General features: G+C 42.5%; 2 protein-coding genes, 1 non-coding gene and 1 pseudogene across 6 annotated transcripts; 1 reads left to right on the forward strand and 3 right to left on the reverse strand.

The window, feature by feature from the left end:
* Positions 1-26,245: 26,245 nt before the first annotated feature.
* NID2 (nidogen 2) lies at positions 26,246-105,152 on the forward strand. Of its 3 annotated transcripts, XM_060142618.1 has the most exons (21): positions 26,246-26,595; positions 27,274-27,582; positions 36,947-37,179; positions 43,473-44,185; positions 54,469-54,618; positions 55,051-55,296; positions 56,517-56,717; positions 58,271-58,501; positions 83,653-83,796; positions 84,498-84,626; positions 85,601-85,744; positions 92,596-92,715; positions 93,547-93,777; positions 97,441-97,662; positions 98,270-98,439; positions 100,663-100,792; positions 101,201-101,372; positions 102,192-102,349; positions 103,512-103,635; positions 104,078-104,190; positions 104,468-105,152. In XM_060142618.1, the coding sequence occupies exons 1-21, from the start codon at positions 26,365-26,367 to the stop codon at positions 104,476-104,478; spliced, it is 4,182 nt and encodes a 1,393-aa protein (XP_059998601.1). In that variant the 5' UTR covers positions 26,246-26,364; the 3' UTR covers positions 104,479-105,152. The 3 variants fall into 3 exon arrangements, with proteins under 3 accessions (XP_059998601.1, XP_059998592.1, XP_059998606.1); XM_060142609.1 differs by lacking the exon at positions 104,468-105,152 and having other exon boundaries at positions 104,078-104,455; XM_060142623.1 differs by lacking the exons at positions 104,078-104,190; positions 104,468-105,152 and having other exon boundaries at positions 103,481-103,618.
* On the reverse strand, positions 76,183-76,901 carry LOC132516238 (ATP synthase subunit a-like; annotated as a pseudogene).
* Positions 105,153-105,282: 130 nt separating the features above from the next.
* RTRAF (RNA transcription, translation and transport factor) lies at positions 105,283-121,487 on the reverse strand. 2 transcript variants are annotated; one of them, XM_060142631.1, is made up of 8 exons: positions 121,325-121,486; positions 119,598-119,722; positions 116,241-116,340; positions 111,812-111,898; positions 110,823-110,911; positions 108,565-108,633; positions 105,723-105,771; positions 105,283-105,605 (listed from the first exon to the last, which is right to left on the reverse strand). In XM_060142631.1, the coding sequence occupies exons 1-8, from the start codon at positions 121,383-121,385 to the stop codon at positions 105,451-105,453; spliced, it is 735 nt and encodes a 244-aa protein (XP_059998614.1). In that variant the 5' UTR covers positions 121,386-121,486; the 3' UTR covers positions 105,283-105,450. The 2 variants fall into 2 exon arrangements, with proteins under 2 accessions (XP_059998614.1, XP_059998620.1); XM_060142637.1 differs by lacking the exon at positions 108,565-108,633 and having other exon boundaries at positions 121,325-121,487.
* Positions 118,304-118,413, reverse strand: LOC132504539 (U6 spliceosomal RNA). Its single transcript, XR_009534933.1, has one exon. It is a non-coding gene; the product is annotated as a U6 spliceosomal RNA (small nuclear RNA).
* Positions 121,488-121,896: the final 409 nt, after the last annotated feature.

Consider the following 121,896-nt stretch of genomic DNA (forward strand, 5'->3'; position numbering starts at 1 on the left):
AGTTTATTTTTGGCTATTCTGAAAGATAATTAAGGAGACACCACCACCAGATCATACTGGATGTTAAATTATATTTATTCAGTTAACCTCCTTATTGCTGCATTTTATAATGCCACATGGTTCAAAATTATTTTCAGGGACCTTCTGAGTAGAGCATAGTATAAGATAGGAAGGTCTTGACCTACTTTTTTTTTTTTAACATCTTTATTGGAGTATAATTGCTTTACAGTGGTGTGTTACTTTCTGCTGTATAACAAAGTGAATCAGCTCTATGAATACATATATCCCCATATCTCTTCCCTCTTGCGTCTCCCTCCCACCCTCCCTATCCCACCCCTCTAGGTGGTCACAAAGCACCGAGCTGATCTCCCTGTGCTATGCGGCTGCTTCCCACTAGCTATCTATTTTACATTTGGTAATATATATAAGTCCATGCCGCTCTCTCACTTTGTCCCAGCTTACCCTTCCCCCAAAACTCTAGGGGTTATTCTCATTCCATCATCAACCAATAAAACTCCCCATTCATACTGAATACTTGCCCTTGAGAAATTTACAGTTGAGTCAGGGAGGCCGATTATACATATTCAAAATGGAAAATATAAGTGTAATCCCAGTGTCTAAATCTGGTAGACACAAATGTGATTCCATGAACACACATGTCCAAGTCTTCATGGCAATTGACTACAAGTCCTATTTCTCCTAGTCTTTCTTCCCAAATAAATCTTGGGGTTCCCAGAGATGCACATTTGTGTCTAAGATCCAGCCTTGGTAATTGAATCAACAGTGGGTGACAAAGCCAAGGTTCTGCCCTCCTGGCCTTGACAGCCCCTCCGAGGTCTCTCTCTGATAGAGAAACGTGGCTCACCCAGCATGGCAACGGTCAGAGCCATACATGTGGCCACCACCAAGAGGACAGCTGGGTTGTCCCTTCCCAGGGTTGAGAATACTTCTATATTTTTCTCCATCTTTGCAGGGGAGGGAAACCACTTTGCTCAACAAATTCTTGTTGAGTATCTATTACATGCCAGGTACTATTAAATCTAGGAACTTAGGGGATAGTCCTCTTCTCATGAAACTTATGTTTCTAGTGGGGGAGAGAGGCAATAAACAAGCACACAATTTTGTAAAAACAAACTCTTGAAGAAGCAGTTTACCATGAGGGCTTTAGTCGCTTTTTGATGCAGTGTCATCAGTAAAGGGCAGAGAAAGACAAACATGTATGAGAATAATAACAAATATTTAAAAAAATTAGAACTGATTTTGTATTCAATTTTTAGTCAGTCTAGATCCAATCAGGAGAGTAAGTCTCAAAGGATTGATTTGACCAGTTTTAATTAACCAAGTGACTTTTATCTCCTTTCTTGATTAATTGTTTTGTCCTTTTTGATGTATTTACCCAAGCACAGTAAAATACATTAAGTATTATCAGACTCCATCTTGGATGGCCAGGAAATAGTCTAGGGCAGTTTTATTTTTTAGAGCTATTTTAGGCAACAAATTTATACTAGCTTCTTGAGCAACTCAAGTTTGCAATTTTTTACTTGATAATACGTCCATTGTCAAGATAAATTATGGAGCTTTTTATTATAGTTCAGGAATCCTTGTGTAAACCAATGAAATCCACTATATTGGGCAGTTTTTGGTAAGTTGTCATATAAAACTCTTGATAAAATATGAGCAAATGAAAGAATGGCTTTGAATACTTGGAAAGACTAGATTGTCCAAAGAATAGATCACATTTTGGTATGGTAAGGACAAAAAGGCTGTTTCATTAGTCAAGAGGAACAGACCCAAGAATAGCCATTGTGTTCTGTTTAATGGGAATAGGTACTAATAACAGTTTGATCTTAATTGGTCTAATTGTGGAGGACAAAATCCCTGGGAGAGTTTAAAAAAATCATGCAATGATTCTGCGTAGCTTTTTGGGAAAATAATTGGACCAGTTTGCATAATTAGTCACGTGTTTCCTCGTTTTCTGATGTCCTTGGATCCCTCTGAGTTTCTGAGAAATATCAGTAACAGCAGCTAATTGGTAGGGACCTAGAATCCCATTAAAGAATATAGATGTGTCAGAGTTTATATATATATAATATATATATATATAAAGTATATATATTTTAGTGAGTTTTGAGGCTGTATATCAAAAGTGATATTTAGAAAGTTTGATGGTCACTTCAATTCTTTGAGAAAGGCAAGTTTAGTTCAGAGACATTCATGGGAAAGGAAGAAGTTAAGAGAGCAAAAGAAATTAACACAAAAGAATTGAAGTAAAGAAGAAAGAGGCAAACAATAAATTTCAAGTTCAATGAGAAGGCCTTTGACCCAACCATAAATGTTCATCCAAATGTATTAAAAGGAAACTGTCTATACTTGATGTCACCTTTTTCATCCATCGAGGGTTGGGAAGGAAGCTGAGAACTTGCAGAAATTGTCAGCTTCTGGAGGCCTTTTAGTGAGCCTAGGGTCAGATATACAGTGGTCTAGATTAGAAGATTCAGATGGAGATCCTAAGTATGTTTATGGGCAAACATGTCTATGATGTATATGTTGGAACTTAGGAACACTATTTGTGGTTAAGAACACCTGAAATGGCCCTATTCTGTGTAGTCTGAAGGCTGGCTTTCATTGTAGTCTGTTTGAGTATATTTGGCCTCCTAAATCTGTAACATGTGGTGGTGAATTCAGCCAAGCACCTTTTAGAATTGCAGCTCACATCTGTTAGACCTATGACTACATAGCAACCCGATCATGTCTGACAAGACCAGAATGTTCCAAATGGAATCTGTCAGAGGGAGGGTCAAGTTGAGTCTCACAGGGCTTTATGTAACAATTTTATACAATGAGAATTTATAGGCATTTTGACAGATACCACTAAAATGGAAAATTGGGATAGTTTTGATTATAAAATAACTCATTTTATGTTTCAGGAATGATGTATCAGTGACATGCTTCTTTAAATATTTTTTTAAATATTTTAACTGTAAAGTGACATTTTAAAAAAATCATCCAGTTCTCCCTGGATTATGATAGTTATAGATAGGGCAAAATTTGATGACCTGTTGAGTCTCTCAGGTAAATTTTTTACCACCCATAATTTTGTAAAGTCTGAGCCAATTTGACCCTCCACTCCCACTTGGGTGTTTTTGTTTGTTTGGTTGGTTTTTTTGGTGCATAAGTGTAAAGGCCTGGAGATGTAGCTTGGAAAGGCATGAAAGGAGGTGAGAAAATTTTGAAATAGTATCTTTTTTTTCTAGTGGAGTAAATTGTTATATTTGAGTAAGTCCATTTTATTCAGAAATCAGATTGTACAACTGTCTTTTAATGGTAGTAACACCAATAAGGGCTATTTGTTTTGTAGAATAGTAGGCCGGAGTGTTTTCTTTTAGGATGCACTTCAGTCTGAGTTACTGGGATTTCCTTTAGATGTTAGATTGTTTACAATAAGTAGATAATTTATTTTTTAAATTGAATTTATTTTTTAAATTGAATTTATTTTTTAAATTTTTTATTGGAGTGTCCAAAGAAGTTAGAAAAGCCCTTTTAAAAAAGTAATATGTCAAAATCATGAACAATGTAAACTTCACCCTGTCTTAATTGTGGCATACTCATGTCAGAGCTCTCTGGGGAGAATAAGCTACTGGTAACCAAATATTTAGAATCTATGATTCATACAGCACTAAATATGCATTGGTTATTCTTCAGATGTAGTGATCACCAAATAATATCATGTTAGGGTTGTCATCAGGGTCCAACATGAGCCAATCAGAACAGGGTATGCTTAGAGAAGATTTGCTTATATTAGGAAGGAAAGGTAGGGTTACTGGGTTTAGATCAGAGCAGCATTTAACGATGTGTAGGAAGCAGACAACACAAGAATTTTATAGGTGATAATCAAATGGCCTACAGTGTTGCTTATTGTTTGGCTACCTCTAGCAGATAAACAAGGTGGATAAGCCTTAGATGAGGGGTTGAGAAAAACATAAGCAATGGGCTTATGATAAGCTCCTAGTTTTGAATAAGTACCCTTAATACCCTTAAAATGTAACCTTGTCCTGAATGCACAATGCGTGAGAAGAGGTTGGGATAGGTTGAAAGGTTCAAAGTAGGGGTTCAGTCTAGTTTTTGCTTAAGAAAGGAAGAGGTTCATTTGGCATCAGGATTCAGCATTGACACAATGGTTCCAGTCACTTGTATAGTTGACAGAGCTAATTAAAATATGAAGAGCATGAACCATGCTTATTGTTTTAGTATTGCTCCTTTCATAAGGTGAAGGGATAGATCTTTTTGGTTACCCAGGGGCTATCTGGAAAACCTCAAAGATAATTTAGATGTAAAAGAATATTAACAGTTTTTTAGTAAAATTTGATTTGGGGGTTTAAATTTAGGAAAGACAAGAAAAGGAGTGTATATGTATCAGGTGGTGTGATAGGAATAATGATGCAGCATTTGTAGGATGATATAAAGTGGAGAGGGTCTGCGGCGGACATATGTTATGAACATGTCGCAGTGGTCCAGTCATGAGGTGATGAGGGCCCAAACAAGAATCTGTCATTGAGACCGGAAAGGAAGGAACAGACGTGCAGCGGCCAATGCAGTGAGAACTGGCAGAGCTTAGTGACTGTCTGTGAGGGGAGGCACAAGAGCAGGTGAAGATGATGTCTAGCTTTTGATCCTGGGTCACTGGGAGAGAGAAGGAAACCCGGGACAGAAATGCATTTGTAGTATGGTGGAGCTGAGATTTAAAAGACAAGGAATTTTTTTTTTCTGTTTCTTTTATTTTGTATCTATATGAGATGATGGATGTTTGTTAAATGTATTGTGATCATCGTTTCATGATGTATGTAAATCAAATTGCTATGCTGTATACTTTAAACTTATACAGTGCTGTCAATTATATCTCAATAAACCTGGAAGAATAAAAACCTTAGAATTTCCTAAGTGGAAAAAAATAAATTTAAATAAATAAATAAAAATAGCAGATTTTCAAATTAAAAAAAAAAACAAAACAGGCAAGGGAAAAGGCAACTGTAACCTTGTAAAGGAAGCAATAGAAGGAAAGATATGTGCTTTCTCATTCATTCTGTCACTTCATGCCACAATGGATCTGAAACCGTGTGTAAAATTACATAGAATATGAGTAGATGAGGGAACTGGTAGATGAGAGAAACAAGCATAGGAACTATCAAACCCAGATGTGATATTAGCACATAAGTTTACATACTGTAGACACTACCCTGCATGTTACTAGGTTTATAATGTAAATTTGGCTCTAGACTTCTTAGTAACCTGTGCAGGGACAGAAGCACTACCAGTAGAAGATTCCCAGTATCCATGAAAATGAATCTACTGTTTAGTAGGAGCACAGCTTTTCATGACACTGACCTGTGAATGTTTCCCTGTTGTTCACAGAAAGAGGACACAGCGATGTAACAGATGATGTAGTCTCCTGCCTGATCCCTACAGGGATTTGTGATGGAGCAAATGCATTAATATATGAATGCTGCTGGCCTTTCCTGCTGCCCTGCTTTAGGGAGTATTTTGGCTTTGTTCGTTCCGTTTCTTTTCCTCATCCACCATGTAAAGACAGTTCTTCCTTTGCAGACTTTTTTTTTTTTTTCTGGATTTTGTGGATGGATGACTAGTTGAGAGGAAAGGTAGAGGGATGGGAAGCCAAGGCATCTATGTGAACTAAAGTTGGGAGAGGGACTCTTTAAGGAGTTGCTGGAGGAGAGGTCGGCTTGGAGGGGCCATGAGGCCTGAAAGAAGCGCAAGGAGAACAAAATGGTTTTAAGAAACATTACTGTTGGTTATATATCTCCTTCGAAAGGTTTGAGAAATATTAATCAGGGGTTGTTTCATTTTGAAATCACAGCTGGTTGTTGGCATTTCTTCCACGGATGCTGGCACTACTCGGAGACTGGAGGGTGTGGCTCCTTGTTTCATTGTGGAGATATGGGGAGGCTACCAGGTGGGATGGTGGACCTAAAGTGCTGCACTCCTGCCCTGGGCTAGACTGACATCCCTGCAGATCTGAGCTGAGAGCACAGTTTCTCTCTGACAGTTAGACCAACAGCACAGGTGGCCTTGAAACGTTGGAACAGGGGCCAAGCTTAAGACTTGATCCACTAAGAGTTGCAAACTAAGGGATAATGTACTGGTGTGTGTTCACTCCATAAAGGTAGCCTCATCAGTAACAAAACAGGAAGGCTCAAGAAATGGCAGCTTGTTGGTTTCCAGGTCAATACAGATGAATGCCTTTCTTAAGACAACTCCAAGAACTGGTGCAGGCCAGCTCCACACTCTGCATGGTTAGGATTGTCCCAGTGCACATATGATTATAGGACATTTCTTTGTGAGGACTGCCAAAAATTAGTATTCCTAGCCTCTCCTTCCTATACCTCCATCCCACCCCATAGAAAATTAGGGCTTTGGCTGATTAGTTTTTCCTCCTTCCCTGTTTTGTAAGCAGGGTCCTGCCTTTGGGAGACCAGTTCTTCTGAGGTTTCATAATGAGAATTGAGAGGGAAGGGAGTAGGATGGTGAAGGGCTAGGGGTAGGCTGGTCAGGACAAATCAGGAGCTCTCTACGGATTTGGGAGTTGAGAGACTCTGTAGGAACTGTAGACATGATTGTCGAACACAGGTGGCGTTTTTTTTTCTGGAAGCTTTATTTATTACTTTTTACAACTTTATTGAGGTAGAGTTGACATACAATAAACTGCACATACTTAAAGTGTACTATTTGATGTTTTGATATATGTAGACACCATGAAATTATCACCACAATCAAGATAGTGAACTTACAGATGAGATTTTAAGAAATAGCCTGTGTCTTGCCTTTGCTCTATTTAAGAAACAAATGTTAAGAGTTTTCATTATTTCAGAGTTACTTTTTGGTTGCCAAACTGTGTTTCTGTGACCAGGACTCCACTCAGATTCTGGGCCATTGCTTCAGTAGGGTTATGAATAATACAGAATTTAGATGGCTGTTTCGTTAACATTCTTCGATTGAAAATATAACTTCAAAAAGTACTTTTATGGCTGATGGGTGACTTGGGAGAGGGAAAGAGGCATAACAGTACAGCCATGGTTGCTGGACAGTCTGTTTGAGCCAAGGGCAAAGTTTCTAATCTCTAGTAGAATGATGGATTATGTGTTTTTTGGCAAGCTCCATTGTTGTAGCTGAGCTTTGGATAAGTCCTGGACCACAGAGAGTTGAAACTTACAATATTTAGCAAAAACTTGGAGTTGCGATATTCTGGGTTGCTCTTTAAAACCAAAGCCAAATGGCTTGGCAATCAGTAGAGCCAAGGGTAAAATTATGATCTTCTTATTGAAATTAGGGAGACTGACCAGGAGACTTGTCTGAACCACAGCAGAACCAAAATCATCCTCAGGAAACAAGTTTGAAGCTACTCTGACTTACAGATGAGCAAGAAAGACTCAGGACTCTGAATTTCTGTGGCATGGAACAAATCATTTTAGATTAGAAAATTTTAAAAGAAGATAATATTCATTTCCCACCAAAGTCATAGAAAAATTTAAATAAAATTCTTATACAACTTCTGATCCTAAGCATGTACCTTTCTGGTTTGCTCTCCAGTAATAAATTAATTGTACATTGAATTCCCAGCTAAACCACTTAATTGGACTTACTGCATCAGGATACTTTCAACTGCAAGTAGCAGAGACCTTGGCTCAACTGGCCCAGATAATAAAGTTATTATCCCATTTAACAAACCCACAGGTTGAGCAGCTCCAGAGTTGGTTAGTTTAGTGACTAAAAGGCATCATCAAGAACCCAGGGTCTGCCGGGGGAGAGGTGGCTATTAAAACAAAATCAGGGTTCTGCTAACAAGGAAGAAGGGGGAGCAACCACATCTGTCATTCAGAATTATGGATAGAATCTGATTAAAATTGGAAACATACACCAAAGTTGGTCATTTTTATTAAGATTCATTCTTAAGCCATTATTTCTGGCAAAAATCTATTAGCAAGACTAATAGTCTATAAAGACCACTCCTAGTACATTGCAGTAAAGCCATATCCTTTGTATAGAGAATATGTGTTTTAATTCTTTTTTTTTTTTCCTGTGGTACGCGGGCCTCTCACTGCCGCGGCCTCTCCCGTTGCAGAGCAACAGGCTCCAGACACGCAGGCTTAGCGGCCATGGCTCAGGGGCCCAGACACTCCGCGTCATGTGGGATCCTCCCGGACCGGGGCACGAACCCGTATCCCCTGCATCAGCAGGCGGACCCTCAACCACTGTGCCACCTATGTTTTAATTCTTAATAGCAGGCATTTAATCATTAAAATTAAAGTTAGAAAGAAGGAGACATAGAACATCTCTCTTTTGCAGTGCTACAGTGTTTATCTGATCAATTAGAAGATGAGTCTTATCAACCCTGACCCTCAGGATCTATTAAGGTATGAGTTTTGTGTGAGTATGATTACCTGGACGCTTCGTACTGGGCTCATTCAACCTAGCCCTTTCAGGCTCGTGGCCATAGAACCATGGGCTAAAGAACAGTCAAAAGCAACTGCAAGCAACTTTTGTCATTCCTGTCTTTATAAGGAAACAGAGAGCAGGATCAGTGTCAATAGCCGTCGTATCAGACACCTGCCTCAGGCCTTACCTGGTCTTGTTCAAGCCCCCCCTGTGGGGACCAGCACTGCTGTGGGCTCAGGCAAACTTCATGCAAGTGCCCCCTGCCAGGGCTCCCCCTTCTCTATATGTTGTACCCCCCTTGTCTCCAGCACCTTAGCTTCCCTACTGTTGCTGAGGTGTGGGACAGGCCCTGTTTGGTACTCACACTTGCAGACCTGAAAGTGCGGAAGGCAGTAATGCTCCATGGGGCGAACTTTTGACCTAGAAGAAGGGAACTGGTGGATCAATTCATCCTCCTTTATCCCTACCCGACACACAGCTTATATCATGGCTTTTTAAATAAGGACAGTCCTGACCGTATCAAAGCATCAGTTGAATTTAATGGCACAAAACTCTATCGAGTTTCCTTCCGTAGGCTCTCCTTCCTCCTGCCTCTCTCTCCTTGTCTCTCGTGCCTGCTCCCTGAACGTGCATCCCTAATAAAGTAGGGACATAGAAAGCAGCTCTGGGCTCTACTTTCTGGGGAACTCAGGTTAAGCCAGTTGAGTAGCTAGACCTAAAATCTACCTGTTCCTTTTATAAAACATGGGGTTGAGAAACCCAGTCTCATAATTAATAATGGAGAAAAGAGATACAGAGTTTAGAGGAGACATTTAATAAATATATTTAACACATTTAATAAATAAAAATTGTAATTTGGGGAGATGAGAAAAATTCCTTATTTAAAACAGGATAGGCTAAAGTCTGGGTTCTTCTAGGAAGGAGATGTAGATTTAGGAAGATGGGGTGTGTCCTCTTTATCTTTTTAGCTCTTGCACCTCCTTTATGCTGACTGTAGAGTATATGCTCAATTGACACTTGCTGAATGAAAGGAGGAGAGAAAGTGGTAGAGATATTTTAAAGTTGTGCAGAGGAGGTATGGTCAGAGGGCAAGTTGAAGGCAGGGAGTCAAGAGGAACAGGCGTGTCTCTAAAATCTGCCAGGCTGGGGCTATGAGCAAATCTGAATCTGTAACGCCTTGTGGTATTTGTACTTCACCTACCTGAAGGGAAGCTGTAGGCCAGGGGACTTGAGGTGCTCAATTTCTGAGCATCTGTGATCTCGATTCCTTCTCTGTAGAACGAGAGCATTGAATGACATAACCTTTTTTTTTTTTTTTTTTTTTTTTTGCGGTACGCGGGCCTCTCACTGTTGTGGCCTCTCCCGTTGCGGAGCACAAGCTCCGGACGGCGCAGGCTCAGCGGCCATGGCTCACGGGCCCAGCCACTCCGCGGCATGTGCGATCTTCCCGGACCAGGGCACGAACCCGCGTCCCCTGCATGGGCAGGTGGACGCTCAACCACTGCGCCACCAGGGAAGCCCGACATAACCTTTGATGGATCTACTCATTCTTAGTATGCTGTGATTCACTTCTCTAGGCTTTTCAGAGAGGGGGTCGTGGGGAGGCAGGAGCACCGGGCAGTGGGAAAAGCCTAGGTCAGTCTCAGTGGTGAATATTGGAATAAGCAACCAAAGAAAGGGTTCTGAGTAGCAATTAGGACCCAGCTAATGTTGTATGACCACAGCCAGGCCTGGCAACCTGAGATTGTGAATGGAAAAGTCAAGGGCTGGAGAGATCCAGAGAAGGCTGATGATGCTGGGAGGCCTACAGAGTCAGACCCTGGGGTCCAGCCTCTGCACGGGATGAAGTGAATCTAGAAGGAGGTCAGTGTTCCTAAAAAATGGAAGGGGAGGGGTATTGCCATGTGGGAATTTGGTTCAAGGTTAGCTTGAAGAAGCAGAATTCCAACAGTCAATTCAGAGGAGGAGACTCGAAGTTTAAGGTCTTGGACTTGAAAAGTTGCAGACTGGGAAAATTGCACTCGGACGGAAGTAAAAACAATCTGAGCTCTAGACACAGTCAGTTAATAAGCTATGCAACCGTAGAAAAAGATTTCACCCCTTGGAGTCCTGTCCGTGGAACAAAGTGCAATTTTAAGGTTCTCTTTGTCTTTCATCTTGCATGGTAATGGGACAGTGGTGGTACAGCTCGTAGTACTGTTGTGCTGGGGAAATTCTATATAGGAATAAAGAGGCAGCTGTGCACAGAAAATCTTGATTTTACCCTGCTAGAGGGGACATCTGTGGGCGTCTAGGCTCTTCCTGCAGTATGGCAAGGAGGACCTCAGGCCCAGGCCCTTCATCCACATGCCTCTGAACCTCAGATTCTTATATTTTGAATATTCCTTTCTCTGGACTCTCTGCATTTGAATTTTTGGAAGCCTGTTGCATCTCAAGTTTTTAGCTTTTTTTTTTTTTTTAAACAAAAAGGATGAAAAACTTAAGAGAGTCTAAGGAGGAAGATTCTCTTGCTGGTGTTGCATCAGATTCTTTTCTCTGGGGGAGGCCTGCTGTTGAGGCTGCCTGGGGTGGGTTGAAAAGGTTGTAACGTGTGCTGGCTTGGGGCCCAACATTGTTGAAAAATGCTCAGAGGAGACTCAGAGCACTTAGACTTTTGGCTTTAAAACTGCCTGTGTTTAGATGTTCAAATTTGTTTAAATATTTTCTCAGAGACAATAAAAGAACTTGAATAGAAATTTTTTCCATGAAACAAAGCCTTTCCTAACCTAGGCTGACAGACTCTTTACAACAATAATAACAACCACTCTCATCTATTTTTTGATGTATAATGTTTGCTAGGTCTTAGGTCCTGTTCTAAGTGTTTCACATACTTAATCTCATTTAATTTTTTCAACAGTCTCCAAACTGAGTACTGTTATCCTCACTCAAAGGTGAGGAAGCAGAGACTCAGATGGCTTGAATCTACTATATACCAGGGTGAACTAGTAAACTTCAGAGTTTAGGTTTGGCTACAGAGTCAATTTGTTTGACTTAAAAGCCTGGTCTCTATCTTTGGTATGCTGGCGAGTGTCCAACAGCCGGCTCTCTGGGAGGGGAGGGGAGGTCTGCTTTATAGCGCTTGCCAGTTTCCTGGAGTGTAAATACCCCCAACCATGGCTGATTTCAAGCTACCTACTTGACCTCACCAAGCATGGAGTTGGGAAGAAATACATAAAATCGACTCTTGCTGGTATCAGCCGCCTCCAGCACACCACAGCTTACTTTGTTTGTTATATTGTCATCAAACACATTTTGGAGCCTGGAGCAAACTTGTATCACCCACGATTTAGTGACAAGGTCCGCAGTCTCTCTACTCTTCATGTACCCCCCAGATTTATTTTTGGAGGGGGCCTTCTTGGGACATTGAGACAGAGTACTTACCCTGGCCAGACACTGCCTTAAAGACTTTTCTCACCTAATTTTCCCTACAGCTATTTTGAGGAGACTGCTGTTGTCTTCCTTATTTCACAAAATGAGGAAACAGGTGCTCAGAGTACTCAAGGAATTTGGTGAAGGTCACACAGCTCACAAGTGAGTGAGGTGTGGCTAGACCAAGGCTAGACCTGAGTCTCTGAATCCTGATGAACTTTTAGGGAGGAACGGGGAAATAAATAAGAGGTTGGAGAGAGTAATGTGTGCCAAGCAAGGTTGGACATAGATGAAGTTTCATCTATATGATGGAAAAAAAAAAAAAGCTGTCATTCACTGGTATCTGGGTGATAGCAAACATCAGAATGATTGGCTGTATTTCCATTTTTATGATCTGGATAATCTGGGAAAAAGCAATTGTGGTACAGTAAACATATGGAGGAATTGAAGGGCCTTGATTGAGTCCACCTTCGGCCACATCAGCTACATGATCTTGGATGTGTCCCTTGACCCTTCTTGGCTTTGACTGTCTCACTTCTGAAACAGTTGAACAGGCATCAACGGAGACAATGTAAGTGAATGGCATTTATGATCCAAATGTTTACATAATATTAAGTATGGGGGTTGAACAGACACAGCTGGACAGAAGGAACTTCCTTTTATTCACAGCCTTTGAGCTTTCAGGAAAAATGTTAAAAGTTGAGAATTAGCTCAATTATTGTATAATTTGGGGTTCAGTGATAAAAAGATGATATATAATTTCTTTCATCTTTAAGGGCTTTAAAAACTAGGTCCAAGATAAGTGTATTTTTCATGGAATTAAAAAGTTGTGAACTTATGAATGAATATCTGGAACCAGTCTTCTCCAGGAGAACTGGGTCTAGTTGTGTTATTCTGTTTCTTAGACTGTTTGGTTCTTGCTGATTTTAAGTTTAGGTTAGAAAACCACCTGAATCCAAATGGACTAAACGGTTGTTCCTGGGCCCTTCTTAGAGCTGTCACCCTAAATTCACATTGCATGGTAATGGTAGGTATATCTAGCCAAAGGCTTATGAGAATTTTCTCACACATTGATACGTGCAAGTCACAAGCAGTCTTAGGTTAAGACTGATGCTTAAGGAATTAAATCCTGTACATTCTCCTTTGACCAGAAGGAATGTTGAGAAAGAAAAGTATGGCTCTGTTTCCCCACGTATGCGATAAAGTCTGAGACTTGCAAAAGAGCTTAAGTAGTACAACTTGTGTAAGAAGAATTCTTTGGGTGTAGTTAGTATAAACAGAGGGTCCTTGGCATGAACAGAGCCTAGGCAGCTGCAAAAGATTTGCTTAGAAAACCAAAAGATTAAATACTCTTAGAAGAGAGAGAGAGGAAATACCCACTAGGGTCTCTGATATTTCCTTTTTCTTTCCTACTTCTTAATAGCCTTCTAAGATTAAATATGTCTATCTATGGCTATTAAAAAAAAAACAACCAAAAAACCAAAACAAGAAAACCTCTTCTACTTAAGAATAATCATATTGTCAGCATTTCCCCCTAATTTCCTTAAATTTAAACAAGCATAGGGGTCTCAGTTTTAGTCACAAGAAATAAATCATTTACATTCCCTTGCCTTCATATCTATTCTTTATGAAATCATTCATAAAAGGACACTGGTAGTAATTTAACCCCCGTGAGAATATTATGAGTTAATAGGAGTGATTGATGCAGAAAGGAAGTGCCTTTAAGTGAAATAATTAAATGCACATACCAAAATCAGTTTGTTTAATATGGAAAACTGTGGTAAGCAATAATACAATGTAATAAATTTCTTTGTAGTCTTGCTATTCCCTATGATAGAGCAGCTACCCATATGCCAAGTTTCTTAAGACACAAACATGAAATTAACCGGACCTTGTTTTATATTTCCACATCATTTTTTTCAACTGGTTACGTCTTCTTAAAATAGTCCTTATTGCTGCAACAAAGTTCTCAGTTCAAAGCTGGGAAAGGTGTAGTGTATAATTTCATCAGGAAGTTGGTACAACTTTAAAATTTTACTACAATATAGTAGAAATACTAATTGCTATTATGTTTAAAAATATGGGATTGTCAAAATGTGACTTTTTGGACTTAAAATCAGAAAAATTTCTATTTTATTAGAAAATATAACACAAGGCAATTGAACACCACAATGTGGAAAGCTATCCAGGATTATTATTAAGTGAGTAAAAGCAAGTTTTCAAACAGTACGTATAAAATGCCACCATTTTTGCACTTCTATAAATACTGTATATGTTAGCATATACATGGAGGAATATACACTAAGGTGTTAACAGTAGCTATGACTAGAAGCTAAAATTATTAAAGGAAACTTTTGTATTCAATATAACATATTTCTGTAACATTTAAATTTTTTATAACAAGCATGTATCACATTTGAAACCAGGTAAAGACTGTTTTTAAAATCTGTATATACAGATGGCAGATAAGCATATGAAAAGATGCTCAACATTGTTAATAATTAGAGAAATACAAATTAAAACCACAGTGAGCTACCACAGCACATCTATCACAATGGCTAAAGTAAACAATAGTGGCAACATCAGATGCTGGAAAGGATGAGGAAAACCCGTATCATTTAGACATTGCTGATGGGAATGTAAAATGGTACCACAACTCTGGAAAACAGTTTGACAGTTTGGTTTAAAGTTAAACAGACACTTAGCATATGACCCAGAAATTGCACTCCTAGGACAAAAGAATGAAACTTATTTTCACACAAACACCTGTACATGAATGTTTATAGCTGCTTTATTCATAATCAGCAACATCTGGAAACAGCTCAATGTCCTTCAGCTAGTGAGTGGATAAAGAAACTGCAGTACACCCATAAAATGGACTACTCAGCAGTAAAAAAGAATAATGTACAGGTACATGTACCAACATAAATGAATCTGAAATGCATTATGCTAAGTGAAAGAAGTCCAGCTCAAATAGCTCTGTGATTTCATTTATATGACATTTGGAGAACAGATTAGTGGTGTCTAGGGCTGAGAGGTGGGGTGAGGGAAGTGGATGCACTGGGCAATGTTTTAGGGTGATGGAACTTTCTGTCTCTTGATTGTGGTAGTGATCATACAGCTCTAAGCTTTTGTCGAAACTCGTAGAACTGTGCACCAAAAAAGCGAAATTTACTGTACGTACGTTTTAAATTTATTTATTTATTTATTTATTTATTTATTTATTTATTTTTGGCTGTGTTGGGTCTTCGTTTCTGTGCGAGGGCTTTCTCCAGTTGCAGCGAGCAGGGGCCACTCTTCATCGCGGTGCGCGAGCCCCTCACTGTCGCGGCCTCTCCCGTTGCGGAGCACAGACTCCAGACGCGCAGGCTCAGTAGTTGTGGCTCACGGGCTTAGTTGCTCCGCCGAATGTGGGATCTTCCCGGACCGGGTCACGAACCCGTGTACCCTGCATCTGCAGGCGGATTCTTAACCCCTGCGCCACCGGGGAAGCCCCTGTATGTACGTTTTTGTTTGTTTGTTTGCGGTACGCGGGCCTCTCACTGTTGTGGCCTCTCCCGCTGCGGAGCACAGGCTCCGGACGCGCAGGCTCAGCGGCCATGGCTCATGGGCCCAGCCGCTCCGCGGCATGTGGGATACTCCCGGACCGGGGCACGAACCCGTGTCCCCTGAATTGGCAGGCGGACTCTCAACCACTGTGCCACCAGGGAAGCCCTGTATGTACGTTTTAAAATAGCTATTAAAACAGAAAAATGTTATTGAAAGAAAAAGATCTAATTAGTGTTTTATGAGAAAAATATATATTTCTTCACAAGTCTCTATTCATCCTGTAAATTTTCTGGGTAGAGTTAAGAAAGACTGTTTTTAAATTGACAAAGGCAGTTGCCAAGTGTGAATGAACTGTGATTCTCTTGCTACTTGAGGAGAGATTGGGAGTTCAGAGCCATCACTTGCAAACTCTCTTTATAAATGAAAACTGTGTGAAGTGTAGGTCAATGCTCAGTTCTTCAGGAGTGGATGATACAGATGTGGAAGATGTACGTCCATTAAGGCTTTAACCCCCTTCACGCCTGAGGGTTGCCTTTCCTCCACCCACCAATTAGATGCAAAAGGTTGTTTCATCCTACTTGTCTTAAATTCCTATGCTCCTTCTTCCTTTTATTAAAACCATGAGTATAGAAGCCCTTGAGGGCCACAGTAAGCAAGGTTCTCTCTCCTGTGACAGTTTCATGGACCCTAACTGTGTATATCTGCCTGAGCTCCAAAATGTACAATGGAATGCTTTGGTGGGCGGCGTGAGAATAATCTCTTTAGCAGTTAGCATGGTATTTGCCAAATATAAAGCAATGTTTTCAATTACATTTTTCCTTTAAGTGTGTGTGTATTATGGAAGGGCAATTTAAAAAAAACTAGGAAAAAGAAGGAGGAGGAGAAGGAGAAAACAACACAAGAAAATCTGCTGGCCTGAGGCCAGAAGGCTGAATTTTTCTTGGTTGCGTTCATTTCCCAGCTCAGCGTAGAGATGAGGCCTGTCCTATTCACATGGCTTATTAATGAGTCAGGCTTTGGGTTGTAAATAGAAGGGCCAAAACAGATCATTCCAGGTAAGTGAGTCTTTCAAATGGCACCCTAAGTAATGGTTAGGATGCACCAGATGTTCTTAGTGAAGTCACCACTTCACAGAACGGCTTACCCAGGAGTCTCAGCTGAAGGAAGCGCCCTTCCCCAAATGCCTATCATTTTATTTCCCTTCTTGGAATAGAACACCTCCCCCCCCGCCCCCGCCCCGTCGGAAAATAACATTGGGAAGCTACCATTCTGCTTATGTGATTCTGTTATTCTGTTTACTGTGGCTGCCAGATGCTTCAATTAAGGGCTAAAAGGTGGTCTTTCCAACCGAAACTACCAAGTGAATGCTTCCACGTTGAAGTCAAGGGAACAGGGGTCTGTTAAGTCCTTCCCGTATACCTTGTCTTTGAAGAGATCATAGCCAGAGAGTTCAGCAGAGTACATCACCAGCGCTTTGAACTGATCTGAGAGAGGGTGCTCCTTCCCATCATCTCTGTTTATTGCCGGCACTGCGTGGGGCACAAAGGGCTGGAGCTTTGGCTCCATGGTTGCTAGCCTGGGAACTTGAAACTTGATTCTCTTCCTGCTACGATGTGTGAACGAGAGACTGAAACTTTCCGAGTCAGAGTTTTATCACCCTAAAGCAAGGGGATTTGGAGTACAGGATTTCTTGGGCCCCTTCCAGTTCTAAAAGGCTATGAGTCTATGAAATAAGAGGAGAAAAACATATGAAACCCAATGAGATCAAATCAGTAATGGAGTTCAAGGATACATAATGCTCAGGACTGTTCCTGAATCATGAACTCACCTGTCTATCAGGATACTGCTCATTGAATATATAGAATAAAAATTAAAGAAGTGGCAAAGGGGTGACGAAGGACCCTATTAAAGGACAATTTAGAAGGATGGAGATGTTTAAAATTCTAGGACACATGGTATAATGATGATACTCAAGCTTTTGAGGTAGCCTGCCCAGGTTTGAATTTTAGCCTCGGTACTTGGTAGTTGTGTATCCTTAGCTAAATTGCTTTTCTGGGCCTCATCAGAATGTAAAAAATTCATCAGGTGTAAAAAGAAATAATAATATTTTCCTCAAAGAGTTGCCATGAGGATTAAATGAAGTAATGCACGCTTGCCTGGATCATGAAACATTTGAAGTAGATTGCCAGTACTACTGCTGCTACTGCTACCTAGAGTATATAGTGAATGATAATACTCCAGAACTACATAGAGCAGTGGATGGTGGTAGTGGGACAGCACTGGTGGAGTGACTAAGGTACCAGCCTTGGCATACAAAGTCTAGGGTTTTAGTTCAAGGTAACACAGAAGCAAAGAACGTGGCCACAAACAAATTCCACAGTGGCAGTGCCACTGGGCATGTACTACCATTTACTAGCTAGGCAACTTCTGGCCATGTCTCCCGACCTCTCCAAGGTCTCCCCTGAAGATACTAATGCTTGCCTCTCAGGATGTTGGAATGAACTGCACGAGATAATGCATGTGAAATCGTGCATTGTAAACCACAAACTCCTCTACTGATGTAAGGATTGTTATGACCTAGTAAGATAATGAATGAAAACCTATGACAGAAGTCTTCCTAAAATGGTACATCCATTTCTCTGACATGTCTTTGCTTTTTTTTTTTTTTTTGATGACATCTACAGGAACATGTATTACTGATAGATAAAACATTAACTGTCTGTGGTACTTTATCATTTTTACTTGCTTTGCATAACTTCCTTTCACTCCCACAACCTGAAAGGTGCGTAAGCTATCTGTCTTCATCCTGACCCTGTGCTTAGTTCTAATCAGCGTCTTCCTCCCCAGCTGCCATGGTCTGGCCTCTGCTCCCCCTCCCCGCTTTTCACTCATGCCATGTAGTTATTATTGCAAGCAGATGTAAGAATAATATCCAATGCTCCTCTTGAATGGTAAGTCAAGGGAAGCCTTTGAACAAGGAAGGCACATATTCAGGTATTTTAGGAAGCTTACTTAACAGCAGCTGAACTCTGACAGACTGGAACTTGTGAGCTAAGACTGGGTGGATTAGAGTGTTGTTTAATGACAAGGAGAGGTGGTAAGTGCCTGGACTTGAGTGACGGCAGGGAGGATTGGAAGGGGGGAAAAGACTGGAGAACAGGAGGCAGGAAATAAATCTACAGAATTTTATTCGTTCAGTAAATATTTATGGAACATTTACCATGTGTCAGGTATTACATTAGGGGCAGGGAATACACCAGTGAGCAAAAAAGACAAAATCTTGATCTCTGTGAATCTGTGGTCTGTGGCATTTGTCAAGTACTTGGATGTACATGGAAAGGGAAAGCGAGTAGTCAAATAGAGGCGGCTGAGGTTTCAGCTTGAGTGTCTGGGGACATGGCGTCACAGTTGACAGCAATGAGAGGCAGGAGCAGGACTGGGTTGGTGTGAAAGGTGACACATTCGTTTTCCGCACAGTGAACTTGGAGAATTGCTATAGAATTAAAATGCTTTCCTGAAAGGAAATGAGCTCAGGATTAACTCTTGGGTTCTGTGACTGGCACCATGTGATCTATGTGGAGCTGTACAGTTTAATCAATGTTTTGTTTTTTTCTTTTTTTTTTTTTCGGTACACGGGCCTCTCACTGTTGTGGCCTCTCCCGTTGCGGAGCACAGGCTCCGGACGCGCAGGCTCAGCGGCCATGGCTCACGGGCCCAGCCGCTCCGCGGCACGTGGGATCTTCCCAGACCGGGGCACGAACCCATGTCCCCTGCATCGGTAGGCGACTCTCAACCACTGCGCCACCAGGGAAGCCCTTAATCAATGTTTGATTCCCAGAGACCCCCAGATTAGACTGGAGATACTTACTTATTCCTGGTCCTGAATTTTAGGAGGCATTTTTCTTGTAAACCTTATATGAGAAAATTCATTAAAATAGTATCATTAAGTGTAGCTTTATAAAAAGATACTGAAATGTTTATCAAGTTGATTTTTCTCATAAAGACCTTCCATAAAAGTTGAAAGCATAAAATTAAATCTTAACTCAGTCAAGGTATTTTTTGGAAGCAGTAAGATAACATAACCCTACTGCATTGTTTTCTGATGACATAACTTAGTACAATGAAGGAATGTAGAGAATATATGTCCTGTAGGCTGTGTTTCAAATATCAGATGTATCTGGGAAACTACTGCTGAGGGTGGATTTTGGTTAATTTCGGATCAGATTCTCTGCCTGGTACCTGACACAGCAATGTTCAGTGTGGCAAATCAAAAAAAGCTCTGGAGGCCACAGATAAACACTAACAGAGTTGGACTGCCTGGGTTTGAATTCTGGTTTCAACCCTTGCTGGCTTAGTTTTTGGTCAAGTTGCTTAATCCCTCTCGCCTCAGTTTCTTTATCTGCAAAATGGACGTGTACAATGGATTAATGAAATCATTCTTATCCAGTCCTTAACTAGAACCTGGTACATTATAAAGGTTCAGTTAAGGCTTGCCATGGTTATCTTTGGCTTTATTAGCATTGGTCTGACTCATGCACTAACTGCTAGAGGAAGTGACAATGGCCAGCAGGTCACATGCAGCAGAAACAAGGTGATTCAATTCGGTAAGAAGCACAGGATGTCTAGGAAAGTAGCACAGATGAAGCCAAGGACAACAGCCTCTGGAAACACGGCCACAGCCACTACCCAATGAGACAGCGCACACTGAGATCACTCCCGGGCAGTCACTCAACTCATTAGAAGTTGACCAGCCCTTATTTATTCAGCATTGTGTTAGACAGCTGTGGGAGTCTTAAAGGAAGTGAAAAGCAGGACCTTTGAGGAACTTACCGTCTGGGTAGGGAGAGAAGTCTTTGGGAAGGAGCTGCATGCCGATGTTATAGTAATTAAATGCTAACTTGTACTTGGGGTAGTCACAGGAGGAAAGGGAGCAGTATTGGCCTTTCTGCACTATTCTTTCTATAGGCATCTAATGCCATCAACCGGAATACCTTCAAATATAATCAGCGGTGGGAATCTTGTCTACCGACATAAAAGCCACACCTTTTAATTTCTACTTTCCCCGCAACAATCCAGAATATAATTAATATGTGAAGAAGCAGGGAGTGGGTTGTTCGGGAAAAAGTACAGGAGTTAAGAAAGATTTCTTTGCAACAATTTTTCCCCCTTCAAATCAACAGTGGTTTACTAAACAGCCCAGAGGGTTGTAGCAGGTACTGTGCTAGACCCATGAGATTTAGAATATGAGGAAGATCCGATCCTACCCTCGAGCGCTGGTTCACATTCTAGTGGCCGGGTGGGACTGTCAAGGCCTATCTCTCTTTCCGTGCTCAGGCTTGTGGTAAAGACAGTCTGAAATAGACATTAGAGTGCATAAGAAAAAAGAACACAGAAGAGTGCCATTACAACCAGATGAAGGGACAGACATTAAAAGGCCATTTCAGTATTTTCAGTGAGGAGCTGAGACAGGAGTGTGCCCAGGTGTCACAGCCACGCAGAGGAGAGGTTCTCTGCCAGAATTTGGGGAGGCTGCCCATGTGATGTGATGTCTGCACTGAATCTTGAAGGGAAGGAGAGACCATCAGGAGATGGGCAGGGTGTTCCAGTCCAGAAACAGCATGACCAGAGGAACACCAGAAGAAAAATACTTGTGTGGACGGGGAACTAGAAAGAGTTGGGTGTTGCTAAAGGTGTAAGCAGGAAGGGGCAGGAGATGACAGATGAGGCCAAGCCGTGAGGGCCCTTCCAGATTAAGATTCACCCTAAAGGTGAGGGAGAGCCACCAGAGGGTCTTAGACAGGAATATGTGATGGTCAGATTTGTAGTTTAGATACACATAGAGGAAGGATTTAGCAAAGTTATCTGTTAGGATTGGGTACTGCTGTGTGGAACAGTGCTTAAGCCAACAGGGTTTATTTTCTAAGTCTGGAGGTAGGCAGTTCCTCACTGGCTAAGACACTCGCATCCGTGTTGTCTTTTTGCTTTGCTATCCTTTAGTCCTCACAGTTGTCACCTCATGGCCAGAAGATGGCCGTCTGAGCTCAAAACAACACATCTGTGTTTAAGGACGCAAGAATAGGGAAAGATGCTACTCTTCCCTTTAATCACCAGTGTCAAAGCCCTCCCAGGGGCCACCACTTTGAGCAAACTACTGGTGGTCAGGTTAGGACTACACTAGCTGGCCACCTCTAGCTGTAAGAGAAGCTGGGAAATCAGTGACCTTCTTATGTAGTAGATTTGGGCAAGGGAGGAGGTTGGGAAAAAGTGGTAGTTATTAGGTATGGTATGTAGCTAACCTGTAGTTTCTGCCACAAAAGCTAGCAGGTGGGAAATAATGAGGACCCCAAACAGGGCAATGGTAATAGAGAGGGAGTGGATACTGTTGCCATTAACTGAAACTGAAAACTCAGAAATTCTGAGTAGTGGATCTCATTCTCTTAGATGTGGGTCTGAAGTATCATCCCAAGAGGATATTCAGCAGGGAGTTGGATATAAATGAAAAACTCAAGTGAAGACTTAGGGCTTGGGATATATTTGGAGGTCATTCAAATGTAGGGCATCCCACCCACATTGTAATGACCTTCAAATATATCCCAAGCACTAGGAATTTCTAAGCAGTGAATGGTTTTTCATAGGCCTAACATAATTTTCAATTAATCCTGAGTCTGTGGAGATGTGCAAATTTGCACAACTCTATTTTCTCTACCTGCTAGAACGCCCAGCCTGGAATTTAATGGAAAGTAAAGTCATGTAGAGAATCACTGTGTGCAACAAGAACCAGAACATTTTCTGCCAAGGCCACCTCCAACACAAACATGTACACACACCAGTCCGTGCTATACATAGAACTTGGCCTTGAATACTAAAATCTATTTGCCATACCATGGAACAAATGTGTTTTCATTCTCTTGATTAAAATAACAGGAAATGTCATCATTCTTGAAGTCATGGTATTTATAACAGAAATATAACCACAAGTGTATATATATATATATATATATATATATATATATATATATATAAAACTTTGGAAACTCTTGCCAGGCATCTGGTACCACCCCTGGGTTGGGATAAAAACTCCTGCACTTGAGAATCTTACCTCGCAAGCAATTACTCTGAAGATCCAATCCAAGAGGACTAAAAATGTCTAGAGAAGGAGTCCTCTATAACTTCCAGCCTGGAAGGGCCTCTGCCTCTTTAGCTAGTCTGGCAGGTCATGGAAATTCTACTCTGGAGCTGGGGATACAAGAGAAATATTTTTTTCAGTATTTACTTTGACCAGTGAAATAGCTATGACAGATTTTTTTCTTTTCACCAAGACCCGAAGTGACATTTTAAAGGAGAAACCACTCTTTGGGTACCATAGAGTCTTTTTTTTGTTTTTTTTTTTTGCGGTACGCGGGCCTCTCACTGTTGTGGCCTCTTACGTTGCGGAGCACAGGCTCCAGACGCGCAGGCTCAGCAGCCATGGCTCACAGGCCCAGCCGCTCCGCGGCATGTGGGATCCTCCCGGACCAGGGCACGAACCCGTGTCCCCTGAATTGGCAGGCGGACTCTCAATCACTGCGCCACCAGGGAAGCCCACCATAGAGTCTTTTAAAAACAATATTAGAATAAGAGCTCAAAGGAGTGTCTGCTCAAGCACAGCTGTCCAAAGCTTCATATTTCAAAAAGGATTTGGCCACTTTAATGCAGACAGGAGTCAGGACTGCTCATTTCAGCCTCTTCCCTGTTGGATCTACTTCTTCCTATTCAGATAACGTCAGATCCAAACCTAGTGACAGCCTCTCAGTTCAAGGGCAATTTTTGCCCGTTTTGCTGTTAAATGCATGCTAAATTGCAGCGTTGCTCCTTTTTTTTTTCCCATATTTATGCTTTGTTTTTGCAACTGCTTATGAGATCTGTAAGGTCAAGGGTCACATCTTGCGCTCTGTTATTTCTTGCCGAGTTGTGTTTGTCGTGGTAAACTCCCAGGAAATAGTTGCTGAATGGACGAATGAATGAAAGAATGACAAAAACTGGAGAGCAGTGGTAGGTGAGTCGCTAGGCAGCCTGGTAAAGAGGGTTACAAAACTCAGGTCAGATTAGCAGGAAAGGTGGTGTAGGGACAAGAATGTTTCATTTGAGCTGCAGACATAGATCCTAGGCCTAGGTTGCCTTGCTTGGCTTCACTCATTCAACAAATATTTCTTTAAGGGTCTTCGAACGAGCCAGGCTGGAGTTGTAGCAGGCCCTGAATGAGATCAAGTCCCCTCCCTCCAAGTGTTGTAGTGGTAGGGAGGGGGCTATGAGGAGACCAGGGATGGCAGGAGATATGATAATGACAAGCGCTGGGCACATGGAGCAGAGAAGGGGCTTCTATGTTAGACTGGTTTCCAGGAAAGCTTCCTGAAGAGAAGGGTTTTGATTCAAATCTTGAATAAGTTTTTGGCTAGATGAGATTGGTTGGAAAGAACATTATAGGTAGAGGGACTAGCATGTGGGGATGTTCCAAACCATATAATAGGAGGTTGCATTTGAGAACTAAAGTCTCAGCTGAAAGACCAGGGGTGGCCAGAGCTGAAGTTAAAGAGGTAGTCTTGAGGTGCCTTGCAGAGGGCCTTGTGGCAGTGTGATTTAGAGCTAAAGAGCAGAGGTTTAGAAATCAGACAGAACTGAGTTCAAGTCACAGCTCTTATACTTACTAGCCATGTAGCAGTAACTGTTCTTTTTTTTTTACCCAGAAATCAAGTCTTGATTTCTTTAGCACAGTGTCTGTCTAGCTCTATCACTTATCTGTTGCTGCCTAACAAATTATCCCAAACCATAACAGCTTAAAACAACACGGCTTTATTAAATTCTCAAGTACCTGTGGGTCCGGAATCTGAGCCCTGCTTAGTGAGGGTCCTCTGCTTCAGGGTCTCTCACAAGGCTGTAGTCAGGGTGTCAGCCAGAGCTAATGCGCCATCTCAAGACATGACTGGGGAAGGATCCACTTCCAAGCTCACTTACATGATTGCTGGCAGTGCCTTACAGATGTTGGCCAGAGCCTGCCCTCGGTTCCTTGCTATGTGGGCCTTTCCAGCATAATGGCTTGCTTCATCAAAGCCAGGGAGAGAGAGTCTGCTAGCAAGACAGATTTAGCCTAATCATTGAAATGATTTCTTATCCCTATTGCCACATTCTTTGGTTTAGAAGTTACTAGGCCAGCCTACTACTGCAGGGGAAGAGATTATGCAAGGGAGTGAACATCAGACACTGGGGATCATTGGGGGCCATCGTAGGGTCTACCTGACCCACTAACTTATGGCTTATCACCACTAAATAAATGTGAACTATTATTCTTCTCAGTTGAGAGATTTGCAAAAGCTACAGAAAGCCAGTGAAGGATTTCATATCAAGGAGTAACTTTAGGTGACCTTGGGCAAGTCAAGTCACCTCATGTCTTTGAGCTTCTAATTCCTCCTCAGTACAATGAAAATATCTGTCTCCAAAAGAAAGAACATGTATGCAAACACAAATACATTTTTGTAACACCAAATATACAAAATCTCCACAGTCTGAGGAAGCAAACTGCTTTGGGGCAATTTTCCATTTTGTGTTGATTCTGTGAGTCTCACAGTCTGATCTTTTCAAAGTTTTCAGGGTTTGTCCCTGTGGGCCGGTAAGGATTTGTATAACTGGAATAAACACCCACAAAAAGAAATCTGTTTTTTGAGCATCCCTTAAGGCATTTCCAAAGGTTTGCTTTTCCCTTCTTTTTAAATACCTTTGCTTCCAAGGACCCCATGGGGGTCCCGAGAGAGAAAACAGTCTATCTGGGAAATATCAGGCTCTTGATAGTAAAATTGGTAATAAAATCTCGTCGGGCTCCTGGAGCTTCGCAGCGGGGATGTTTATGGTAGATGGGGTTCCCGAACACCCTCGCAGCTGGTTTGGAGGTTGTGCGATTTCCAGTCCCGTGGAGAGCTCGGGTTACCACCTCCGTGGACGCTGTCAAGGGCAGCTTCCGTGCCCGCGGGGAGCGGGCGAGAGACCCGGGGTCCCTCCACCGTGGCGCCTGACCCATTTCTGCTTGGTGTCCAAACCGGATGCCTCATTCCATGCCCCAAACAGAGCTGATCACACACTGTCGCGTTTCAAGGCCTTCCCGGGTGCGGTTTTCCCCGGGGAAGGTAAACAACGCTCTTGACCCGAACTGGCAGGCATTTCGGCCCGGTGGCCCAGTCCTCCCGTGCGGTCCAGCTCTCCCGGGAGGCGGCCTTCGGGAGGGGGACGGAATTTAGGAGTCAGCCCCCCGGCTTCATACAAAGGCGCGCTTCTCCTCAGCGTCTCTGGGTGGAGCGATGAGGCCGAGGAAGCTGTGGCTACGACACAGCAAAAGTGCCTTTTGCTTCTCGGCCCGAGAGCCAGACCTCGAGGGCGAGGGGCGCCCGGCACCCCAGGGCAGGGCACCATCCTCGCCTTGCCAGCCTGGCGGGGCACTTCGCGCCAGCCAGCAGCTGCACAAGCTGCCGCGAGGTCCCCCTTGGCGCTGAGGTCATCTCCTGCAGCGCTGCTGCCTTCGGACCGTGCGGGCCATTTGGTCCCGGAGGCAGGAGTCGCCGGCACCCCTGGGCAGCCCCGAGAGGAGGGTGAGGGTGACCCCGCGAGCTCTCGGGGAGCGGAGGCGGAGGAGAAGTGGTTCCGACCACCCCTGGCCGGGATGTTTCACCCCGCCAGCCCCGCCGGTCCGGTGACCACTGCCTTAGAAAACTTAAACGAGAACCAGATGTGGTGGCCGCTGTCGAACTTTCTCAGAACTGGCGATTGGTCCCGGGGCCAGGGCCGCAGCCAATCATCGCTCTGGGAGGGCCCGGAGTCCCGCCCCGCCCGGGACCCCGCCGGGATCCAGGTTGGAGGCCAGCGCGGCGGGGCTAGTGGGCTGGCTGGCGGGGCAGGGACGCGCTCTGCCGCGGGACAGCCCAGGGCCGAGAGAGCATGCGGGGGGACCGGGCGGACGGGCGGCCCGCGCTGCCGCCGCCGCCGCCGATGCTGCTGCTGCTGCTGCTGCTGCTGTCCCGGGCCGCGGCGCTGCACCCGGGCGAGCTATTCCCCTACGGGCAGTCGCGAGGGGACCAGCTCCTGCAGGAAGGCGACGACGAAAGCTCGGCTGCCGTGAAGCTGGCGCTTCCCCTGCGCTTCTATGAAGCCCAATTCAGCGAACTCTACGTAAGTTTAGCTTCTTCCTGGTGCGGAATTCTGCAGATTTCTTCTTCTTCTTCTGCAGCTTCTGAACAGGCGTCAGTGTAGTGCGGCTCTCAGCGAACCCCTGCCTTCCGAAGGGAGGAAATAGTCCGCACAGTCGGCTGTCCCCGAGCGCCCTCGGGGTGGGACCTGGCTTTGCAGCGATGCTGTTGCCGGACCACTGCTTTTCCCTGCTTCAGGGGGGCGGGGGGAGGGGGTAAGAATTGTTCGCAGCCGCATAAGAGTCCCAGGCAGAAAAGAAGGTGGGATTGCTAAGCCGGCCAGTGGGGTTTCCAGTTAGGACAGCGAGGAGGCTGTGCACTTCTATAGAGCTGGGTGTTCCCTCCTCCGACCCGTAGCTTTTTTCCAGGGTTGTGCGGGAGATGAGAAGATAACGTGAACGAGTTTTAGGGCTCCTGGACCTATTGCACCGCGCTTGTGGGGTAGGGGTGACGGGTGGGACGCCGGTTGAAGTTGCGCTGGTCGCCCTGAACCAGGAATCGGGCTCCCAGCCGATGGGGAAGGGGAAACTTCATGCCCGGGGCGGTTCCCTTCCCTCTTTACGGAGCCAGGGTGGGCGCTCGCGTCCGGACCTGTGGTGGCCCTCCTTGGGCTTCCTGCAACGTACGCGACCGTCACACTTTTGTCCCGCTCGTCCCCCAGGTGGTCACCAACGGCATCATCTCCACCCAGGATTTCCCCAGGGAGACCCAGTATGTGGACGATGATTTCCCCACAGACTTCCCGGCCATCGCCCCTTTCCTGGCCGACATCGACACGAGTCACGGCAGGGGCCGGGTCCTTTACCGCGAGGACACCTCCCCGGCGGTGCTGGGCCTGGCCGCCCGCTACGTGCGTGCAGGCTTCCCGCGCTCCGGCGCGCACTTCGCCCCCACCCACGCCTTCCTGGCTACCTGGGAGCAGGTGGGCGCCTACGAGGAGGCCACGCGCTGGGCCCCGCCCTCGGGAGAGGTAAGCGACCAGGGATGCTTGCTTGGCCTCTGTGCCAACTGAGGAAATGGGCTTGGCTTCTGGGCTGGAACCCAGGGACTGGCTTGAAATTTTTCCGGAGTCTGCTCTCCCGCTAAATCTGATGTATAGTTTGGCGGCACCAGGGCTGAAGTGGCTCGGAAGTGAAGAAGGCTGTTTTCTCCAAGCTTTCTCTGAGGGTCTGAGAGGTCACTCTTGCAAGGAGAACTGCTTAAGGGATGTGAGTGCCCCAGTGCAGATGCAGAAGGGGTTTATGGTTTGATTGTTTTTAGAATCACCTCGTATATACAAGAACTATTTCTAATTATATGTTCAGTGAAGGAAAAACATCAGGAAATGCTGGCAATTTTTAAAAGAACAACCATTCATTTTCCTGCCACTCAAAGATAACCACTGTTAAACAGTTTCGTGTGCATCTGCCAGGGCTTTTTCCTATCCATATCTGTATCTATCACTGTCTATTAATGATGAGTTCACATTGCACATACGGCTTTGTAACTTTTTTTTCACTAATTAGTAAATTGTGAATATGTTTAGCTGTCAATAAATATACTTCTACAAACATCACTGTTAATGTTTGCATATATTCCATCCGGGGGATTTCTCATTGTGCCCAGTGGTCAGCAAGGTTATTTCCAATTTTTCTCATTATAAATTTGTGAAGCACTTTTTCTTTCTTAAGCTAAATCTTTGTACCATGTCACTAGTTGACATTCCAGGAAGCGGAACTGGTGGGCCAGAGTGATGCATTTTTTATAAGGTTTTAATAGCCTTTGCCAAATTGCCCTCCAGGTACCAGTTCACATGCTCCGTACTTTACAGGAGACTGCCCTTGATTCCTTGTATAGTGTCTACCTGAGAAAGTGAAACAACGTAAGCACCCAGTCATTAGGCTTGGCAGCAACATTTGAGGTACTCCAAATGGACATCAGGTGGCGCCAGGGTGGCTTCGCAAAAGGGGAGCTGCCTCACTCCTGGGGTAGGTAAGGGCTTCCTCCTATGAAATTAGACCTGAATCTAAAATGTCAACTCTAAAGGCTGAAACTCGTTGAGTTTATCTCTATTTTAACTCATCAAAATGATTCTTAGCTATAGAAAGATGACACGTATCCTCCGTAGGTTCAGGGAGATTAACTAGCTTGCCCACTCTCAGTGAGCGATTCAAGATGGTGGCCATTCTTATTCTGTGCTCCCTGAGTAAGAGGAATATTTCCTAAAGGCTTTACTAAGCAAAGAAGATCTAGAAATAAAAAAGATTTGAATTGATTTTTGCCATTCATTTTATTTTGGGTCAGGCAACATCTAGCTTTGTTTATTGCATAATCTTTTAATGCATAGGTTTGACATTTCAGTTATTCAATTCAACAGAGTACATTCAGTTCAAATAAATAGACTGAGCACCTTCTTTTTTTAAAAAAATTAAATTTTATATTGGAGTATAGCCGATTAACAATGCTGTGATAGCTTCAGGTGCACAGCAAAGCAACTCAGCCATACATATAGATGTGTCCATTCTCCCCCAAACTCTCCTCCCATCCAGACTGCCACATAACATTGAGCAGAGTTCCCTGTGCTGTACAGTAGGTCCTTGTTGGTTATCCATTTTAGATATAGCAGTGTGTACATGTCAGACTCAGACTCCCTAATTATCCCTTCCCCCCTGGTAACCATAAGCTTGTTCTCTAAGTCATTTATACAATGGAATATTACTCAGCCACTAAAAAGAATGAAATAATGCCATTTGCGGCAACATGGATGGACCTAGAGATTGTCATACTGAGTGAAGTAAGTCAGAAAGAGAAAGAGAAATATCGTATGCTATCGCTTATATGTGGAATCTAAAAAAAAATGATACAAATGAACTTATTTATAAAACAGGAACAGACACAGACTTTGAGCACCTTCTTTGTTCAGGGCATTGGTCTAGGTGGAGGGTTGGAGAAATGAATAAGGTATGTTGCATTCATTAATTCACTTTTGTCCATAAGTTTAAAAAGCATTTAAAGTTTAACATACCTATAATACAAAGTTTAGAAAATAACGTTTATAATTTTACTAACCAGAGGTCACCACTGCTAGTATTTTATTGTGTTTTCTTCCAGTCTTCTTTTCTAAACATATATCTTATATGTGACATATTCATATATGTATGTGTATATAAGTAATTTATATTTAAACATAGTTGAGATTTATTCATCCAACAAACTTTTTTGCACTTACTGTATGTCAGGGCATGTAGAGACTGTGAAAGGACACATTCTTTACTCCTAAGGATGTCATAGTTTAATAGGGATATTGATTATTATTCAGTATGATAAGTGAAGTAGCATCTTGACTTAAGGAGACTAACTCTATCCCTCCCTTGTTAGGGGACCTGATCTGGGAAAGTTTCAGTGAGCAATTGTCTTTGCATCTGAGTTGACTAGAGTAGAACATTCCCAATAGAAGAGGTAGCATATGACATATCACCCATGGACTATATTGTATAATGTGTTTGGGGCATTCCATGTGGTATCTTATTACTGAAGAGGAAGGGTGGTGGGACATGAGGCTGGGAAGGCCATGGAGCAGGGGCAGATCATGCTATGCTAGGAGTTTGGACTTGGTTCTTTGGCACTGGGCAGCTTTTGAAGAATTTTAAACAGAAGTTTTTTGTTGTTTTTTTATTTTTTTTATTTTTTGCGGTACGCGGGCCTCTCACTGTTGCGGCCCCTCCCGTTGCGGAGCACAGGCTCCGGACGGACGCGCAGGCTCAGTGGCCATGGCTCACGGGCCCAGCCGCTCCGCAGCATGTGGGATCCTCCCGGACCGGGGCACGAACCCGTGTGCCCTGCATCGGCAGGCGGACTCTCAATCACTGTGCCACCAGGGAAACCCTGTTATTTTATTTTTTAAAGAGAGCTCTTTTTGATTGTATTGAGAAGGTAAGGGTTCAATGGAAAGACTGACTGCTTAGACAATTATTATATATGTTGTTTATTCAGGATATCTTATTAATTCTTATAATAACATTTTATCATGCTGTCTTCCCACAACAATGCTGCATGTTTAAGATAAGTACAGCAAGACTTATTCTTTGCCATTACCTAGTAAGTTAAGGCAATTGTCTAGAATTCTGTACGTAGTGAGGCAAAGGCAGGTTTAGAATACAGATTTCTTGATTCTTAGGTTTCTGTCATTGTTGCTTTTACCCAGACTTTTCATGCAGGACCCATTTCCTTGGCACAAGTGATGTAGGTAGACACAACAATAGTTGTACCTTTTCCAAAGACTTCCAATAAATGAGGTTTTTTTTATTGTCTCAATGTGATCTTTGTACCAGAAGAGTCCTTGGAACCATATTTCTTTCAAAGGAAGAATGAATTTGGAATGAAATTTTCCAAGGACACTATCGACTCCTTATTACTTCCAAATTAGTATTCCAGTGCTCTTAAGTGAATTCAGCTGCATCTATCTTATTTTTTCAACAGAGAAAGACAACGTTGAGCTGAGTGAGAGGAATCGGGGAGAGGAGCAGTTGCACAGAATCTCTGGGGTGATGAGGTCACACTAGAGCTTTAGTATTCCAATTTTATCAGGGCTTATTTGAAACTGAAAATTATAATACAGACAAGGTGACTTTAATTACTTTTCTCAGTTTCATCTGCAGCATGGGAATAATGCTTCTGATATGAAGATAATGACAATAAAAACATTTTGAAAGAAGTGGTTTATGAAAGGTTATCCAGTGACTTTGGAAGCAATGATCCAGCCTCAGTCTTAGTTTCCTAATCTGTAAAATGAAGTAGCAATGCCCACCTTACAGGACTGTTGTGAGAATTCACTAAGGTGACATTTTAAAGTAGCCATTATGGTCCCTTAGACTTAGCAAGTGCATATGCCCAGCCAATCTGTGTTCCCCTACATTGGGTTGATGGGACCAGATTCTGGTTCTTTTATTTCTCTATTTCTCTGTCTTGTAAGGATGCTGTGATGTAAGTCTTCTACTTAAGGACTCTTTAAATACAAGCTTTTCTAAATTGCAACTTCTGTCTAGGCCTTTTTATGGTGGGGGCAGAGTGGGGGAAGATTTGTAGAATCCATCTCTTACTTTTCTAATTAAAATCAATCTTCAGACATTGCCATATGCTGAGTTGGCTTCAGAATTTGTTTCATTTAGAAAGGAGATATTCTGTTTGGAGAGAGGATGTTTCTGTAATTACCCACATTGAAGTTTCTTCTGAATACTTTGAAGAGCTCTGTGACATGAGTTCTCGTTTTGATAATTCTTTGGAGATAGATTTTGGCAAGCAATAATCAACTTTGCTTGAAGGACTGTGTGAATTCTACATGGCCTTCTTAAACCTTGGCATACTAACTTCATGTTGCAGAGTTACTGGAAACGAAGATATCAAAGGAATGGCATCTTTACCATTTAAAACTATTTCAGATGTTGCCCTTTCTCGCCGTGGATGTTCGTGGTGGGTGTGACAGGATGTGGTACCTGATATTTCAGGAATGTCAAGGTGTTACTGCATCTAAAAACATATCACCAAATGGTGTTTATCAACTCACTCAATCTGAGACTCCTTGAACTGTCATAGGTACTTCACAGAGCAAAGTCACAGTATTGACCTTCAAAGAACTTATGGGCAGGAGACATACTGCCCATATGTTTACTTTAGCTGTGTTTTTTTTTTTTCGGGGGTGGGGTAGGTGAGACTGTTGTTTTGTTGTTGTTTGAAGGATGAAGGGGGATAGGGAACTGGGCTACATAGATCTGTGTGGTATGGTACAGGGAATGCATTGTTGACCTGTATTAAGTTGGGCTGAAAGAATGGATATTGAGAATGGGGCAGCAGGACAGATTGTTCTGGCCTAGGATGTGTCCTGGGAGAAGGCCAAGAGAGCTGAGGCTGGAGAAATGGATGAAGGTAGGTGTGGGGCAGTAACATAAGATGAGCAGAAGACTTCCCAATGGAGGTTTCACCATGGGGAGTGAGGCATGCTGACTTGTTTCAAGGAATGATAGTCATTGACAGAGACGGTTGGATCCAGGGAGAAAAGCAGGACATGGTTGTAGCTTTTTGAGCTCTGAAGCTGAGGTCCAGAAGAGGGGAGGTCTACAGTCTACCTGAAAGAGTTTAGCCTCTGTCTGAGATATAGCCATGCAGACATAGAGAACAGAGACATATATGGAAATTGGTTAAAGAAATGCTGACGTTTTGCTAAAGACTAAGTGTCAGGAAGGTTATACTATTAGTGATGTGATAGTACTGAACATTTATTTTTGAATTTTTTGGCAGGATCTGTAGGATTTAGGGAAGAAAAAAATGAACGCGGGAAAATCTTGCATATGACAGTGACCTATAGGTAACGGGAGATGGAGAAATACACTAAGGAATGGAGATTCCTCTTCACACCGAACACTGGAGGCCAGGAGTCAACGATGCTATGACTGTAGAGAGCATGTGACCCTAGAGAAGACAGGGAAGAGAATTTTGGGACGTGTGTAGGAGACACCCTACTTCTTAATTTTCATTGTAGTTTTTGTAAACCACTCGAGGCAAAACCCTTTGGGACATGGGTGGCACCGCTGCGATTTTTTGGCCAGATGGCTGAAATCAGTTAAATCAGTTGCAAAAATCAGGAGCTCATTGAGGGGCATGTTTCCTATTTATCAACCTGGCTCTGCCGAGCGTCAAGTCAACACTGATTAGCAACGTCCCACACCTGGGAGGGAGAGCCCAGCGCTGCCCGATTTCTGCCGAGGGCTCTGGCTTTTCTCTCTTTCTGATAACAGGATGGCAGATCTTGAAGTTCCGCAGCACTGGCCCTGCTCCTCGTCCCATGGCGGCCCCTCTCTCCTCCCTGGGATCCTGAGGGCGTTGGGAACTGGTGATCCTTTTGTGGGGTTTGGCAGCCCATCTGAGGCTTTCGCTTCAGGGACAGAGCATGTGGGGTTCTTGCGAAGACTTTTCTCCAGGAATGTGAAGACCTTTCCGGTCTGGAAGCCTGTCAAGGCGTGCTCCTGGGGGAGGAGCCCTGCAGGACATCACGAAGAGGGAATTAGCGGTTAGATGTAGAATTTTGTGGAACGGAGAGAACTTTAAAAGTGATCATTTGGTATGCGGGTGGTTTTTAAACAGGCAAACGTTTTTGGCCGGTCTCTGGGATCCTATATTCTATTTAAAATTCTTCTATTTGCCTATTTCGGTGGAGACAAGTAGATTAAATAAATGCTTGCCACCTGTAATAAGTGCTTGTCTCAGGATGGCATATAAAAGACATTGAATACATTTTCATTGAAATGAACTTGCTGACTGGCTGAAAGAATGAATAAAATAAAGTGCTATATACCCAGACCCCACAGTAAAAAGCCAGATTCTCCCCTTCACAGCTCTGTTTACTTTTTCCCTCCCCTCCCATCTCCTTCAATTCCTTCACAATCTATGGGACCTCCTTATCTTATAGAATTTCTCTAGACTTAGAACCAGGATTCCTCCTATCTGACGTTTATTGTGGGCAATCAATGCCAGGAACTCCGAAAGCTTTGCTTTTTAAAACAGAATCTGTCTCCTTCCTTAAGTACCTTTCTTTCTCTAGTTGAACTTTCTTTGGACTAAAGTAACACTGAAGTTATTGAATCTCCATTAATCGATGATGTATTGAATAGCATATACTCTGTATAGACATGATACAGGACAGCCTTTGTTTACATTTGGCAGAAGTTATGGCTTCCGAGCTTTGGGAAATTCTAGAAAACATCCCTTGCCTTTTGTTTTTGGAAAAGTCAGGCTTTCCGGATGAAGCAATCAACAACGACAACAGTAACAAATATATGAGCACTGCCCCCTGCCCCCCATCACTAAGTTTCTGAACTTAAAGAAAGAAAGAAAAGCAAAAACCCAAGCCAAGCAAGGTGACCTTTTCTGTGTTGGAGATCTAAAAGAAAGTTTGGATAGTATTTTGGTTTTTTTCTGGAAAAGCATTTGAACACCTGAATTTCTTTGTCTTGTAAGCAAACCCTCAAAACTGTACTTTGAAATTAAACATAGGAAAGAAGAATCAACACTAGGAAAGAGCTTGACCACCGTATGGGGAAGGACCCAGGACAGAACAAAATGCAGACCCACGCCTCTTGTTTGCTGTTTCATTTAGTAAAATGGGATGTGCTTCTCTCTGCCTAATTTTGTCTGTCTAGCAAAATGGGGAAACTGTGCTACTTGTCAGTAAATAACGTTTCTAGGAGCCACGTTATTTAGGAAATGGTGGTATTTATAAATACCTCCCCTGCTGCCTGCTAAATTGTAAAAGGAGTGGGATTTAGTGAGAGAGGTATTCTCAGAGACCTTAATATAACATCTTTTTTAAGATACTCAAGCACCATTAACTGATCATTTGGGTGGGCGGAGATAGCTGCATGTAGGTAAAGGCAAAAATGTGTCTTGTTGGGGCTTCCCTGGTGGCGCAGCGGTTGGGGGTCTGCCTGCCGATGCAGGGGACACGGGTTCGTGCCCCGGTCCGGGAAGATCCCACATGCCGCGGAGCGGCTGGGCCCGTGAGCCATGGCCTCTGAGCCTGCGCATCCGGAGCCTGTGCTCCGCAGCGGGAGAGGCCACAACAGTGAGAGGCCCGCGTACCGCAAAAAAAAAAAAAAAAAAAAACAAATGTGTCTTGTTGAAAATACGAGAGTAAGTTGAACTTTAATGAGTGATTCTATAAGGACCTGGGTGCTGAGTCTGTGGCTAACTCAGGCTCCTGGCCTCTCTTTCTGGTCTGCTTTGGCTTCTGCAGTGTTTATTAATGTTCACAGGCAGCCTCTGCAACGCCTCCCCACCGCAGCCCTTAAGGTGTTGGGCCCACACCCTCCTTTCTGGCCTCCACTACCTCCTCCAGCAGTTCTCCTAGAATCCCAGCCATGGCTGCTTCCCTGTCCTAAGCTCTGAGACTGTCCTGGGCAGCGGCTGCGTCCTTTGTTCCTTGGCCTCTTTGCGCCAAGCATACTGTCGAGTGCTTAATAGGCACCTGGCTGTTTGAAGTAATATACAAATGAATTAATGAACTGAGTTTACAAACATGGAAGCAGCTAACCAGGCAAGACGAGGTGAGTGCTAACTTGAAACACTAAGATACTGTGGAGGGTCAGAGAACAGCAATAAATCTACAGGGAATTGCAAAACCCCTCAGAGGGGCAGCATTAGAAGGTCAGGAGTGTTTCCAGGCACAGGAAAACGTGAGCAAATGTGCAGAAGCATCAAAGTGCATGGGGCAAATGGGCAATATTAAATAATCGGTGGAGATGCAGGGGATCTGAGCCTGAGAAGAGAGTTTGCAGCTTATAAATCACCTGAGATGGCCGGCCAAGGAGCGGTTGGGACAGCCTGATGATGCAGGGCAGGGACCCTGGCCGGCCTGCCACCGCATATTAGTAGCCTGACCTTAGGCAGATCTCTTAGCCCCTATGTCTTTGTTTCCTCATCTGAGACATGAGGGTAGGGTAACTCTGGTGCTGGTGTCAAAAGGTAGATGGGGGCTTCCCTGGTGGTGCAGTGGTTAAGAATCTGCCTACCAATGCAGGGGACATGGGTTCGAGCCCTGGTCCAGGAAGATCCCACATGCTGCAGAGCAACTAAGCCCGTGCACCACAACTACTGAGCCCATGTGCCGCAACTGCTGAAGCCCATGTGCCTAGAGCCCATGCTCTGCACTCAACAAGAGACACCACCACAATGAGAAGCACTCACACTACAACAAAGAGTAGCCCCCGCTCGCCGCAACTAGAGAAAGCCTGTGCGCAGCAGCGAAGACCCAACAAAACCAAATATAAATAAATAAAATAAATTTATATATAAAAATAAAAGGTGGATGGGAGAGAATAGAGAGTAAGGCTTTGGGAACAGTAAGGAGGCCTTTTGATCAGCCAGTGCCTCATACCACCCCTGCCCATAAATAAGTGAATGAGTGAATGAATGAATGATCCAGATGAGTGCCCAGGGCAGAAACCTAGGACAGTGGCTGTGGGAATGTACAGGTTAATTTTGCTACTTGCTCTCAGCTCTGAAAGAAGTTTGGATGAAAGGAGTTTGAAACCTCAAAAAATAGTTTTATTTTTTGTAACTAGTGTTTTTTTTTACCTATGCATATTTCAACTATTAATCTAAATTGATAAAAGATGATTATAACAATAATATGCTGATGTAATTATGTTTATAATTTGGAGAGGAAATTTAAAAGAATATTATGTGTAAAAACAATTTGGAGAAATCCTGAGAAGGGGGACAACCCTTTGCATTTATAATGCTTTGGGGTTTCTTTGTTGTTTTTTGTTTGTTTTATTAAGAATATTTTCTTCTTTTTTTCACAGCTGAATACTTTTCAAGCAGTTTTGGCATCTGATAAGTCTGACACCTACGCCCTCTTTCTTTATCCTGCCAATGGCCTTCAGTTCTTTGGAACCCGCCCCAAAGAATCTTACAATGTCCAGCTCGAGCTTCCAGCCCGCGTGGGCTTCTGCAGAGGGGAGGTCGGTGACCTGAAGAGAGAGGGACCATATTTCAGCTTGACTAGCACTGAACAGTCTGTGAAAAATCTCTACCAGTAAGTAACATGGGGCTTACGCCCTTTCCTGTTGGAATGTAAAGACCCTTAGGAGCTACCTAAACTTGAGTGGCCCTACTCATTAAATATCATCTCCGTGGTTTCTAAGCAAGGGATCAGATCGAAACCAGGAACTAGGCCAGACCCTGGGAGGAGCACGTTGACCAAAATATAAACAGTCTTTTATTTTTCCTGCCCTATTGGCTATAGATACTGGAAACAGAACTCCGTGTGTGTGTGTGTGTGTGTGTGTGTGTGTGTGTGTGTGTGTGTGTGTGAGCACAGCCAGTGAGGCTTGCTATGGAAATCATTGCCCTTGGAAGCACATAAAAACACCCAGTAATACAACTGCCCAGGTTGAGGTTTTTCCAGGTTAATCGTTTCACAGCTGGAGACGTTGTGAGTTAGTCTTTTGGACAGATAGGTGTTAAAAGTTAAGAGTAGTGTAATTTGGGGAAAAAAAAGGAAAACCAAAGAGATTGGTAGATTTTTGGAAGTCTCAGGATTTCTCAGTGGCTTCATTATCTGAAATCGTCCTGAGGGTTTTCCATGCAATGCCTGGGACCAAGCACATTCCTTAGTCCCATCACATAAGCTCACTCTGCTCGTCCACATCGTGCCCAGTATCTGGGTTAGCACCTGTTGATATTTAATAATTTCCAGGCTCTAAAAAAAATTTCTGCTTTTATCCCTTCCCTGAATACTGGTCTAGAAGGCAGACAGAGAATACTTTGGTTACCTGGCCTCCCTTGACTCCTCTAAGTTTCGTTACATGATTCCTGGGTATTGGAACATCTTACACTTTTGCATGCCATCTGCTTTACTCAGAGACCAGAGAGCGGGCCCTACAACCAAATAGGGTTACTGAGAGCTGACATTTATTGAGAGCTTACTGTATGCCAACATTGTGCTACACACTTTCCAGAAGTTCTCTTAATTAAAACTCAACAAGAATCTCAGGGGGTAAGTTCTTCTCTTTTCTCAATGTGACACATGAGCTTAGGGAAGTTAAATTGCCTATAATCTCAAAGTTATGAAGTGGCAAAGCCAAAATTCAACCACAAGTCTGGAGCTCTGAACTACTTATTTTACGCTGAATCCTGGCCTGCTTTCCCCTTCTCATGACTCATGTCGGACATCTTTTGAGCTCCACCAAGGTTGCCTTTTTAGTCTTGACTCTGGAGAAAACTTAGCTCCTTATTCTCTTTCCCCTGGTTCCACCCTCCTCTTCTACTCTGGAGCCATAGGTTCTCTGCCTCTCAGGCATTATCGAGAGCTCACCATGGGCCAAGAGCTGGAAAGAGAAAGATGTCTAAGGCCCAGGCCCTGTACGCAAGCAACCTGCACTCTCCTAGAGTAGACAGACAAACAACAGTTCCAGAGCATAGGAGTAAGTGCTAACACCTCCTCAGGGTACAGGAGGCAGTGAGGGCCGAAAAGCCGGAGGGAAAAAGCAGACGTGTTCCCCCACCATAGCCGTAATGGCCTCTAAGAACTCACACAGACACACGCACGCACACACGTACACACATACACCACTTCCATTTACCTCCCTCCATGCCTACCTCATCTTTGTCTTTCATGCTTCATAGAAACCTCTGAGTTGCTTGATTGAAGGTGGAAGATATGGGGCCAAAATGACCGTCAGAGGAATTTTTCTTTAGTAGAATCTGTACTTAGTATAAAAACTAAAATAGGGCTTCCCTGGTGGCGCAGTGGTTGAGAGTCCGCCTGCCGATGCAGGGGACACGGGTTCGTGCCCCGGTCCGGGAAGATCCCACATGCCGCGGAGCGGCTGGGCCCGTGAGCCATGGCTGCTGAGCCTGTGCGTCCGGAGCCTGTGCTCCGCAACGGGAGAGGCCACAACAATGAGAGTCCCGTGTACCGCAACAAACAAACAAAAAAAACTAAAAGAAAGTACAAACAACGCCGAGAAATGTGAAAAGTAAAAATTACCCATTCTCACTACTTCAAGTGATAACCATTATTAACAGTCATTCCAGAATTTTAGGTTTATGCAAAACCTTTTTCAAAACCAAAATGGTTCTTTTGTTATACATATGGCATCTTCCCACTTGCTGTCTATGGGTGTCTTTCAGTAAGATATCTGTTATATTATTATTTGAACGCTATAAAACATGGCATCATATATAGCCTGTATTATTAAGACAATAACTTATTGATGAACATTTAACTTATTTCTGGTTTTTCCTTTTATAATTATTGTTTCAGTAAACAAAATAATGCACAGATGCTCATTTGTCTTAAACATAAATTCTTGAAAGTAGAATTGCTGAGAAAGGATATATGCATTGTAACATTTTAATGTATGCTAACCAACTGCCCTTCAGAAACCCTGCACCAACTTACATTCTCACCAGTAAGGAGGGCTGTGATCAACAGTGTCTGTTTCCTACAAGCTTCTAATCTTTCTAGTATTTGTGAATCTGATAGGTATAAAATGTTCATATTTTCACTGTAATTTCTTTGATTACTAATAAAACCGAACACCTCTTCATATGGTTAATAGCCATTTCTTTGCTATTTTCTATTGAGGTGTTTACAAAGACCTTTAACAAATAAGAAAAAACCTAGTAAAGATATTTGCTTTCAAATGCTGTGAATATTTTTATCCAGTTGTTCATCTTTAAAGTTAGTTATGATCTAGAAGGTGTGAGTTTAGGGTTGTCAAAGTTGTTGGCCTTTTCCTTTATGATTTCAGTTCTTGGTATTATTCTTAGAAAAGCCTTCTCTACCTCCAAATTATAGAAATGTTCCTCAGTTTAATCTTCTATTTTACATTTATTTATTTATTTATCTGGTGTGTGTGTGTGTGTGTGTGTGTGTGTGTGTGTGTGTGTGTGTGTGTGTTTTATTGAAGTATAGTTGATTTACAATGTTGTATTAGTTTCAGGTGTACAGCAAAGTGATTCAGATTTTTTTTTTCGAATTCTTTGCCATTATAGGGTACTATAAGATACTGAATATAGTTCCCTGTGCTATACAGTAGGTCCTTATTGGTTATCTATTTTATATATAGTAGTGTGTATATGTTAATCTCAAACTTCTAATTTATCCCTCCCCGCCTTTCCCCTTTGGTAACCATAAGTTTGTTTTCTATGTCTGTGGGTCTGTTTCTATTTTGTAAACAAGTTCATTTGTATCACTGTTTTTATATTTCACATATGAGTGATATCATGGGATATTTGTCTTTCTCTGCCTGGCTTACTTCACTTAGTATGATAATCTCTAGGTCCATCCATGTTGCTGCAAATGGCATTATTTAATTCTTTTTTATGGTTGAGTAGTATTCCATTGTATATATGTACCACATCTTCTTTATCTGTTCATCTGTCAATGGATATTTATGTTGGTTCCATGTCTTGGCTATTGTAAATAGTGCTGCAATGAACATTGGGGTTCATGTATCTTTTTGAATTATAGTTTTCTCCGAATATATGCCCAGGAGTGAGTGGGATTGCAGGATCATATGGTAGCTCTATTTTTCGTTTTTTAAGGAACCTCCATACTGTTTTCCATAGTGGCTGTTATCAATTTACATTCCCACCAACAGTATAGGAGGGTTCCTTTTTCTCCACACCCTCTCCAGCATTCATTAGTTAAAATTTCAAAAATATGCAGAAAAGTGGAGGGAGTCATCTAGATTTACAAGCTGTTGACATTTTGCCATATTCATCATTTTTTTCTTTTTTGCATAAGTAATTTAAACTAAGTGACACACAGCATGCCATTCACTCCTCAATGCTTCAGTATGCATCTCTAAAAAATAAAGTTATTCTCCTAGTCAATGGAATTGTTGGGCTTCCCTGGTGGTGCAGTGGTTGAGAGTCCACCTGCCGATGCAGAGGACACGGGTTCGTGCCCCGGTCTGGGAAGATCCCACATGCCGCGGAGCGGCTGGGCCCATGAGCCATGGCCGCTGGGCCTGCGCATCCAGAGCCTGTGCTCCGCAACGGGAGAGGCCACAACAGTGAGAGGCCCACGAAGTGCAAAAAAAAAAACCACAATGGAATTGTTGTCTTCCTCAAACTTGTCTCATAATTATAAGCTCAGAGGTCATAAGTTATATAATTCATAGTGTGTTTGTCATAACTCTTCTTCTGCACATTTAAATATGAATGTACACATTTGTATTTTTTGAGATTATACTTTTCTATCTCCTGGAAGACAGTAGTTACTAAGTACTTATTACATGCAGGGCCCCATGCTGAACATTTTATGTGATTTTCTAACTTAATCCTCCTAACAACCCAGGGAGGAAGGCACTGTCATCTCATTTTGTAGCCTTGTTTTCTTTTCTAGGAAATTAAGTTCTTTCTGTCGCTAAGCTTTCCAAATGACCTTGATTTTAGGATAAACTCAAACTGGCTGCTTTCTCATCATGCCCAATGACAAAAGCTAGGGTAGTGATTTATATTTAATTAGAAGATCATTTTATTTAGCTTTTATCTGTCATAATTTGTATTTTCCTACTCTTTTAAGCTTTTATAGTTTTCTGTTTCTGACTTCAAGAAGAAATTTCACAGCTACAACACCTCTGATGTGATAATAAACTCCACATCCTCAGATCTTCAGAATTCTCTTATCTTCTTCAGGGTTCCTTGCTTGCTTGCCAAAAAGCACTGGCATTAATTCTTAGAACCTACCAAGTCTACATAACATACCGCACAAAGGATCACAGTTTTGCTTTCTACGCTCCTGTTTCCCTGAACTAATTACAACAGCAGCAGTGGCAACAACAACAATACGCAAGGGGGTGGGGATTGATTGATTGATTCTTGGAATTGTGTTAAAAGTATTATTGCTATAGAAATCCACATGAATATGATGAGTACCAACCCAAATGAGCAAAAGTCTCTTGCCCTTATATGACTCAATGAATTTCCTGTTGTCTTATTAGTCATTAACTGATATCTCATGGACTGACTTTTGAGGAAATCCCACAGCATGAGAGACTTAGAGCCTGGTGTTTGGGCCATATGCCAGAGAGTACAGAAATGGGTGTATTCAAGCCAGCCAGACCCTTTGTTCCTTCAGGTTTTTTCTTATTTTTTTGAAATTGTGTATGGGGTTATCCTCTTTGGAATGTATCACTGACTAAAGTAACGGATCGCTGGGATGTTTGGAAGGCTGAATGGAGCCCGTGTTCTTTTCTAGTGAGGGAAACGCGTGAGCTCCCTGGCTCCAGATGTTTCTGGATACCTCTCACCTGTGACCCGTGGCAGTTTGATTAACTTGCTTTCTTATTTTCCCCTTAATTTTGTTCTACATTGGCTCAACGTTTTTGAGACTTAGGCATTTCTATTCCTTTGAATTTTTGGACATGGGTTCACCAGTCTCTGTGAATTAGTTGATAGATTAATCCACATGACTAAACCGCAAAATGTCTCTAACATTCTGTGATGTGGAGTAAGATAATTAGGATGTGCACTGACTAGTGTATTCGTTTTCTGACGTAATGTGGATGTTCAGAACACGGGCTTTGGTGGTAGTGCTGAGTTCAACTCCAAGCTCTGTCAGTTATTAATTGTGCAACCTTAAGACGATTCATCTCTCTAAACCTGTTTTCTCCTCTGAAAAATCGGTCATGATCACTGCCCCTACCTTGCAAGTTGTGTTGAAGAATGTTTAACACTTGGCATGTAACTAACTCTCACATAAAAAATATTGTTTAAGGGTTTGGCAAAAATGTTTAAGCATATGTTTTCTTGAGTTTGTTAAAAGTAGAGGACGGATAGGGCTTCCCTGGTGGTGCAGTGGTTGAGAGTCCACCTGCCGATGCAGGGGACATGGGTTTGTGCCCGGGTCCGGGAAGATCCCACATGCCGCGGAGCGGCTGGGCCCGTGAGCCGTGGTCGCTGAGCCTGCGTGTCCGGAGCCTGTGCTCCGCAACGGGAGAGGCCCGCATACCGAAAAAACAAAATAAATTTAAAGAAATAAAAGTAGAGGAAGGATAAAATATTCCCACATTCCCTATTTGTTTTCAAATAGCCATTTAGATAAGACATGTAGAGCAGAATTCTGATTTGAGGGTCTGGCCTTCGGTAGACACATGGCCTTTGAAACCCATTGTTAAATAAGAGGTAGTTTACATCAAAATTCCAGTATGATCTTTAGTTACCGTGTAAGTCTGGTTTTATTTGGGTTTCCTGCCAGTGAAAACTCTGAATCTGATCTTAGTAGTCCTTCAGTTTTAAAATAAATCGCTCGCCTTTGTGGGAAGGTGGTGGATGGACACTTTTGTGACAAAGTCCTGTTTCCGTTTTATTTAGACACGGCAACCTGGGGATTCCTGGAGTGTGGGCTTTTCATATCGGCAGCACCTCCCCATTGGATAATGTCAGGCCAGCGACAGTTGGAGGAGACCTTTCCAAAGCCCACCCTCCGGCTCCCCTGGGACATTCCTTCAGCCGCGCTGTGGCCCTGGAGGGTGACTACACTGAGGACAACTTGGATTATTATGATGAGAATGAGGAGGACGTCGAATACCCCTCCCCTGCTGAGCCAGAGGAAGCGTCGAATGGCCACAGCACAGTCGATGTTTCCTTCCACCCGAAAGCTGATTCGAGGCCGTTAGGAGGTGGGATCCCTCCGCCAGATTCTGACCTGGCCTCCCCTTTGCCACGTCCAACATCTAGGGATGGGCCTGAAACAGACTCTGCCACCTTGAACCCTCAAACCAAAGAGGGGAGACCTCAGGGGGAGATAGATGCCCCGGATTTAAAAGGCCGAGTTGAGTCTTCTGAACAGCGAGGGACCACAGTCCCTGCTCCACCAGAGACTGGAGGTTCACTGGATCCTTCCCAGCAAGCCCCGCCTCCCTACCCAGATGGACGGGCACAGCCTGCAGACAGGGATGTTCCTCCAGCCCATCCAGGAGGAGAGGCCGTTCTTCCAAATTACCGCGGGCCGGATCACACTCCACCCCTGGGTCGCAGGAGGCAAGTGGTCGGAGTGGAGGACGACATCAGTTCCAACACCGAGGGTAAGTGGGTTTGAACCCTGGGTACTAAAGAATTCATTGAAAAAATGCTGATCTTCCAGAGAGTCGTGAATTTTCTCTCAAGCGAGTTGAGGAAGAGTTTCGCAAAAAGAGGCTTGGGACTGATTTCTAAAACCCATTGTTTCAGGAGATGGAGTATCTTTCCTTTGCCAAAGAAATCTTGGCAGGCAAATTCTGTTTGGAATCTCTTGACCATTACTAATGTTTTATTTATTTATTTATTTATTTTTAAAATGGGCCTCATGAATCCCGTGGGGAAGAACTGGGGTTGCGCCTGCCAGCGGTGCTCTCACGTGGAATGAAGTTATTTCAGTTTGAAAGTTCAGCAAAGGTAAAGAAGCGTTTTGAGGCTTCGCACACATTACGGTACTGGAGGGCTTCAGGCTTTAGTTTCAAGCAGCGAGTTGTGCTGGCTCGGATGAACATTCCGGCTTCTTCCTCTGTGATGGGATGACCCCGGTGCTCCCCTTGCTTAGAGACACGGCGGTGGGCTGTGGGAGAGGGGACCCCTGGGGAGAGAAAACTGCGAACCACCTGTGTCTTGTCATTTCTGGTTCACGGCTGTGCAGCTGTGCTAGTCAGCTCCCCGGAGCCTTGCCCTCATTTCATGACTCACTGACCAGAGCGAGGGGCCAGCAGAGAAATGCCCAGGGGAGGTGACGGTTAATTAATACAGACACGGAGCCCATGTCACCTTCTTTTGAAGGCGAGACTTGTCATGTCAGCTCTTTCTTCCCAGTCAGGAATGTAAACACCTGAATGGGAAACTGGCCACGGATTCATCCCATTTGTTCCAGGGACTGCTCATCTGACCTCTGACAGGAGGAGGGAGGTCAGAGGTGAAAGCATTCTTTAGGACCTTTGTTTTTTTTCCTTCACCTTTTCTGTTTCCCATACTTTTTATGGTAAAACAGGTTGACCTAGCAGAGGGTCTTCCAGGTGGCTCTGCTGTGGTCCTGATCTGCAAGAATTTGCTTGAAGAAGCCCTTCTTTCAGGAGAGGTGAAACTGTTTTGCGACTGAGGCAGCATCGTGTAATGATTAGAGGGAGAACGTTGGTGTAGGTTTGAATCCTGGCTGTCACGCTGTCCGGGTGACACTTGATGTAGCGCCCAAGCCTCCAGTTTCTCCTAAATTTGACGAGAGGATTAAAAGAGATCACGAAGTTCTCAGGCTAGCGTCTGTACTAGTTGGATCTTAATAAATGGTGGCTGCTGTTACTAATTATAGAGGATTTAAAGCAGTGGGAATGGGGGTGGGGTAGTAGAGAATGAAGAGTGGGCTTGTTAAATACTTGTGCCTTAATTTGTGCCTAAGGACCACGTTTCTCTCAAGTTGAAGATGTGAAGTTTATTGGAAGGCTTCAGAACCTTCACACCCTTCTGATAGTCTCCTGAATTTTCAGCATAAGTGCCGTCTATCTAAACAAAATGTAAAGCCCAGTATCAAAGACACTTTGATCAAAGAGATTTTTGAGGTAAAGATGTGCTCCTATGTGGTCTTTTCATTTGTGGGTTGTGATTTCCTGCTCTGGGAAGAGCTTGGAATATTAGAAAGCAGATCCCTGGGGTGAGTTGTTAAAGGGTTAAGAAGAAGGGGCTGCACATCCTGCTTTGAACTGTGAGGGGCTGGATAAGCTCGAATAGCTGTAGGGGTCCAGGGAACTGGCCATAGGGAAAAACAGGCAGCAGCGAGAACCCTCGCGGGGCATGACTATGATACTTATCAGCTTCTGGATGACGTCTACCACTGACATCTTAGAAATGGCAAAACGCCTTCGAAACAGCTGGTTAATACAATGAAACATTTAGGAAAATAAATCTAACTAGAAGTTTTTGAAACTAGAAAAAAAAAGTCAACCACCGTATTAGCAGACAGGGAAAGCTTGAAAACTTGAAAGCAGAAAGGGAAAAATAGGTGAACCTCTGGTTTCACCTCAGGCTGTAGGAAGACTCGGTATCCATGGGGAATTCGTTCCAGGATCCCCCCGCAGATACCAAAATCTCTGGATGCTTAAGCCCCTTAGTCAGCCCTCCGTATCCACGGTTCTGCATCCTCAGGCCCCCCCACCTGCGGGTTCCCCTAACCGCAGATCCTTGACATTGCACAGGATCCGCCGTTCCTCGAATCCGCGGAGATACCGGGGAGCTGACTGTATACAACCATGCAAATTGTTAATTACTTGGTTTTTCTTGGCAGTGAACTTTGTTTTTTCAAACAAAACATTGGCATCCCAGAGGTCCATCAGGCAAAAGTGGACTCCCTCTGGCAAAGCCAGTGGGCGGGGTGGTAGAGACTCACACCAAAGAGCGCCTGCTAACTGTCCAGCCTCAAGCCATCTTGACCAGCTTTTCCTCCTGATGCAGTGGAGGAGTGTGGATTTTGGTGTTTGCTGGAGTTGAGCTTGATTCCCAGCTCTGCCATGTGGTTTGGGATAAGACATTTTCCCTGTTTGACTCTCATTTTCTTCAGCTATAAAATGGAGATAAGGTAGACCTCATCAAAGAGTCGCGAGAATTAAAATTGGGCGTGGAAGCACCGTGCCCAATAAATTTTAGTTTCCCCTTGAAGCTTCATAGCAGTCAGCTTGGTAAACCAAGAAATTAAAATTTAAAGCCCTCCCCCAAATATCTCTCCCTTCTCTTTAAATTTTTTTTTCCCTCTTAGGAACTCTTTTTATAGACTTTTTATTGAGAAATCTAGACTCTTTTAAGATCATGTCCACACCAGGCAAGAATGTCCCAATTTCACTCTCGTTCTAGCCTCGAGCATATTATTTGCTTTGTTCTGTTTTCATAGACCACAGAACCGGCAGTAAATTGGATGCACAAGCTTTCTCTGTCTCAGGGGCCTTACTTCTCCAAGCAGCTCTGGAAGCTTGTTGTCAAACCAAAAGTTACCTGAGCACCTACCATGTGCCCTTCTCTGACTGGGGCACGAGTGGAAGTTTTCACTGGTATTTATCAAATGTCCACTCAGACTCTGAGAGGAAACTTTGCTTGGATTGCACTAGCACAGTTGATCCTCAGAATTGCCCTGTGGGGTAGGTACTATTATCCTTCTCACAGTACAGAGAAGGAAATTGAAGACTGAAAATACGGAGTGATTTGTCTGCGTAAGAGGCAGACCAGTACTGCGGCGAAGCCATGGAAGATTAGAGCAAGCTGCCAGGTAGCACAGCGCAGGGCAGATTCACCTGCGGTGCCATCAGGGAAGTCTTCATGGAGGAGGGGGGCTCGAGCCAGGCCGCGGGGTCGGAGTCTCAGTTTAGAGAGGGAGAAAGTGGGGCATATTCTGGACAGAGGAGTGACAGGAGTGGAGGTGGTGAGGTGGAAATGGAGAGGGAGGGAGGGAGGGAGGGAGTTGGGGGCGGGGGATGTGAGAGGCAGCTGCCACTAAGGCTCCAGATGCCTAGGGCCAGAGACTGCCGGTGTTTTGGGCAGCAGGACAAGCTTGATTCACAGGGGTCGTAGAGATTTTTAAACCTGCCCAGGAGGGTGCAATGGGAAGCTTAATCTGACCTTAGTCTGCATGATGAATTAGAAAGGGGGAGGGACACCTGGCTTTCAGAGACCTCACATGTTCTCACTCCACCGTGGGATCCTGTTGATTCTACTTAGACGGCATTCACGCAGGGCAGGCCCAGGGTGTGAACAGGGATTTCGCTGTAGCTTCTGGTCCAACTCTACTTGTGGCCTTGGGAGAGGCCTCAGGAATGTGTTGCTCAAGCAGCTTCTACCCTGGGATGAATTCGAACAGGCTCTGCTGCCCAGGCCAGCCTTCCAGGCACAAAAGCCCCTCTCCCAGGTGCACCCCCAGGTTGCTGAGGGACTGTGAACAAGAGGACCCCCATACCTGTGAAGACACCTGCATGGGAGAGCCTGCTAGTCTCACGATGGTGGATGTAACCCTCCCCCCACAGAAAAACAGGGTCCTAATAACTGTTTGCCCAACGAGCTTCACTATGTACCACACACATACCCCCAAAACAGACGAAAACTGGAGGGAAAAGCATACCACTGTTTTTCATTATACAGTTGGATGTGGTTTTTCTTATTCGTCTATCATTCTGTGAGGTGGGAAACCTAAGAAAAATCTGTCCTGCAGTGAAAATGTAGGTCCTTTTTCTTGAGGTGGCAGGAAGAGCTGTTAAAAGTAAAAGACAGCTCAGCTGCCTGGGGCAGCCCCGCGCAGGAAGCCCTCCGTCCCCCTTTGCATGATGAACCCGGTCTGCTCCGTGGAGCCTGCTGGCCTTCCACGTGGCCGGGCCAGGGCGGAAGACGAGCACTTAAGTGTTTCTGGAGAAATGAAGACTGAAGGATGGGTCAGAACAAGTGCAGAGGAGTTTTCCATTTGTGTGGAAAACTCCCAATTAGGACAAGTCTCAAGTACCCTGGCAGCACCTTTGCTTCTTTTCCCTTACATAGCCCCATAACCCTACCCCATTTTTCTTTCTGTTTAAGGATAGGAGAAGAGTGAAAAGCATTAACTGGGAAAAAGAAATGAGATTTTTTAAATCCTCACGTGAAGTTTCCTTTAGCAATGGTCTAACCTCAGTTAACAAAGCTGCTGCAAGCTGAGCTCATTCAAACCTGGCCGGCCTCTGCCCTCCTGCTGGGCCCGAGCTGCCAGCAGACTTGTCCCTATCGTTTTTGACTCTCTGCGACAGGAGCTGCGAGGCAGAGCGTGGGTCCCCGGAGGGTCTGGAAGACAGCCTGCCCCAGTGGGTAAAATTCAGGAGAGAGGAATCTGTGGAATGCAAACTATATTTCTCAAAGTTTGGCTCTAGTCCACTTGTGGCTATTTCTCCCGTGGCCCTGGTTTAAAATGCTGATTCCACACCCTTCCTCCACCTTCTGACCCAGAATCTGCCTTTTTATTTATTTTTAAAATATTTATTTATTTAGGCTGCGCCGGGTCTTAGTTGGGGCACACGGGATCTTCAGTTGGGATAGGCGGGATCTTTTTTTCAGCTGCGGCACGCATGCGGGATCGAGTTCCCTGAGTGGGGATGGAGCCCAAGCTCCCTGCATTGGGAGGGCGGAGTCTTACCCACTGGGCCACCAGGGAAGTCCCCGGAATCTGCCTTTTTAAACCAGGTCCCCTGGTGATTCTGAAGCCCATCACACTTGAGTACTGCTGGTATAATGGAAGGGGCGTGGGATTTAGAGCCAGAAGATCCGATAATCTTTGTGGGCCTCATTGGTGTCATCTGTAAAGTGGGGATACCACCTCCTCACCAGAATAGGAAGAAGTGTGTGAAAACACATTCAAAGCTGTGAGGTACAGAGGCATAGAAACGACCACAGAAAAAGAAAAAGTGCCACTTTGTTTTTGCATCTGCTCACTGCACATCTCATCCAGCTGGGATTTAGACACTGATTCCCCACCTTCACGGAATTCAGCATCTTTGAATCCACCTGCAGTTCCCATAGAAATTTGAGAAGTCACGTTGGCCAGACGTCTGGCTTTTCTTCCCTGGTTAGAGAGCCACACGTGGGGTCACATTTCTAGGTCCTGTTCTCCCCCTTCCTCAGGGAAGGGAGATGGCTCCTGAGCTCCCGGTTCCGTCCACTAAGGATCTTCACATGCCCCGCTTGGGGGTTTGGCCTAAGTGGGCCATAAGCACAGCGTTCCGCTTCTCAGCCAGGCCAGGAATGAATGCTAGAGCATTCCCTGAAATCCCAGCCACCCCCAGGAGCTAATTGGTCAGATGAAATTCATTCACTGCATTAATCAGCATTCTCTGGCTCAGAAATGGAAAGTTTGCAAATATCCTGAACATTTTCCTCACTGGACGTAAGAGTCACCCCAGGAGTGGCTAAGGTACAGACTCGTGGGATCCGCCCATCGAGAGTCTGAACTGGTAGGTCTAAGGTGTGCCCTGGGAATTTGCATTTTTAACTGGCATCCCAGGTGATTCTGATGCAGTGGTTCCCAGAATCCCTAGGGAGGAACGCAGCTGTCCCTCTGAATGGTTGAGTAGTTCCGTGCTGAGGGTATAAGACCGTGTCAGGGGCGGGGCGAGGCTTCCCAGATGCCTCAAAGGCGTCGACGGAGCTGAGCTGCCACAGACCTGCTCCCCTAAATGGCGCCTCCAGCCTTCCAGTTCCCACGCCAGGAAATGAACATCCCCGTGGACCCCTCTCTTTCTCCGCTTGTCCTCCCCACCCTGCTCTCCTTCCCTCTCTCTACCCTCCCCCGACTCCTTCTCTCCCTCCATCCAATTCATCAGCAAACCCTGGCAGCTCCACCTTCAAACAACTCCAGATTTGGTCCCTTCTCATCCTCTCCACCAGGACCTCCTACTATCAAGGCACCGGCTCATTCCTGAGGTTCCTGTAAGTCAGACCATGGCACTCTTCTGCTCCCCAGCAGCGTCCCCCCCCTCACTCAGACTAAAGCCCAAATCCTTCCCTTGACCTGTGAGGCCCGACGGGTGAGAACTGGCCAGGATTACCTCTCCTGCCTTCTCCTGTCTCCCTGCCCCGTCCCTCCCACGTACCCCGCCAGCCTGACGGGAGCTCTTACCCTCACTCATCCTCTCCTCTTCCAGGCCTCTGCCCAAAGCTCATCCTCTCCCCAGGCGCTCCGTGGCTGTGTCATTTAAAAGAAGCAAAGTCACTTCCGTCTCCAGCCCTCTTGTTCTTTTACTTTAAGCTTCTGCACAGTTCTTGACACCATCCGCCGTACTGAATAATTGACCTGTCTGTTGACTGCTGCCTAGAGGGGGGAATGTAAGCTCCAGGACAGGAGCTTTTGTCTCTTTTGTTCTCAGCTGTATCCCTAATTCCTAGTCCAGTGCCGGGCCCATAGGGAGTGCTCGATAAGTATTTGTCTGAATTACTGAAAGAATGAAATTGTAACAGGCATTTACCTTTCATCTAAGCTGACATTGTCAGTGTTACACGTGCACGTCTGCATGTGAAGGCAGGCACAGGAAAGGGGTCCCGGTGTTCCTCTGTCTAGGAGCGCACCCATCTTTCCCCAGTGTGACTGGCGTGGGCTGGAAGGCTGAGCTTGTGTTCTTGGCTCAGTAAGTCCCACCCTGGGTATGCAGCTCTCCACACACACACACACACACACACACACACACACACACAGTTGAAAAAGATCCCCAAGCCAGCTTATACCAATAGTTAATTTAACCCATCGTAATTATAGTTTGTCTCATAATAGCCTTTCACGGGGCCCTAACTTATTTTTTGTTAGAAACCTGTGGTCTGCGTGTCCATGAACTTATAAACTTTGTCACAGTTGCATTTGTAAGTTGCTGGCTGCACTGCTGAGCCTCTCTTTTTACCCATAGAAAAGCCATGCCTCCTCCTAGTATTTTAGTTCAATTAACCCAACTCAGCACATCTGTAGTCCTCCTCCAGTTCATCTCTCCCTGTTTCATAATCCTCTCTTAGAAGAGGGATCGGGCGGAAGAACAAGTCTTCACAAAACAACAAATAGACGGAACATAATACAAACCCATCATTTCTTTAATTTGAGGGCAGAACAGTGTTAATGTGATTTTAGTTTTACCTGAATTTCCTAAAAATGACTACCTTTTAGTCCTGCATCAGGTTGTCTTTTTACCTTGGTGCTCAGAAGTACGCTAAGAAATAACGTGATTTCTGGCAATGAGGTGTGAGAAGAGGTGTCATCCTGATTTTGGAGAGGAGGAAACACACGGTGCATGTCTGTGGTTTCTGCAGAGCCACCTGAGTCAGGCTGCTGTTGGTCGTCAGAACTTGGGACTCTCTGCTGCCCCTGCTTCCCTTGTGTTCTGGAGGGAGAGTCCTGATGGCAGCCGATGCCATGAACACACTCACAACTGTGCCAGTCCCTCCAGGGGCTGCTTCTTAACACTTGTGACTTTTCAGAGCTGGAAAACCCCAAGACTTTGACAAGTTACATTCATTTATTTTTTACTCAGACTGGAATTTCCCCCCCTTATTAAACCAATGGTATAGATAATGATACATCGTTTTCTCACAGCAACCTCTTATAATCTTCTTTATTATCCATTCTGTTTTTCTGCCTTGAGTTTTGTGTCACTTTCCTGTTTTAAAAAGTGTTCATGGGGGCTTCCCTGGTGGCGCAGTGGTTGAGAGTCCGCCTGCCGATGCAGGGGACACGGGTTCGTGCCCCGGTCCGGGAAGATCCCACATGCCGCGGAGCGGCTGCGCCCGTGAGCCATGGCCGCTGAGCCTGCGCGTCCGGAGCCTGTGCTCTGCAACAGGAGAGGCCACAACAGTGAGAGGGCTGCGTACCAGAAAAAAAAAAAAGGCGGGAGGGGAAAAAAGTGTTCATGGTGATGCCTAATCTTCTATTTTTATCAAACTGGAATTTCTCAGCTGTGTAGGCCTGGTACCAAATCTTGAGTCACCGACTTAACTCTCACTCTGTTCCCAGTCAGATATTCCACTTGAGTCAAGATCGTCCGTCCTGCCAACCCTCAGCTCACTTCTTTCTCAAGAATCTGTAAGCAGCAGTTAAATACTGTCCAGAAGTTAACACTGCTGCTGCTACTCAGTTCTCCTACCTGTGCTTTTCTGTCAGCTGTGACAGCCATCTGGACAATCTCTGCTGTCTTCTCCCATGTAGCCTTATTTATAAAGTAGGACTCAAACCTGACTGTCCGAAGCCTGTGTTGATTAACCCCAGTCACCTGAGCAGATCCTTTGCCTGGCTCTCGTGATCGATGTCCTTGAGCTCTGCCAGAGGGTGGTTGAGTACAGCTGTCAAGAATCTGGAGCCAGACTTCCTAGGTTCAGATCCCAACTCCACCACCTACTGCCTGTGTGACTTCAGGAGAGTCACCTTAATCTTTGCCTCGCTTGTTTACCTGCAGAACAGGGATTAAAAAAGTCCCTCTTGTGCAAATTAAAAGAGTTAATAAAGTTCATAGCGTAGTACCTGGCACATATTAGGCACTCTTTCAATGTTCACTTTGTTATATCCTCACTTGCTGATCCAAGTCTACGCTGGCTCCATTGTTACTTCTATGGTGCTACGTTCCCACCCTGCCCCACCATTGGTTTGTTTTCTGTTCTCCCCGGAATACTGGGTAAGTGCTGATCTTTCCATTTCTTCTTCCCCTTCCCATTTCCTCCTTTTCAGACCTAGATGTGGAACACAACTGCCACCCAGTTTTTCCCAGGAGCAGGGTATCTGTCTTCCTTGGGAGCCGGCACCTCACAACAGCACTGGAGGCCAGCACTAGAGTTTTGTGCCATCTTTGCTCAGTCGGCTCCTGGAGTCTCCACCCACCTCCTGCTCTGGGGGATGCAGAAGCAGAGGTGTGCACAGCCACTTTGCCTCCTGGTGGCCGTGCCTGGGATTGGGATCATCCCCCGTGTCCCGGACAAAGCTTTCTCTTATCTCTCAGCAACCCCCAGCCACACCCCAATTCCTTGGCCATTTCCCTTTAGGGACAATAGCATCTGCTCCAGTTCCTTTGTTTCCTGGTAGCACAAATGACTCTTTTTTTAATGGGCAGAATAAGCGAGAGCTGGAAGGAACAGCTACTGGAGCACTGAGCTTACCCAGGTCCACGTGGCTTCCTAGAGAATGGTGACTATGGCCAGGCTCTCCGCTGCTGCCCTGACATCCGGCTTGGGCCACACCCACCATGAGAAACCCTGCAAAGGCACAGAGCCTTTCACAGCTGGGCTCCCTGTTTCCTTCCCCTCCATCTCCACCTGCCTCCTATACACTTTCTTTAGGGTTTGTGTGTGTGTGTGTGTGTGTGTTCTTTCTTCAATGCCCTTCTTCTCTTTCAGAAAAAAAAAAATTTTTCTGGGAAGTAAGACAAGCTATAGGTTATTCTCTTCAAGTTCAAGGTTACCAAAAGTAAAAGAATGGTTAGACATAAGATCGTGTTCGTTAGTTTCTCTCTTCCGTCTTCCTCTCGGGAGCTCATTAATATTAGTTTGAACCGTATAAAATTGCTGACCTTTGGCCATTTTTGACCCAGAAAATGGCAGTTCAACCTAACACGTACTTCCTGGTTGGCTTTCCTGTCACTGCACCGAGGGGCGCAGTCTCATCCTCGCTCACCAGCTCTGCAGAGAGACCAGATGGGAGCAGTCAGCAGTACTTCTTGCCAGCAGACAAAGCAAGTTAATTCCCCTGAGTTGAATGTTATTTCCGTCTCTTAATTATTAAAACCCCATTTGTTTATTACACAGCAGATGCTGTGTCCGTGATGAACCTTGGCAACCATGATGCTGGAATCACTTTGTCCTTTACATGCAAGTTTGTTTTACTTTCCAGTCTTCATGTACAACACTGCCAACAAGGAGACCTGCGAACACAACCACGAGCACTGTTCCCGGCACGCCTTCTGCACCGACTATGCCACGGGCTTCTGCTGCCACTGCCAGTCCAGGTTTTATGGGAATGGGAAGCACTGTCTGCCCAAAGGTGAGGGGTGCTGGCTTGATTGGGGCAGGAGCTGCTCTGGGTCTGTTTCTGTCGCTTGCTGTTTCCAGCTGCCACTGTGAGCTCTGTTTATGGACCTTGTGTCTCTACTGCTTGAATCAAAGCCTAAGCAACTTGCAGGTGCTCCATAAAAGTCTGAGGAATGAACATGTTTCAGCTGATTTCCCAACTTGAGGATTAAACAGAAATGTTTCCTCCCTTTTGGCTAGCTCCTTAGGGTGCAAGTGGACAGGAGAGAGGGAGGATGGGAGAAGTGAGATCAAAGGCAGGTCTGTTTTGTACCTAGGTGGGTAGCGGCTGGGTTAGGGAGTTGCGAAAAAGGCTGAAGGTGGAGCGTGGGGAGTTGTCAGTGGGATAGTTTTTATCTGTGCATGTGGACAACGGTCAAGGCTGACGGGGTTTGCTGTCTCTCAGGGACACCTCATCGAGTCAATGGGAAGGTGAGTGGGCACCTCCGCGTGGGCCACACGCCCGTGCACTTCACCGACGCGGACCTGCACGCTTATGTGGTGGGCGACGACGGCAGAGCCTACCTGGCCATCGGCCACATCCCGCAGCCCGCCGCCCAGGCCCTTCTCCCGCTCACGCCGATCGGAGGCCTGTTTGGCTGGCTCTTTGCTTTAGAAAAACCAGGCTGGGAGAACGGCTTCAGCCTCACAGGTGAGGAGGGCCGCAGGTCACCATGGCTTTGGCAGCGTGGAGCCTTGGGTTTTCATTCAGTAGTCAGTTGTGCAATGTTTCAGAGCCACACAGGTGTAGTTTTTCTGCCCCGAGGTAGTTGGGGATGGTTTGGCCTTGCAGGACTGTTTTTAAAAGACAGTGATTTCTTCTAAAGGTTCTCCAGGTTGTTCTGAGAAATAAGATGATCCCATGTGGAGCATTCGTGCCCTCCTACCTTCAAGAACCCTTGACGCTGCTTTGTCAGACTCCATGTAATTCGGTTGTCACTCACAGATCTGCCAAAGAGGGATGCAGGTGGTAGTTCCAGGGCATCTGGAGATGATTTTACTCCATGGGGGAGGGGTGCCTTTCCTCTTTGTCCCCTGATGACTCTGATCTATACTAGTATAGACGGTGCTTCTCAGACTTTAACCCACCTGCACGTCACCTGGGGCCTCGGGAAAGTGCAGGTTCTGATTCAGTAGGCCGGGGGTGGCGGGCCTGGGGATCTGTGATCCTGTTTTCCTAGCAAGCTTCTAGGAGATGATGATGCTGGTCTAAGGACCACCCTTTGATAGCAAGGGTGTAGAGAATACTTCTTGGCTTCTCACCTCACTACCCCTTTATTGCACATAAAGTGTGAGAGAAAAGTTCTTGGCCCTCCAGCCGTAGAGCTCAATAGGCATTTGTAAGATCTTGCTTTTAATCAAGTTTTGATAAAACCTTGAGTCAAAAGTAGATAAATAAAATACAGTATACCTAGTCACATTTGAATTTCAGATAAACAATAATTGAATAATTTAGTATAAGTATGCCGCAAATATTGTATGGGACATACTTATACTAAAAATGTTTTTTATTCATCTGATATTCAAATGTAAATAGGTGTCCTGGGGATTTTTGATTGTTTTTGTTAAGTCTGACAGCCATAGAAAGAGAAAGGTCAAGGATGTTCCTAGGGGTTTATTTTTCACAGAAAACAAGTTCCTACAAAGAGAAGCAGTGTGAGATGGGATAGAGTGGAACCATGCTCTTTAACAGAAAGTTTGGGGAACTGGTGAGATCAACAGCTGATAGTACTTAACCTTCGTTATCAGATCTCCTTAGGCACCATCCCCAACAGTAGGAGAAACTGGGAAGTGGAAGTATGAACTGGTGATTATTGCTGGAAGATGCAAGGCCCCCTTTCATCCCTGTGCTGGATTTTTTTTCCTCTCCAGGTGCTACCTTTGTCCATGACATGGAAGTTACTTTCTACCCAGGAGAGGAAAGGGTTCGAATCACTCAAACTGCTGAGGGGCTGGACCCAGAGAACCATCTGAGCATTCAAACCAACATTCAAGGCCAGGTGCCTTACATCCCAGCAAACTTCACAGCCCACATTGCTCCCTACAAGGAGCTCTACCACTACTCGGACTCAGGTACGTGCAACCAGTTCTCCGTAAAATGGGGATGGTGCGCATCTCACGAGATAGTTGTGAGGATTATGTGAGTGACTACGTGGAATGTCCTTATAGAACAGTGTGTGACACATGAAATGAGCTCAGTGTTGTTTTTATGATTCTTGTTATTTTATTAGTGTGAGAAAAGTCATGGCTGTTGTACACAAGAATATCAACATCCCTACCCAATATTTGCAGATGATAATATGATAACAACCTTGTCTATGGGCTGGGGAGGGATGGTATAATTTTGCACAGTTTTTAACCGTCCTGCTCTCTGGGCTGTGGAAAAATATTGATTATTGGAATTTATACTTGTTCTGTAACCTTGGTTCAGCCTGCTTTGAAATCAGAGATGCCGTACAGTGTTGTAAAACTACCACTGGATTTGGAGTCAGAAGACAGGAATTCTTACGGATGAGTTTAAAGTATGTGGGGAGTAAGATCACTTACTGTCTGAGAGCTTATTTTCTCATCTTTAGAATGAGAATAATCACCCCTTTTCTGTCTCTCTTACATGGTTGATATGTGTAAGGTGTGATGTGTTCTGTAAGACACCCCCTGATTTTGAGATGCTGCCCCAATCTCAGTTGCTGTCCTGCAGCACAGGGCTTTGTTTTGAGTTGTGCCTTTGCTCCTCGTGCGGTGTGAGAGCTGGAAGCCAGGCAATAGGCACAGGGAAGCGAATGGGCAGCAGAGATCTGGCCTGGGCACAGGGTAGCTGATGGCTAGAAAACTGCCTGGCCTCCCAACTCTGCACTCAGGTGGAGATAAAAGACGCCCACCCCTTTCCCCAGAAGCCTCCAGACTTAAGTGCAAGGTGTTGGAAGTCTTCTGTGCACTGATGGATGGATTGGTTGAAAACTTGGGGGGAGTGGGGTAGAGTCAGGCCAACTTGAGTTCCAGTTCCAGCTCTGCATACCAGCTTTGCTTCTTATTTTATTTATTTATTTTTGCGGTACGCGGGCCTCTCACTGTTGTGGCCTCTCCCGTTGCAGAGCACAGGCTCCGGACACACAGGCTCAGAGGCCATGGCTCACAGGCCCAGCCGCTCCGCGGCATGTGGGATCTTCCCAGACTGGGGCACGAACCCGTGTCCCCTGCACAGGCAGGTGGACTCTCAACCACCGCGCCACCAGGGAAGCCCCCAGCTTTGCTTCTTAGACTACTTAATTAACTCTCTAACCTCTGTGAGACTCTCCACACAAGATGGCAGGGCCCACCTCACTGGCTGTTGTGAGGAATAAATGAGGCACTGCTTATAGAGTGCTGGGCATGGCTGGCATATAGTAAAGTCATTCTTTGTGAATATTGACAGCAGCGATTATACCTCCTGCCTCTCAGTGCTTTGGTTTTACATCTACGTGGGTTCTTGGGACCGCCTTGCAGGTTTCCCATATAAGCTCAAACTTCCCAAGGGGACATGCTCCAGCAACTACATGAAAAACTGTGCAGAGAAACTCACCTCACATAAAAAGCCTCTATTTAGTATCTGTAAATGTCCTCGTTTGACTGAATAATGTCTATTGCAGCTGTGACCTCCACAAGTTCCAGAGCCTACTCCCTCACGTTGGGTGCCGTCAACCAAACACGGTCCTACCGCCTCCACCAGAACATCACTTACCAGGCATGCAGGCATGGCCCCAGACACCGGGTCATCCCCACCACCCAGCAGCTGAATGTGGACCGGGTCTTTGCCTTGTACACGGATGAAGAAAAAGTGCTCAGATTCGCTGTGACCAATCAGATTGGCCCTGTTGAAGGTATGGTTTCCCTTTTTTGTTATTGCTGGGCAAAAATTACATCCAACCTTCTTTCTTTCATGCCTTTTGAGTGGCCTCAGAATGATTCACATAGGTTACTAAGGGTAACTGAGTGCCAGGCTCTGTTAGGTGCGGGGTGTAAGGATGAATAAAGCAGGGTCCTGTCCTTGAGAGGTAGAAATGGAACTTTTAGAATAGTGTTCCTGCCAAGATCAGGAATAGAGCATATACATGAGGCTGGTTTGCTGCAACACCCAATTGTGTGTGCCGTCTGTGTTGGGGATACACCTGTGAACAAGGTGTGGCCAAGTTAGGAGGGAGTTTGATGCTGACAAATATTTGTTATGATTGTGATAAGTGCAGGGTGCTGTGAGCCTAGTTGCAAGGTTCAGGAATGATGTCCCCAACGAAGTGAAATTTTAGCTAAAACTTAAAAGATGAGAAGGATTTCACCAAATCAAGGTGGGACAAAGAGCCAGTGCCTAGAAGAACAAAGTGAAATAGAACTTGCATGTATGAAAAAAACCAAATTAGCATCGTACTTAATGAGGAAAGACTGGTTGCTTTCCCTCTAACATCAGAAAGAAGATGCCTGCTCTTGACACTTTATCACTGTACTGGAAGTTCTAACCAGGGCAGTTAGGCAAGAAAATGAAGAAAAAAAAAAGCCATCTAGATTGGAAAGGAAGAAGTAAAATTATCTCTATTCTCCTTTGACATGATCTTATTTGTAGAAAAACTAAGGAATTCATTAATTTAAAAAAAAACTGTTTGAACTAATAGTAGTTCAGTAAGGTTGCAGGATATAAGATCGGTGTACAAAAATTAATTGTATTTCTATAAAGTAGCAATGAGTAAACTGAAAAGGAAATTAAGAAAACGATTCCATTTCCAAAAGAATAAAACATTTAGGAATAAATTTTTAGGAAGAAGTGCAATACTTTTACATTGACATCTATAAATGTTTTTGAAAACAAAGATGGCTTAAATAAATGGAAAAACATTTTAAGTTCATGGATCAGAAGACATATTGTGTTTTTAACATTATTTTTTAATTGAAGTATAGTTGATTTACAATACTGTGTTAATTTCTGCTGTACAGCAAAGTGACTCAGTTATACACATATATATATTCTTCTTCTTTTCCATTATGGTTTATCCCAGGAGATTCAATATAGTTCCCTGTGCTATACAGTAGGACCTTGTTTATCCATTCTAAATGTAATAGTTTGCATCTACTAACCCCAAACTCCCAATCCATCCCTTCCCCTCCGCACCATCCCCCTTGGAAACCACAAGCAGAAGACATAATATTGTTAAGATAGCAGTGCTTTCTAAATTGATCTATAGATTCAACACAATCCTATCAGCTGGCTTTTTTGCAGAAACTGAAAAGGTGATCCTAAAATTCATATAAAAATTTAAAGAACCCAGAAGAGCCAAAACAATCTTGAAAAGGAACAGAGTTGGAGGAATCATACCTCCTGATTTCAAAACTTAAGAGTAATCAATACAGTGTGGTCCTTGAATAAGGATAGATATACAGATCAATGGGAATAGAAGTGAGAATCCAGAAATAAGCACTCACATTTACAGTCAATTGATTTTTGACAAGGATGCCAAAACAACTCAATAAGGAGAAAGAGTAGCCTTTTTAACAAGTGGTTCTGGGATAACTCTGGATATCCACATGCAAAAGGATGAAGATGGTCACAGCAATAAGACAAGAGAAAGAAAAGACATCCAGATTGGAAAGGAAGAAGTAAAACTGTCACTATTTACAGATGACATGACACTATATAGAGAAAACCCTAAAGTCTCCACCAGAAAACTATTATGACTAATAAATGAATTCAGTATAGTTGCAAGATACAAGATGAATGTGCACAAGTCTTGCTTTTCTATACACTAATAATGAACTATCAGAAAGAGAAAGCAAGAAAACCCATTTAGAATCACATCAAAAAGAATAAAATACTTAGGAATAAACTTAGCCAAGGAGGTGAAAGACCCATACTCTGAAAAGTATAAGACATTTATGAAGAAAATTGAAGATGATACAAAGAAATGGAAAGATATGCCTGTTCATGGACTGGAAGAATTAATATTGTTAAAATGTCCATACTAGTGAAAACAAACTACAGATTTAATGCAATCCCTATCAAAATACCCAGGACATTTTTTTCCACAGGAATGAAAACAGATAACCTGAATTAGAACAAATAATCTGAAAATTTATATGGAACCACAGAAGACCCCAAATAGCCACAGCAACCTTGAGAAAAAAGAAGAAAGCTGGAAGTATCATGTGCCCGGACTTCAGACTATACTACAAAACTACAGTAATCAAAACAGTATGGTACTGTTATAAAAACATACCCATAAATCAATGGAACAGAATAGAGATCCCAGAAATAAACCCACACATTTATAAACAGCTCATAAAACTCAATACCAAAAACTAAATAACCCAATTAAAAATTGGACAGAAGACCTGAATAGACATTTTTCCAAAATAGACATACAGATGGCCAACAGGCACATGAAAAGATGCTCAACATATCCAACATATATATCCAACATATATAAATAGCTCATACAAATCAACATAAAAAACCCCCAAACAACTCATTGAAAAATGGGCAGAAGAACTGAGTAGAAATTTTTCCAAAGAGGAAATGCAGATGGCCAATAGGTACATGAAAAAGATGCTCAACATTGCTAATCATCAGGGAAATGCAAATCAAAGGCACAATGAGATAGCCATTCTGACAGATGTGAGGTGCTATCATCAAAAAGAACACAAATAAATGTGTTGGCAAGGATGTGGAGATAAAGGAACCCTTGTACACTGTTGGTAGGAATGTAAATCTGTGCAGCCACTGTGGAAAACAGTTTGGAGGTTCCTCAAAAAACTAAAAATAGAACTACTATATGATCCAGCTGTTCCATTCCTGGGTATGTATCTGAAGAAAATGAAAAAAAATCAAGAAGATACATGTGCCCCAATGTTAATAGCACAATTATTTACAATGGCCAAGATATGGAAGGGAATCCAAGTGCCAATCAACAGATGAATGGATAAAGAACACCTGGTACACACACACACACACACACACACGCGCGCGCGCGAATACTATTTGGCCATGAAAAAGAGTGAAATTTTGCCATTTGCAACAACACGATGGACTTGGAGGGTTTTATGCTTAGTAAGATAAGTCAGACAGGGAAAGACAAATACTGTATACTGTAACTTATATGTGGAACCCAAAAAACAAACATGAATGAAATGAATATAACAAAACCGAAATAGAGAACAAACTAGTGGTTACCAGTGGGGAGAGGGATGGAGGGGAGGGAGAAGGTAGGGGTAGGGGATTAAGAGGTACAAACTACTCTATATAAAATAAATAATCTACAAGGATATACTGTACAGCACAGGGAATATAGCCAATAGTTTATAATAACTTTAAATGGAGTATGATTTATAAAAATATTGAATCACTATGTTATACAGCTGAAGCATATATTGTAAATCAACTATACTTCAATTAAAAATGAAATTGCATATGTAGACATTGCATATGCAAACCTGAAAGCGTTTTGCCTAATTGTAAAGCATTATAAAATATTGAAGTATTGTTAAATCTACTTCTAGACAAACAAGAATTGCAGTAAAATTGAATAATACTCATTAGAAAAAGAATGAAGATGGACCTCTACTTCACACCATATACAAAAATTAACTGAAAATGGGTCAAAGGCCTTAATGTACTTAAAATTTTAGAAAAAACTTAGGGGTGAACTTTTGTGACCCTGAATTTGGCAATGGTTTCTTCGATATTATGCTAAAAGTACAAGCAACAAGAAAAAAATAGATAAATGGGATATCATCAAAATTTAAAACTTTTGGGAATTCCCTGGTGGTCCAGTTGTTAGGATTCAGTGCTGCTGTGGTCCAGGTTCAATCCCTGGTTGGGGAACTAAGATCCTGCAAGCCAACAGCACGGCCAAAAAATAAAAATAAAAAAATAAAAACTTTTGTGCTTCAGAGAACTTTATCAACAAAGTGAAATACAACCTACAGAATGGGAGAAAATATTTGCAAATCATATATTTAATAAGAGACTTGTATCTAGAATATATGAACTTTTACAACTCAATGAGACAAATAATCTAATTAAAAGATAGGCAAAAAATTTGGATAGGTATTTCTCTAAAGAAGACATCCAATGAGCCCATGAAAAATGCTCAACATCATTCATCATCAGGAAAATGCAAAGATCAAAACCATAATGAAATACTACTTTATATGCATGTGGATGGCTATAGTCAAAAAATGGATAATAGCACATGTTGGTGGGCATGTGGAGAAACTGAAACCCTCACATGTTGCTGGTATGCGTGTAGAATGGTGTAACTGTGGAAAACAGCAATTTCTCAAAATAGTTAAACACGAAGTTACTATTTGAGTAACTCTACTCCTAGTTATATACCAAGAGAAAGAAAAGCTTATGAAAACTTCATAATAGCCAAAAGGTGGAAACAACCCAAATGCCCATCAACTGATGAATAGATTTTTAGAATGTCATAACTGTCCAATTATAATAGATAGTATGGATAAGGATAGTATTAAATTTAGGTTAATGGATGGTGAAATTTGGTATAATACTAATAAGGGTTTAAGTTTTTGTCATGTTAATGAGATTAGGCATGCTATTAATGAAATACCTTATGTAACTTCAGGCACTCAGAAGTGGAATGGAGATAGTCCTAGTTTTATGGTTAGGGCTATTGTTATTACTACTGATACTATTGGATTAAAGATTTTTGTAATGGTTCATTGGCCGGAATATAATAGGTTAAGGATAAAAGCTATTATATGTAATGTTGATGCGGTAGCTTGTGTTAGAAACTATTTAGTGGGCGCTTCTGTAGCTCATGGGTTGAACTTTTTTATTATGATGGGGATAATGGCTAATATTTCTTTCGAATCCGATTCAGATAAGTAGTCAGTGAGAGCTGGTTATTACAGTTATGGTCCCTGAGAGAATTGTTGTTAGGATGATGATAAAGATGATGGAGTTTTATTAGTACTGGATGGATATAAACCAACATATTCGGGGTATGGGGCCAATAGCTCATTTAACTGACCTTAGTATAGAATATAGTGTAATAGGGGCCTACCTGGTGGCGCAGTGGTTGAGAGTCCGCCTGCCGATGCAGGGGACACGGGTTCGTGCCCCGGTCCGGGAAGATCCCACATGCCGCGGAGCGGCTAGGTCTGTGAGCCATGGCCACTGAGCCTGCGCATCCGAGCCTGTGCCCTGCAACGGGAGAGGCCACAACAGTGAGAGGCCCGCGTACCACCAAAAAAAAAAAAAAAAAGTGTAATATGGTAGCACAAAGAACTTTGAATTCTTAAGGATAGGTTCAATTCCTGTGATTCTAGAAATAAGAAGGCTTAAACCTCTATTATTTACTCTGTCAAAATAACTTTTATCAGACATATTTCTTATGTGTGTGGAGGGATGCTTGATGTTATAGTAGGTAGTGAGACGTGCCATATGCATAGGGCTAGTGTTAGTGGTAGGAAGTTTGTTCACAGTAGATGTATTAACTGATCATATTGGAATCGAGGGTAGGATGCTCAAAATCATAGGGAAAAAACTGTTAATAATAGTGTTTTTATAATAAAGTTGGTTGTATATAGTTCTAGTATGCGGGAGTTGTGGAATGCTCCTAGAAAGAGGATTGTTGTGAAAATATTCATTATAATGGCATATTCTAAGAAAAATATAATGCATGGGCCTGCTGCATATTCTACGTTGAAACCCGCTATGAGTTCAGATTCTCCTTCTGTTGTTAGGTCAAAGGGGGCTCGGTTTGTTTCTGCTAGAGAGGAGATAAATCACAGCTAGGGGTCACGATGGGAAGATTATTCATAAATGTTCTTGCGTTGTGATGAGGGTTGAGAAAGTAAAAGTTCCACTTATTTAAAGGGCTGATAGAAGAATAGTTGCTAGTATTACTTCATATGAAATTGTTTGTGCTACTGCTCGTGGGGCTGCAATTAATACATATTTTGAGTTGGAGGCCCATCCGGATCATAAGATGGAATATACGGCGAGGCTTGACATAGCTGTTATAAATAACACCCCTAGATTTATATTACTGAGGGGATAAGGTATAGGTAGAGGAATTCATATGATTAGGGCTAGGATTGGTGCAATAATAAATATGGAAATGGAGGATGTAGCTGGTCATAATGGTTCTTTAATGAATAATTTGTGTCAGCAATAGGTTGTAATAGGCCATATGGTCCAACGACATTTGGTCCTTTTCAAAGTTGCATATAACCTAGGATTTTTCGTTCAATTAATGTGAGGAATGCCATGGCTAGGAGAATGGAGATAACGAGTATTAAGATGTTAATTATAAACATTTTGTTAGGGAGAGGATTTGAACCTCCAGTTACAAAGGTTTAACTTTTACGCAATTACTGGGCTCTGCCACCTTAACAAACACTGTACTTGGGTAATATTTTGTATATATTAATTAAATTAAGATTATATCATTAACTGGTTTATCAGGTGCTTTTTTAAAGTGGGCCTTATTTCTCTTGTCCTTTTGAACTGAGGGAAATATATAATAGGAACCGACCTGTATTACTCCGGTCTGAACTTAGATCACGTAGGACTTTAATCATTGAACAAATGAACCTTTAATAGAGGTTACACCATTGGAGTGTCCGGATCCAACATTGAGATCATAAACCCTACTGTTGATATGAACTCTAGAAGAGGATTGAGCTGTTACCCCTAGGCTAACGTGTTCCACTGATAAATTTTTGGATCAAGAAATGATATGTTTTGACTAGTAAGTCTAGACTTCAATCACTCAGAGCCTTTTTTGTTCTCTGAGCTCACTCCAACCAAAATTGTCAACCCAGGGGTCTTCCCTGGTGGCTCAGTGGTTGAGAGTCCGCCTGCCGATGCAGGGGACACGGTCCGGGAAGATCCCGCATGCCGCGGAGCAGCTGGGCCCGTGAGCCATAGCCGCTGAGCCTGCGCGTCCAGAGCCTGTGCTCCGCAACGGGAGAGGCCACAACAGTGAGAGGCCCGCGTACCGCAAAAAAAAAAAAAAAAAAATTGTCAACCCATATAAAAATTTCTTATCCCTTAGTGCTTTAGTTAGTTTTTTGGGGGGTTAATTAAAGCTGCATAGGGTCTTCTCGTCTTATTTTATTATTCCCGCCTCTTCATGGGAAGGTCAATTTCACTGATTGAAAATAAGAGACAGTAAAACCCTCATGAGTCCATTCATACAAGTCCTTATTTAGAGAACAAATGATTATGCCACCTTTGCATGGCCAGGATACCATGGCCGTTTAACAGTTGTCACTGGGCTGGCAGTGCCTCTACTGCTAGTTATGCAAGAGGTGATGTTTTTGGTAAACAGGCAGGGTTTATGTTTGCCGAGTTCCTTTTACTTTTTAAAATCTTTTCTTGAATGCATGACTGTGTTGGATTAACCTCTTACTGAATAAATAATTTAATGTTGCATTGTGCTCATGTGCTGTTAATTATCAATATAGTATTAGTTACTGATGTAAGCTTATGCAAGGAGAAATATTTCTTGTTACTCATATTAACATTATTGCCACTATTGGTCAATAGACTCGTCCAGTATAAAGCTAGGAGTTGATTTGCTCATTATTATTGGTATTAAGATAAAGTTATTGTTGGACTTGAACGCTTTCTTAATTGGTGGCTGTTTTTAAGCCAACTATGGTGTTGTTTTTACTCTCTAGATAAGGTTGTATCCATTTCTAAAAAGGTGTACCTTTTAAGATTAACATTTAAAAGTACATTAAAATTTATAATTTTTTTGGTAATTTTTAAAGTTGAACTAAGATTCTTTTCCTGGACAACCAGCTATCACCAGGCACGTTAGGCTTGTCAACTCTACTTATAAATCTTCTTATAAATCTTCTTATAATAAATCTACTTATTTTGCTACATAGATGAGTTTGTTCTAATAAACTGTTCATAAGTAGCTCATCTGGTTTCAGGATGTTGAACTTAAGTTCTCTTTGTTAAATGTTTACCAGTTAAATCATTATGCAAAATGTACAAGGGGTTAACTGCTTTTTGTTACTTTTAATGTTTCATCATTCCCTTAAGGTAGGTTCTCTGTAGTGCCAGAGGATATTTTAAATTTCTATCCCCTATACTTTAAATGTGGAGTAAATGTTTTACTTAATTTGCTTATATTAGTAAAACTTGTGGGGGGTTGGCTAGATTTAGTTCAAAGTGTTCATAAATTATGAAATCTCCTAGGGATAAACTAGGTGCTTTTATGTAAGCTATGCTTTGATTTATCCAAGCACACTTTCCAGTGTGCTTACCTTGTTACGACTTGTCTGCTCTCATATAATTAGTGTTTAGTAATAGATTGTAGGAAGCTCTTGTAATACTTGAGGAAGGTGATGCGCAGTGTGTGCTTACTTCATGTCCTTGTTCAGTTAAGCACTCTACTCTTAATTTGCTACTAAATCCTCCTTTGGTTTTTAGTTTCCATAAACACCTGCGTGTAGTGAGAAATACATTCTTGAGATAGAAAATGTAGCCCGTTTCTTCTCACTCCATAGGTTACACCTTGACCTAATGTTTTTATGTACAATTATGCTTACGTTTATTCCTTTTCAGGGCTTGCTGAAGACGGCATATAGACTGAATTAGCCAGGATTGGTGAGGTTTATCGGGGTTTATGAATTACAGAACAGGCTGCTGTAGAGGGGTGTGAAGCACTGTCAAGACCTTTGAGTTTTAGGCTGCTGCTGGTAGTACTCTGGCGAATAATTTTGTTAGAATAATTATTTGGGTTTAGGACTAAGCATAGTGGGGTGTCTCATCCCAGTTTGGGTCTTAGCTGTCGTGTAATTAGGAAATACTAAAGTCACTTTCGTAGTCTATTTTTATGTTAGCTATGGCTTTTTACAGCTTAATTAAAAGTTAACTTTATGTTACTCTTTAACACGCTTTCCCCTGAATTTCTATTAATTTGGGTTAATCGTTTGATCGTGGTGGCTGGCTCGAAATTTACCAACCCTAGTTAATATAACTTAGTCGAACTTTTGTTTATGGCTTAATTTTAATCACTGCTGTTTCCTGTGGATGTGTGGTTAAGCAAGGTGTTATGAGCTGCTAGTCTTAGTGTACTTGACGCCAGGTCCTTTTAAGGATTTAGAGGACATTCTCACTGGGGCTCGGATGCTTGCATGTGTGATTTTATTAAAAACTAATAGAAAGGCTGGGACCAAACCTCAGTGTTTATGGAGTTGATAAATTCATCTAGGCACTTGTAGTGTCTTGCTTTAGGGTTTAAGCTACATTAACAAGTTGTGTTTATATTGTGAAATAACATGTATATAGTTGTATGATTTATGCTAGATTTAGTATTAAAAATTTGATAAAAATGGTCCATAGATCTAGGGAGATGCCTGTCTATATAAATGGTAGATATCTAAGTAATTCATTGGTACGATTAGGGTTTATTTTCTAGGTATATCCTATTTTGAGCATTGTTTATGTTTGTTGGATAAATTAACTAAATTCTATGTATTTATATGTTTTTGCCTTGTTTGGGGGGTTTGACAGGGCATTATGGGCATGTAGAATATGGGACTTAGTGGGGCATAAGGAGGGCTTGTTAAACAGGTTATTTACCTGTTCAATGTGTATGTGTATGTATGTGTGTGTAATTTCCTTATGTCCTGTAGCCATTGACTGAATAACACCTTATGGTTGATGATGTTGGTAAATAATATTCAATTAAAGTCCAGCTACAGTTTATTTGACTGTGTTAAGACCTCACATGGCCATAGCTGAGTCCCAGCATCCCTATAAAAATTAAAAAATACCAAATGCATAAAACCATAGTTATGTGTAAGCATGGGCTGATTAGTCATTAGTCCGTCGAGATGTCTTATTTAAGAGGAAAGAGTGGGTGATTTTAGGTGAGATGGTCCTGAAGAACCAGATGTCTGATAAAGTTCATTAATAGAAACCCTCACAAGTTATGGGCTCAGAGGAAGAGAGGGACACCTGCTAAGTGGGGTTGATAGTTTCACGCAGCTTTGCTGATTGAGCTCGTGATCTAGTGGGTATGATATGTATGTTGACTAGAATTGGTTTGACTTAATGTACTGTGTACAATCAATAATATGTACTATGTAATGTACATGCTTATAAGCATGGGGTAAATAATGTACGATTATACATATCATGTATTATATGTTATTATATTAATATTATATATATTATATATAATATATATAAATTATATATAATATCATATATAATATATATATTATATATAATAAATATATTATATATTATAATATATAATATAATATATATTATATTATACATATCATGTATTATACATATCATGTATACATATCATGTATATGTACTTATTAATGTAATACACATTATGCATGAAGTACATGGTAATTTATGGTAAAAAAGAGGTTATTTTAATACTAAGATTGTACTTAGTAATCTTGTAAATGTCCCATAACAAATCTTCAGGGAATAGTTTAAATAGAATTTCAGCTTTGGGTGCTGATGGTGGAGCTGGAGCTTCCTCCTTGAGTCTTAGGGGAGATGTGTTATTCTCCTTCTCTGATTTACATTACAAGACCAGGGTCATAGATATATTGATACTACAAAGACTCTTCATTTTAGGAGATTATTTTCAGTGATGCTAGTTACTGGCATTAGTACTAGAATTAAAAAGACATATAGAATGGATGCTAGTTGTCCGATAATAATGAAGGGGTGCTCTGTGGGTTGTCCTCCAATTCACGTTAGTGTTAATAGGTCTGCTACTAGTACTCAAAATACGCATTGACTGAGAGGTCGAAATGTTATGCTTCGTTGTTTGGATGTGTGAAGCATTGGGATAAATGCTAGAATTAAGATTGAAAAGATTAAGGCCATTACTCCTCCTAATTTCTTAGGAATTGATCATAGAATTGCATATGCAAATAGAAAATTATCACTCTGGCTTGATACGAGGTGGTGTGTTGAGAAGGTCTGCTGGGGTGTAGTTGTCTGGGTTCCTAGTAAGTCGGGTGAAAATAACACTAATATTATTAGTATTAGAACTAGCAGTAAGGCATCTAGGATATCTTTGATTGTACAGTAGGGGTGAAATGGGATTTTGTCTGTATCAGTTGAGATTCCAGTGGGGTTATTAGATCCTGTTTTGTGAAGGAATAGTAAGTGGACAGCTTCTAGTGCTGCAATGATAAATGGGAGAATAAAATGGAAGGCGAAGAATCGTGTGAGAGTTGCTTTATCTACTGAAAATCCACCTCAGATTCATTCGACAGGGCTTGTGCCAATATATGGAATTGCTGAAAGGAGATTAGTAATAACTGTTGCCCCTCAGAATGATATTTGTCCTCAGGGTAAGACATAGCCTATGAATGCTGTAGCTATGACTGTAAATAATGATTCCAATGCTTCACGTTTCTAAAAAGGTATAGGATCCATAATATAAGCCTTGTCCTACATGAATAAATAAGCAAATAATTTGCATGTAGATATCGGATAATTCATCCATAGTTTACATCTCAGCAGACATGTGTTACTTACGAAAAAGTAGTTATTGTGTCTGATGTATAATGTATTGCTAGGAATAAACCTGTCAAGATTTGTAGAACTAAACAAAATGCCCAGAAGGGAACCAAAATTTCAACATGATGAAATGTTTGATGGAGCTGGGAGGTCAATAATTGCGTTGTTAATAATTTTTATTAATGGGTGTGATTTTCGGATGTTGGTCATTAGTGTTCTTATAGTTGAATTAAAATGATGATTTTTCATTTCATTGGCCATGGTTAGATTCCATGTAAGAATAAGGATAATATACATTGTATTTATTTTAGGTACTATTTTTGTAATTAGTTTTGTGGGCTTTTCTTCAAAACCTTCACCTATTTATGATGGACTTGAATTGATTGTAGGTGGTGGTGTTGGTTGTGGGATTGTGTTGAATTTTGGTCATTCACTTGGGGGTTTAATAGTATTTTTTATTTATTTAGGGGGAATATTAGTAGTATTTGGTTATATGACAGCTATAGCCACTGAGAAGTATCCTGAAGTTTGAGTCTCTAATAAGACTGTTCTAGGTATATTTCTTTCAGGGTTGATGATAGAATTTTCAATAGTATTCTTTGTTTTAAAGGATGAGGAAGTGGAGATTGTATTTAAATTTAATGGACTAGGGGACTCTGGGTAATTTATGATACAGGTGATTTTGGGTTTTTTTGTGAAGAGCCTATAGGAATTGCAGTGTTGTATCGCTATGGTTCTTAATTGGTAATTGTTACTGGTTGATCATTACTTATTGGTGTTGTGGCTATTATAGAGGTTACTCATGGTAATTAAATAGAATTATGCTTAGGGCAAGGGTAATGAGGAATGAAAGAAAATATAGTTTGATTAGGCCTTTTTGGTCTGACACTAGTATAGAAAATTTTATTTGAATAAGGGAAGTCGTTTTTGGTAAGATGCTTTCTAGTCAGATTAAATCTAGGAGACATGATGCTGATTTTTGACTCGTTGATAAATTTAAGTATGGTGGGAAGCGGTGTATAATGGGAAATGCCTATGAGGTTGGAAAATTTGAAGAAATTTGAGGGATATTTAAATTTTAAGTTTTGTGTAGTGGGGCTGATTTCAAATGCCAGAATAAAACCTAGGATGGTCACAGCAAAGGCAGTTAGCGTCAGGTAATCAGGTATTGTTATTTGTGGGATCGTCATTGGGGGAATTTTGCTGGAGGTAATGAATCCAGCAAAGATACTTACAGCTAATAAATGTTTAACAGAATTGATTAGCAGTGGGTTATTTTCATTAAAGTAGAAAACCGAGGTTGTCCTAATGGTGCGAAGAAAATAATGCGAGTGCCATAGACAGCTGTAAGGGATGTGGTGACGAGAGTTATTTGCTGGGCTCAGGCGTTGGTGTACAACGTGTTAGCAGTGTCGATAATTAGTTCTTTAGAGTAGAAACCTGTGAGGAACGGTATTCCTGTCAGTGAGAGACTTCCAATAATGAGGGCCGCTGTGGTAAAAGGTATTGCTTTAAATAAACCTCCTATCTTTCGAATGTCTTGTTCATCATGTAGGCTATGAATAATGGAGCCAGAGCATATAAACAGGATGGCCTTGGAAAAGGCATGTGTGCAAACATGGAGAAATGCTAGATAAGGTTGGTTAATACCGATTGTTACTATTATAAGGCCTAATTGGCTTGAAGTAGAGAAGGCAACAATTTTTTTGATGTCATTTTGGGTGAGAGCACATATTGCTGTAAATAATGTAGTTATGTTTATCCAGACATAATGTTATTGTTTGGGTACATTTATTCTCTGTTAAAGGGTAAAAGCAGATAAGTAGGAAAATACCTGCTATAACTCTTGTGCTTGAGTGAATAGAGCTGAAACGGGAGGAGGGCCTTCTATTGCTGAGGGAATGGCTGGAGGCCAAATTGGGTGGATTTTCCAGCTGCAGCCAACACAAGTCCTGTTAGAGGTAGGTTTGAGTGATTTTGGTTAAGTATAGAGATTTGTTGTATGTCTCATGAGTTTAAATTAAATAGAAATCATGCTGTTGATAAATAAGTCCAATGTCTCCAATGCGATTATATAAAATTGCTTGGAGAGCGGCTGTATTTGCATCTGCTTGTCCATATCGTCACCTGATAAGTAGAAAAGATACAATTCCGACTCCTTCTCACCCAATGAAAAGTTGTAAAAGATTGTTAACAGTGATAAGAATTAGTATTGTGATAAGAAAAAGGAGTATTTAAAGAATTGATTCCAAAAAAAAAAAAAAAAAAAAGAATTGATTCATGTGAGCAACTGAGTGCATGTATGTATCACATTGAAAATTCCACAATAGATCATGTGACAAATAATGCTACTGGCACAAATATTGAGACATAGTCTGTTTTGAAGCTAAGGGTTTGGATAGTAATTCAATGTCAGTTTAAGATAATTATCTCTTGCCCTGTATGAATGAATATTATCGTTGGAATTAAGCTGGTGATAAAAGCATATGAGATAGTGGTTTTTTTTACAAAGGATGGGTATGTGTTATTTTGTAGATGTTGGTGTTTGTTATTATAATTGGTATCGTTAGTATAAATAGTATAACTAGTGTGAAAGAGGTAAATAAGTTTATTACTTTTATTTGGAGTTGCACCAATGTTTTGGTTCCTAAGACCAATGGATAGCTATCCTTGAAAAGTTTGAAAAAGTCATACTGTTGGATATGGAAGCATGAATTAGCAATTTTTGCATACTTTTTCAGTAAATAAAAATATTTAGTCTTCTGTTACTAGATTCACAATCTAGTGTTTTTTTGAAACTATATTTATAGTACAAGGGCCCTAAAATGACCTTGGGGTTTAATGATAGGAGTAAGAGACGTAAAATGTGAAGGGGTTATGAGAGCATTTTCTCATGTGAATGATGGTGGGTATATTTGCCTCATTTTGTTATGATTAATATGTATAGTGAGTATAAGGTGGTAATTACTATGTTAATTCCTATGAGGATAATGGTGATATTTGATCATGGAAAGGATGTTACTACTACAAAGAGTCCTCCAATTAGATTGATAGTTAGGGGGTAGAGCTAGGTTTGTTAAGCTTGCTAGTAGTCATCATGCTGGTATTGGGAGGAATGTTTGTAGACCTCGGGCTACAATTATTGTTCTGCTGTAAATTCGTTTGTAATTTGAATCTGCTAGGCAGAATAATATGGATGATGTGAGGCAGTGGGCAATTATTAGAGCAGTGGCCCCGATATAACTTCAAGGTGTTTGGATAAGAATGACTACAATAACAAGTGCTATGTGACTGTCAGAAGAATACGCTCTAGGTGATTTTAGATCTGTTTGGCATAAACAAATTGAACTAGTTATGATTATTCCTCATAAGGAGAGTATGAGAAAAGTGTATGTTATGAAATATATTAGTGGGTTTAGTATTGTTGTAATTCTCAATATACCGTAGCCTCTGAGTTTTATTAGTACAGCTGCGAGGACTATGGATCCTGCAATGGGGGCTTCTACATGTGCTTCAGGTAATCAAAGGTGAAGGCCGTTGAGTATTTTTACTAGAGAGACTATCATACATGCTAGTCATATGAAAATGTTGCATCAGGAGTTGGCTATTGCCTGTGTTCGATATTGAAGTATTAGAAAATTTAGTGAGCCTGTGACATTTTGAATATGTATTAGTGCTACTAAGAGTGGAAGTGATCCTACTAGTGTATAAAATAAGAAATAAAGTCCTGTGTTAAGACATTCTGTTTGATTACCCCATCGGGTAATGATACTAAGTGTTGGAACTAGTACTGCTTCAAATAAAATATAAAATAAGATTAATTCTGTGGCAGTGAATTTTATAATTAGGAATATTTGTCATGTAATTAGCATGGTAATATATAATTTTTTTCGAGTTAATGATTCTTTGAGGTAGGTGAAATTGGCTGGCTGTTAATTATGGTAAGAGTCATGTTGTTAAAATTAATAATGGTGCTAATGAGCTGGGGAAAAAGAATTAGTGAAAAGTTGAGGCTATTGTCCTTAAATTGATTAAGAAGAAAAAGGCTATGAGACTAATAAGCTAGGGACTGTGGTATTAATTCACATTATGTTGTTCTTTGATAATTATGTTAGTAGTATTAGTATAATTGTAGGAATAATAACTTTTAACATTGGAGGAGATTAAGATTTTGTGCATAATCAGTGCCGTATGTGTTTGATACTATTACTAGTAGGGATAGTCCGGGTGCGGCTTCTCGAGCTGAGAACACTAGCAGAACAATTGGTATTATGCTGGCTAGGGCAAAATGTGTATTTAGGATTACCAGCGTTGCTATAATGAATAGTGATAATATTATGCCTTCAAGGCATGATAGTTAAGATAGTAGGTGAGATATTAATTATAATATTTAATTATAATATTAATAATTCTATTATAATTCTATAATAATTCTATTCTATTATAATTCTATTATAATTCTATAATAATTCTATTATAATTAATTATAATATTAATAATTCTATAAGACATACTGTAAATGTTATAATAATTATATACACTAAAAGCACTTGGTAATTATGAACTTAATCATAATCTAATGAGTTGAAATCATTTTGTTTAATTACCATATTCAGTTCATTCTAGTCCTTTTTGGGTTCCTTCATTAGGCTAGGCTGATTGCTAGTAATAAAATTAGGAATAAAGCTATAATGAGTATTGTTTTTAGATTATTTGTCTGAGATGCTCAGGGTAGGGGGTAAAAGAGCAATTTCTAAGTCAAAAAGGAGAATATAATGGCTACCAGGAAAAATTGTATGGAAAAATGTAGACGTGCTGATCCTATAAGGTCAAATCCGCACTCATAAGGACTTGTTTCTTCTGTGTAAATATTTAATTGGGGAAGTCAGAATGTGATAAATACAAGTAGTGAGGCTAGTGCTATGTTTGTAATTAATGTCAATCTTAGAGTTATTCTTTTTCGGATTCTACTGAAGCCAATTGATTGTAAGTCAATTGTACTATTTAATACTAAAACAATAAGATCCTCATCAATAAATGGGTACGTAAAGGAATAGTCATACTCCATCTACAGAACGTCAATATCAGGCAGTGGCTTTGAAGCCGAAATGGTGGTTAGATGTGAAGTGATGTGTTTTTTTGTTTGTTTGTTTGTTTTTGCGGTACGCGGGCCTCTCACTGTTGGGGCCTCTCCCGTTGCGGAGCACAGGCTCCGGACGCGCAGGCTCAGCGGCCATGGCTCACGGGCCCAGCCGCTCTGCGGCATGTGGGACCCTCCCGGACTGGGGCACGAACCCGTGTCCCCTGCATCGACAGGCGGACTCTCAACCACTGCACCACCAGGGAAGCCCCGTGAAGTGATATTTTAATTGATGTAAGAAGCAGACGATAAGGAAGAGCCAATAGTTACACGCAGTCTGTGGAATCCTGTAGCTATGAAGAACGTTGACCTGTATACCCCATCTGAAATTGTAAAGGATGTTTCGTAATATTCTGAGGCCTGTAGAAATGTAAAATAAACGCCTAGGGCGACTGTGTTAAGAAGACCTTGGAGTATGTGTTTTCAGTTTCCTTCTATGAGGCTGTGGTGAGGTCAGATCGTGGATACCCCAGAGGCTGATAATACGGAGGTATTAAGAAGTAGTACTTCTAATGGATTTAGAGGACGGATGCCTGTTGGTGGTCAGCATCCCCCTAGTTCAGGTGTAGGGGCAAGGCATGAGTGGTAGAAGGCTCAAAAAGAAACTGGTAAAAAAAAAAAAGGACTTCTGAAATAATAAATAGGATTATTCCATATCAAAGTCCTTTTTGAACACTTGGTGTACGATGGCCTTGAAAAGTACTTTCTCAGATGATGTCTTGTCATCACTGATCTATTGATAAGGTATTCGTTAGTAGGCCTAGTGCTAATAATAATGTTGAAGTGAAATCATATAATTAGGTCTGCTGTTGTTAGAAGGGCTGAGAGAGCTCCTGTAAGGGGTCAGGGACTGGGATTTACTATGTGATATGCATGCGTTTGGTGGGACATTATGTATTGTCATGTAGGTAAAGATTTGCTAGTAAGCTAAATGCATAAACTAGAATTATTGCAATGGTGAATTTGAGGATAGTAAGTAAGACAAGGATAGGAAATGTAATGAGAGCTGTGGTGGTGCTAATACTCAGCAATGCTAGAGTCACTCTTCCAATTAAATGAATCAATAGGGGTCCTGCTCTGATGTTAACTGTTAATAGTATGGCTAAAGCTGTTGGTTGAATGAATAAGCTAATAGTTTTGATGACTGCTAGCATAGGAATAAGAGGAACCAGTGTTCCTTGTGGTAGAAAGTGAGCTAAGCACCCTTTTGTTTTGTGATGAAAGCCTGTAACTACAGTTCCTGCCCATAGAGAAACTGCTGTTCCTAATATTATTATTATTATATTCCTAATATTATAAATTGCTATTAATATTATTGAGAGTTGTGTAGTAGGTATAAATGAATGTGGTAATAGTCCTAATAGATTTGTTGATCGAATAAATAAGTGATGTTAAGTATTAGTGCTCAGGTCTGTCCTTTGTGATTGTGAATAGCTATTATTTGTTTCAATGTGAGTTGAACTAATCATTGTTGAATTGAAATTATACAATGGTTAATTAGTTGATTAGGTGTTAGGAATAAAATACCTGGGAATATAATGATTAAGATAACAATAGGAAGTCCTATTATTGTTGGGGCAATGAAAGAGGCAAATAGATTTTCGTTCATTTTGTTTCTCAAGGGGTAGATTGTTTTTGTACTTTGGTAGACATCAACGCTGGATTTGAATAATAAGTATATTTTGAAATTTTTAGTTGGAATGCAATAAATAGGACTAGAATTATTAATAGAATAATAAATCATGTTGAAGTGTTGAATTGTGGCATATCATGAAAGGGAGTTTTAACTCCCAGTCTTTAACTTAAAAAGGTGAATGCTATTTAGCTTCTTAAGGAATTTATAATATTGATGAGGATCATTTTTCAAAGTATTTTAGTGGTACTAGTTCAAGGACGATGGGTATAAAGCTATGGTTTGATCCACAGATTTCTGAGCATTGTCTGTAATATAGACCTGGTCGTGGTGATATGAGAGTTGTTTGGTTTAGGCATCCTGGAATTGCCTCTGTCTTTACGCCTCGTAAAGGGTAAAGGCACAGCTCGTGAGTGTAAAATGTCTTCTGAGGAGGTTAGTATTCAGATTGTTATTTCTGTAGGTAAAACTACTCCGTTGTCTACTTCTACTAGTCGTAATTCTCCTGTTTTTAGGTCTGATGTTGGAATTATATAGGAGTCAAAATTTAATTCTTCATAGTCTGTATATCATAGCTTCAGTATCATTGGTGTTCTATAGTCTTTACGGTAAGGGAAGTGTTATGTAGTCCAGCATGTAAAGCATTTGTAATGATGGCAGGGCAGTTAGAATTAGGATAATGGCTGGTAAGATTGTCCAGATGGTTTCTACTTCTCGTGCATCTCTTGTACTTGTATGTGTTAGTTTAGTTGCTAAGATGAGTAAAATAATATAGAGGACCAAGGAGCTGATTAAAAATATGATTATTAACGTATGATCATGAAAGTGTAGTAGTTCTTCTATAATGGGTGATGCTGCATCTTGAAAACCTATGTGGAGAGGATACGCCATGGAGACATAAACATAAAACATAAAAAGGAATGAAGCACTGTTACATGGTACCATATGGACGAGCTTTGAAAGCATTATGCTAAGTGAAGGTAATGAGTCATGAAGGATAACATATTACATGATTCTACTTATGCGAAATATCCAGATAGGCAAATCTACGGAGGCAGAAAGTAGATTAGTGGTTGCCTAGGTTGGAGGCATAATAGTGGGATAGGGAGTTGATTGCTAAAAGGTACAAGGTTTCTTTTTTGGGGGGGGGATTAAAATTAAAATGTTCTAAAATTAATTGTGGTTGATGGTTACACAACTCTGTGACTATATTAAAAACTAATTGCGCACTTGATGTTTCTTCAGTTTTTCATTTCCATTTGCATGGAATGTGTACTTTAGATGGGTGAATTACATGGTATGTGAACTATATCAATTTGAAAAAACAGTTGTGGGGAAAAAAAACTCTAAAGCAGTGGTTCTTATACTTCAATCATCATTAGCCTCACCTGGGAAGCTTGATTAAAAATCTGGATACGGGCTTCCCTGGTGGCACAGTGGTTGAGAGTCCGCCTGCTGATGCAGGGGACACGGGTTCATGCCCCGGTCCGGGAAGATCCCACGTGCCGTGGAGTGGCTGGGCCCGTGAGCCATGGCCACTGAAGCTCTGGATACAAATGTTCTAGATCTATCAAGGAACTACAGGACATGAGGAACTTTAAGTGCATATTATTAAGTGAAAGAAGCCAGTCTGAAAAGGCTTTGTACTGTGTGATTCTAGACTTTCTAGAAAAGGTAAAACTGTAGAGACAGTAAGTAGATCAGTGGTTGCCAGGGGCTCGGGGGGAGGGAGAGAGGGATGAATAGGTAGAGCACAGGGGATTTTTAGGGCAGTGAAACTATTCTGTATGATACTATAGTGGTGGATACACATCATTATACGTTTGTCCAAACCTATAGAACTGGACCACACAAAGAGTGTATGCCAATGTAAACTATGGATTTTAGTTAATAACAATATATCAATATTGGTTTATCAGTTATAACAAATGTACCACACTAATACACGATATTTAATAACAGGAGAAACTGTGCAAATTGGTAGGAGGTAGCTATGGAAACTGTACTTTCTGCTCAATTTTTTGGTAAACCTAAACCTGTTTTAAAAAACTAAAGTATGCTAATTTTTAAAAAATGTTTTAGGCAAGCCAGAGGATGAGCCTGGGAAGTCAGGGAACTCTACAGATGTGAAATGACCTTGTCAGATCAAGGGAGCATTTTAATTCTCAAAACCAGTAGGCAGTCTTCCCCTAGAAGAGGCACATGAGGAGAAAGAATGTTTCCCTTGTTCAGTTCCGTATTGATACTGCTGAGCCCAGAATCCATACCTCAGAGAGGCGAGTCTGTAACTGGAGAGTCTGTGCTTCACCACGGGAGCTGAGGGCCCCTTAAGCCTCCTTGGGCTCGATGTGCAGCGGTCACTTCAGCAGTATGATAACAGGAGATTAAGGTAAGAGGACAGGGTCCTCCCTAGGATGCAGAGGTGATTTGAAACGGGAATCCTGAGCTTGTTGGTGTGGTTTGTTGGTCTGGTTTTAAGAAACTGGGTTGGGGGGCGCAGCCATTGAGTGTCTGAAGAAGGGGTTATACGGTAGTGAATTAATAGTATAAAAATGTCAGCTGACTTTACAGGAACACGTACCTCAGAAGGAAGGAAAAGATCTCAAGGAGAGATTTCAACAAGAACACCAGGGGAAAATGACCTTCACCTTTGAATGTCCAGTTCAGCCCTTTGCTGGGTGTAGGTGTCTGATCTGTAAGAAGAGTAGTTTATCAGGAGAGCCTCCCAGCCCTCAAGGTCTCATTCAGACTCTGGAATCATGTAAGGAAAAGACAGATCTCTGGGTGTGTCTTTCCTAGAGACACAGCCAAAGGGAGAAGTAGCAAAGGGTCAGAAAGCCAGCAAACTGGCAGGTACCAAGTTGCTAATTTGCCTTTAGAGTTGCATGATTTTTCCCTTCTACCCAGGTCAAATAATAATAATAAGCAGTAGTAGTGCTAGTAGTAGCAAAGGACAGTCTTCCTGATGCCAAGCACTGTTCTAAGTACCTTGCGTGAATTAACTCATTTAATCCCCACCACAGCCCTACCCAGTAAGGGAATTATTACTCATTTTACAGAGACTTCGGTGTAGACATGAAGTCATCTGCCTGGTCACAGCTAGAAGTGTTGAGCTGGGACTCGAACCCAACGCCAGCTCCAGAGCCCACTGTTTCCCCCTCACGGCACTGCGGCTCCACGTCGACTCCACAGACCCCGCGCCTGCCTCGTAATATAGACCAAACTTTAAAAGAAGGAACGTGGGGATTTAACCTTTGGGTTTTAACCCTGTTCATCCACCCTACAGAAAACAGCAATAGTGTTCATTCTACCCGAATAGGAGAAAAATGGGGAAGAAAGAAGAAAATTTTTTAAATTTTAAAATTTATTAAAATAGGAGAAAAAAGGGGAAGAAAGAAGAAAATTTATAAAAGGTACAAAACACCACCTTTTTTTCTTCCCCCTCGCAGTGCATGGCAGTTATCGTCTCAAGAGCCTTTGCCTTTTTCTGGAGGGAGCGTTTATCTGGCTGGCATGCGCGCGAAACAACACAGCTGCCCCACCTGACGTGGGAGCTCCGGGTTCAGCGTCCCGGGTTCTAGAAGGAGTGTCCGGAACCTCCACAACCCTCCAGTCAGCCCCCTGCCCTCCCCGAGAGTTTGAGCTTCCCGTGCGGCTTGGCTGGTATTGGTGGGTTCACAGGGCAGGATCCAGGAACGCTTCCTGCCTTTGCTCTCCCGCTCAGCTCTCCAGCTGAGGAGCCTTTGGGCAGAGGGCCATGCATTGAAGCTGGACGGACTGTTCCTTTAAGGAAAACCACTCTTCCCCTCTTGATTAAATGAGTAAATTAGTTCCAGATCCTCTGTCAGAGAGTCAAGCTGTTCAGGAGGGTAAGGGTGAAATAGAAAATGTCTTAAGAAGGATACAGCTCTTCTTTATTCACTGTAATAGGAGAAAAGCTAACTTGCCATAGAGAATGGATAACCAAACATTTTTAGAAATGGGTTTTGAATATAGTGCGTTTGGAAACCAAATTCTGAGCACAGGGCCTCAGGCTCAGAAAGGATTGACCCTTGGTTTAAAGCTGTGCTGTCACCATCTTGAAACTTAATAATTTTTGAACAAAGAGTCCCACATTTTCGTTTTGCGCTGGGCTCAGCAAATGATGTGGCCGTGCTGTCAGTGAAGTCTGTTTTAAGTCAGCATGATGTAATTATGCACACTTTCTCCTCAATTTCAGGTACGCTAGTGTGTCCTGTCCAAGTTTGCCAATCAACTTTTGTGCTGCATGTTTTTTCTTTTAATACCTCACCGGATGGTAAACTCCTGACATTACATATACTCACTACTCTCTGCTGGAGTGTGCCACGGTGAAGTTTTGATACTGCAAAGTACTGAACGTGAGGGCTAAGCTACTAGTGTTTGTAAACGAAAACATTTCAAAGCTCACTTCTTCCTTTGACTGGGTACGTCAGGAATTGGTACAAAACCTTCTCCTAAAATGGAGAGAATAATGGGGGGCAGTCAGGTTCTTGTCTCACGTGGGGCCTTCAGTGAGGATGCAACCCTGTCTTTCTCAACTGCAACACTCAGGGGACTGACTCAGGACCTTGGGCAATACGATCAAGTCAACCCCAGTGCTGTGCTCCCGGGCCCGTCTGGCAAGAGAACCAGAGGGGAGGGATGAGGGACGTCCATGGATGTCTGTGTGATTTGGGGAGCGAGGCCTCTGCTGGCGTACTTCAGCTCCTCAGGTTTAAAAATGCTAGAGCCACTGTTGGTCCTGTTTACTTGCAAAGATTCCGTTACTCCAGCCAATGTCACTGAGGTGAACTGAGGGTAAACCCATGGCCCTCCTTATTTTCAGGCCATAATGTGGGAATCAATGATAGGAGAATATTCCGCCGCGGGACCACACATGGTGTCTCTTATAAACCGATGATGGGAGTTTACCAGAAAGTGAAGGCGTCCCATCAGGGACTCGGCCAAGGCATCCCCATTCACAACAGACCCATAGAGGAAACTGGAAGAGTCGTAACGTGGGCGGTGGGCTAGCACTGGGGAAGTGGCCAGGCGTCCTAAGGACTAGAGGGAAGTCCATCTGTGAGGTAGGCGACAGCAGCAAGCACTTGGATCTAGACTGGGAATTATGTGGGTGAGGCCCACCCACGTGAGGTCAGGGGGTGGGGAGATGTGTGTGAGCTAGAGTGAAAGCAAAGGGAGTCCAGGGGGAGGTGGTACTGCCAAAGTCTAGGGATGCCAAGCTGCTGGTTTCTAGGGCAGTGAGACAGCTGTGGAGGGCAAGGTAGGCTTGTGCACCAAGCTGGCTGTCGAGACAGAAACCCGGGGACAGAAGGCTAGTTATCATGACTTAGATGGAGCCCCGTTAGGAGCAGGGATGGCTTGAGGTAGAGCCTGGGAGGTTTGGGTGGGGCTCATGCAATCTTTTGAATCTAAGGTCAGAATTAATTCTCAGGACTGAGACGAAGCTAAAACTTCAAGCGAGAATGAACTCTGCCCGGCTGGTGAGGAAGAAGGAACGCAGTCACTGGGGGCTGTGTGGGCTGGCCTGTGGTGGAGTTTCCTTTCACATACATTGAGTTGGGTTTTCTTTATTTTCTTCAGCAGTTCTAGCAGATATAAGCATTATTTTTATTCTCATTTTACACCTGAGGAATCGGAGAAGTAAATGGAAGTGCCCAAAGTTAACGGATTCATCCAGTCTGGGCAACTGGGGCTGTCTCCAGCGCCACCATCTCTGTGCTCTTGGCTTCGATTAGATGACTTTATGAAGTTCCTTTGGTGGTAGTTGTAGCAAAATGATGGAAAGCATGGGTGGGCTCTGCAGCCAGACTGCCCAGCTTTTTGATGCATCCACCTCTTCTGGCTGTGTGACCTTGGGCAGGTTAATTGACCTCTCTGTGCTGCGGTAAAATGAAGATGATGACGATACCTTCCTCACGTTATAGACATGAGTATTTAATGGAATGGTATATGTATGGGTTTAGAACAGTGCTAGGCACATAAGTGCTTAATACACATTACTGTTACACTCGATCTAGAAGTAAAGATCTCTAGGGAAGATTTCAGATGTTAACAGTCATCACTACCCAGTGGATGGATGGAGTCATGGCAAGGTTAATCCTAAAGAGTAAATACTGTGAAAGCCATTCCTATTTATCTGGTCTTATAAATTTTTTTTTAAAAAGCAAGATTTTCTCATTAATTGAATTTTGACCCATGGAATAGTGCACTTAGTGAGAGACTGCGCAATTAGGAGGCAGAAATTTTGGGTATAAGTCCTTGATGTACCACTTCCTGGCGTTGTGAGCTTGGGCAAGTTTTCTAATGTCTCTCGCTTATTTTCCTTATCGGTGAAAATTACCAATAAAAGGAATGACAGCCTGCCTCAGAGAATTATCCTGAGAAGATAGAATGAAAGCACTTTTAAATAAAAGGATGCCATGTGTTGGATATTTTAATTCCCTGACACAAACCTGCTGTAAACAAGAAAAGGTTAGTTGTCTGCAGAGTGGGCAAGGGGAAGCCATTCTGGAATCGAAAACTGCGACGCAGATGATCCGCCCTCGCTTTGGATATTAATAATTTAGTAAGGTCGCCAGGCGGGCCCCAGACAGACAGGTCCACAGCCAGTTCCAAGGACTTGCCGATCTTCTTTCTTCTGTGCCGTTCTCTTTATGACAGCCAGATTGTGCCTTTGTTTTTTATTTTCTCTCTACCCATGCAGGGGACTCAGATCCCACCCCAGTGAATCCTTGCTATGACGGGAGTCACACATGTGCTACCACGGCTCAGTGCCATCCGGCGACAGGTGTAGACTACACCTGCGAGTGTGCATCTGGGTACCAGGGAGATGGACGGAGTTGCGTGGGTAAGAGCCGTATGCTCTGCGTTCCCTCATGGAGTCCTCCAACATTATGTCCGTAGAAGACAAGTGTCTGCTTTGTCGTCTCCATGGATAAATGAGTTTAGCAGCTATTCATCTAAATACAGCTATTTAAAAACTAAGCAGATTCTGGTTAGGTTTAAGAGGGTAGTTTGGAGGTGGGTATTTCTGGCTGGGACCCTGAAAATGGCTCTTGTAATGCCTGGATATTTTACATTCTCAAATGTTGTCATTTTAAGACGGAATCAAGTATTTTTTACATTCATTAAAGAGTGCATTTTCTGGTTACCTTCAGATTTCAGACATTCACCTATTTCTTTCACTTACTGTGTCTCAAAAGCAGTAGTGGAAATGTCTTTACATTTTAAAAGAAAAATCGTTACTTTGTGTGTTTCTCTTCTAAATGTTCAGAATTGTTTAAATGTTTAAAGAATTCTCAGAATATTTGTTCAAAACATATCTCCCTGGGGCTCATACTGGAATGACTTGAAATAAATGTTTATGTTTATGACGATCTGCAACATGCATCCACATCTGGTGCTTAGCCTACATTTCAACCCCTGTCGAGTCTACCAACCGTTGGTCCCATTGAAACCTCTTAGGGGTGAGCGAACATTGAGTTTGCAGACCTTCCACCTGTGGGGACTTTGGTTTAAGCAGCTTTTTCTGTTCTTATTCCTTCTTAGATGTAAATGAATGTGCAACTGGCTTCCATCGCTGTGGCCCCAACTCTGTGTGTGTCAACTTGCTGGGAAGCTACAGGTGTGAGTGCCGGAGTGGTTATGAGTTTGCAGACGACCGGCACACCTGCGTCTGTGAGTGCCAAAACTGTGCCTCTTTTTAGCCAAAATCATGCTGAACCTTGCTCTTGGACTCATTACTGTTTCCACGTCTGTTATACAGAAGTTCTGTTGGATGGTTTTTTAGAAAACAGACAATTTACATTGAAATAACCCAAAGCTATGGCTCAGTTCCGCCCTGTTTGTTGGGGTTTTGTTTTTGTTTGGGTGTTTTTGTTGTTGTTGTGTTGTTGTTTTTCTCTAAATAGATATTTTTGGTGTAAGTTATGGAAGAATGTTCACCTCTGTCGGGACTGCTGTGTATCTTGGTGTTTGGCCCAATCATGTAACAAGACTATGAACTTCTCTAATACCAACAGGTCTAGATAGAGGTCAAATGTTTCTCAAATTAGAATGAAATGGATTTGTAATTCAAAGAGGCCTGTCTCACTTGACTGGTCAAAGAGCTCCGTCTGTAATAAATATAGCCTTTCTAGAATTCCAGAAAAATCCTTGACCAAAGAGTGGATCCAAAAGAACTAGAATTCCAAATTCATCCCACTGTTAGAGCTAGATGATATTAGAGACAGCCCACTTTTTAATCCAGTGAGATGAAAAAGTAGTGATCGCAGAGACTGTGTGTGTATGTGTGTGTGTGTGTGTGTGTGTGTGTGTGTGTACGTACGTACATACGTACGTACATATGCAGGCATGCAAAGCAGCAGTGCTCTGGGGAGTTATAAACTTTAATCCAGGACAGTTTTTAATGACTGATCTTCATGCCTAGTGTTATAGCCACAAACCATGACCAGCACTTCTCAAATTTTAATATGCATACAAACCATCTAGGGATCTTGTTAAAATTCCTATTCTGATTCACTGGCTCTGCTCTGGGGCCTGAGAACCTGCATTCCTTATAAGCCCCCAGATGTCCCGATGCTGGTGGTGTGCAGGGTTCGCCCATTCGCAGGCCTGGGCTCTTGGACATCCTTGCCTTCTTCTCTTTTCAGTGATCGCCCCACCTCCCAACCCCTGTGAGGATGGCCGTCACAACTGTGCTCCCGCCAACCAGGCCCAGTGCATTCACCACGGAGGCAGCTCGTTCAGCTGCGCCTGCCTGCCTGGTTACGCCGGCGATGGGCACCAGTGCACCGGTGAGTAACTGTGGGCGGCCTCAGCGACCCTGAACGTTGCTTTGGATGCACATCCCCAGGGCCTCTCAGAAGCCTCTCCCTTCCTTTGACTCACACCGCTGTGGAACTGCCGAAAGAGAAAGAAAAGGTGTCCTTTGAGTCAGAAAGAGAGGCTGAGGGTGATTGCCCTGGGACCAGATTGTTGAGCATGTATGGTGGTCCTTGGAAGAGCCGTGCCTGGAGCAGTGGGGAGACCCTGCCAGCTTGTAGCCTTCTGTTCCCTGGAGCTAGTGTAGCCAGGAGGGATGTGGGGAAAGGCATATATCCTCCTGGGAGGAAGTCTCCATCCTTCAATCTCTCTGGCTAATGGCTTAATTCAGCACTTCCAGTCCTGCCTAATTTTTAGTTGCTCTTCCCCTGCGTGAAGTGGTAATTTAAGCTATCTCTAAACATACATACAGCTCTTTCTGTGTAATTTATTCCCTTTCTTCTCTCTCTCTGGAAGGGGAGAGGGAGAGAGAGAGAAGAAGAAATAAATCCACAGATATAAAAGGATATTAATGCATACCTAAGTACTCAAAGCTTTTCTCCCAGAAATCTGTCTTTAAGACTTCATACTGAACTTTATAAAATCACTAAACCAGAAAGCAGGACTAACTGTTCAAATTTAACTTAGAAATGTATGAGGTTGTTACTGAAAAACTAGGCATAACACTGATTATAAATGTTCATGAAACTGGGATTAGTAGTACCTTAATATAGAGATCATTCAGTAAATCTACATAATCACTAAAGATCTTCAAAACATCTGTCAGTAATGCACACAAATAATGGTTAAATGAGACACTGGGAATGAGAGGATGGTGGGAAAAGGGTTGATTTTAGGAATAGAAACCTAAAATGCAGGCTTTCCCTCTCTCATCAAATTGCTTCTTGCCTCTGTCCCCGTATACCTGGGCCCACTGAGCTGATTTGCTAAGAACAGCCGTGTAACTCCTGGGAGCTTCTTAACTGATCGAATAGCTTGACCCTGACCTCCTTGCTAGATGTTTGATTCTCCTCCTCCTTCCTTTTCCCTTTGGTTTCAGCAGGACAGGCTGAGTGGACCAGCAGCCTGAAGCCATACGTTATTGACAGAATAGACATGTCAGGGCAGCGCAGCCCCTCTACTCCTTTCCAGATGTGGGGTTTTTCGGGATTGTCTGAACCTGGCTCTTTAATGTTTCCACTTCTGCTGTACAGAAGCTTAGCTGTATGGTTTACTTTTGAAAACATAGTTTATATTGAAATGACCCAAAGCTGTGGCTCAGTTCAACCCTGAGTTTTTTTTTTTTTCTCCCTAGAAACACCCTCAGGTTTATTTATTTATTATTATTTTTTAAAGAATCAATTTTATTTATTTTTGGTTGCGTTGGGTCTTCGTTGCTGCACACGGGCTTTCTGTAGTTGTGGCGAGCGGGGGCTACTCTTCGTTGCGGTGCGCGGGCTTCTCATTGTGGTGGCTTCTCGTTGCGGAGCACGGGCTCTAGGCGCGCAGGCTTCAGTAGCTGTGGCACACGAGCTCAGTAGTTGTGGCTCACGGGCTCTAGAGCACAGGCTCAGTAGTTGTGGCACACGGGCTTAGTTGCTTCATGGCATGTGGGATCTTCCCGGGCCAGGGATCAAACCCGTGTCCCTTGCATTGGCAGGCGGATTCTTAACCACTGAGCTACCAGGGAAGTCCCACCCCCAGGTTTAGACAGAGCTCAGGTGCATTTCAAGTTAGGATGAGGTAGATTTGTAAGTCACAGATGCTTGTCCCAGTTGACCGGCCAGAGAGCTCCATGTGTAATAGATACTCTGTACAGACAGAGGTACCCTCTAGGTCTGGAGGGAGGGGTGTCAGGTAACACACATAAACTTCTCATGTTTCTGCTAAGCCCCACAGTGGAAATACTGCTCTTTCCACCGCGTGGGACTCATCCTTCATTTCGATTTAACACACTACTGGCTCTCAGAAACGAGAATGCACAAAGGAAAAAATCTGGTCAGTAGAATTTCATGTTTAAACATCTGGCTGCTCAGGCCAGCAGAGATGGTGTTTTGAAAGTATTTCATTCCTTAGGTCTTTGGTTTAAAACAAAGAAGTTGAGATTATTGCAGCTTAGACGTGATGACTGTTAAAATCAGAATGTTAATGTAGGTGAGCTGCTTCTTGTCCTAACCCCTTCTAGAATCACTCTCTCTCCCTTCTTTTAACTTCTGCCTGTCCTGTAGGACTTGGGTTACATTTTGGGGTCATATTAGGATCCTGACATTAGCTACTTTTCCATGCTGGGAGTTTTATAGGGTTGTCATTCTTTGTTATTGTTGTCTTCTTGCTGATTTCTGCCATGTTCAGTTGTCCCTGTTTTATCTCTGGTTCTCTATTTTTGAGATTCTCTCTGGAACCCACAAACTTAAAAATAGGCCAAGCCCATCCATTGCTTCCCCAGTGTATTAGTGATCTACTGCAGCATAACCAATTCCCCCCCAAAACATAGCAGCTTAAAACAATACACATTATTATGCTCTATAGGGTCTAGTCAGGGGCTCTCTGCCAGACCTGGGGCCTCATCTGAAGGCCCAGGTGGGGAAAGAGCCTCACGTGGTTATTGGCAGGATTCAGTTCCCCAAGGACTATCGGACTGAGAGCCTCGGGTCCCCGCTGGCTGTTGCCTGGAGGTGACCTTCAGCTTCTTGCCACGCGGACCTCTCCTACAAAGTAGCTTCCTTCATCAAAGCCTTCAGCAGGGGGTCTGCCAGCAGGTTGGCAGTGATCACAAAAATGACATCCCCTCAATACTGCTTTAGTGTCTTGGTTGGAAGCAAGTTACTCAAAGGAAGGGGATTACATAAGACACTGAATAGCAGGAGGAAGGGATCTTTGGGGACCATCTGAGAGGCTGCCTGCCATAGTTACCCTGTGGTTGCCGTCCAAGCTTCCAGACTGTGGGGTAGTAGAGAATGAATAGTCATTTTCCTAAATACCTGTGCTGTGCATGAATCAGGCTGGGCTAATCGTGAAGGAGGCTTGCAGGATAAGTATATAAATGTGTGTGGGTGTGTGTGCATTTTTAAAGGCATGTCACAGTGTGCATGTGTCCCAGTGACCATAGCGATAGAGAAAGAAGAGAAAAATCGAGATGAAGCCTCTATTTTGTGGAAGGTGTGCACCCTTGAAACACACATTTGTTTTCACTCCATCAAACTAGCATTAAAAGGGTGTGTGGGTTTTTCTCCAGCCAGTTTGTTAAAAACCAGGTTCCCCGGGGAGGCTGCACTTGGCTTTGGGTTCTCCGCCTCGTCTGAGTCACTAAGAGGAATTACTTCTGTGCAACTAGAATGAAATCTTTCCAGCTTCCCTCAGTGGGGATTGATTTCAGCCCTGCATTGGTGTGAGCTGGATATTTCTCAGGCATGTGTGTCCCTGTAGGTCTTGATGATCCTGCCGGGTGGAAAAGCAGAGTGTTTTGAGCTGGGACCTTTCCTCACGTGTGAGTTGAGGTACCGGGTTACAGATGGCCCATCACCCAGAGAAGGGCTGTGAGGAGAGGTACTTACACTGTCCTCTCTCGTGGTTTCTACTGGAAGCATGTCGATGCGGGTAAGGTATAGTAAAGTTGGTGTGGCCACAGAAGCAGAGAAGAAGCTGATTATACTCACAGGTCCCAGAGAGCGGGTCACTGCATGCCACCCAGGATGCAAAGGGCACAGCCAGCAGCAGGGTTCTTGACCGAGTAGGCGGGAAACAAGAACTCATGGGCCGAAGCCTTTGTTGGGGTCTGGAGGCGGGTCGATTTGAGTTGGCGCCAGGAAATTTCACTGGGTGGTTCAAAAGCAAAGCAGGGGAGGTAGAGAGGGGGAAGCTCGAGTCCAGGGGTTGGGTTTGTTTTGAAGGGATTTCAGCTGCTTTTGGGTGTGGGCTCAGAAGTAAGGCAGGGAGAAGAATGTTGAAGCACCAAAGCATGAACTCAAAATAGAGAATTTTTAATACAGTTTCCAAACAGGTTTTCTTAGCAGCTTGGTAGAGGACAGCATGGAGAATTACACTGAGAACAAGCCATCTTGCGTTATCTGACTGGTAAGGGGCTCTACTCTGCCTTGAACCTCGCTGCATTGACCTCAGTGTTCTGCCAGTCCTTGAAGACCCCAACAGTGATGGTTAAGCAGCCCCCCGTCCCCAGTGGTGTAACAGGAAGCTCCTCTTGCCAAGGGGTCGAAAGTCTCTCTGCGCTTTCTCTCGACACCTGACCGCCTGTGAAATTGGGAAGACTTCTCCTTTACACAAAAGCTCGGGTTTCCCCCACACACTCCTCAGGATTGGCGCTCCTAAGGAGGGGTGTAACCTGCTCCGTACCCAGGCCCCGGAGTAGCTGGCGAGGCTCCAGTTTCCTGTCACGGTGCAAGGTTCTCCAAAGAGGTGTTGGGCACTGTGCTTCAGGGAGTCTTCAACTTCTCCAGCTTTGGGGGACAGCTGTTGTTCACTCGTGATGCTTTCAGTCTCTTCAGAGACCTTCTCCCTGTTGGTCGTTCATCAGTTATTGTCTCCCCTTGACTTTGGTATCTGTGGGAGGATGGCTGCTCTTTCCAGTCTGGTCAGAATCCCTAGGCCATAGGTTTTAAGAACATAACTCGGTACCTCTGGGGGAGTCCTCTTTCTCTTAGTTCAAAAATAATCACAAGCAACTGATCCGTGGTTTCTAGAAATAGGCCCTGTATCTCAGGAATTCCTGCTTCCTGCCATTGCCTGGGGTTCCTGTTACCATGAGAAGTACTTCTAGCATATGCATTATGAATAGCTTTAAATTCCTGCATTTGGCTCGACGTTAATTTTTACAGCTTTGGTTTTTTTTTTTTTTTTTTTTTTTGCTGTACGCGGGCCTCTCACTGTTGTGGCCTCTCCCCATTGTGGAGCACAGGCTCCGGACGCACAGGCTCAGCAGCCATGGCTCACGGGCCCAGCCGCTCCGCGGCATGTGGGATCTTCCCGGACCGGGGCACAAACCCGTGTCCCCTGCATCGGCAGGCGGACTCTCAACCACTGCGCCACCAGGGAAGCCCTACAGCTTTGGTTTTATAGCATCTTCCAGTCCCAAGGATCTGGATGGGCACCAGCTTCATCCAACTGGGCATTTGAGTTGTCCTTCTGAAGAGACAGAGGGCCAACCTCAACGATAATTAAATAGGACACTATAGAATCCATGATGATTGGATTGGAGATAAGCTTTTTGTTGTTGTAATTATTTTTATTTGGTTTATTTTCGGTTAACTGAGGAGCTAACCAGCAAACCTTGTTTGATTCTAACCTTGCAAATAAATTTATAACCACTTTCCAGCCTTTGTCAGTGAAAGGAAGGTGACTAGACAGGCCCACTGCTCATCTAGGCAGAGCCTCTCTGGGTGGCATTAAACTTGGTTGTGTCGGGCATTCAGGGGTTTTGGACTTCAGAGTAAACTAATTTACGTGCAGTAAACTCCCTGAGCCTGAGGATAAGCAGTATAAGTGATTACATTGCTAATTACGATGTCAGAGATTCCTCTCCCCTGAACAGAACGCCTGTGTTGTGTATCCAGCACATCCACTTACTGGTACCTGGGAAAGGCCCTTAGTCATGGGAAGGTGGCTCAGTGAAAGCATGGTCACAGCAAGGGTGGCACTGATCGCCCTAGAAGAGATTTCACCTGGGTCCCGGAGGCTGGGCGAGGAGCCACGTCTGACTGACGTCACGTTCAGGGCTGTAAGTCTCTGGCTTCCAGGGTGCAATGTGTCTGTGCACGAGCTGTACAGAATTGATGCAGTTCTCTCCTTCTGGGACTCCTCTTCTCTAGGTTTTACACCGATCACCCCGTCCCGCATTTTTCCCTGTTCACCCATTTTAAAAACATAGATGCGACTACTCTTTTATTTTCAGTTGAGCGTTGATCAGATCTACACCCTTTATCCTTCTTTTACTCAGGAAGACTTCCTGTCTCTGAAGATGGCTTATCTCTACCACTGGCCATTGGTTTCAACAGTTATATTTTCAGACTTTTCTTTATTTATTTTTTGGCAGCAGGGTGGAGCGGGGGTGGTGTCTTGCTATTGTCAGCCTGTGCTGATTTCAGTAAATAAAAGGAATGTAAGTCAGCCTTTGTTTGAAGTTTCAGGATGTTGCAGTTTTGAGAAATGTGAGAATTAATCCTCACGGTACCATATGGAGAATGTTGGGACCTGAATTGTTTGTACTGATAAGCCAGACAAATTTAGATTTTCTTTTCTGTGTGTTGTTTCAAAATCTCTGATGATATTTTTCTGATACTTTTCTATTTCTTCTAAAGGTGGAAAGTAAAGAAAATTTCTGATTAATTGGGCATTCTAGGTAGTAGGACTCTCTGACTATGTAAGACTGAATGGGCTTCTTACTTAGTTGAAGAAGTATTTGGAGCCTCAATGGGTTCTTTGCATCTGTAAATCAGTGCTAAAGGGAGATGGTGCCAATAAGGAAAGGAAAAACAAAAACCTATTGTTACGTATATTTATTATATGGAATACAATGGAAGGGAATGGATGGTTTATGGACCTAGTTCAAAGGTAAAAACTTCCTGGAATTCACTGTAGATGAAAGGTGCCAGGATATATTTCTCTGTGAAGTATACGTTTGATTTCTACACTGAACGTGTCCCTCGACTTTGGACTGTTAAGCTTGTCTTTAAGGTGCCGACGTGTTTCTGCTCACGCCCAAGGTCTTCTGAAGTGGAGCCCTCGTGGTTGATCCGCGCGCACTAAAGCCATGTGGTGGTATAGATTGTGTGCAGTGAAGTTGTGCCCTTCCTTCCTTCCCTCCCTCTCTCTCCCTCCCTGACCACTGCAGATGTTGACGAATGCTCAGAAAACAGATGTCACCCCTCGGCCACCTGCTCCAACACTCCTGGCTCCTTCTCCTGCCGTTGCCAACCCGGATATCATGGGGATGGATTTCAGTGCACACCTGGTAAGGTCTGGGGGGCCAGATCAGGCACAGAAAACTCCCAGATCCTTCAATGCTGTTTTTCTACAGCACCTCAGTCCACTCTTGACTTACCCGGGTCTGAGGCCTGAGTTGGTGGATTTTCCAGGCTCTGGATTTTTTCCTGCATTATTTCTGGATGCCTAGTTTACTGATAGTTCACTGGTTATTAGCATTCTGGGAGACCCGACGTATGACCCATCCACGGTCCTACCTAGTAGCAGTTCTGGTTAACTCTCCTGGTGATCTGCTTTGCTTTGATAAGTGCACAATTTAGATGAAGCCTTGAGATCGAGCTGACCGACCAGGAGGCACATGCAGTAGTGAGCAGGGAGTGAGCCCCCATGGTGACTGTTCTAGTAGAACTTGGCCAACACGCCGCAGTCTAGCAACTGCCCTTGACCTGGAGTTTCTCAGACTTCATCTCTGGACCTCAGGGGATGAACACAGTTTTAATTGTTTTCTCTGGAGTCTCTTGGGATGTTTGCACAGAAGTCATGGGTTGCTCTTCATTTTACCCAAATAGCAATAGGACCCTGAGGGCTGAGGGGAGAGGCCTGTTTCACTGTGTCATCAGCCAGGACTTACAGGGCAAACTGTGGGAATTAGGGAGAAATTAGGTAGATAGTGGCAGAGCTAAACTAAGAACCCAGGACTCCAAAATTCCAGCGCCTTGCTATTTTTCCCATGTTATCCTGTCTTCCAGTTATAGAAAAAAAGAAACCCTCAGGAGACTTTGAGGCTGGCTGGTAAAAGTGGATGGGTTGCAATGCCTTTTACTCCTCCTTTGTATCTCCTCTGCTCTGGTCCCGGAAGACCCCACCTCTGGACTGAGACCCTGTGAGCGCCAGCAGCGCGATGCCCAGGCCCAGCGCACTCATCCTGTTGCCCAGCTCCACATCCCGCAGTGCGATGAGCAGGGCCACTTCCTGCCACTGCAGTGTCACGGCAGCACTGGCTTCTGCTGGTGCGTGGACCCCGATGGCCAAGAAGTCCCTGGCACCCGGACCCCACCCGGCTCCGTCCCGCCTCGCTGCGGACCACGAGGTAAGCCAGTCCGGAAAGACACCTGGTCCCAGCACAGGCCTGGGGCAGAGCAGCAGAACGCTGCTTACTGTGGGATAGATTATAACCCCTGCCCAGACCACGCATCATCCTTGCACAGCCTCCTTCCTCCTAGGAACACTTGAATGGTGGGCACACACCCCTGTGCACGTTCATCTTACAGGGACACACAGACCCATGCGTGACATGCATGTTGGACTCCAGCCTCTTAGACAAGTACAAGACTAGAAGTTGAAACTGAGTGTGGAGGTCAGGCTGAGGTCACTGCCCAAATCTGTTACTGCAGCTTAGGGAGATCTTAGAGCTTGATGACCTCGCCAGACCAGCCTCTTGTCCAAAAGGGAAACTGCCTTCCCATGTAACTTTGTATCACTTAACTCTGACTTCTGGAGTGCAGGAGACAGTCCGAAGGCTGTTTTAGTATCAGTGGGAAAAATAAGTATGACACGTGTAGGTGGATGCAGCTAGTGTGCTCTAAGCAAGTAACCCCAGCCCTCTCTAGCCAGGCTCGCATGTCGATGGGGAATCGCTCTTGCTCCTGTCACCTTTAGAAGAGATGCAGGAACCCGTTTTGTTAGCCTGCGTGATCTGAGATGCAGCGCATGAACCTGTCTGTTACCGTCTGAGCACCCCCCACCTGTGTGAGGTGTGGTTCCCAAGCGCTCACAGTTCATGCCAACTGCAGGTTGCCAAGGCAGGTTTCTACGCCTCGCTGAGTTGTTCAAAGACGGGAAGAACTTTTTCTTTTAATACAGAAGAACTTTATTATGAAAACATAGAATTGGTTTGATATCATTTTAGCCAAAATAATTCCTGTACATATCCATGAGCTTGCTATTCAAAGATCCTTTTTTTTTTTTTTTTTTTTTTGCGGTACGCGGGCCTCTCACTGTTGTGGCCTCTCCCGTTGCGGAGCACAGGCTCCGGACGCGCAGGCTCAGCGGCCATGGCTCACGGGCCCAGCCGCTCCGTGGCATGTGGGATCTTCCCGGACCGGGGCACGAACCCGCGTCCCCTGCATCGGCAGGCGGACTCTCAACCACTGCGCCACCAGGGAAGCCCCCAAAGATCCATTTTTACTATTGAAAAGGGTTCCATAAGTACTAGTGTTGGCTTTTAACGTATGAGAGTAAGAACTGGAGAATTACTACCAGTTTTGATCCTTTCGATAATCTGAATTGTGATGGCCAGGACATTAGTGGTTCTAAGATTCATGTAAGTAGAAAGTGTTACTGCTTGATCTAGATGTATATATACCTTTGCTTCCACAGTGACACTCCTAGTTCCTCTCTGTCCCTGTTTTTAGGAAAATATTTTGCAGGTCCAAAAAAAAAAAAAAAAGGAATACAGAGAAATTCTGTTTCACTCATGCCTAGTCTTTAAAAGGTCTTGGTTCTAACTCCAGCTGGGGTTTGAAGAAATCAGATGGTTGGGAGGCACCTTAAGGGAATGGTTCAGAATTCTATGAAATTTGTTAAGACAGGCATGTGTTAAGAACAGTGATCCAGAAGGGAGCCAAGAGAATGAAAAGTTAATTACTAAAAGAAGAACATGTTCCTTTGTACAGACTCTTTCCCACAGCCAAGCTTCTCTCCCGGTGCTGGTTTGTCTTCGGCTGCCATTTCTGACCAGTCTCATCTGCATAATGGGGTCAGCTTTGAAGGGAGAGAGAACATTCTGTGCCCAAAATTTAAAAATATTTAAAACCCTGCCAACCAGAAATAGAAATAAATCCATGGTTGGATCAAGAAGTAGCTTGAAATAATAAGGAATGATTGGGATGCCCACGTGTAGGTGACGTGAGGTGCCCCTTTCCCAGAAGCTGACTGTGCTGTGTGTCGCATTCCAAACAAAGAGATGGGCCTCGTTGGGTGGTCCCCTGAGAAGCGATCCTCTGAGTTTGTTAGGTGGATCTGGGGCAGCGTTGGGAACTTCTCCAGGGAATCCCACCTTGTGATGGATGATGAGTGTCTGAGGAAGTGGCATTTCCTTCTCTGGTTCCTTTGAGACACATCTGGGTGAGGAGGTCAGTCTCTCCTTCTCCAAGATGTTTTAAAAAGAGCTTTGCTTCTTGTGGGTCATAAGCTATAGAGACAGCCTGAAGGGCATCCGTTTCCCACAAACGTCGTGAGTCCTGGAGTTGCGCTCATTGGGTTTGAGCTCTGAAGATTTTATTCACCATCCTTTCCTAGGGGAGGTGTAGGTGCTGGAGCCCAAATGTAATGTTTCCAACTATTCTTTGAAGCCATTGGAGGTTTTGACCAAAGGAGTGACATGAAATGAGTTTTTTTAAAGGGACTCTTTCTGGCTGCCAGTTGAGTTTACTGTGGGGTGGTGGAGAGGGTGGGCAGGAAAGATGATGGAAGCAGGGAAACCAGTAAGAAGGCTATCATAGTAATCCTGGCATAAGATGACAGGAGTGGGTGTGGTGAGATGTGAAGATATACAGCTGACGTTTTTTGACATATCAGACGTGGAGAGTGAGAGAAGGGAGTCGGGGATGACTGGGCCTGAGCAATGGAAAGAATGGAGGTGCTGTCTAGTGACATGGAAAAGTCTAGGGGAGAGCAGCTTTGATGGCGGAAAGCCCAGTTTTTGTTCTCCTCCGAGATCTCTGTTACACATCCACATGGTATAAGTAGGTACTTGGCTGTATGATTCTACAGACCATAGGCATGAATTGCAGGAATTAATGAAGAAGTACCTTCTACTTAAGTTCCTTTAGGTAATCGTATCTTAGGAGGCTGTACAAGTTAAACTGCCTGAAGCAGTCCTCTCAGAGAACCGCCGTGTTTGGGGCAGAGCCTTGGCAGCCCTGTGGAAGCAGTCTGGGAAAAAATTGCAGGCAGAGAAACTGCTCTGCAAGGGCAGCTAACAGGATTTTAGGCATGGTGGTGAGGAAGGGGGGTACGGGCATGGGGGGCAGGGGGAAGGATGGGGAAGGAAGCTGGAGAAAGGAGGGGACAGAGCAACATGGTGGGAAGCTGGAGCCTCCAGAAGAAGGTTCAGCTTTGAGATAAGCCCAGAGCAGGGCGGCCAAAGGACTTCACAGAGCTGCAGTGTCTCACAGTCAGTATCAAGTTGTTTGCCACCAACTCTCCTATGCTCACACATACTAATTACAGTAGGTTTTATTTTTACTCAGTATAGTTTTCCAATGGACAGATACTCAAGGCCATGTAAGTAGGGCATTCAGTAATACTTTCTAAGACACGCTGGCCAATGTCAAGACAGCCCTCTCAGACGCAGGTCCTGGAGTTTGAAACGAGAAAGAATAAATATTGGCTTTAAGCATCATGTAGGCCCTGAGTCCCCAAGGACTGTTAGACGCCCCTTCCCAGGCTGAGCGAGCCTTGCACCCCAGATGTTACCTCCTCTTGTTCTTTCCTGATGTGGCTGGGCCTTGATGACAATCCTTCTGGCCTAGGGAGACAGGAGCATCAGGACGACCCCTTTTCCTGATGCCTGTGGAGAACTTCTTAGAGCACTTTGCTACTCGGGGCCAGCATCCAGGGGCTTGGCTGAGGTGTCGTTAACAGACACGAGGAAGAAGGCGGCCAGGAGGCCAGGAGTGGGGATCTTAAGCCACGTGCTACATTCCGTCCTTGGTTCACAATCAAAGGCTTTCTGTCCCCACCTGCTCAGAGCCCACCCAGAGGCCCCGGACCGTCTGTGAGCGCTGGAGGGAAAGCCTGCTGGAGCACTACGGTGGCACACCAAGGGACGACCAGTACGTGCCCCAGTGCGATGACCTGGGCTACTTCATGCCCCTGCAGTGCCACGGGAACAGTGACTTCTGCTGGTGTGTGGACCAGGACGGCAGAGAGGTGCCAGGCACCCGCTCCCAGCCAGGCATCACCCCTGCATGTAAGCACCCAGGGGCAGCATCTGAGGTGTCCCTGAAGGAAAGCTGTCAGCTGCGGGTGAAGGTGGGGGTATGAGGGGTGAACAGGTCCAACAGAAGAAGTCGCTGATAAGCCGTGTTTATAACCTGGTCTGCCCCAGATCCCGATTCAGATTTAACATTTGGTTTTGTCATTAACAGTTTCTGTAATTAGAGCATCTGGAACTAAATTCGATATGCAGTTCCTCCTCCCTTCCCCTACTCTGAGCCCAGGGTGCAAGGGGACACGTGTCACCCTGGTGCCCCAGAGAGAAGCTGACACAACACTGGCTCTGGAGTTTTTCCCTTAAAAAAAAAGAAAAAGAAAACTTTCTCCTTTGTTCTGAGGGGAATGTTTTGTTGTCTTCCTCCCCAGTAATTGGCAGTGATTTACATAATTGATCTTTGGGGAAAACCCCTAGAAATTAGAATTTCTTTTAAGGAACATCTGGAGCACATCTGTCCAGGGTGAAAACTTTTGATGTTTCTGGAGGCTCTGGTATGTGGGAAAGTAACTTTTCTTCCCCTCCCCCCACCCACCCCGTTTCCTTCCCTCTCTGCTACCCCATACCCTCCTCTTCCCCACGGCAGGTATACCCACACTTGCTCCGCCCACAGCCCGGCCCACGCCCCGGCCCGACGTGACCCCTCCACCTGTTGGCACCTTCCTGCTCTATGCCCAGGGCCAGCAGATCGGCCACTTGCCCCTCAATGGTACCAGGCTTCAGAAGGACACAGCCAAGACTCTGCTGTCGCTGCATGTAAAGTGGATTTCTCCCCCGGGGGGCGGGTCTGCATCAGGTTTCCAGATCTGGGCAAGGCCTGAGGTGGAGGGGGATCCTGGAGGGTTTCTGGGCTGCGGTCTTCGGGAGCCTGACACACAGAAGAGGAGGGGGCTCTCTGTGGCTGGGAGTCACGTCTGACTGACCAAGGCCGCTTTCTCCAGTTGGCTCATGGGGTTTCGGATGTGTGGTAAGGGAATTTCAGAGTTGTCAGCGTATTGAGGTGGCATGTGGGGATCCAAGGGAAAGTGACAGAAGGTAAACGCAGGTCCCCAGCATTCTCTTTAAGCCATAGACATCTCTGCAGAGATCCTGGAAGCCAACTAATGACGGCCTCATCGTTGCAGCCCTCTGCCCTCCCATTTGGTTCTGTCGACCAGCCTCTTATCTTCTCTGACTCCGTCATAGATGAAACTTTGGGGAGCGTGGGTGATCGTGGAAAGGAACGGACAGGGCTTTCCCCAGGGGATGCTGGCTGCTTCCTGAGCCAGCAGCCTCCCTATGGTCAAGGCACTCCATTTTGGAGAAGGGATTTCTTCTCTAAAATGTTGCAAAGAGAAGGGAGTTCACCAGAAGGGCACTGACACTTACAATGGAAAATCGCCTAATTCTGTTTCTAAACTTCACGCTCCAGGTATTTGCTCATCTATGAGAAAGAATAATACAGCGTCCATGTTTACATTTACTTCTGTTAATGAATAACCTCTTATCTGGTCCAAAAAAGTTTAGAAGTAGCCGGTGTTCAGAAAACAATGTGGGGTTTTTTGTTTTCAAGATGTGAGTTGTGTATGAGTTTCCAAATACTCGCTGCTGTTTTGTAAAGTTTCCCTAAAAGAGAAAATTGTCATCACCTCAAGCTAACTGTCTATTTATTCTAGCCAAGTCAGGCGGCTTCACTGCATTTCTGAACTTGCTTGCCTCTGATGAGGGCAGGGTTGTTGATGGTAATGGTGGTGGAACTGAAAGAGAAATGGAATATGGGTTCTAAGCACATCTTGTGGAAACTTACTTAAACTGGGACTTTTTCCTCCAAGAAACCTTGAAATCATTTACATGAGTTAATGGATCCCATGATTCCCTGGGTTAATGGAGGCCCATGCACCCGTGCCCGCGACAGATGACTTTAAATTTTAAAATTGTACTTGACCTTCAGATCCTCCCATATAAACTGCCCACTCTTCCACAGGAGCCTAATCCTGCCTTGTAGTTTCTTGTACTGACTCCTCTTCCAGAGGCATAAGTTCAGGACAGCCCCAGGAGGCTGTTAGGCAAGCAGGGAGCTTGCATGACCTCAGGGATAGCTGGGTGGCCCTTGCATGTTGGCTCTGCACGTCTGCCAGGCTTCTCAGAGCAGGACTCTGGATTGGAAATTGAATGAAGCAACTTCTGTGCAGAGTTTTGGAAAGGAATATCACAGACTCGGCATTTAAAAAAAGACTGCATCATTTATTTAGTAATAAGGAAGGAGGGGAGAGCTCCCTAGCCAGAGGTCAGGTGACCACCATTCCCCAGTTCCTTAACCCATCAAGTTGTATACTTTCTTTTATACAAGAGTACAACTAAATGATTGCCTTGGAGTAAGAGGCAGAGATGGGGGTAAGGGTGACTGCACCTCAGATAGCAGAAAGATCTCACAGGGGAGGGGAGGGTAGATTTTGTTATATATTGGCAAATTTTAGAAAGGCTTTTTGAAAAAGTGCTGATAACGTCTGAAAGAGTCAGTTTTTGTCCAGTGAAACATTAAAAGACTTACTTTGCTGAGACTAGCATTTGTCCTCTAATCACTGAAGGGGCTAATCTTTTCATGAAATCACTTCTGTTTTTACCACCAATAGTAATAGTGCTTGTTGAGAGCTTACAGTATATTAATTACTGATTAAGATATCTTATAAGCACTTATGGTATTACTGTTTATAGCAGCCACGTGAAGTAGGTATTGTTATCTTCATGTGGCAAATGAGGAGACAAAGGCATATGGAAGTTCAGTACCAAAGTCACACAGCTAGCAAGTGGCCAAGCCCGGCTCTGCCCTGGGAAGTTGGCCTCCATCACCAACACATCTAACCACTGTGCTTGGCTGCCATAAAACCATGTGATGCAGGGTTGTTCGCTGCAGCCATGCATGAGTGAGGCAGCCGAGCATGAAGTCGGGGGAAATGCAAGGAATCCTAATTCTTCCAATTCGGTGTCTTGGTCACAAAGGGCTCCATAGTCGTGGGAATTGATTACGACTGCCGGGAGAGGATGGTGTACTGGACAGACGTTGCTGGACGGACAATTAGCCGCGCCCGTCTGGAATCGGGAGCAGAGCCCGAGACCATCATTAACTCAGGTCAGCAGCTTCACCCAGAAGACAATTCCCATTCCATTTCATTCTACCAAGTCCAAGTTGTTTGCCTCTTTTATGCCAAAGTCTCCCCTCTACCTTCTTGCTAGGACTCTGAATAGAAAGGGCTTGCAGTAAGAATTCAAGGTGCGGCTACAGTTGATGCTGCCTGGCCCCAGCCCTGAGGATGCCTGCTGCCATCAGGCTTGGAGGTCTTGTTAGGCTAGAGGGTACCAGAGGTGGCAGAAGAACTAACACGGGATCTGTTCCTCTATTGACTCTGTGTGTTTTGACTTAGAAACTCTCAAGACTTTTTCCCCCAACTATTCAAACATAGTAATAAGCAGAGCTCTCTGCTTCAGGTTCACCTTTCACAGCTGCAGTTGCTCCAGCCCTGCCTTTGTTTTATTCCAGGTCTGATAAGCCCCGAAGGACTTGCCATCGACCACTTTCATAGAACGATGTACTGGACAGACAGCGGCCTGGATAAGATAGAGAGGGCCAGGCTGGACGGCTCTGAGCGCAGGGCCCTCTTCCACACGGACCTGGTGAACCCCCGCGCCATCGCTGTGGATCCAATCCGAGGGTCAGCCGGGCTTCCCTAATTCTCCTCTGTTACCTGTAGATCCTCATTTGAAGCCCTTGGGCTCTAAGTACAGTTGTAGGGGAGGGTCAGAACATGGGCATAAAAAGTTCAAAATATATTAAGTTAATAGTATTCACTGAGGATCTACTAGGTGTCAGGTACTGTTTAGGCAAAGACAAGGTCTGTTCTTTCATGGAGTTTATGTTCTACTAGGAGGAAATAAGACAGTAAACTAATGGATAATAGGAAATTATTAAGCCTGTGATGTGATACACAGAGAATTCAGAGTATGTGAGTGAGACTGGGGGGCACTTTGGATCAGAAAATCGGGCCAAGCCTGAGACAGCACTTCAACCGGAATGAAGTCGGTCTCCTCCAGCAACACATTAGGAAATCCCAGCGTTAAACCTGCGGTGAGGTTACTGCATTAGCTGGTGAGTAAGCAAAATTCAGACACCAGGCATGTTATTTCTCTGGCCTCATTTTCACAGTGGCAACAGTCAAAAGAACAATGTTTCCTGTCTATGATAATTGCTAAGGTCATCAACTGGGACATATAACTTGGTCCGTGTTTCAGTAGGACTTGTTAGAATCAGGGAGGATTTTATACCTTGAGAAACTCTTGTCATATTTAATGGGGCTTCTACCAAATGAAATTCCAGAGAAACCTTCAAATCAGTAAAGATAACCTTCAGCTTTCATTTTCAGCGAAGTGTTTTTGACTCAGAAATGCTTAGTGAAAAGCCTCAAAGATGGTTCTGAAATTTGGGTTCTATACATTGGGGAAGGTTTATCTTTCTCCATTTAATTTATCCACAGCAACCTGTACTGGACAGATTGGAATCGAGAAGCTCCTAAAATTGAATCGTCGTCTTTAGATGGAGAAAATAGAAGAATTCTAGTGAATAAAGACATTGGACTACCCAATGGTTTAACCTTTGACCCCTTCTCCAAATTGCTCTGCTGGGCAGATGCAGGTACTACTACTCATGGAATGCAAATACAGAACACTACCATGTTCAGCAAGCGTGAGCACTCGAACAGATTTTACAGTAAAACCAAATCCCACCATTTAGGACTTCTGGCTTACATTTATAAGAGTACAGCAAATGATCGACTCCTTTTAGAGGGCACTTTGTAATGACTCCTGTGATGAACTTCCTGAGGTCCTGGATGTATGTTTGAATCAGGTGGTAAGCTTGAGGGCTAGTACTGTGTCCAACCTACTTTTGTACTGCTTGCCCTTCCTCCACGTGAGCACTTGGCACACTTTTTAGGTTAAAAATAAATATTAGCCATTGTTGGAATCGACAGGCTTAAATGAACAGGAGTTATTTTCCTTTTTTGCCAGTATTATAACATTTATAAATATCTGTTACTTTAACAGTCAGTATGCTATTGTGCTGAGGACAAAGCGATGTGGCAGGATGGCTTCCTTCAGTAATAAATCTGGGTTGCCTATTCCCAAGGTTCTCTCTTTCTGTTGTGTGATTTCATTATTAGCACAACTGAAAAGATGCTGTTTCATTATACTGCATTTATATTTTTAATAAGTATCTGAAATTTAACTCAGGGTTCCATGAGAAATGTGAAACTTGGAGATTCTTGCCTCGTTTAGCTATTAAAAAATTTACATTGAAAAATGGAACTTTTAATTCCTAACTAGAAAATAATACAGTCTTTAAAAAAAATATTAAGGATTTTAGTTAAAAGGCAGCCTTGGCTATTATTATACATTGCTTACAAAGGGCAAGTATTAATATTTGTCCAAATGTTATGTTTGTAACAATTTAAGAGCTAATACAAACTTTTTTTAACACTGATATAATTTCATCTCTAATGTCCTACTTTGGGAGAAACTTAGCCAGATTTCTGTAAATGCAATCCTTTCTTCCAAAAAAGGATTAAGAGTTTAAATTCCACTAAAAACTATAACGCTCTTAAACAAACTGAAGACTGGTAATAGAATAGGAAAATTTTACAGTTTTTAATTTGTATTATTGCAATGGGGATAGAATATTCTAGTTCTACCTTTGTTTCCTTTGAGAATGAATTTACCTGCCACTATTTTTGGTAAAGGATTTCTTTTTTTTCCCATCGCATGAAAGGATCTCTTTTCCCTCTTTGATGTTTTAAAAGGAACTAAAAAACTAGAGTGTACACTACCTGATGGAACTGGACGGCATGTTATTCAAAACAACCTCAACTACCCGTTCAGCATTGTAAGCTATGCAGATCACTTCTACCACACCGACTGGAGAAGGTGAGCCTGACACACTCAGTTTGCCTTTTCAGGCTTGTCCAGTTTTGGAGGACACACCGCTTGTACCAAATGTTAGTAAGCAACTTTAGTTATTCTCTCTTCATTAGCAGAGAGATTAACATCATTCAAGTGTTACTGCTTTTAAAAGCATACTTTTACGTCACCCAGAAATTTAATGGTATTGCTCACATGCAGCTTAAAAAGGGCAGAGCTATTTGGTAATAAACTATCCAAAAAGGAAGCACATTACTCTGAATCTGATCTTCAGAGAATAGAAGACTACCTTTAAATGGTACCATGAGGTATCTTACTTAGTTATGGGATTTAAATTGACTTTTAAAAATGTATTCTAGAAGTCTGGCAGAGATTTCGCTTCCTGATAAACTGGCTTTTTCTATCCAACCTTAAATCCTATGAATTCACTCTTCCTTTCTGTTACCAGGGATGGTGTTATATCAGTAAATAGAGACAGTGGCCAGTTTACTGATGAGTATCTCCCAGAGCAGCGATCTCATCTCTACGGGATAACTGCAGTCTACCCCTACTGCCCAACAGGTAAACGGACATGCTCAGGTGGCTCCTTTGGATCAGCCAGGTAGAGAAAGAGAGGTCTGGTAACTGACCACACTTGGCCTGCTGCTGCCACTGGTGAGAGCCACTCTGACCTAGAAAAGCTAATGGCCAACACATAGGGGTGACCATTCTACTACCTTAAGTCTACCTAGCTTAACTATACACACAAAAAAAGGTCTATTAGGATATTTCCTCTTTAAAAGACTTGCTGTGGCAAACTGGATATAAAATACTCACATGCTGTCCCCTCCCTCCACAGGAAGAAAGTAAATATGGTATTATAAAGGACTTGGGAGTTTACAATCGGAATCAGGACCCTAAAGAACATTTACTGCGGACAAAGGTGAAGAAAGTGAAAAAGCAATTGGCCATTAGAAGTTCTGGACATATGAACATTTTCAGTGCAAAAAGACTAAGTATATTTTGTGAAAAGTTTATACCTCAATCTTTACTACTGTATTTTTAAAAACAAAAGTTATTTCAAGATTAAAAAGGTAACAATTTTAATTGTTGCTTATTAAAGCAACTTTTAATAAACATTTATGTCATATTTAAAAGGCCAAATTAATTGAACTAAGAACCAATTAGAGCACGTTAAGACCCTAAATCTGACTATCGATACAGATTCTTCCTGGCCAAGAAATTAAAGTACATGTGATTAGTATAAAAATATGATCCTAAAGATCATAAACCTTGACCTAGAGAAGGCTATGCAGAACTGATGGGAAAGAGCCAACTTATTCTAAGATTTTTTTTTACCTCTGCATAAGTGCATTTCTATTTATATTAAAAGGTGCTACAATGTTTCAGTTTGTATTTTCTGATCCTGTAAGTCCCTCTATAGAATTACCCACAGAAATTACATTTATATATAAATATTAAAGATGTAACAGTTCTCAAATTTTCTAGATTACTCCAATAAAATATTTTAAGTTTTCCTATGACTTAACGATCTGTATTGTCTATATGTATAATGAAGTCAGGGGGTGGCATGTACCTAAACCACAAGGGAGGAAGCAGATTAATTAATTATACAAATACATAAACGTAACACATGGTCAAAAAACAAAAAAATCACCTTCCCAAATTTATTAAAGAAAATGCAGTGATGGTAAATACCTGTAGAACATAGTCAATTTTCTGGAATTCTTCCCTTGAAGACATGACATTTCCAAACACATGCCAAAGCGTACATGGTTCCCAACTGTACTAAGTAGGTGAGAAGCTGAAATCCTAAAATGTTCATCTTCCAACTTTCCCCAGTCTGTGGTCTGTCTTTGGATCAGCAATAATCGCCTGAACGGCTACTATGGCTTCATTAATCTTTGTCTGTAGCTCTCTGAGCTCTTCTATATGCAGCAGTCGCAGAATTTGAGCAGCTTCATTAAGAACTGCATCTGTTTCATAAGAAACACTGCATTAATCAATAACGTTTGCATATATTCACTCATTTCCCCCAAATATTCAGTAAGTCTCTAAAAACAGTTTGAATTAAAACAAAATCACTTACTTACCTCCTGTGTCAAAACCAAGAATATGCTTGTCTAAAGCAACAGGCAAGCCCTTTAGAAAAAAAAGGACAAAAATCAGACTGTATAGTTATTCACCTCACCTCAAATTTTTCTCACCTCAAATTGAAAAGCAGCTAGCTATTATTTTAACCCTTTTAGCTGCAGTGGCAAGGTGCCTGAGAATTTTCTCTTTAAATTTGCCTTTTTATGAGTTAGTTTTTTCCTACTACAACTAGTTAGGAAAGAATGGCCTTTACATGTAGTGGGCAGCTAGTCCCATAACACATCCAATCCTTTAAGACCAGACATATGAAAGAATAGCTCTTTTTTGCAGAAGTGCTGTCACTACTGCTATGGAAGGAAGGTTGAGCAGGGCTGCCACTGTCACCGTTTCAGTTATAGTAAGCAGCAGTGTACCAGGCAAATAGGACTATTTTTGTGTGTGTGTGTGGTACGCGGGCCTCTCACTGTTGTGGCCTTTCCCGTTGCGGAGCACAGGCTCAGCGGCCATGGCTCATGGGCCCAGCCGCTCTGCGGCATGTGGGATCTTCCCAGACCAGGGCATGAACCTGTGTCCCCTGCATCGGCAGGCGGACTCTCAACCACTGTGCCACCAGGGAAGCCCAGGACTACTTTTAAGATGAATTTCCTCAAGCAAGTTTACTTCGGAGCACATTAATTTGCCTTTATGAATTGACCAAATCTAAAATATACATAGCTTTTTTCTGCAAGCATGATGTTTACCAGATTATATTAACTTTCAACAGTTCATTTAAAAGTTACTTTGAAGTCATCTAGGAAAATGAACAGAATCTAAACCATTTAGCTAACCAGTCAGCACCTACATAGATATACCAGAGATGGTGACTATGGTGGCGCCAACCTGTATAAAGTTCACAATAACTATCAAATAAAAACGAGGACAGGCAGTCTAGACTTTCTGCTGATTATACTGTATAAAATCATCACCAGTTTTAAAAAAAAGTCACTATACTTTCAACAGTACAAATGCTAACCTGTCACTACTCACTTCTTGCCTAATTATTAATGCAAATCTACCCAGACTCAAAATGCTTTAAAATCACTAGTAATACATTATACACATGAAGAAACAAATGGGTATGAAAATTCTGTTAGCAAAAAACTAGAGTAGAATTGTACTTGAGTAGCTTTCTGTGTCAGTCTGGTACCAGAGTTTCTGTTCTCCCTTCATCTGCCAACAGACCACCTAGGAACAGGCACCCCTGAAGATGACCACATGCCCCAAATGCTAGTTATGAACGATTGCAAACAAGAACACTCAACTATAGAACTCTTCCACTGTATTATTATAGCATAGTATCTTTTTTATTTTTTTTGCGGAACGCGGGCCTCTCACTGTTGTGGCCTCTCCCGTTGCAGAGCACAGGCTCTGGACGCGCAGGCTCAGCGGCCATGGCTCACGGGCCCAGCCGCTCTGTGGCATGTGGGATCTTCCCAGACCGCGGCAAGAACCCATGTCCCCTAGCATCAGCAGCCGGACTCTCAACCACTGCGCCATGATGGAAGCCCAGCATAGTATCTTTTGAGATGACATTAAAGTTCAGATTTATTTGGAGCATTGAAAATAAGCTGAATTTTACTTTGCAAACAAGAGCAAAGAGATTTGGCTATGGCCTTATTTGCACTGCCTTCCAAACCAAAGGCATAATTTTGCTGAATGATGAATGATTTTATTATGCCATAACAATTTACTGTCTGTTCTATAGTGTGGGTGAAATAAGCTGATCTTTAATCCAATTTCCAGTGGCCTGATTCATACATAATTAATAAGCCAATAAGAAACTTTAAAAGAAACTGTCTTTCAGAGGAGACTACACTGCCCCGGCATTAATAACCTTAATACTGTTGGGCTTCGATAAAGATGGGATCAGAGGACAATTGGGGAATTGGAGGGTGACATAGACACAATAGAAGGACCAGGGTCCAGAATGTGGACTGTACCCAAGACCTTCATCTGTGTAGCAGGAAGGGGCATTATCAGACACCTGCAGCTGCTAACCCCTGAGGACATTCTCTGTACTGACCCATAGTCAAGAGGACTTCAGGGGCATTTGGGTTTCTAGGACAGTTCATCTAAAAATATCCTAGATTTATTAACAAGCTACATTTTTATGATTTATGCTAGGAAATAGAATAAACTGAGATTTCTCTGAAGAAACAAAAGTGTGAAGACTTAAATAGAAAAGAAAATGAATTACTAAAAAAGAGAAGGTGTGTCCTGTTTTCTAGCAGTTAGTCAAAATAACCCAGTAAATTTCACAAGTGTTAAGTTCTTTGAAATAAACTTTAACTGAGCACATGCGGTGGTTTTGAACTGGTAGACTGTGGATATGCTATTGGAGGCTTCTTAAAAGTAATGAAGTGAGATAAACATGAAGTTCACTTTTCACTCAAAGATGACTGGATAGGGCTTCCCGGGTGGCGCAGTGGTTGAGAGCCCGCCTGCCGATGCAGGGGACATGGGTTTGTGCTCCAGTCCAGGAAGATCCCACATGCTGTGGAGCGGCTGAGCCCGTGAGCCATGGCCGCTGAGCCTGCGCATCCGGAGCCTGTGCTCCGCAACAGGAGAGGCCACAACAGTGAGAGGCCCACGTACCACAAAAAAAAAAAAAAAAAATACTGGATACAGTTTGCTTCAGAATCAAATTCAATCCCACTGAAGTAAGCTATTCTTTCTCTGGGCAGTTCTAACACAGAATTGATATCTTAAGCATTCTCAGGTAAAGTTCAAACTTATGACAACCAAAAGAAACTTTCAGTAATAATTAATTTAAAATTTATTTAAATTAAAAAAACAGCATACCTCTTTCGTTTGATTTGCTTTAGCAACTGCATCCTGTGTCAGGCGCTCCTGGACCAAAATGCGAATTGCCTAAGAAATCCCAAAATAGTATTTTTACTTTTTATAGGCTGTCTGTTATCTTTTCTTCTCTGAGACTACAGAATAAGGATGCCCAATTTGATGAAATTAGAAATACCTAATTCATTAACAAACTCCCCAGCAAATTAAAAATTAAAAAAATAGCTACTGTAATGAAAGTTTTCACTTCTAGTATTTAATAATGTGGAATGATGTTCATAACAATTACGTTTTTTGAATACGTAATTTGTGTGTGCTAAAATTTTTTTTTAAATAAAGAAGGACACATGGCGAAAAAGTATGTCTCCTTTCTACCCAAGCTTCAGCCATACTTTCAGAAAACAATTATTGCTACCAGATCCTTGTGTATACTCACAAGGCCTCTATCAAATTACAAGCACACTCAGGGATATACGCAAGTGCACGTGTGCGCGCGTGCACGCGCACGCACACACACACACATATGCACCTTTGATACAAAGGGTAGCATTATCATACACACTGTCCCTACTTTCTTCACTTTATTACAGTAAAATGTTTTCAGATCTTTCAAAGGACACATTTTTTTCATTAGCAAGGCATTTTACCACTGCAGACACAAATGCATTACACGCACCTGCTCACACATAAAAAGTAAGATTTTTTAATGGAATTTTAATTAGTGGATGACAGTTGCAACCCCAAGATAAGTGTGAAAATTATTTTTAATAAAAACAAACTAAATGCTACATTTGAAAAAGAATTAAACCAATCTAACAGTAACTGCAAATGTATTGCACAGTCCAGTTGCCAGTTAATGTACTGATTCTCACAGCTGCAATATGGATGTTTTCCATATTGTCATGTATTATTTGAATGCTTCTTAAAATAACTCAAAAGGGCAAACATGCTAGGATTAGAATTTTATAAAGCTTTTGATTATAACTGACTTATATTGTACTTTGGCACCCCAAATATGCTAGCATTGTCTGTTCTCCTCTCACTCAGTTTATGATTAAAGCTGACATAACCACCGTAGAACTGTTCCAAAGCAATTTCTATAATTGCCTGAGTAAGGAACAAGCCTTTGAAAGAGCTAAATTTCACTAAAAACAACTTTTGTCTCTTGGCATCCAATCTGAGTTGAGAAAATCTGAGTTAACACTCAAGATTCAGTAAAGAGAATTGTAATAATCTAGGAATAGAACAGTATTCCCATATTACAACTGTCATTTAATAAATACAATTCTAAAAAGGAGAATAAATTATGATCTCTTGTGGGTAGAGTGAAATTATTCAATTTCCTGCAAAGCAGTTTAAAGTAATTTAAAGCTCTTTAATTTCTCATAAAATCAATAATAATTTTTAAAATAACTTCCAAGTCTGGTAGTACCACTCCCCTGCCCCTCCCCTTCCCCCCACTAGACTATCAAAATTACTCAACATAAATCTTCTGAAGCATGAGTATATTTTTCCACCGAGAAATAAGAGGCCTCTTTTAGGCCATCAGATTCCCTGCTGTAAGGTATGAACTGAGTGGCCTATCTAGGATGGGGGGCTTGGAGGACAGAAACATTCATTCCTCAGAGATTTGGGGGTATGTTTTTGACCAAATTCACCATTACAAGTTTGGCATTTTCCACAATCTTAATGAATACAGACCATGAATATTTAAAAGGACTGATTAAACAGAAGTGGGGTGATATAGGAAAAAAAATGGACCAGGACGTCCTTGGCGGTCCAGTGGTTAGGACTCTGCTTCCAACGCAGGGGGCATGGGTTCGATCCCTGGTCAGGGAACTAAGATCCCAGATGCCATGTGGCCAAAAAAGAAAAGAATGGAGCATAAGGTCCAGTGCCTAGATTAAAATCCTGACTATCATTTTCTATGTCAGCTTGAACATTATTTATCTATTATCTTTAAGTCTCAGTTTCTTCATATACATATTTTAAAAAGACACTAGCATCCACCTCTAGGAATGTTGGGAGGATTGAATGAGTCATCTGTGCACAGTGGCAGGCACACAGTAAACACTCTTTGATATTAGTTGTTAGGTAAGCTAAAACCAATGAATTCAAGAAATCTGCTTTATGTCCCACATTCCTCCAACATTTTCCTCATTCTACCATAGATTTAAATATCAAACACAGTTATTTTTAGAAAATGAGGCTTTTAAAATTATATACAGAGTTTTTGTCAAGAATCAAGAAATGAAGCTGACCTTAAGCATTACCAGGTAATCGTCATGACGCTGAATCTGAAGAAGGTTAGCCAAAGCCATTACACCAGCCTTAAAATCAGGATTATTTACTATAAAAGATTAAAAATGGAAACTTACAGCTCTGCAAGCATGTAATTACAAACGTATATGTAAACATATAAACTTAAAAAAAAATTTATTTTCTAGTAACAACAAATCTCTTTAATTTCTAAAATTGCTGCTGACAAAAGCAGTATGGGGTAAATCAGGTAAACTGATGAGATCAATGGTTTTCCTACTAATCAACCAAAGTGAACAATCCAATAAATGACTAAATTAACTCACATGAGGTTTGTTCTGTAACTTTCTCTGCAAGGCCCATTTATGTAACACTATTAATTAACCTTTCTTCCCAAAGCTATTAATTTTAATACACAGATTCCCTTCAATGGACAGTTTTCCCAAAACCTTTTCTCCAAGCAGCAGCTCTAGAGCATCCAAGCAGCTTATTAATTCATTAAGGGTAACTCATAAATTACAGGTCACAGTCAGTCAGTGAAAGAATATTTAACATATTATAATCTAAGTAATTAGAATCTTAATACTTTTAAAAGGAGAAAGAATTACTTAAAGACATCTGGGACTTAAAACAATGAAAAATTTTAACACTTGTCTCATACTGTCATTAGATTAGAAAAAATATTTTCTGCACCCAGGAAGGCAAACAATCACCACCATGATTAAATAAAATCAAAACCCCCAAGTTACTATGAGCAGATGAAAGAAGAGCATTTTCAGTTTCAGATATTCAGCTACAAGAGGAGGGAGAAAGCATACTATAACTGACAGGAAAAAACAGCACAGAGAATAAAATATCAACACAAATGTTGTCTGCATGAAACACTCTTAATCTACTACAACCAAATAAACCCAGACTTCATTCTAGGAAGTAAAAAACATTTAAGAAACCAAAAATGTTGATGATCATTTTTATGCATTTATAAACTTACCATCCAAATTGATCAATGGCTCTGCATTTTTAGCTGCATTGTCAGCGTTTTTTGTATTATCAGGTACCAAGTCCTTGTATTTTTCAGCTGTAAAAATAGGCAAAAATACAATTTGCAGAGCTTCAACTTAAGGTAAAACAAACATTGCTTATTTACTGAATTTAACTGAGCCAAACTGGTTATAAGCATAAGACAACCCAAGCATTCAAAAAAAAAAATGCTATAATAAATCTACTAGAAGACAATGTGACTAGCTTTTTAATTAAGCTGAAATGATTATCAGACACAAATATCTTTTCAATTTCTTAAAGTAAAACATTTCAAAAACTATCTAAATTTTAGAAGAGAAAGTCTGCTTTTCAGCTTCCTGTCGAACTTGGTAAGGGTAGAAGAATGGGAGAAGGGTAAGTATAGGTCACATGAGGTTAAATACAAACACACTAAGAAGTTTCTTCGCAAATCCTGTGAATGCTGTATACAAAACCAAAAACCTTGCTTTCTAAAAAAAATCACTTCAGGGCTTCCCTGGTGGCACAGTGGTTGAGAGTCCGCCTGCCGATGCAGGGGACACGGGTTCGTGCCCTGGTCCGGGAGGATCCCACATGTCGTGGAGTGGCTGGGCCCGTGAGCCATGGCCGCTGGGCCTGCGCATCCGGAGCCTGTGCTCCGCAACGGGAGAGGCCACAGCAGTGAGAGGCCCGCATACCGCAAAAAGAAAAAAAAAAAAAAAATCACTTCAAATACACCATCATATACAAACCTAAACTTATTTTATGGAGACTTAAAATGCAGAATTCCAAAAGGAGATTTTATTACTCTTACCTGAAAAATACTAAATAATATTTTAAAAGACTTTACAAATAAAAATATTTAATAGTAATTCACCAAACTTAAGGCCCAAAATGCCATCTTTGGCTATAGTGCTTATATGATTTGCTAATGGAAAAATAAAGGGAAAATAAAAGGATTAAAATTTAAATCAGACAGGAGTTAGCTTAAAGGAGCTACTGGCCAAACCTGGAACAATGTAAACATCAAAATACACGATGACAAAAAAGGATTAAGACCCACTGAGTAAAATAAGAATCCACATATCTACACTGATCTGAATAAACAAACAAACATAAACTGGTGAGAAGGGAAAGCTCTTCCTTATAGTGGAAAGGCAAAAAATAAATGCAGAGGAATGATGGAATTAGAAAAACACCTTCTAGTCATCATAATCAACATAATAATTGACTCAGGCAAAAATCATCAAATGTATACTAAAGCTAAGGTTTGAAGAGGAGAAGCATACAGAAATCATCTAATATCTCTCCACAAGATGTGTAATTTTTACACTGAAGAAAGCTTAACCAAGTGATCAGAATAACATGACCAGTATTCAGGCATATCACCAACACATGCCTCCTGATATGATGCACTTAAAAGAACACAACATCACTTCTGTGTTACTCTTAACAAAACTACAAACCCCGAATCTAATCATGAGGAAACATCAGACTCACTCAAACTGAAGGACATTCTACAAAATAAATGTCAGTGTCCTGAAGCATGACGACTGAGTAACTATTCCAGACTGTAGGAGACTAAAGAGACTAAGGAGAATGAATGTAACACATGATCCAGGACTGCTCTGGAGGTTTTTGTTTGCTTGTTTTTGCCATAAGGAACATTGAGACAAATGATGAAATGTGAATCTCATGTACAGATAACAGTAAAGAATTAAAGTTAATTTCCTGATTTTGATAAATGTACTGTAGCTATGTGAGACAATGACTTTTTTTAGGAAATGCACATAAGGGTAAAAGAGAAATCATTTACAACTTAGTGTCAAATGGTTTAGAAAAAATTAGGAGTATGTATATATAGAGAGAGAGAAGGATAAGGCAAATGAAGTAAACTGTTAATATCTGCAGAATCTGAGTATGGAAAAATTCTTTTTACTATTCTTGCAATCTTTCTGTAAATCTAAAATTATGTCAAAAGAGTTAAAAGAATTTAAGTCAGATTTTAATCACCTTAATTGACAAGCTAGCAAAAGGCTTTAAAAAACGTTAAGGCACAAACAATAAAAATTCACAATGATTTTATCAAATAAAAATAAAAATTTTAAATAACTTAAAAGTCAAGAAGAATGCAACTTATTAATGTAAAACCATAAAAGCACAGCAGTGCCTCCTACCGATAAGGGGCAGTGTTTCTCATGCAAACTCAGTTTTTTTTAATACATTAAAGAAGACCATGCTATCACTGAGAAGTAACTGTACTTAACAGTAATACAGTCAACTACAAGGATACACAATCATATGGCATCTACTGTTCTTGGTACAACCTAGGTAACCTAAGTTGAAGTATTATAAAAATGGGACAAATGGACTAAATAAGGGTAAAATAGAAATAAACTGAGATGTGACTATAATTTTATGTGGGAATAGCTGAAAAACACTTGAAAAGCTGGAGAATACTTTGTTGCAAATTAACTAACAGAGTTCCTACCAACTCAGACCAGAACAGGCATATTTTGCTAAAGGTTCCATAGTAAAGAAAAAGTCTTTGAGTTTTCCTTAAGATTTCTGCCATAAGGCATCTGAAACTTAAGTTTGAAGAACCAGCAAAAAAAACAGCTGGTTGATGCTCCACACCAGTATGTATAAACATTCATATATTGAATTTACCAAGCATTTATGGTTGATAAGCACATCTACTGTACACAAGAAACTATGTCAGGTACCGTGGCAGAGAGAATCATGACTGCTCCCTCCCTCACAAAAAAATGTCCATATTCCAATCCCTGGAACTTATGAATATGGTATCTTACACGGCAAAAGGGACTTTGTGGATGTGATTAAATTAAGGACCTTGAAATTGGGGGTATAGGGGTTATCCTGGATTACCTAGGTGGGCCCAATGTAACCAAAGCATCCTTATAAGAGGGAGGCAGGAAGGTCAGTCAGAGAAGATGTGACAATGAGAGCAGAATCACAGAGTTTAGAAGATGATATTCTGCTAGATTTGAAGATAAAGGGGCCAGAGTCACAGAATGCAGGCAGCCTCTAGAAGATGGAAAAGACAAAGAAACGGATCTTCCCCTAGAGCCTCCAAAAGGAACCAGCCCAGTCGACAAATTGACTTCAGTCCTAATACAGATGTTGGACTTCTGACCTCCAAAACTGTAAGATAATAAACAGTCTTTTAAGTCACTGAGTTTGTGGTAATTTGTTACAGCGGCAACAGGAAACTAATAGAGGTACCATGTAGGAAACAAAGCTGAGTATCAGCTTACAATTTAGTGGCGCAAGTAAGACATAAGCAAAATGGAAAGTGGCGAATGACTTAAAAAGCTATAGGGTTAAATGGGAAAGCAATGGTTTCTGAATACGTAAAAGGAACTATCGTTTGGAAACAAAGTGTAGCATTCTAAAACATTTATGTTTCAAAAAATTAGCTTGGTGGGCCATGTGGATGAGACTAGAGGGTGACATAGATGGGAGACTAGTATGAAAGACATTCCAATAATCTCAGGAAAAAGTGGCAAGAGCTTGAATTAGGGCGACAGCAGTGAGGATGGAGAAGGAAAGATATGACAAGGGAAAAAAGGATGGAACAGAATGAGAGGAAAAGGGAGAGGCCAAAGACATTAAAAAGGCTTCAAACGTAAATCATTAAGAGGACTGGAACTGACAGTCCCATGAAAGAGAACAACATAAATGCAGGGGATGGAGGTAAAGTAAGATAATCAGATGTTACATTCAGATGTTAGCAGGCCTTTCAAACTGAAATGGCCTGAGAGAAAACAGTTTATTGGAAAACTATTTTTACTACAGGTACTAACATTCAAAACCTTCCAATGATACAAGTATCTGTAATAAAATAACATTAAACAATAATAATAAATATATTTTGGCCTATAGTGCAAATTTGCATTAGATGTATATTTCAGTCTCTTGTGAAATTACCTGCTGCAACCAACACTTGAAATCCTATCAATTCTGGGACAGCAGCAACAAGTGAACTTGAAAGGCTAAGGTACAGACTGAAAGATGGCAAATTCACCAAAGTAATGTGACATTGTGAGAAGACATTCAATTAGCCTTCTTCTTCAGAAGACATCGCCTTCAAATTCTAAAAGAAAAATCTAAATACCAATGGAAACCAGTGCTTTTAATATCTTATGAGAGTAAGGAGACTCTCTAATTTTAGAAAAGAAAATTCTTTCCTAGACAATTTGGGAGCTGGATACAGAAGAATAATTACAAAAAGTAAATTTTTAAACAGATGCTGTAAAGTGAGATGAGGATGTACAAAACTTAAACTGAACCAAAGGTAAAACAATGTAAGACAAACTGGCAAGTTCCCTACATTTTTACACTCCTTTCCCACCTTTCCTCTCTCTCTCTTTAAAACAGACATTCCCCACAAAACATACCATTATCTCCATATTCAAGTCTAACAGCTAAACCAAGAAGCCAGTCGATTGCTTCTGGTCGATCTTGAATCTTGAAAGGACAGTTAACATCTCTGAGATACTGTAAGGGGAATAAAAAGTCTGGTTTCATTATTACTATAAAGTCACAAAATAAAAAAATGGTAGAGTTGAAAGAGACCTTGGTTTGGATCTCTAAGAATTTCTTATAACATTTACATTACTAAATCTTTGATGCAATTATATAACCCAAAGGAAGGAAACACTTAAGTGTACCACTCAGGGAAAAAAAATGAAATAGGCCCATCATGCTTTTTGAAATTTTTACTTTTGCAGATTCCAGATAGGGCACCACTGCCTAGATGTAGAATAACTTCATTTTGTAGATGAGAAAACTGAAGCCTAGAGGTCAACACTTGCTGACAGTTATACGACTTAAATCGGGGAGCTGAATCTAAACTTTCTGATTCCAGGTCTCAATACACATAGAGCAGGTAAATAAAAAGGACTTTAATTAAAAAGGAGGATATACCAAAAACCCCAAACAAAACAAAACCAATTATTATCTAAACCTTAGCTTTCATATCGTGGAAATGCTTCTGAATAGAGTAAGCCATGTGACATACAAGCGTTTTGAATAAATGTCAGAAGCTGCATATTCAAATGAGTATGTCCTTAAACTAAGTCTCTTAGGAACTTAAAATCTAATTCCACCAACAATGACATTACTCAAAACTTCTGGAACTCCTTTTTGGAAATTCTTTGGGGGATAATTAATGAATCAGCACTTTTTAGCCGTCACTTATTTTCTAATCAAAAATTTTATTCCCCTGCTTTAAAAAAAAAGCACCTCATTCACAAGATTTAGTCATGATGCAAAAAGCAAATCCATGTTCAAAGTATTAAAAAACTGTCAATATTAAGGATATTCAAAAGATGTCTCCTGATCTAAAAGTATTTCCAAAAGAAGTTCCAAATATACTTTAGGCAATGACATCATCATTCCAAAGAAACCACCTTGAAAGATAATATCTGTGTAAGTTCCAATATATTTATCTTTAGGTTATACTACTTTACTGTCATTTCTGGGTGTTTTTCATCAGAAAGTTTTTCATATTCTTCAATACCCTTCCACATGTGGAACTCTGTATTGTCTTGTACACGTGAGCGGGCCATCGTAGATGTAATATGAGAAATATAAAATCCTAACAATATATTTCAAAGTCTTAAGAAGCCTATCAAAAATTTCAAAAATACTCTTGAAGGGCAAAGGAAAATAATCCAGTAGTAGCAATAATAGTAGTAGAGGCAGGGAAATTAATAAACATATAGCACTTGCTATGGTCCAGGCACCTCTGTGAAAAGGTACATAGGTATATTTCAATAACAATACATACCACTCCTATGAGATAGATACCACTGTTATCCCCATTTATTGATAACAATACTGAGCCACAGAATGGTTAATAAACTTGCCCATTGTCAGAGGCAGTATGTAACTTACACAATCCTCTAATTCATAAAACTAGAAACTTAGGTACCTAAACACCAGTAAATGAAAATTTAGTCACTTTTCATATTCTTTTATTTAACATTTTTATTGGAGTATAACTGCTTTACAATGTTGTGTTAGTTTCTGCTGTACAACAAAGTGAATCAGCTATACGTATACATATATCCCCATATCCCCTCCCTCTTGCATCTCCCTCCCACCCTCCCTATCCCACCCCTCTAGGTGGTCACAAAGCACTGAGCTGATCTCCCTGTGCTATGCAGCTGCTTCCCACTAGCTATCTGTTTTACATCTGGTAGTGTATATACGTCAGTGCTACTCTCTCACTTCGTCCCAGGTTCCCCTTCCCCCTCCTCGGGTCCTCAAGTCCATTCTCTACATCTGCGTCTTTATTCCTGTCCTGCCCCTAGGTTCATCAGAACCTGTTTTTTTTTTTTTTTTTTAGATTCCATATATATGTGTTAGCATATGGTATTTGTTTTTCCCTTTCTGACCTACTTCACTCTGTATGATAGCCTCTAGGTCCATCCACCTCACTACAAATAACTCAATTAAAAATATGGAACACTTCACGAATTTGCGTGTCATCCTTGTGCAGTGGCCATGCTAATCCTCTCTATATTGTTGCTCCAATTTTAGTATATGTGCTGCCGAAGTGACCATTACTTTTCATATTCTTAAAGGAAGAGAGCTCGTCAAAGTAATAGAGCTAATAAAAATGTTTAATGTAAATAATGATACTGTAAAATGTAATTTTTATTCTAATTTGAAAACAACTCTGTTTTCTGCAAAAACATTACTAAAATTAAACTAGGTCAACAGGAAAGTTATTCCAGCCACAAAAATAAGATAACACACGCAGATCTTTTCAGGATTATTTCTATTGTACGTAACAAGGGACAACTGTGTATGTTAAAAATAAGCAAAAACAAGACATAATCTTAGTTTTCAAGCGTGTCAATAACGTCTTATTTTAATATAATACTCTAACTGTATCTCTGCTATATTTTTAATGTAATGTAAAAATTCTGATTTTTGCCATTTTTACTATTTAGAGAATATGTGTCACTGTTTATTTAAGAAGTCTCAGTGTTTCTGGACAAAACTATTTCTTCCCTTTTTTTGAGTGTCTACTTGTTCCATTACCTTTATTAGTTAACAGTCTATAAAGTTAGTTTTCAATGGGCAGAGGGCTAGTCAGGTATAGGACCCTAAAAGATGTGAATACAGAGTAAGTTTTGCTATAGAGAAAATGCAGAAATGAATATTCATATATCATTCATTTACATACATACACATATATGTATACAAATAAACACACACAAATATATAAATTCATGAAACAAACAGGTCTCTCTACTGTATGTCAGGCACACATCTAAGTACTGGGGATAAGCGCCTCCTCTCCAGCTACATAAGCTTAAAGCTGACAGTTTCGAGTAACCAGGGATTGGTTGGGAAAGGTGAGGAGTGGGAAGACTAGTCCAGTCATATCACCTAAAACTGTGGTAGCTGCCCAGTTGGGTCAAGTTCAAACTCTTGATGGCACATGAGCTTTCCTCTCTCCTCAGCCTACTCTATACTCCCCTCCACCCTCATGCCTAATGATTCACCATACTATTTCTATCTAATACTGAATGTTTGGTAGGAAGAGATAATATAATCTGCTTTAAAAACAAAAAAACATGGTAAGAAAAAAGTAAAATCCCTGAAGTCTAGCTTTTCTAACACTGATCATTATTAGTGTTATTTATTTTAAAAGAACACAGTAATTTTAAGCTTGCCTGTCTTCATATAATTTTTAGACAAGCTCTCTGTACGTTTTATTTTACTTTCTAATTCATTACCTTTTCAAAGAACTTGGGCCAGTCACTGCTGTGGATGTTTCTTAAATTACCTCTGTCTTCAATCTTGTAGTGTCTGATTTTCTGGTCTTCAAGCCAAACAATAAAGTTTCTAAATTCTGTTTCATCTGCAATAAAAACACCATATAAATCACGAGAAGCACTAGGTAACAGGTAAAACACTTCCTTCACAGTCTTGTGGAATTTTTTTTTTTTTAACTCCAAAATTATAAGTTACTTGAGCTGCTTGAAGTAGGAGTTGAAAGTGCGGACTTTGGATTGACTTATGTTCATATCCTGGCCTGAATTCAAATTGACTCCAGACATTTAGTGGTTGTGTGAAATTGGGCTAATTACCTAAATTTTCCAGGCCTCAGATTCTTGAGTTACAAAATGGGGAGTAATAGTAAGACTTACCTCATAGGGTTGTTATGAAGATTAAATAAAATATTTAACGATCAAAACAGTGTCTAGCACACAGTTTTGCTATTTAAGTGTCAGTTATTATTCCAGTTCCTATGGGGAAGAGGAGGAAGGACTGGGCCGGGTTAAATTTACAGCAATCATAACGTACAAGAAATTAAATGGCAAACAAAGAAGATACTGACTCCCATTGTCTTTTACTGTTATGGCACATTAAACGCATTCATGAAAAAGTACAGATGTTGTTTCATTTAATCCTCCCACACCATTTCGAGGTAGGTAATATCCCGATTTTACCAGTGAAAAAACCTGAGGCTCAAAGATTCAAATTCAGATCTAAGCTCTACTACCACTGAACCTTTTTTCTTACATAAAAGGCAAAGCAGAAAAACAAGTTTCTATAAATTGACATGCTTCTACAGATCAACAAAACTCTGCTATCCTGCTTGGAAATTATTTTCAATTACAAAATTCAAGCTTGAATTCAAATTCAGGCTTCCCTTAGGAAGTCTTGAGACTTATACAATGGTCTGAACATCCCAGGGTGTGCTTGATCACTTTCAAACTTATTAGTCTACCACAGGCCAAGAACTCTGGAAGAAAATGAATAGTGGGTAGTAGGTGAGTAGCAGTGGGGAGCAATGTTAATACTTCTTACAATTTTAATGCTGTGAATTACCAAATACCTTTGTATTTACAATTCAACCGCCCCGCTCGTCTGCTATTAACTTTTTTTGCACGACTCGCACACTGTCATTAGCTCGTTCCTATACGCGCTTGCGCCGACACTGTCAGTCCTGGACTTCGTTCTATCTCGAGCTCAAACTGCCGGATGGGCTCCCACTGCTCCCACCCCACCCCTTAGTTCCCAAGGGGCAATGAACGAGTCTTCAAGTTACTCAGCATCTTCCTCGGATTCCACCACTGTGCTGGCCCCCAACAGGTGCTCAAGGTATCGCCCAATCACCCGGAAGCCACGGGGCTTAAGGGCTACGTCAAAAAGCGAAGACTCTCCCTCTAGAGCGCTGAGGGTGCGGGCGAGGGGGGGTGGGCGTGGGGTCTGGAGTTCAGCAAGTACAGAAAGTGCTGATGCCGAGGCAAGAGCGGGTGGCGGGGCTCTGAAGCCGGGGAAGGAAGGCGGAAAGCAGAGGTGCTTGGCGGCCGGGAGGAAAGGAGTCCAGGGGAGACAAGGCCGCGGACGGTCCGGGTGGGGAGCCCAGGTGCCGGCGCTGAGAGAACGGCGGCCCGGCGGCGGGGAAGCGGGGGGGAATCACTGACGCGCGGCGGGCCCGGGACCGCCTCCTCACCTTTGCAGTTGAAGCCGGCAGGGTTGTGGTAGTCGAGGGCCGTCAGCTTGCGTCGGAACATGGTGCCCGCTGCTCGCTCCGGTCCCCCAGGCCGCGGCCGGGAGAGGAGAGGCGCGGAGGAGCGGGCGGCACAGACACCGGCGACGCGGCGAGAGGGCGGGCGGGCGCCGGGCGCTCCGAAATGACGGCGGCCTTAGCCAATCGTAGCTTAGGGACGGCCGCCGCTGGCCAATGCCCACCAATCGCGGCTCCGGCTGCGAAGGCGGGGCCACGTCGGGGCACGTCGACGCTCAAATAAACTTTATTGTCAGCCTCCTAGTTGTACAATAGGCAGAAAGCAACTGAGAAGCCAGTTACCTCTTGCTTTCCTCGCCGTCTTGATCATGCAAACTGTTTACTATTTTCAGTGTATTCATTCATTCATTTAATTATTATATGCCTCCTACATAATAGATGCTCTTCTAACACTGATAATGCAAAGACTTTTAGCAAGGTCCCTTTACGACTCGTTGGGAGTGACCCACAGGTAAACATACAACTGTAATACTGTGTGAGAGTTCCAGACATCACCA

Source organism: Lagenorhynchus albirostris, chromosome 1, assembly GCF_949774975.1.
Source record: "Lagenorhynchus albirostris chromosome 1, mLagAlb1.1, whole genome shotgun sequence".
Classification (NCBI taxonomy): domain Eukaryota; kingdom Metazoa; phylum Chordata; class Mammalia; order Artiodactyla; family Delphinidae; genus Lagenorhynchus; species Lagenorhynchus albirostris.

Coding starts and splice junctions, on each gene's coding strand:
- NID2 (XM_060142609.1), top strand. CDS start 26,365: ATGCGGGGGGACCGGGCGGACGGGCGGCCCGCGCTGCCGCCGCCGCCG. Junction 56,718..58,270: donor CTACCACTACTCGGACTCAG/GTACGTGCAACC, acceptor TGTCTATTGCAG/CTGTGACCTCCACAAGTTCC. Junction 84,627..85,600: donor CGACCGGCACACCTGCGTCT/GTGAGTGCCAAA, acceptor TTCTCTTTTCAG/TGATCGCCCCACCTCCCAAC.
- RTRAF (XM_060142631.1), bottom strand. CDS start 121,385: ATGTTCCGACGCAAGCTGACGGCCCTCGACTACCACAACCCTGCCGGC. Junction 116,341..119,597: donor GGCCCAAGTTCTTTGAAAAG/GTAATGAATTAG, acceptor TTCCCCTTACAG/TATCTCAGAGATGTTAACTG. Junction 111,899..116,240: donor ACTTGAATATGGAGATAATG/GTATGTTTTGTG, acceptor CTATTTTTACAG/CTGAAAAATACAAGGACTTG.